This window comes from Myotis nattereri (assembly GCF_964212035.1).
Source record: "Myotis nattereri genome assembly, chromosome: 17".
In the NCBI taxonomy this organism is placed as follows: domain Eukaryota; kingdom Metazoa; phylum Chordata; class Mammalia; order Chiroptera; family Vespertilionidae; genus Myotis; species Myotis nattereri.
The window spans coordinates 8589792-8709300 of NC_138092.1; the positions used below are offsets into that span (position 1 = coordinate 8589792).

Genomic DNA, 119509 nt, shown 5'->3' on the forward strand with positions numbered 1-119509 from the left:
GCGCAGAAGTCGGTTTTCGGCCTGGGCGAGTCTATTTTGAAGAAGTGCTGTTGATGTTTGGCTCTGTTGACTAATGAGTTTGCCGACCACTGCCTATACCTTGCATATAGTAAGGCCTCAGCAGATGCTTGTTAGATTCTAAAACATCAGTGGTTGTTTAACATTGATATCCTATTGATGTGTCCCATTTATAAGAGAATCGACTTCAGACTAAACATAAAGTGTTAAAGGAAACTAACTTGAGATTTAAAGATTTATTTTGATACAAAGTAATGAATTTTTAATTGTTGACAAAAGGACTGTTTTATTTTGTTTTTTAATGCTCACCCGAGGATATGTTTTTATTGATTTTTCAGAGAGAGACAGACAGAGAGACATCCATGTCAGAATCGTACATACACTAACAAATACCTGCTTGGTAAATAAGTTAAGAACTGGTTTATATATATCATCTCTCCTTAAACTGATTTTCCTTTTAGAATTTTTAAGCTTCCAAATGCATGTCATCTGAATGATAGAAAAGCAAATAAAAATTAAAAAAATGCCTTCTTTTAGTCAGATGCTCAGGCAGGCCACCTGTCGGGGTGTCTTGACTGAATCTAAAAAGTAAAAGCAGCAATGCCCTTCTCCTTTATTTTGTCCTTTACATTTAGTCTTATCCCTCCCAGAAGGGTTTCCAGTGAAAAATGGAAGTCATTGCTCTCCAGTCTGGTGCTAGGGTTCCATGCTTTATTTGCAGTCCAAGCTCCTGCACAATGAAGCGATTGTTGGGAGCAGGAATCCCGGCTTTAGACTGCCTGGTGTGGATCCTGGCTCTGCCACAGACTCATGTCTGTTTATCCATAAAGCAGGGATAATAATAGCATCTCCTTTTGAGAGTTATGGGATTCCGTGAATTAATATTTCTAACCATGTTTGCCAAATGAAAATTCATTCTGCCACCCAAGTTTGCTTAGACACAACCTTAGACATTGCCTGCAGGTGTCTCCTTTCTCAATGCCCAGCTTTCTGTGGCTCCAATAATGAGATTGCTCAAGAAGCACACTTTTTTTGTTTAATTTTTTGAGGAAACACCATACTGTTCTCCACAGTGGCTGCACCAGTCTGCATTCCCACCAGCAGTGCAGGAGGGTTCCTTTTTCTCCACATCCTCTCCAGCACTTGTTGTTTGTTGGTTTGTTGATGACGTCATTCTGACAGGCGTGAGGTGGTACCTCATTGTTGTTTTGATTTGCATCTCTCAGATGATTAGTAAGTTTGAGCATGTTTTTATGTCTCTTGGCCTTCTGTGTGTCCTCTTTCGAAAAGTGTCTATTTAGGTCCTTTGCCCATTTTTTGATTGGATTATTTACCTTCCTTTTGTTAAGTTATATGAGTTCACTGTGAATTTTGGAGATTAAACCCTTATCGGAAATAACACTGGCAAATATGTTCTCCCATGCAGTGGGCTTTCTTGTTGTTTTGTTGATGGTTTCTTTTGCTGTGCAGAAGCTTTTTATTTTGATGTAGTCAATTTGTTTATTTTCTTCTTAGTTTCCATTGCCATAGGAGCTGTATCAGTAAAGATATTGCTATGACAAATGTCTGCTATCTTGCTGCCTATGGCTTCTTCTAAAATTTTTATGGTTTCCCATCTTACACTTAAGTCCTTTATCCATTTTGAGTTTATTTTTGTGTATGGTGTAAGTTGGTGATCTAGTTTCATTTTTTTTAAGTATCTGTCCAGTTTTCCCAACATCATTTGTTGAAGAGACTGTCTTGACTCCATTGTATGCTCTTGCCTCCTTTGTCAAATATTAATTGTGCATAGTGGCTGTGTCAATTTCTGGATTCTCTGTTCTGTTCCACTGGTCTATATGTCTGTTCCTGTGCCAGTACCAGGCAGTTTTGAGAACAGTGGCTTTGTAGTATAGCTTGCTATCTGGTATTGTGATCCCTCCAACATTGTTCTTCTTTCTCAAGATTGCTGCAGCTATTCAGGGTCTTTTTTTTCATTCCAGATGAATTTTTGGAGAATTTTTTCTAGGTCTTTGAAATGTCATTGGTATTTTAATGGGGATTGTGTTGAATTTATACATTGCTTTGGGTAGTATGGACACTTTAATGATGTTGATTCTACCAATCCATGAACATAGTATATTCTTCCATTTGTTCATTTCTTCCTCTACCTTTTTTTTCAGCATCAAAAAATTAAAAATGGAACTGCCATTAATACCACTATTAGGAATATATCCCAAGAAAACAGAAACACCAATCAGAAAGGATATATGCACCCCTATGTTCACAGCAGCACAATAGCTAAGACTTGGAAACAGCCTAAATGCCCATCAGCAGATGAATGGATTAGAAAACTGTGGTACATCTACACAGTGGAATACTATGCTGCTGTAAAAAAGAAGAAATTCTTACCATTTGCAACAGCATGGATGGATCTGGAGAGCATTATGCTAAGTGAAATACACCAGTCAGTAAAAGATAAATACCACATGATCTCACTCATTTATGGATAATAAAGAACATTATAAACTGTTGAACAAAAATAGATACAGAGGCAAAGAAGCATTGAACATACTGTCAAACTACAGTGGGAAGGCAGGGGAAGGTTGAGGAGCTGAGGTCAACCGAAGGACTTATATGCATGCATATAAGCATAACCAATGGACGTAAGACACTGGGGGTCTGGGGGTGAGGGCAAGTGCTGGGAGGTAGGGGAGGCTGGGGGGAGGTCAATGCGGGGGGAAAGAGACATATGTACTACTATTTGTAATACCTTAAACAATAAAATAAATAAAATTTTAAAAAAAAGAAGAAGCACCCTTCACAGCCAACCACATCAATGCTAGGATTATGCCAGAAGAGGACTTTGGCCTCTCCAACAAGTTTTGCCTGTTTCCTCTTTGCCTGGACATAATTCCACGAGTGAATATCACATCCTGGATCCTAAGGCTGCTGGGAGGAAACCATCGTTTGTAACTAAAATTGCCTAAACCACCCAACCATACATACTTGATAGAGTCCCTCATGGACACTACTTAGAAAAGGACTGGAGTAGCTCTTACCATAATTCAGTGACATTTTTATCTCAACTACCTGATATAATTGATCCAATCATCTGCTTGGAATTTTTGCTATTTGTCAGGGTTTCCCCCAGATTCAAAGACTAAATTCAGACAGTTTCTACAGCAACTATCTGAGAGGCCAAGCACATCCTTAGCAACACAGGTCAAAGGTTTGGGGGAAAAAGGCGTTGGGGGGGGGGTGGAGTTGAAAAGCCTCCACCACTTGTTTTGACCATGGGCCACTGACAAATAGGGATCAGGGCTGGTAGTCTTGCTGTTTACAGCTGATGCTTTCGTTTAATTCACCACAGCCCACAAAACACTGACATTCCTCCGCGTCCTCGATCTGTGTTCAGGCAGAATAACAACACAAGGGCGACTAACATTGATTGAAAACAATTTGCCACATACATGCTGAGACTTCGATATGAATTATCTTATTGATTTCTCATAAGAACCCTATGAAGCAGGTACTACTAAAATTTAGCTCTTAAAGATCAAAAATCAAAATGTGAGGGTCAAAAGAAGTTAGACTTGCCCAAGATCACCCTGCCTGCCTAATTCCACACCTATGCTTTCATCCATATGTATTCTCCCTCTGAAGGCAGGAATAGCACCTCACCACTTGATGCCACTTTATTTGTCACAGAGCTTCCCAAAAATTCAATAAAGTTATCATTTTTCATTCAATGGCTGCTCTTCCTCTGCAGATGCTGACATGACTCCCTTTCACAGAGGAGCAACACCCAGGAGTTTAGCTCCCACAGCACATACATTTCTCCTCATTTCCCTTCTGACCTTCATCTCAGCAGTCTCCCCCTTTTTTTAAAAAAAAATTTATTGATTTTAGAGAGGGAGAGAGATAGAAACATCAATGATAAGAGAGAATCATCAATCGGCTGCCTCCTACACGCCCCTGAACGGGGAATCAAACCTTGACCTCCTGTTCATAGGTCAACGCTCAACCACTGAGCCACCCCGGCCGGGACCATTTTTTAATCAAGCCAACTGCTTTGGGTTGAATAGTGTCCCCCTCCAAAAAAGGAACTCCTCATACGTTGGAGTTCTAACTTCCAAGTACCGCAGACTATGATCTTATTTGGAGATGGGGTCTTTACAAAGGTGATGAAGTTAAAATTAGGTCATTAGGGTGGGCCCTGATCCAATGTGACTGCAGTGCTCATAAAAAAAAAAAAAAAAAAAAGGGAAATGTGGGTCCAGTAATGGGCCTAGACTAGGGGTGGGCAAACTTTTTGACTCGAGGGACACAATGGGTTCTTAAACTGGACCGGAGGGCCGGAACAAAAGCATGGATGGAGTGTTTGTGTGAACTAATATAAATTCAAAGTAAACATCATTACGTAAAAGGGTACGGTCTTTTTTTTTTTTTAGTTTTATTCATTTCAAACGGGCCGGATCCCGCGGGCTGTAGTTTGCCCACGGCTGGCCTAGAGTAAAGATGATGTGCAGAGACATGGGGGGAAGATAGCCATCCATAAGCCTAGGGGAGAAGCCTGCAAAGATCCCCAGGGGCCCAGAAGGAACCAACCCTGCTGACACCTGGATTTTGACCTCCAGCCTCCAGATGGGTGAGACAATACATTCCTGTTGGTTAAGCCACTTCATCTGTTAGAACAGCCCTTGCAAACTAATACACAAAGAAACTCGTTTTCACCGAGAAAGATGCTGCCATCCCAGGATAGAGGTCATCTGGGTGGAGCTTTATTCAGCTACTAGAGGCCTGATGCACGAAAATCGTGCAAGGGCCTTGGCCCCGGCCCTCACCCGCCACCACCACAGTCGGGGGGCCTCTGCTGCCTCTGCCAGGGCCCCCACCCGCTGTGGCTTTGTCTGGAAGGAAGGGTGTCTGGAAGGATGTCCAGTCTAATTAGCATATTATACTTGTATTATTATAGATTATACCTGCAGCGCCCACAGCACCAGGGGGTCCGCTTGAAGGTTGGTTGATTTTCCTGTTGGGCTGCAACCTCCCAAGAGTCATTTTCAGACAGTCCTGCCACTCCCCCATTGTCTGAGTGAGGACAGGGAATTCTTCTGTCCCACATCTCAAAACTTACAAGTAACTTGATATACACGCATCGATCTTTTTTCCCTCATAAAAAGCTAAGCTATAGACAAGCTTTAAATAGAGTCAGTTATTTCTCATCATTTTTTAAAATATATTTTATTGATTTTTTACAGAGAGGAAAGGAGAGAGATAGAGAGTCAGAAACATCAATGAGAGAGAAACATCGATCAGCTGCCTCCTGCACACCCCCCACTGGGGATGTGCCTGCAACCAAGGTACATGCCCTTGACCGGAATCAAACCTGGGACCCTTCAGTCCGCAGGCTGACGCTCTATCCACTGAGCCAAACCGGTTAGGGCCATTTTTTGTTTTGTTTTGAAATATATTTTTATTGCTTTTGGAGAGGGAGAGAGAGATAGAAACATCAATGATGAGAGAGAATCATTGATTGGCTGCCTCCTGCACGCCCCCGACTGGGGATCGAGCCTGTAACCCAGCATGTGCCCTTGACCGGAATCGAACCTGGGACCCTTCAGTCTGCAGGCCAACACTCTATCCACTGAGCCAAACCAGGTAGGGCTCATCCTTTTTGCTTTTTTTTTTAAATCCATTAAGGGCTTGGAATTAAATTAATTCATCCTTTTCTAAAATTGAGCTATTCATTTCTAAAGAACAATGAAGGTGCAGAAAGAGAGGACTGCAAAATTTGTTTTCAAATATCACAGGCGATGTGGGTGGAAAAGGATGGGACTGGAATTCATAACACCACCAGCACCAAGCAGCACCAAATAGCCTGTGTGCCATTTTTTCACCTCTGCATTGCATATTATAAATTATAAAGCAAGAGCAGATATGAATAAAAAGCAGATCAAAAGCTCATGCACAACATTGCTCACCAAGTAAGGTTCAGACCATCATGCCCCTTTGGGCCTTACTCTGGCACCATTGCTGTCATTTAAGGTTTAGACAAATCGCACAGGATCAGACCACTGGCACCTTTGACAAATTAGAGGCCCAATTAAAGTGGCCATTAATAAGCTAGAAGCAGGCCGACATAAAATCAGGGCTGCTGCTCACCCTTCAGGCTGATGAGGACGGAAGGAAGACGGAAAGGAGGGGTGGATGTCCCTCCTCAAACTCACACCAGACACCCCTACCGTGATGTCAAACACACGAGACACCTCAACCCTGAATGGAAAGGTCGTCCAGAGTAGGTCAAAGGGAAGGGAAGACCCACATGGGTACAACAGATGGCTAGTCTGCCATGGTGCTTCCCTGACCCTCTACACCGGTTGGCAATGAATTCCCTGGGGTGTGCGGGCTTATAGCGCAGAAACCCTGGGAGGGAGCAGGCAAAGGACTCTCCTCCCTGTCAAGCAGAACATCACGAGGGCTTCCCGGGACTAAAGAGGAGGGTAGGAATCACTGTTCCTCATAACAGGCGCCTTAGTTATTTTTGACAGTTTCTTCATGTGTTATACAGCGTCTCTTTGTATGAAAACGTGTAGAGATGAGCACTTTGTCACATTCGGGCCTTAGAAATTCAGTATGAGGCAAATCCAAATTAGACCCCATCCTACTGGGTTTAGATACTGAGATTTCAAGAAAAGGGGGAAAAAAAACCCAATTTCTATAATGCTAGTTTCTTTACGAGGTGAACATGAGGTAATGACAAAAATGTGCAATCAGGTTCAAGTGTGGCAGGTTAACGTTCTGAATAATTTAATCAAAACCAACAACTGGGATGGGCAAGAGAGTAAGGGGGAAATAAGTTACGTCTAATTTATTGAGGGATCGCATACCATATGACATCCCACTCATGAGCTGGTTTTTATCATTTACACTTCAAAAATAGCTAGCATTCTGTGAGCGTTTAAGTTAAGCACTTCGGACAACGGATTTCGTTTCAATATCCCAATTCTATAAAGTAGGTCCTGTCAATATCCTACAGCGCAGGAACCAAAGGCAGGGAGGTGAGGAAGGTCGACCTGCCAAGGCCAAGCACAGGGCCCTCCATGTGAGGAAGGTGTGTCCATCTTCTGTTTAAAGGTTTTGTTGTTGTTGTTAATCCTCAACCCGAGGATAATTTCCCATTGATTTTTAAAGAATGGAAGGGAGGGCGAGAGACACAGAGAGAGAAACATCGATGTGAGAGAGAGACACACCGATTGGTCGCCTCCTGCGTGGGCCCTGACGAGGGCCGGAGATTGGGCCTGCAACCAAGGTACATGCCCTTGACCGGAATCGAACCCGAGACTCTTCAGTCTGTGGGCTGATATTCTATCCACTGAGCAAAACTGGCTAGGGCTAAACATTAAGAGCAAAAATATACCATCCTGGAACTGGAGAGCATTATGCTAAGTGAAATAAGCCAGTCAGAGAAAGATAAATACCACATGATCTCACTCATTTGTGGATTATAGAGAACAACATAGACTGATGAAAAGGGACAGACCCAAAGACCGAGAAACAGCGATCAGGATATCAATCCCCAGAAGGAAAGTAGGGGAGGGCGGGGGTAAGGGGAAGAGATCAACCGAAGGACTTGTATACATGTATATAAACCAAACCAATGGACATGGACAACAGGGGGATGGGAGCATGAGTTTGTGTGTGGGGGGGAGGTTGGGGGTTAATGGGGGGGATGTGGACACATTTGTAATACCTTAACTAATAATAAAAAAAAAAAAGTAAAAAAAAAAATATATATATATATATACCATCCTGACTTCTCTTTGTTTCTTAATCAAGAACTACAGGTCCCGCCAAACCGGTTTGGCTCAGTGGATAGAGCGTCGGCCTGGGGACTGAAGGGTCCCGGGTTCAATTCCGGTCAAGGGCATGTACCTTGGTTGCGGGCACATCCCCAGTATGGGGCATGCAGAGGCAGCTGATCGATGTTTCTCTCTCGTTGATGTTTCTAACTCTCTGTCCCTCTCCCTTCCTCTCTGTAAAAAATCAATTAAAAAATATATATAAAAAGAACTACAGGTCCTAATGTTTTAAAATAATTAAATTATGGAAAGAAAAGATTGATTCCGAATATCAAGAATAAGAAAATTCAAGATGTCAGTTTTACAGAATATTTTCAGAGAAATTACGTTTTCTTGGTGCCATATATAGCATGTATAGCCTCATTTCTTACATATGCTTAAGTGAAAAATCAATGTCAGTATAATTAATACCTTAGCTGCTGAATGGCTAACTGCTTTTAGTAACAGCTCTTGTGCCTAAGGAAACATTCCTGCTTGCTCTCACGGGGAGCAGAGGTAGAGAAGTAGTCCTTTAACAAACTTCAGAGGATGCCACACCCACACCTCACCAAAAGACCTACATATGCAGCCGCAGAGGGGCTTTAAAAGCCTCATAAAGAAGTAAACCCAACTGTTTGCTCATTCTCTTCTATTGTGGGACCCCACTTCCTTAACGTCGAATTAGTTGCTCCCTTATACGATAAAGATATAATTGCTACAGCGTGATAGGGGTTCATCCTTCTTCCTGAGAGAACAAAGCAGCAACTTCTGAACTTGACCCGAGGCACCTACCTTGAACTTCCTCGTGGAAAGGGGAGCTCACAGCACTGAGTCCCTTACTGGCTTCTCTGATTTATTCTCACGACTCGTGTGTCAGCAGTGTCTCCATTTTATAGATGAGAAAGCCAAGGTTCGGAGGGTTCAAGCAATGTGCTCAGTGCCTGGCTGCTGGTAAATCATAAAACCGGCCCAACCCACTGCCCAGCCCAGAAGACTCATGAACTATACGCCCTGTAAACCATGATAAACTCTCATTCAGTGAAAGGCTCATTTTGTTTCCTGAGGGAAGCCAAATGCATTCATTTGCCTTGTCATCTAAACAGGTACTCTCTTCTTTCCAGTTATTTCTCACTTACTGTCTACGTTTTTGAAGAAGAATAAAGACAAGCCAATATCAGAGAATGCATTGTCCTCCCAATCTCCTGCTCCCCACCCCCTATCGCAGTGGGCATCTGTCTCCAGAAAGTCGCCAGAAGAAAGGAAAAACGGAAACAGAGGTAGGGACTGGATCTCCGGAGGCACTGAGAGGCTGTATGTGACTGACATCTCCAAAGAATCACCCATTACCAGATGCTGCCCCACCGGGAGGCGGCAAGGGAGTGCCAGAAGCCGGCAGACACGCACATCAAGCCCAGCTTTCCCGAAGGAGAAAGCAGATCTGTCGCTCTGTTTTCAATTCTTATTCCAGTACTTTCATTTATTATTTATTTTTAAAGACCAAGTTTTTTGCTTTCATGGCTTTTAAAAAATTATAGTTGACAAGCAATTTGATATTAGCTTCAGGTATACACCATAGTGATTCAACATTTATGCACCTTCCAAAACGCTCATCGCCGTAAGTCTAGTATCCACTTGTCAGCACAGTAGTTATTGGGATATTCCTGACTATACTCCCTAAGCTACACATTGCATCCCCAGGACTTATTTTTACAACTGGAAGAAAGGCTTCTTTTCTCTCATACATTTCTCCTCCCCTGCGGCGTCCCAGACAGTCGTAAGGATTCCAAATGGAGCCTCATTCTCTGAGGAACAGTTAGAAGGCTCAGGTGTTGAAGAGCACGTCTGAGAGAAGTGAGAGTGAGATCCCAACCCGTTTCCAGGAGACGAGAAGCAGCGCGTCGGAGGGCTAGGCACGTCCGTATTTCAATCACAAAGAGTGGCTGTAAGACTTAGTTAAACACCCCAGACCTCCACCTTGCCTTGACTCCACTATCAAGTTTGACACAACCGAAGCCACTCCATCAGATGAATTTATGGGATGCAGGCGAATGGAAAGAAAGTACTTAAGAAATTGTGCTCAGAAAGCAAAACCTGTCTTACCAGGAATAAGCTTCCCTTCCCAGCAATACTCCAGAGCACCCTTCAAGGGATAAACTTGTTCAGAGACGTCTTAAGTACCCTGCTCCACCACGTATTTTGCCATTCTTAAAGAAATACGTTATCAACATAGTTCAGACGTGTCCACTCTTACCTTTCTGTGAGTAAATAACCATTCGGCTGTGGAGACTCTTGCTGGGTCTTACGGTTCTCCCCGGAGGAGCACGCCGTCTGCCCTGCTCTGCTCCCCCAGCAGCCTCTCCCTTTCCCTTCAGTCAAACATTAACCATTGACTGCTTTCTGGATTTCAGGAACCATCAGATGTCATAAACCGGATTACTACATTCACTCCAGGAAATTAACTTGCACCGAAAGAAGTTAATTCACAACGAATCCATCTCAAGACAGGTTTCTGAATTTTCTGAATGTAGATAATAAATTAGAAGGCAGTCTAAGGAGAAGGTAAAAACTCTCTGTGTACTCCACTATCTCTAGAGTATGAGCTCCACGACATCAAAGACGGCGATTCCCCCCTATTCTGCACCACCACCCCAACAGGCAACAGGGTTGGCACAGAAAACTCAGCGGGCAAATATTTGAGTAGATTCTATTTCAAAGAGCGCAGGATGCCATGTCTGAGCAATGAGGCCGTTCATCGATAAGCATCCACAGGACACACAGGAAATGACTCAGAAAGCACCACAAAGACACGATCTGGCTGCACCTGTTTCTGAGGTCCTAGGGGTCCTTCAACGTCTGAAAGAAACAGCCAGGCGTCACCTTCGCTAAAAACACAAGCCCAGCCCTTTGTGGAGGGGAACCTGTTTCAGGACTGACTGCTGTCTGTCCTGCCAGCTGGACTCAGGCCAGAACAGAGGTTGCTTTCAGCAACGCCTCCCGGTAGACACTGATTGTAATTGACGTTCACCCTAACATGAATCAGCTCTCCTCCCGCACCTCCTGTTAGGAGCTGGTTCCTGGAACAGGTTTTGTCCTGAACTGGCCAGTCAGCTACAGTAATGAACCGTACCCGGCAGCATTCGCGAACGAGTACCATGACTTTTCCCACTTTACCCTCCATAATGCTTTGGCACCTGCCATGCTGTGTAAGGATCCATTTCTTCTCGCCTTATATATAAATTTCCCTTCATAAACTCTATTAATTATCAAACCAGACAGCCTCTTACTTCAGTCTTTCCCTGTCTCCTGCTTACAGAGCTAGACTGTCAGTCTGAGGACTTTTCCCTGTGTCCGCGCGTAGGAACATCCTTTTCCTCACGACTCTGAGAATGGATCCACCTAACAAGAAGTTACTTTTTTCCCACTCAAAATGAGATTTCTGATTAAACAATAAAAGCCAGCCTGACCCGGTTTGGCTCGGTGGATAGAGCATTGGCCTGTGGACTGGAGGGTCCCAGGTTCGATTCCGGTCAAGGGCATGTACCTTGGTTGTGGGCACATCCCCAGTAGAGGGTGTGCAGGAGGCAGCTGATCGATGCTTCTCTCCCATCGGTGTTTCTAACTCTCTATCCCTCTCCCTTCCTCTCTGTAAAAAATCAATAAAATATATATATATATTTTTTAAAGCCAATAGCTCCAGATTTCTTAAGTCAAGGCCTCTTTTAGACGGATTTCTGATCCCCACCCGTCAGTCACTCTGGGAATCCACACTGAAGAGAAGAATCAATGTTACTGTTTTGTCCAAGGTGTTACCTGTTAGCATGTTTTTGTTGACTCTTTGATATTCATTTCTGGGCTTCTCCTGAGCTGTGCTGTGTTTTCCACAAGAGCACAGCCCCCTGTAGAGATGGGCTTCCTCCTTCCCAGATCCCTTGAGAAGACTTCATGATTGCTCTCAGCCACATTCATCTTGAGGATCCTCAAAGTGAAACCATCTCATTGCGTGCAGTGGTCAACACACCGGGTGGGCCAGCAGGTCCGGGAAGGGTCCTTCCTCCCTTTGTCCCACTGCCAACATAACTACATACCGCGCCCACCCATGGTGTTTTGTGGAAGAGCCACACTCAAGGGGCCAAAGAGCCGCATGTGGCTCATTAGCTGCGGCTTGCTGACCACTGGTTTAGGGAGATGGGGTCAGCAAGTCTAAGCAATTCTCAAATTCTTAACACCTGGGTCTTCCCATTTGCTGCGTACAATGACCTTGTTCTATAAATCAGATAGCTCCCACCTTTGGGTTTCACATCCTGGTGAGCGGAGTTAGCTTGACACGCAGGCAGGCAGGGCAGGGGCCACTGGAAAACAAGGGCAGGTGACACACAGGCAGGGCAGACATGGCAGTGGGAGCCAGCCTCATCCCAGGAACCAACCAGGCAGAAATAATAGAATATTTTTAGACTCAGAACGAGGGTATGTGAAACTAGGCAGGGTCTGCAGCAGTAAGGTGAACTGACCCATAGGAACAGAGGAAGTTCAGGTCCGTTGCTGGGCAAGAACAACTGAGGGAATCAATCAGGTGGCCACACAGGTGAAGGTAGAACAGGCTTGTAGCAAATATAAGCCCCTAGAGCAGTGATGGCGAACCTATGACACGCGAACTCATGTTTTTGGTTGATTTTTCTTTGTTAAGTGGCATTTAAATATATAAAATAAATATCAAAAATATAAGTCTTTGTTTTACTATGGTTGCAAATATCAAAACATTTCTATCTGTGACACGGCACCAGAGTTAAGTTAGGGTTTTTCAAAATGCTGACACGCCGAGCTCAAAAGGTTCGCGGTCACTGCCCTAGAAGGCTTCAGTGGCAACCCGTCATTGGGCCCCTCCCCGGGCGAGGAGTCTGGATCTGCTTATAATAAATTTCCCACGCTTTTGCTTAAATCTTCTAGTCCGAGATCTCTTTCTTTGGCTTCGAGAGACATAGTTCTGGTTATCACTGGAATTACTGACAAGCATCTCATGGGATTGTTTTAAAAGGAGTTTGCTTCTTGTTTGGAAACGTTTTAATAATGTATGTAGCCCTAACTGGTTTGGCTCAGCGGATAGAGCGTCGGCCTGCGGACTGAAGGGTCCCAGGTTTGATTCCGGTCAAGGACATGTACCTTGGTTGCGGGCACATCCCCAGTGGGGGGTGTGCAGGAGGCAGCTGATCGATGTTTCTCTCTCATCGATGTTTTTAGCTCTCTATCCCTCTCCCTTCCTCTCTGTAAAAAGCTCAATAAAATATATATTTTTAAAAAATAATAATGTATGTAAAAAGTGTTTAAATCAACATTTTAAGTGTATATATGTACCACTTTGAGGCATCGTTTTTCAGCCCTATTATACAACTATGTTAGTGGCATATTGGTTTAAAAATGTGTTTTCTCATTTCACCTTTCCAACACGTTCAGGAAGTAGAGTCCATGTTACAGATAGGAAACAGAGGCACAAAGATATTTGAACTCTTGCCCAAGTCACACAACCTGTGATTACAGAATCAGGTCTCCAACCCTGGTCTGTCTGATTCAAAGCTCAACTTCCTATTCACAACTACAGAATCTGCCTGATTATTCTCCTTCCAGCTCCATGTAATTAAAACCCCATAGCAAGAAATCTGGGTGAGCCCCTTCCTGGTGGGAGATGGCCACGGTCCTAAACTGGGCTTCCTTGTACACTTCTTGCTACTTCTGGCCTCTAGCCTCCAAGTCGGAGAGTCAAACTGATTAACTCTAGAAAGGCCAAAACCACCCACCGGGGAAACGAACAGATGACCACATCTCTGAATTATAAAGGCTTTTCTGGGCTCTCCAGGAGAACAGGGTGGCTGTTTCTGAGAGCTGTGTTTCACTGTTTATACACCCTTCCAGATTAAATTCAAAGATCAAGAGCATGCGTGTTCTGCCCCGTGTTTCAGGGTGAACACCACTGCCTTTTAGGAATCCATTTTAATGGTAGTTGAGTCGTTTAACACATACTCAGTCATAATAGGAATAATAAGGAAATTTTGAGATAAAAATTACTGGTTCCTTTGATCAGAGCAAAAGAGATGTAAATAATTTATATGACAGAAAGAAGTGAACAATTGAAAGGATTTGGGCAAATACTTCTGACTAACAGCTTCATGGTGTTAAGTACATTTTAGCACTTTTGTCTGTGGTAATGCTTAAACCATTCCTCTAACATTAGCCCTAGAAAAATCTGTAAGTAATGTTTAATTTATGGGCAATGCTAGTTAGCAAGAAACAAAATTTGGATCATCTCCCAGAGAGAAACCCTATGAAAATTTGGAATTATTCTTAAAATTCAAGTTACATTTCTAATACTTGTATTCTTTAAAACTCAAAGTAAATAGGGTCTACGAATAGTAAACTTTTCCAATTTTTATGTGTTTACACACTAGTATGTACTTTATTTGTGTGCTACATATCATGTATTTTGAGAACATTTGGCATGAGTCTATCCACACTCAAGCCTCACCAAACAGAAGTATGTAATAATATTTTCAATAACATTTAATATCTGTCTTGATCTTATTGACTTAATAATAGCAGAAACTATGTCTTCTATTGGCATTCAGTAAATAATTTTTAGAATTGAACTCCTTTCAGTTATTCAATTCCTTAATTCCAAATAGTCAGAATTACACGCAGGCTCAGCCAAGGCTGATGGGAAACCCAACAAGTGAATAATCTTGCGCCTCCTCAAACCAATATTTTACACCTGTTGTTTCATATTTATTTAGCGGAATGAAGTGAACCTGATTTTGTGCTAGTGAACACTTTGGGCTGAAGCAGAATTTTCCCTGATTGCTTTCAATGTCCAGGACCATGTCCATTTTCTGATAAATGTAAGCAAAACAGCTCTCATTTCTGTGTAGCTTATACTTGGCTCTGGGTTTGTCTGAGTTTTCATATTTGTGTTGTTTGGGAGGAATGTGGAGGTAATTTTCCAAACCAGAACTCTTGAAAAGATCATGAAATGAGTTAAGACTTAGGTAACAAAATAAATCACTAGAACCATACGTGACAGGTAGCTATACCTTCTCTAAATTACCGCTACATAAGAGAAAACCAGTAGCAGTTAACAACACAGACTTGACTGAAAGCTCACTGAAGTCCACCACTTTTTTCTATCCCCCAAAAGTTGTCTGAATACAAACAATACATTTTTAGTAGCCGGACTCTCAACCGTGGCTGTACAGAATCATAGGGATTGTGATCTGATTGGTCTTGGGCGAAACCTGACAACAATCATTTGTAAAGTTCTCCTCACGCCAACAGCTGAGGTTGAGAGCCTCCAGGTTAATGTGGAACCTTTGCCAGGCACTTTCTGTAGAATCTCATTTAATCTTTACAACAAGCCTGTGAGGTCGTTGTTGTTATTATGACCTTACAAATGAGGAAACTGAGGCACAAAGAAGATGACAATAGATTCTCCAAGGTTTGAATCTAGGTCTTAATTTTTTAAAACAACAAAGCACTTTAACAGCTACCCTCAGCTGAGCTCCAGTAACAGCCTGCTGACTATGTCTCCCCCACTGCCCTCGTTACCTACAAGGAACAGCAATCAGGGTGGCTCAAGTCCCCTAAGCAGATCGATCAGCTCACAGATCCACAGCCAAAATATCGATACCTCCAACGCCAATAACAGTCCCACCAGCTGTCCCTCCTGTCCCCCCTTTTCTGAGAGATTTCCATCGCTGGGACTCTTGCCCCAATTGATCAACCTACCCCGATAGCATTTCCATGAATGGAAAACACCAACCACTTTGTCCCAGGGACAAATCTTCCCTCCAGCTGATATCCTCTTAGATTTCCTCCAGACCTCCTCTCTCATGGAGCAACAGTATCACTCGACCGGCGAATATCCACTTGTTGGAGTAGGCAGCTAGGTAGACGTGAGCTGCGAGAGTAGTTAGGGCCTGCAGGGGATACGTGGGAGACATGACAAACCAAAAATAGCACAAAATAGCAGAGCCAAATATGAAGAAAGCGGAGAGGAAAAAACACACAAAAACCCTTCAGGATGTGGTCTAACTGATAGCACAGCATCTGGATAGGGCAGCCTTGAAGCTTCAGGAGATGTATTTTTCTGAGACATGAGGGAGGGGGGTGACTTGCTCCTTGTCTGGGGCATTCCAACCTAGGTATATACATCTTCTGAACCCCCAAATAAGTGGGGCACTTGGTTTGATTTCAGCCGGCTGAGTTGCACACTCAGACTATATCTGAGTGTATTCCTTTTCTGCAAATAACTTCTCACCTGCTTTGGCTGCTATCGGTGGCTTGTTTGAATTCGTTCCTACAAGAAGACAAGAACTGAAGATGCAGAGTACGGTCTACCGCTGACCCAATCTCTCTTTCAGCTGGTCTGGAGGAAGGTCGCCCTCTCCCAGAGCTAAGGAGGAAGTGGTCAGCTTTAGTGTAGCTCAGTTCAGACGAGCCAGGTCTAGCAACCAATACTGTTCAAAGTGTTGCACCTAACGGGAGGTCCGCATTGACCCCAGCGATAACCGGATAGTTCCTGACTCAGTGGGCTTTCTAAAATGTACCCCCGCCCCATGACGGAACATTTTGTCTATGGCTGGGGTATCCTGTGGTCCCCACTACAACAATGCTGAACTGTAGACTTTTGTTTTGGAATTTAACATTGGTCTACAGCAGAGATTTTCAACTGGTGTGCCACAGAATTTTTAAAACATTCAATACCTGGCTATTTCGTCAGGGGTACTGACCTCCTTTCCGTTAGATTGTCAAATAGAAAACTGACAACAGCCAACTCAATAGCCATCTGGTCTGAATGAATCAAAATTATAGCTATTTTTTTGTCAGATCAGCAAAAAGTATATTTTTTGGTGAGCCGTAGAATTTTAGTAATTAGTTTCTGTGTGCCATGAGATGAAAATGGTTGAAAAGTGCTGGTCTACTGGGACCTTGAACTTTAATTTTCTGCCTTTGGAATACAGAGCTCTTTGGTCCTTTTCTTTTTTGGTCATGAAGCAAAGGAAAGCAGGTGGAATTACCAGGGGGTCTCGGTGTCAGTGGCATATTTCCTGAGCCTGACACAGACAATGAGAACTCACTTCCCCCATCTTTATTCAGATCGCTAATAAATTAGCGGACTGTTCTTTAAGGGAGGGTGTTTAAGACCACAGACTTTGGAGATTGGCAAATAGGGATCTGAATCCCAATTCTCGTGCATTTCTTTGACTTCCAAATGTCTCCCACCTGGACTTGGGAGTCTTAGACTAGATCTTCAGTATCTCACCCCCAACTCTGTCCGTGCTCAGAACTGCGTGGCCTAATCAAGGGGGAAAAAACAGGTGGATTAGGGATCTTTGTTAGAGGGGGGACTCTTCGAATGCCATTGAAAACTGATATCAAGATATTTAAGTATATTGATGGTGGAAAGAGGAGATCCAAATATTTTCCTAAAGAGCCTTTCAACTTTATTCCACCCGCCTTAAGAATATTTTCCCAGCCCTAGCTGGTTTGGCTCAGTCAATAGAGCGTCGGCCTGCGGACTGAAGGGTCCCAGGTTCGATTCCAGTCAAGGGCTGGAGGGCTCAGGATCACACCGGCAGCAGACCCTGGAGCGTGCTGGCATTATTCCATGTGAGGACACAAGCCCTCCCAGGAAGATATTTATTAGCCTCATATTATAAATGAGAAGCCATTTCTAATCTAAAGGTTCAATCACCACCCAAGATGACTCAACAAGGAAGAGGTGGACCCGGGTCTGTCGGACTCCAGTTCTGAGTAAATCTAATTAGGTGCTCAGAGCTCTGAACACTTATTACTGATATTCCAAACTCCCAGGCCTCCTGGGCCGTGGTGTTTCATTGTACCTTGTCCTTTTTTGAGGGCTGGAGAAATGGACTCCAAGTCCCCCAATCCAAATCCTCCCATCTCATCCAAATGCCATCCCAACCATCCACCTGGGACTTTTCCCCCCAGTGACCAGCCCCCTGGGCTTCCCTCGTCCTGTACACCCTTTTTCAACAAGAGCCAGTGCCTCGGGGCTCCTGTGGCACCTGCCCTTCCCCACCTGGTGGGACTGGGCCCTCCGATCAGGAGCTGGGACCAGCCCCGGAGCACTCCATGAGCAAATTCCGCCCCAAGAACTGGTGCTTCTCCCCGAGCAAGCCTCACATGCTCCCGCGTGTTCCTCTGCTTGTACAGGAGGGGGAATTCAAGACAAGGTTTGTTCAAGCCGGAGATCACAGGGATATCAGGGGCTCAGAAGAGCAAAGTCCACAGCTTGTGTTCCTGCCTCTCTGTGCCAATTGCGGATTCGAATCAGCTGTGTCCACTGGAAATTTTCCCCTTGAAAATCATGCTCCTGCCCTAACCGGTTTGGCTCAGTGGATAGAGAGCAGGACCCCGGACTGAAGGGTATGGGGTTCGATTCCGGTCAATGGCACGTACCTTGGTTGCGGGCTCAATCCCCAGTAGGGGTTACGCAGGAGGCAGCTGATCGATGTTTCTCCCTTATCGATGTTTCTAACTCTCTATCCCTCTCCCTTCCCCTCTGTAAAAAAATCAATAAAATATATATTTTTAAATTATGCTTCCTTGAGAGAGGGGGGGAAAAGTGTGCCACCTGATTTCTCTTTCAAATGCCAAACGAACAGGCTTGGTTTTACCTTCCCAGGTCTCCGGGGGATGGGAAGGGAGACAGCTAAGCTCACGAGTCCCCCACCTGTTGGCTTGCAAGTCTCATAAAACGCACTTTCCGTTCTGGAAGGAGCCTGAGCTGCAGTTCCCTCCCGCTTAGCAGAGGGCATAAGCCTTAAGCATGAGAGAGCCTTGCCGGGGGAGACCAGGCCGGCCAGATAACAATCAACTGAATGTGAATCACCTCCTCTTCACACTCATTGCAAACCCAGCCCGGAGCCTCTATTTGTAAGGAACTTTTATCATAATTAATCATTTTATGGGAGGGCGGCCATGGAGACTGCGTGGCTCAGGTCCCAGGGCTGGGGCCTGCCTGCAAGTCACTCCCACAGTGACTCACAGATGTAGCCTCACGCCCGTCTCCATGGGGGCTGGGACCTTCCGCCATTAGCATCTGTCACCTATGGGTGACCTCTCCAGCTTCCTCTTCTGCGGCCCCACAACTTGTGGGTGCCTCTCTGGGCTGCTCTGCTCACTCCAGGGTAACTGTTCCTGAGTTACCTTAAAACGTCCCTCCAGCCTCTACACCTCCCACATGCCTCCTGTTAACAAATGAGCTTTTCATGGTTGCTTGCAAGGTCATTAAAATTCAGGGCCTGGAGGGTCAACTTTCTGAAGGCAATGAGGGCCCCAGTTACCAGCCACTCACCGTAAAGAACCATCACTCACATCCTGTGAACTGTCAACCTTACTTGGAACTTTATAAGACTAGAAAATCACAGGGTGTGAGTGGGAGCAGAGGGGAGAGTGGACACGCTGGAGGGACCCAGAAGGCTCCCAGCCTCGGGCTAGTTATCGTTTGTATAAGGCAGACCCTGCTGCCTGCCTCCTGGGGGGTTGGAGATGCGATGAAGCGCCTGAAAGCAAATTTCAGGTGTGAGCAGTGGCTGGCCCGGCTGCTGGGTCAGCTCTGCACCCTGCCCTCGGGAGCTAAGGTCTGGCTTCAGGCCCAACCCCCTCCATCAGTGGGTCCTCAGGTGAGCCAGTTCCATCACCTTTAAACCTCCCCTCCCCGCTGCACCCACTCTGTTTCAGCCTCCCCACGGTGACACGAGGCCAAGCAGAAACCCCTAGGAGGAGGCACTGCCTGGCCAAGGGGTTAAGTCTTCTCGAAGCCTCCAAGCTCTGGGTAAAGGGAGCAGCACCCACTCCTCTTGGGCCGCTGGGCCTAAGGGGCCTGGGAAGTCTGTCATGTTCTCCCATGAAGGCCCCAACCTGCCCAAGGCCTCTTCACAACCTGCTCCCCAGAGTCCTTTGGCTCCCCTTCCTCCAGGAGTAGCCCCGCAAGGACCCTGCCAAAGGCACAACCTTCAGCTCCCCGAGAGGGAACAGAGTCCATTGTCCTCCCAGTGATTCCTGCAGGCGGGGCAGCGGAGCGGGATCAAATGCCACTGACACGCTGTGTGACTCTCTGCAAGGCACTCGGCGTCTCTGAGCCACGGGTCCCTCCCCTGTAAGACGGCAATGCTAGCGGTGCCTCGTGAGGTTGCTGTGAGGCTCCACAGGCCATGTGTGCGGCAGGACGCAATGACAGCCACGCTCCCTGGGTGGGAGAGTCTGGGAGGAGGGAGCGGAGACATAGGCAGCAAGCGACAGAGCCAAGAGCCTACAGCCCGGGACTGAGAATCAGAAAAATCTGGATTTAAATCCAGTTCTGCTTCTTCATAGCCGAGTGTCCTTAGACAAGTCACTTGACCTCCACACCGTGGGGAGGATAACATCTCTCACAGAGCGGCAGTAATAACTCACGGGAAAGCACAGTGTTCAAAGGCTGCCATGAGCCAGGCATCACTTTATAGACTCACAGAACGTCGGAGTGGCCAGCAGCCTTGGAAATCATGTCTGCAAGGTCCTGTACACGCTTTGCTTAAGGTCACATCCTGCTAGCGTAGAGCCTGCTGCATAATCAAAGCTCACTCAATGTTTTTTGTTTTTTTTAATTAATAGAATTAGCCCAACCCTCTTCACTTTGTAGAGGAAACCATCCGGAAGCATAGTGGGCACAAGACATCGTGGAAGAGCTGAGGCTGGTCCCAGGCCTCCAGGTTCTTGCCCCCTGGTTCACTCTGTAAGCACCGTCTTCAGGCCCAGGAGCATCACCACAGCGCATTCTCTGTGTCCCAGCTCATTGCATTGAGCATGTGGGACATTCGTCCCCAAGCCGGACCCTCTGGGAAGCAAGGCTAGCCAGAGCCTTAAGAGAGTCCTACCAAACTCCCAACGGCTCCCTCCGGAAACCAGTCTTCGGAGAGCCCCAAATCCCTAAGTCTTGGAATTTAAAAATTGTCATTCCCTTGCCCTGGACAGCATGCCCAATGGTTAGAGCAGCCGTGGGCAAACTACGGCCCGCGGGCCGGATCCAGCCCGTTTGAAATGAATAAAACTAAAAAAAAAAAAAAAGACCGTACCCTTTTATGTAATGATGTTTACTTTGAATTTATATTAGTTCACACAAACACTCCATCCATGCTTTTGTTCCGGCCCTCCGGTCCAGTTTAAGAACCCATTGTGGCCCTTGAGTCAAAAAGTTTGCCCACCCCTGGGTTAGAGTGTGGCCTGTGCAACGAAGAGTCATGGGTCAAGGGCACGTTTCTGGGATGCTGGCTCCATCCCCAGGCCCTGGTTGGGGAGAGTATGGGAGACAACCAATCGATGTATCTTTCCCACATCAATGTTTCTCTCTCCCTCTCTCTCTCTCTCTCTTTTTCCCATTCTCACTCTCTCCTCCCTCCTTTCCACTGTCTCTGAAAAGTAATGAAAAAAATAGTCTTGGGTGAGGATTAAAAAAATAATTGTCGTTCCCACCTTACCTGGAGTTGATGTGGTTGCTATGGTCCTGGTGGACAGCCATTCATTTCTCAGACACCAGCATTTGTGAAACGATAGAAATATAGTTGCCTACATGGAATTTGGAGAAGCAGGAAGAGGGGGCATAGAGGGGATAAATGGTAATGGAAAACATAAAATAATAAAATAAATAATAAAAGAAAAAAATTGCAAAAAAAATAGTCCATGAGTTCCTGTTACTAAGATATCCAATCCTTGGTGACATTACTAGTATGTAGTCCCAGAAATTTTACTATTTAGATGGTCTCTTAATTCCTGTGAACTACCTAAAATTATTCCAGTAATTAACCTATCTCAGTTTCTGTTGCTTGCAACCAATGAACTCTAGATTATGCAAGAAACCTATTTCCCACATGGAAAGAGAAAATAAAGTTAGGCCCTTACTTTACACCATATACAATAATTAATTCAAAATAGATCAAAGACCTAAACATAAAAGTTAAAACTATAAAACTCTTAGAAGAAAACACAGAATCTTCATAACATTGGATTCGGTAATGATTTCTTGGATATGTCATATCCAAGCATAGGCAACAACAAAAAATAGATAAATTAGACTTCATCAAAATTGAAAATGTTTGTGCATCAAAGGACACTATAAGCAAAGTGAAAAGGCAACCCACAGAATGAGTAAAAATGTTTCCAAATCTTATGTCTAATAAGAGATTAATACCCAAAATATTATATAGCTACAACTCAAGAACAAAAAAATCAAATAAATAGGTTATTAAAATGGGCAAAGAATTTGAAAGACATTCCTCCAAAAATAGTATATGAAAATCCAGAAGCACATGAAAAGACCCTCAACATCACTACTCATTGGGGAAAGCAAATCAAAATCAAAATGAGATACCTCGTCACACCCAGCAGGATGGCTATGTTTAAAAATCAGAAAATAGGAAATGGTTTCAAGGATGTGAAGAAATTGAAACCCCTGTACATTTCCTAGTCGGAATGTAAAATGGTGTAGCTAGCTATTCTACCTAACAGAAATAGTTAGAACGGTAAGTTTTGTTAAGCATATTTTATACATAGGGTATAAAAGGGTTCCCCAAGAACACACTTTGGGAAAGGTTGGCATGTGACATTGTGTCTGGACGTTCAAGGATAAAACCCCGTGGCCAAGCAAGAGGAGGGCTTCACCTCATGGGAGGAGAAGCCTATTGGGCCGGGCTCTAAGGGAGGAAGATGCCAGTGTCTAACTCGGTAAGAACTAGGACTCAGAGGGAAGCCAATAAACTCAGAGCAGAACTGGCATCTGCTTCTCTGAGTCTTGACATCCAGACATCCGTGAGGTAGTTCCTGAGGAGGGGGGCTTAGGGAAAGCCTTTATTGGAGGCAAGCTTTGGAAGCTTGGAAACCAGGAATCCAGGCCAAAGGCCTGAGACAGTATGCACCCAACGTACACCCCCCCAGGGACTAGGGCTAATTACTGCAGCCATTATAGACTCTACTGTTTACATTCAGATTTCAGGTTGCTTAGCAACCTCGGGATTTAATAAAGGCCTTTTCCAATTTTTAACCTGTTTTCGGTTGCTAAGGGGAACTCCTTTGGCAGGGAGTTGGGCCCACCCTTTGGCCAGGACATGAAACTGAATTACCCACCCCAATGGTACTAAGATTGCCCTAGGGAAAGATGACAATTGAGAATAACAAAGAAAGACAGGATCTTATTAGGCAGTCCCTCACTACTTCCTCCTAGCAACTAATTTCAGGAGGCTCTGGTTTTCATTTGAATAAAGAAAATAATACAACATAGCTACAAGTTGTTGAGCTTTCATCGCGTGCTAGTGTCCGAACTTTGTATGCATGTTCCCCACAAAAAAACCAGAAGGAAATACCCTTTTTATTCATTTACTCAATTTTTTTATTTAGATGAAAACCAAAAAAACCAGCTTTAAAAAGTTTTTACTTGCCCACATTAGCCAGCTGGGAACAGGTGGAGCGGGGCTACAGACCTGGGCAGCTAGACCCCGAGTCCCCCTCCTCATGGCCATGCCATCTGTCTTTCAGCCACCCTTGCACGTGGCTGCACTGTCTGCATCGCCCTTCTCGGTCACAAGAGGTGGATTCTTTTCGTGCACTTCTGTCTTCTTTCCCGCACTCACAGTTAGAGCCGGAGGCACCCGGGAAACCCTCGGTCTATCTGTTGAATGTTGTTCTGCATAAAAGCAGGGGAATGGAAAAAATCAAACTGACTTTTTATGAGAAAAACGCCCTCATCTTCAACACCTAAAATAGCATTTCTCGTTGCCCAATCTGTACTCTCAAAGGCACAATAAAGGAAATAAAATTAAAAGTTCCTTCTGTTGCTGCCAAGAGTGTTGGCATTTTCCCAACTGCTAATGTTTTTTAACTGGCTTCATACATTCCAAGGGACAATGATCAAGGCCAGTCCAATGTGTTAGCAAGTAGGTGAGTGTCTCCATGCTGGAATCCAAAGGGTGAGGTGGGGGTAGGCACCGAGAGACCCTCCTACTCCAAAAGATACACACCTGTAAGTTCTCCCTCAAACAATTTCAAGCCATTGATATGCAAACAGCCCCTAATCCCCTCTTATATGTGCATGGCCTTTTAACAACCTGTAGAGAGTTGAATGCTCTTGAGAGGTTACCCAGCACTTTTACTTGTCTCATCCTGTCATTTAAAAAAAATCTTTGGTGTTGGTCTTACTTTTCTTATTTTATATGGGAGGGTTTTAAAGCTCACTGGTGATTAGGAAAGCTGGGACTAGTATCTAAGGCTTTTCACTCCAAGCCCAGGGTCCTCTGGATGTAAGGTATCTGCAGTTATGAACACTCTTTACACAGTTCCTTCTCCTGGCAGAAGCCTGAGCCCCTGGCAAGGAAGTTTTGATAGATGTCCCGAGAGGGCCACGTCCAGAGGATGGCACAAGGAAGGAGGAAGGCCCTCGCGGGGTGGCAGAGCTCCTCCCTGAGCCCAACCAAGGTGGCTCAGGTTCATAGCATGAACTCTTGTGGGAAGACATGGAACTGGGGTCTGGAGCCCTGGGTTCCAACTCAACTGGGCTACGAAGTCACCCTGGGCAACCACACCGGCCAGAGTCTCCATTTCTCTCTGTGCAAAAAGGATAAAGAGTCCTGGTATTTCAGGTCCACTCGAGCTCTTAACTTGGGTCATCTTTTAGCATCAACAGGTCTGCAAGTGCTACTGTGGGACAAGGGTAATCAATAAACATTATTGTTGAGAGTTTAGCTAAGCTCTTCTGCCTCTGCATCCATTTTTTTTTTTTTTTTTTTTTTGCCAAGTGACCTGATGGGGGCTTTAACCTGACACCAGTCCCCTCATACAAACACATGCCGTGCATAGCAGCCCACAGAGTAACATGCAAGTGGAAGTTTCTGGTATACCTTCCCAGCAGCCCTTGTGAGCAAGTCTCCCCCACACCCTTCCTTACCCCGCCCCTTAGGTAAGAGACTCTCACCGTTTACCAAAACCCGTTCTTTTTGTTTGAATTGACTAATCCTGCCTTAGCCTGAGAACCCCCAAAGCATTCTACAAGCTATCAAAATATCTATAATAATAAAAGCATAATATGCTAATTAGACCAGGCGACCTTCCGGGTGACCTTCCGGACGACCATGCAATGACACTCACTGGTGCCAGGCCAGCCAAAGCGGGTGCGATGCAGTTGATTGGGGGCCCAGCCATCACCCCATGATCCCCGGCAGAGAGAGGCCCAGGCCACTGGCCATATGAGGCAATCAATGGGGGGGAGGGGGCGGGCTCCATGATAGCCCCAAAGAGGGAGGCCCAGGCCACGGACTGGCAGGCTGCGGCAGGTGGGTGGGGCCTCCCTCTGCGAGGGAAGCCCAGGTCCTGGGTGCCGGAGGGAAGGAAGGCCTACTCTTGCACGAATTTCATGCATCGGGCCTCCAATGTAATTATAATCATCTTGTTTGGGGAGGAAAAACATTCAAGAATGCCTTTTTTCAAAGATTTTATTTCTTTTATTATAAGATATATAGGTAAATACTTGCATATTCTAAAAAAGATATAAAATGATAATAAAATGGACATTTTTCTTATTAAGAAACATGTCATAAATATGCTTTATCAAATGTTAAAATGGTTATTATTTTGCAAAATAATAAATAGAGCAGAGCTGTGGGATACAAGAGTCAACTCAAAGTACTGGAAGTATTTATGTTTTGTGTCATAAAAATTCAGGCCTTGGATTACACTTAAAAATGTGGCACTTTGCACTCCAGGTTATCAATAATTCAGATTTAAAAAATATTTTTATGATGGCCCTGTGACTGTAAAAATAATGAAACATAAAAGGTGGTTTTGACTAAGTTAATTTGATTAAAATAAATTGCCCTGAATAAAAAATTATAAGACACAGAAGTCAAGATATACTTTTTGAAACCCACAGTGGTACATGTATCAGTCCTCAATTCTACAAATTTTTGGATCCCCACCTGTGAGCACTGAGCAAAAACCGTTTGCAAGGTTTCGTCTCCAGCAGGCCCGTCATTTCTTTTCACAGCCGGAGGGAGCAGTAACAGTCACGATGAGCTCGATTCCACAGTCCTAGCTCCACAGATATAAGGAACCTCCTCCCTGGAATAAGCCCTCTTCTATTTGCTTATGACCCAGTGGCCTCAAATTCAAATATCAGAACCCTGGGGAAAATTTTAATAATGAACAGTTATTTTTCTAGGAATTCTTTTAAGGCCTCGATTCTCCACTACCCGAGGGAAAGAGGAAACACGTGTGAACACCGAACACATCCTCTAATGTCTTGGGTGTTCAAGTTGCCACGTCAGGCTTTTCCTGTAAATAAACAGCGACCCTTTACAGAGATCTTCCATCTCCCGTGCATTTTGCGGCCCATGAGGCTAACACACACATTCCCAGCTGCAGAAGGGGAAGCCGCATCTAAGAATGTTTACGGGTTCAATCTAATATAGATTATCAGTCCCAGTTGCCTTCAACGATGTCCATGAGGGGGACATCCGGGTGACTCGGGGTGCCTAGAGCACGGAGAGGTCGTGGCAGGACTTGGACTTAAGCTTGAAGGCCATGTTCTTGTTGTTCTTGGCCACGATCTTGCCCCAGAAGCGCCTGGCTTTCCTGGGGATGCTCTCCCTCCTCTTCTGGTAGGCCAGCCGCCGCTCGTTCTTCTCCTTGCTGTCCCTCCGGAGGCGGACCTGCCGCACAATGCCCTCAAACAGCTCCTTCACGTTGTGCTGGACCGCCGCGGACGTCTCGATGAACTTGCAGTCGAACACGACCGCACACGCTCTCCCTTCTGCGGGGAGAGGAAGGAAGAATTCAGAGGGGCTGCCCAGTGTGACCCCACCCAGCACACAGCCAAGCCGAGGATTCCTGGTCGTAAGTGGCCCTCACAGTAAACTCTGAGTCAGTCGCACATGCAGTGAGTACGGGAAGCCCCTCTGACACACACAGGTCCTCCCAGGGCATCACCAGAAGCAAGGAGTCTCCTGGGAGAAGATTCCTGGAAGCAAGAGAGGTGCGCTTTAGACCTGGCCCCCCAAATTCACGGCACGAAGGTCCCAGTTCATCAAAATAGTAATATTTATTGTAACAGTCAAAACCATAGCCTTAATGTATTGCACTAACCACGTGCTGGGAACTGCTTTGTAAACCTTTTTTAATGCAGACAATCTTGGAAAATACATTATCCCTCTCAGATAGATAAAGACACTGGGGGAAGGGCGGTCTTTTAAAAACTTGAGCGAGTTCACACAGCCTCTGAGTGGCATCTGTGAATCCAGGCCTGGTTCATGCTCAAGCTCATATTCATATATATATATATATATGTTTTATTGATTTTTTACAGAGAGGAAAGGAGAGGGATAGAGAGTTAGAAACATCGATGAGAGAGAAACATCGATCAACTGCCTCCTGCACACCCCCTACTGGGGATGTGCCTGCAACCAAGGTACATGCCCTTGACTGGAATTGAACCTGGGACCCTTCAGTCCGCAGGCCGATGCTCTATCCAGTGAGCTAAACCAGCTAGGGCTCAAGCTCATATTCTTAACTCTTCCTCCCCAATTTCCTGAACTGAAAATAAGAATCCTACTACTTGGCTTTCTCCCTTTAAAAAACTTTTTAAAGTTTTGATGAGCTATTTTGAAAAAAATAATTTGAGGAATTCACAAATTCAGCAAACTGTCCAAGCTTTTCGGGAACAGCCTCAACTGCAAATGTTTCATTGTGTTTAATGACCATGTGTCCAGGGTTTGGTTTGAAAAAAGTGATTACCACAGACACTCACTTCCTGACACTCCCAAACAAGGTGTGTCCGTTAAGCCTCTAACAGATATCTTTTCTCCTGAGCAGAGCCTGGTAATGCAGTATTTTATTTTTTAACCATTGTACCAAACCCAAAAGATATCTTAACTGAAATTTAGGAAGCAAAGGGTAGGAGGGTGTTTCTACGGTCTACAGGAACTAGAGGCAGCCTGAGTAGAATTCTTATCCTCAGTGAAACTCAGTTCCCCTAAGTCAGAGTTCCCATCCTTCTTGCATGAAGATACTACCTCTACTTCTCTGAACTCTTTGAGATCTCCCTGGAACACAGAAAGGACCAGCAGAAAAGGTTTGGGATTGTCAGTAAACCCTTGACTCTGATATCTTCCCTAAAGGAATCTCAGGGAAACCTTTGGGCATGGGGAGATTGGAATCCTGCAGGTAGACCAGATGAACAAGGGAGCAGCACCCAGCACAGGGATGATTGGCTGGGGACACATAAAACTCCATAAAGCATTTGAATGAGTCCCTAGTTCCAACTGCATGAAAGAGCCGAGGAAGAATACCTGTTGGAAAGAAAACCCAGAGAGTGTTTCTATGGTCTTAGCACCAGCCCTCTGACCTGAAATAGACACTTCCCGGCACCGCACCAGGTCACTTTTGTTGCCAACCAAAATTATAGGGATGTCCTCTGTCTGCCGGGCCCTGCGGAGCTGGATCCGCAGCTCGGATGCCTTCTCAAAACTGGCTCGGTCCGTGATGGAGTAGACGATCAGGTAGGCGTCCCCAACCTGCATGCAGTGGTCCTGCAGCCACTCGCTCTCCCCCTAATGGAATGAGAAGGTCTCCTGTGAGCGCAGGTTGGCCTGGTGAATGAGGCTTCCGTTTGCAACATAAGTGTATCTCAAAGTACCCTTGCTGGTCTGAGAGAGAAATAAAACTTGTTCCAACTCCACAAAATGCATCATGTCTGGTGGCTGTAAAGACGGCTAGCCCATAAAGTACTTGCCTAAAAGCTTTTACTGTCCAATGGAGTCGACAACTTACACAATGGCACTGCCAAACATTCCCATTCTCTGTCTAAACTACTAAAAATGTGCCTTTTCTGGCTTCCCCAAAGCTCCCTTTGCCTTTCCCGGGTGATAAAATTAAGAATCGTCTTGCGAGAATTAGGAGGCTTTTCAATAAACAGAACGTCTAGCATATATACACAGAAGCCCAAATCTTTAAAAAGCAAATCTTGAAGGCTAGTATTGAGACTGTCAACTTTATATAATGTGGTTTTATATAGTTTACTAGTGAAATTACCATTCACACTTGTTGGCTCTTTCCCTAAAACAAATATTTTTAAAATATTTTTTAGTAGAACTGAGGGCGAATCACTGCAACTTGCTTATTATTCAGAGCTCATTTGTGAATGATCTGCTCCTTAGAACAGTGTCATAATTCAGAAGTAAAAGCTTTTTCTTTTTTGTATTTGGGAAGTTAAGTCATTTAATTTATCTTTATTGTTGAAAGTATTACAGATGTCCCCCCCTTTTTTCCCCATTGACCCCCTCCCCCCTCTCCCTCCACCCCAGGCCTTCACCACACTATTGTCTGTGTCCATGGGTTATGCAAATATGTATAAAACTTCTTTGGTTACTCTCTTCTCATCCCACCTTCCCTGCCTTCCCTCTGAGATTCATCAGTCTGTTCCATGCTTCTGTGTCTCTGGATCTATTTTGTTCATCAGTTGATTTTGTTCATTAGATTCCACATATGAGTGAGACCATGTGATGCTTGAAGTAAAAGCTTTTACTCAAGAAAATGAACCTACCTCATCTGGAACACCAAAAAGTACAAGGTCACCCTCATACCCAACAGCCTATTGGAAGACAAACCAACCCTAAAGGAACTCACAGAGAGCTCTGGGCTCCGCATACCTTATTTTCCCACATGTCCAGGAGGATAATTGTTGCACTTTCGCCATCAACAATCAGTGTTCGCTCGTATGTATCTTCTAAAAGAGAAAGAACAGTGATATCGGTCAGGCAAATAGTAACACTTTTATGTTAAGATGATCATGCAAAAAACGATGCTAGAAAATAAAGTGACTAAGTATATAATTATGTAAATACCCAGATATTCATTAGGCAGAGTATTATCTTTTATCAACTTGAACAGTATTCTACATATATTCCTCCAGTACTTACAAGCAGGACACCTCTGAATGTATATCACTAGACCAATTGCCATGAAAGGCACTCATTTGCATCATTCCTGGATCTTTTCTATAGGAAAACCCTGAGTACAAAGTCACTTTAGAGCAGTGGTTCTCAACCTTCCTCATGCCGCGACCCTTTAATACAGTTCCTCATGTTGTGGTGACCCCCAATTTCATTGTTATAAATTGAACATAATTAAAGCATAGTGATTAATCACAAAAACAATATGTAATTATATATGTGTTTTCCGATGGTCTTAGGTGACCCGTGAAAGGATCGTTCGACCCCCAAAGGGGTCGCGACCCACAGGTTGAGAACCGCTGCGTTAGAGCTTTTGACTCAGATTCAAGCTCCGATGCCATGAGAAAACACTAACTGCGCCCCATGGAACTGTCAGCCTCGTTCATAAGCCTTACAACTCACTATGCCCTTCAGTGGGGTGGCTACTGGGCATTCACTGGCAATTTCAGGAACTTTGAGCTCAGAAACTTTTCTCTTTTTTTGAGACATGCATGAAAAAAACCTCGAGACTGTCTCTGTTTTCTTCCTTAAAAAAATACATTTCCCTCGGAATAAGCAGGCAGCAGCCTCCAGCTCTACTTGATAATGGAGACTTTCCTCCCTGCACTTGAGCTCAGACTGAATGTAGATGAAGGGTGAACCAGGGTAATGGGCCAGAGCAGCTCCATCCCAGAAAAACCACTGAGGCAGGGCATTTACTGAGTTTACTGGAATTTTTGCAAATAAGATTCCTATCATCTCCATAAATGAGCCCAGACCACTCTATTTTCACATTCGTCATTTAAAACATATAATTTTTATAATTTTTTCTTTTACCATTTTCCTTGCTGTTCCTTTTGCCTGGACTCTGTTCCCTCAAATATCCAAAAGACTTGTTCCCTTACCTCCTTCTGGGCGAGGCGTTCCCTGACCATCTATTTAGACACCTCTTCTCTACTAACATCCCTTCCTCCCGTCCTGTTTTTCTTCATTGTGCTTATCTCCCTCTAACATGCAATCCCTTTAACTAACTTATTTTATCACTTTATGTCTCTCGCCTCTGAATGTGAAGACATGGATTTACATCTGTGCTGTTTACTGCTCCAACCCCCAGCACCCAGGACAGTGCCTGGAATATTGCCAGTGCTCAGTAAATACTTACTAATTGAATGAATGAACCATAAAAATAGCCACCGTCATCCACCAGCCTTCACAAAGAAAGAAAAGCAATGGTACCGTTCTGACCCTCTCTCTCCCTTGACTCTTGTTTAGCTATGGTTCCTGAGAGCCCCGCATGAGAAGAGAAATCGATGTTCTAATGAGTCATCATTGATAGCCCGGAACGGGAACTTGCCTAAGACGCAGTGAGTTCCCTGACCCTGACACCGGAATAAACATTTCATGGACGTGGGCAGACAGTAAGTACTAAGGATGCAGCAAGATTCCCGTGCAGCAAGTGCAGGGCTGCACTGAGCGTCACCAGAGCATCTTCTGCTCCGTGGAGTCCGGGATTCATCTGTGACCCGCAACTGAAGGTACAGACAGACCAGGCCACTGGGGCAAGCCCTGGAAGGTTCTCTCTTCCTGCCTACAGCTGCGAATGGGGACATGCAGCCACCCTGGCCGGGTATGCTGAGACGGAAACCATGGCTGAAAGGCACTGTATGAATACCATGGACAATGAGGATCTTCCCATCACCTCCCAGAACGTAGCGCTGTGCTCTGCACGTACCTGAGGCACCCATGTATACTTTGGAGACTATGTCACCTCAAATCGGTTTGGGAAATAGGCCTGACTTCAATAATAAATATCTTAACTGAGATCGTGCAGGGAAACTGTCTTAAAAAAAAACGGCAAGACTTGATACAAACATATGTATCATTATTGCTGTAATTCAAAAAAATTTTTAAAGAGGTCGCACTATTTCAAATACAAATTTTAAACGATTTTACACCCTCAAACAAACGCTAATATTGGTGGAAATAAAGTGATGGCTCGGTTTCTCAAATCGTCTTGGTTTTCGGAATAGCCACGGAGAAAAGCCGCCTCTACACTGAACTCTTGAAAAGTCCAGGGCAGAGTTGGCAAGAGCCAGAGGTGGGCGCCCGACCCTCTAGCTCTGTCCTGATGAATCAGTGTCCCCCAACCCCACCCCGCTCAGCCCCGTTAGAGCTGGGACCTAAGAAATCCCCTCCCGGCCCAGGGTTTTATCTAGAAGCATTTTCATCTCATTGTCCCACCGGCGGTGCCAACAGGCCAGGGCTTTTCGGTGCCAAGAATGTGTAACTGCAGCGCTCAGCTCTGTGGGTAAATGGCCCGCCCGCTGGCTCCTGCTGCGGGGGCTGCTGCGGGGCGGACCGAGCCCGGAGGGGCGGGCACCTACCTCCCAGCACCTCGCAGTCGCTGTCCACGCTGTCGTGCACGCCCGCGAAGATGTTGGCCAGCGTGGACTTGCCCACGCCCTGCTCCCCGACGAGCACCACCCGGTAGTAGGTGTTCTCGGACTCGGAGGAGATGACCGAGTCGGTGGAGTCGGAGGACCAGCTCCGGCGGCAGGGGTCCTCGGGGGCGGCGGGGCGCGGGCCTCGCTGGCTGGGCTCCCTCTGGATCGTGAGGTTCCTGCCGTCCGCCGGGACGCTCCAGCGCTGCTGCTGCGGCTGCGCGCCCACGGGGCCCCGGCGCAGGGTGACATGGTTCAGAGTCATCGCTGGGTCCTGGGGAGCAAAGCGGCCGGCGTGTCAGCGGCGGTGAGAGTGGTGAGCGCCGAGCGGGAACGCGGGGGCTCGCACACACAGCCCGCCATCAGCGATCCTCCACCAAGTGGGCGAGACCCGCGGAGCCCTCACCTAAGGGGCGTCAGTGAAACAGCCCCAAGCGCAACAGGCTTTCTCAACTGGACACACACACACACACACACACACACGCACACACACGCACACAATTAGCCACCAGCCCCTTGGCCAGGTTGTCATTTGCAAAGGGGAAAAAAGTACCGTTAGCATCGCCCAGCGCCCCGATCTCCCTCCAGCCTCAGGGAACCCGTGGGACACCACCCCCCCCACTCGGGGCTGGCACAGAGTCAGCCAGAAGGGAGTTAACGGCGCGGGGGCCCGGGGGCCGGGGGAGCTGCTCTGGTCTGGTCACGGCTCTTGATGGCACTGGCGCCCCGCGGGCCCGTGCGCCTGGGGCGGGGGGTGGGGGGGGTGGGGTGGGGGTGGGGGAGACACGTGCAATGACGTCACTCCTCCCGGGCGGACCGCACCGCACTGATTGGAACTTCCATGTTTAGTCAAGTTGCCCCGAGTTCCCCGGCTGCCTGAATCAGCCGTTATCTGGGGGGAGGGGGCCGCAATCACGAATCCGTTGGAGGTCAATGCCTCCGCCTTGCCCTCTCGCCCGCGGGCACCACGTTTGAACGCCCCCGCCCCCAGCCTGGTCGTCCGGGCAGGGGCAGGACCCGCTCCCGTTCAGACCCCTTCAAAGTTGCAGAGAAAACGCTGAATTCTCATCCCACGAGGCCCGCTCCGAGTCCTTTCATGCAACTCAGGTGCCCAGCTTCTCGAAGAAACCAGAAGGTCAGAGGCTCTCCCTGCTCAAAGGGCATGCAACGACTTGGCAACGGCGTCCCCTTGGCCAGACCCCTTCCCCTGGCATGGAGGCCTGTCCTGCAGGCTGCCCGCGAAATAATAAAGTATCAGAGAGCAGAAGCTTTCTCATCTTCATCGACAAGACCCACTCGTGAAAATACGAAGAGCACAGACATTCCCCTTTCCACGTCAGCCCACACTCCGCACCCCAACACGCCGGCCACCGGCCAGGACGCCTACTCGGCGGCTCCCCCATCCCGCTCCCCCGTGGACATCCCAACAGAAGCCAGAGGTGTCCCCGACGGCTGCCCCCTGCCCGCTGGGTCTGCAGGAGGGTGACCTCCCCCTGAACGGGACTGAAGAACCTGCCGGAACGGCTTCCCTTGCACCTTGCAGTCGCCTCCACCCGGAGCGCCAACCGCGGCTTCCAGGGCTCCGCTCTCAACTTAGACAGTTTCGGGGTCTGGGAAGCCCACCCCCTCCCCAATCACTCCCTGGGGGAGCCCCCTGCCCCCCAGAGGAGCCCCTTACCTGGCCTTGCCACGTGGGCATCCACGCACCGGTGCGCGCCACGATCGCGGCGCAGAGCGCTGTCCTGCGCGGGGCAGCCGTCTGAGCCGCCGCCGCCTCCAGCGGGTTATAGCGGCCGCCGCGCGGGGCTTTTCCGTGACGTCACGCCCCCGCGGGAGGGGCGGCTCTGCGGCGAGCTCGGGGTTGCAGCCTCTCCCCTCCATCAGTGACTCGCAGTCATGTGACCTCTCTCCCCCTTTTAAAAAATAACGACAGTTGGATCCCGAGCTGCTTCATTTTGTTTTCTTTTACCTGGTGGACGCAGGGAGACAGAAATACACTGAGGGCTACTCCATCAAGCTTCGCGGCCAAAAAAAGAAAAAAAGCATTTGCAAACAGTCGGGAAAAGGATGGAGGAGGCGGCAGGTTTGAGTTGAGAGCCCAGCTTGGCCCAAACACAAAACCAGGGGCCCGCCAGGCGCACGGAGACGCCAGCTTCCAGCCTGGGCTGCAGCCCCTGGAGCGGCAGGGCGGCGTCTGGGGCAAAACCCGCCCGTGCCCGCCCGGCACCTGCTCGGCCCAAGTGGGGGCAAGGGGAGCCTTCACGACTGTCTCGGACAGGGATCCAGAGAGAAGGAACCAGAGGTGAGGGCAGGGGACAAGACCTTGAAAGGGGCAGTTTTGAGAGATAACTTAGTTAAGCTCCATCCGTTTGCGCTAAATGCCCGCCCTCCTGCTCTGGGTCAGGATGCTGAGGCTCCAAGCAGGGAATTTAATCAGCGCCGGAATCAGCAGCATTGTGCCAGGAGCCTGGGCCCGGGCCTGGAGCCAGTCCATGCCTCCCAGCCACGGGGAGGAGCCTAAGCTAGACGCTGGGGTCCACTGTCCCCCCCCCCCGCCCCCCCCCCATATCCTGTGCATAAAGGACAAAGGATAATCACCACCACCACCATTACTAAGTCCCTCTGAGTACCTGTCATCTGTCGGTACTTTAGCCTCTGCAGTACCTCAATCTTTACCCAGCTCCACACGATGGAGGTAATACTACCCCCGTGCTGTGGAGGGGAAATGACCCGGCCAGAGATCCTACCCAAGGTCACACAGCTCATGCAAGTGGGGGAGTCGGGATCCGAAACCTGGTTTGCCTGACTCTTTGCTCTGCACCACCGGCTGAAGGCTGTCAGTGACCTCCTGGGGACACAGGCGCATCCCAGATGCTGGGTTTGGTGATGGCCGTGGCCGTTCCAACACTCCCATCCTCTTTTCCAGCCAGCTTCATCTCCGTGTTGGCTGGTGGCTCCAGGAGGCAGCCAAAGGCACCAGCATCCATGCTAGTGGCCAGATGGCTGTGAGTAGAGTCCATTTTGTGATGCTGCAGTCAATTCCCTGCGCTGGGGATGATCCACGTCACAGCTGCTGAGGGGTTCCAGGTGGTGCTACATGGGCCAAGGTGGGATCCACAGATTTCAGAGCTGCTGTCGTTCCAGGCGCCCTGATCCCAACCTCCTGCTTCTTTTATACACAAGGAAGCTGAGACCCAGAGGGATGCCCTCCACTGAGTGAGGAGATGGCAGAGCTGGAACTAGAGCGTGGCTATCATCAGTTCCTGGATGGTGCCCTGCACTTCAATCAAGTTTTTCTTCCGGGCTTAGCCAGAAAGAAATGGCAAGAGATGTGGGGAAAGGAGAGGGGGAAAGGGAGGTTAAGGAGAGAGAGAGATCACCAGGCAGTATACTGCTGACTCCATGCTAAAACACAAGAAAAGTAACTTGTGAATTCCCTTTATCTGCATTTCAGAATTATCCATGCTTTTTTTCCATGCTGGGCCTCCTACTTTTCTGACTGGTCTCAAAAGAAACATTATATGGGTAAAGTTAAGAATAAATCTGAGTTTATAAGAATATCAAATAACCTTTCAATTCTACTCTTGCCCATTGATAAGAACCTAATTCTTCACACTAATAAAAACCAAATTCTATGCATAGGCAATAACCACTATGAACTATTTTTCATTGCTATATGTGAGGCACACAAAGAAAACAAACTCTATAAAGATTGGGGAGAAAGTGAGCATTCAGTCCAGCCTGGATTGGGGCAGTATGGCCACATTGTGTTTGAATTTTTAAAAATCTGCTTTCTTAAGTTTTCTGTTCCACAAGAAGCCAAATGAGAAAACAACTACTTAGGAAAAGTTTCAACTGAATAGCAGTTAAATTTTGAGTGAATATTTATATCAAAATCACAGTTACACCTGGCCAAAAGCATATTTGAGAGCCATATGTTATCCAACAGAGTTCCAGCTACCTTCTCCATGATTCCAGCTCACTGGGACCAGCTGAGGGTATGAAACTGGGGAGGGGAAAAAAAAAGTGGAATCAGGGCATTTGGAAAAAGTGGCAAGTTCTTAAAAGGAAAAATTGGCAGAATGTTGTAGTTTCATATTCTATGAACTAAAAGCCCGGTGCACAACATTTATGCACTGGCAGGGGGGGTCCCTCAGCCCGGTGTCCACCCTCTTGCAGCCCGGGACCCCTCAGGGGATGTCTGCCTGCTGGCTTAGGCAGACATCCCCCAATGGGTCCTTAGTACTGCTGCAGGGGCGAGAGAAGCTCCCGCCCCCACCTCTGCACTCACCAGCCATGAGCCCAGCTTCTGGCTGAGCAACACTCCCCCTGTGTGAGCTCACTGACCACCCAGGAGCAGCTCCTGAATTGAGCATCTGTCCCCTGGTGGTCAGTGCACGTCATAGTGACCGATCGTTCCGCCATTCGGTCAATTTGCATATTTGGCTTTTATTATATAGGATTATTCTGTTCATATTCTTTCTGCAGCATTTTAAGGCTTCCTTGGTTTCTAGCTAACATAAAGAAGGGTATGGGTAGGAGACAAACTCAAAACAACAAAAATACCATTTACTGAACTCTATGTATGCCTTATCTCAGTTAATTCTCATCACCACTGCACTTACCCATGTTTCATGGATAAAGATGCAGAGGAGTGAAGTGAAATAACTTGTCTAAGGTCACGGAGCTAATAGGTAGTACAATTGTGCTCCCTGGGCCACAGTCTTACCCACTGTTCTATTTAGAGTGGACGATACACTTCAATTTGGTTCCCATGGTAACCCCACTTCAGCCCACTCCCTAACTCCTCTTAAAAGAGAAGTTTTTACTTGATTGGCCAAAGCCCGTGACCTTCATTGGGCCACATTTCATTAATGGGGAAGATTTTCCTACTTAAAGGCACAGTCCATGCTACTGAGCGCGAAAGTGCTTTCTTAACCACAGAGCGCCGTGTAAATGTGAGTGGTTATGATTATGATGCAGGCGCCAAGGATTGGAGCTTGGCCACCTGCCCTGGGTTTTGCTGCCTGTCACAACTCAAGTGAAATCAATCCAGCAGAATTCAGAACCCATGAAGCAGAGGGAGGAAGGGTGGGGAATATCCTCATATTGCTGTTTGTAAGGAAAAGTAATGAGCAAGGAGAGTGGTAGGGTTAAGTTCCTTGTACACCAACAAGGAGCTGGGGCCAAGTCCCCAGCACACGGAAGAGGTGTCCACCAGCTACAAAGGCTGATGAGGTGCCGAGTGAGTGGGAGGTCATGTGCAAAGAGTTTGAGCACACAAAAAACCCACCCGCCCCCTCTGGGAAGTGTAAAGAGGGAAAGAATTACTATATGGAAAATTATTGCTTTACAGAAAGGGCGGGGGGGAGCTCCAATTGCAAAATCAAAACAGCCCTGATTAAGACAAAGCCGAGAGTGAAGAAAGGACGGCTAAGAATAACCTCTGAACATCTAGAGGCCTGTGGGATCCAGATGGCTACGTCCTCCAGCTGCAGCCTTCTTTGGGCCAGTCCCAGCTTCTCATCAGGCCCCTGCTGAACAGATTTAATTTTCCATTGAAAGAAGTTTGTAGCTGTCACTCTCCTCCACTTCCTTAGCTCAGCCTGCTGCAGGCCTTTAGGGAGTCCTTCTAAAATCCTGCAGAGGGCCCGGCCGGTGTGGCTCAGTGGTTGAGTGTCGACCTGTGAATCGGGAGGTCACGGTTTGAGTCCCGGTTCCCGGCCAGGGCACATGCCCGGGTTGCAGGCTTGATCCCCAGTAAGGGGCGTGTAGGAGGCAGCTAATCAATGATTCTCTCTCATCATTGATGTTTCTCTCTCTCTCCCTCTCCTTTCCTCTCTGAAATCAATTACAAAAATAAATAAAATGAAATGAAATCCTGCAGGAGAAGTGCATAATGTATCTCAAAAGGCCCAGGGGAACCTCCTGAAGAAAGCAGACATTCTCTGTCCAGGTCCTCCCATTCCCCCATTCACTACACAACAATAACCATGAGGTTTTGCCATATGCCCAGACATGTTCTAAGGGTTAGGGCTAAGGTACTTACACTTGTGGAATGTAAGTCTGGTGGGAAAAATAAAGTATCACCATATTCATTCATTCATTAATTCATTCATTCATTCACTCATCATCTGAGTATACTACTCTTTAGCGTAAGTTTTCTCATCTGTGACAAGGGAATGACACTACTGGAGAGGATATGCAAAGTAAGGCTTAAGTTCAGACCCATTCAGAAGTCTAACAGTGCCCCAGAAACAGAGCAATTTAAGACCAGGTTCCTGTCCTCAAGGAGAGTAAAGTATGTGTTCTTTTCGCCAGAATCTACCGTTGACATGAAGCAGGCATTCCAGGGATCCAGGAACCCAATAGTGCACAGTCCACAGTGGGTTCTTGGCTTCGCACAGGACAAGCCAGCATAGAGTTTAAAGTGAAAGAGAGTTTATCAGTGAAGCAGTAAGCCTTTAAATGTAATAATACTCATAACATGAATGAGAAAAGTATCACCTTACATTTACTGAAATCTTTCCATGTTTCAGGCTCTGTGAATGTGGATTATCTCTTTTAATCCTTACAACTACCCTATGAACTTTAGGCACTATTAAAATTACCATTTTGCAGATGAAGACATTGAAACATAAAACGTTTAATTTGGCTCTGACTGAAGGGTCCCGGTTTTGATTCCTGGTCCAGGGCATATGCCCAGGTTGTGGGCTTGATTCCCAGTGGGGAACCTGCAGGAGGCAGCTGATCAATGATTCTCTCTCATCACTGATGTTTCTCTCTCTCTCTCCCTCTCCCTTCCTCTCTGAAATCAATTATATATATTTTAAGTTTAATTTGCCCAAGATCCCAATAACTAGAAAGTTATAAAGATTTTAACTCCTATTTCTGATTCCAGGAACATGGGCTTCATCCAGTAGGCTATTGGGAGCCATCAATTCTACAATTCAACTCAACAAACAGATGTGAAAAACCTATTCCATGCCAGGTTCTAGGAATACAGGAATATAAGAGACAGTCCCTGTACAAGACAGTTGGGAAGAAACACTGAGGAGTTAACCATATGAATAGCTCCCCTTTACTGAGCTGGGTATTTTGCTAAGTAATTTCCATGTATCATCTCATTTAATTTTTCAAGAACCCTTTTTTATCATTAATAGTATCTATTCACCTCTTCTCCTTTCTCCTCCTCAATCACTTCGCTCGTCTTCACTCCTTTGTCCTTGCTCTACATTATTCCAATACACAGCATTGGTGCCCAGCCAAGGAATTCTCATCTATACCCAACGCAAAACAGTTGGATGGAGAACAGATGTTTCTGCCCATTAAAATTTATATCCAAACTATAAACGCTCCTCTGACAAGTGAAATAAGTACAAGCTTCCGAGAAGTTGTGACGTCATCTCCCTGGGGAATTCAGCAGGACTAATACATAACCCAGTGGCAACTGAGCCTGCCATTTTCCTTTCAAAATTAAAGCACAGTCTAGGGCAGAGGAAAGAAATTTCCTGCAAATGACACATAGACCCAACATTCTTACCCATGTTTCCCACATGAGGGATTCACACCATGAGGATTAAAAGATTGCATAGTGAAGGTATCATCATCGTAATTAGTATCCTAAAGAATTTTATTAGGCCGTAACTGGTTTGGATTAGTGGATAGAGCGTCGGCCTGTAGACTGAAGGGTCCCAGGTTCAATCCCAGTCAAAGGCATGTACCTTGGTTGCAGGCACAACCCCAGTAGGAGGTGTGCAGGAGGCAGCTGATCGATGTTTCTCTCTCATCGATGTTTCTAACTCTCTATCTCTCTCCCTTCCTCTCTGTACAAAATCAATAAAATATTAAAAAAAGAATCTTATTAGGCATCTATCTATTTGTATGCTCAGATTTTATTTTTACAGTTTTTAAAATTGATTTCAGAGAGGAAGGGAGAGGGAGAGAGAGATAGAAACATCAATGATGAGAGAGAATCATTGATTGGCTGCCTCCTGCACACCTCACATAGGGGATTGAGCCCACAACCCAGGCATGTGCCCTAACCGGGAATTGAACCGTGACCTCCTGGTCCATAGGTCAACGCTCAACCACTGAGCCACGCCGGCTGGGCTTGTATGCTCAGATTTTATAATTTACTATGTGATAGCATTTCAGGTTTTATATTCTGTGTGTGGGTTTTTTGGGTTTTTTTAACATTCAAATTGATACTGAGAAATTCAATCTATTCAGTCTTTCACTCAATACATTTTGATGGAGGACCTATTAGGTATTGGGCCAGGTGCTAGGCTCCAGGGTAAACAAATAAAAGCAACACAATCCCTTCCCTCCACAAACTCACAATCACTGAGCCCACGTTTTGTACTAAAGTGTGTTTTCACCAAGAAGGCCAAGCCCTGTCAGCATGGATGGGCAGGATCACAGTGAGACTTTAATTGGGGGAAGGGAGACCTCTGAGCCTGAGGATTGGAGCAGGGGCGCCCATTCCTACTGTACCAAGACAGACTGACTTCCAGGAGCACAGCCATGTAAAAGTAAAGGTGATGAGAAGAGAGAACAGCAGAAGTGCCCTCAAATAGAAATTGGTATTTGGTGATTGAAGATCTAACTTCATTCCATTATGTCAGATTCTTCAGGTATATTTGTTTGTTAGTCCCTTCTTTTTTTTTTTTTTAATATATTTTATTGATGTTTTACAGAGAGGAAGGGAGAGAAAGAGTTAGAAACATCGATGAGAGAGAAACATCGATCAGCTGCCTCCTGCACACCCCCTACTGGGTATGTGCCTGCAACCAAGGTACATGCCCTTGGCCGGAATCGAACCTGGGACCCTTCAGTCTGCAGGCAGACGTTCTAGCCACTGAGCCAAACCAGTTAGGGCTGTTAGTCCCTTCTTGACGCAAGAAGATAAGAATGCTCAGCTGGGCCCTGGCTGGTTTGGCTCAGTGGATAGAGCATCAGCCTGTGGACGGAAGGGTCCCAGGTTCGATTCCGGTCAGAGGCACATGCCTGGGTTTCAGGCTCGATCCCCAGTAGGGGGCATGCAGGAGGCAGCCAATCGATGATTCTCATCATTGATGTTTCTATCTCTCTCTCCCTCTCCCTTCCTCTCTGAAATCAATTAAAAAATATATTATATAAAAAAAAAGAATGCTCAGCTGGGAGCTTATTGTAAGAGAGGAAAGAAACCCTCTTGACAGCTGCCCTTCTAGGTTTCATGGAGCACAATTTCATACAGGTTACCGCGCTGTTTTCATCTCAACTCTTCATTGCAAAAATTGGGCACTACCTTACGCCACCTTAATCATTTAAAAAATGGTGGTGGGTATTATACAACCACAGGCGCCTGAGGCACAAAGGGACACCTGTGAGGGATCGGAGCCAGGAAGTGGACATGAAGGATCAGAAGCCAAGACTCTTACCCGGCCTCCCTCCCTCTCTCCGCATGGCCTCTCCATGTCTGCTTCATGACTCACGTCTATTTCTTCCTTTTCTCTCCTCATACCAGCCTTGCCATAGCTTCATGTCCCTTTGCTCCAGACACGGACAGAGACAGCTCGCAGACCCAGTTCCAAAGTCCCAGAAAAGAGATCTGATTGGATCAGCTCGGATGAAACCTCCATCCTTGGCTTCAATCCCCTGAGGCCTGGAAGGTGGAAGTACATAGCACAATCATGCCTGTCCCTAGGAGCCATCAGAGTGTGAAAGAAGGGCAGTCCCGGTGACAGGGTTAGCCGTGCACTAAGCCACACTACGAAAGGTGTCTACTAATCTTCGGGTGTCTTGTCATCTCTCCACAGAAAGCGTCCCTCGCTCCCTGTGCTGGGGGCACTGCTTTATGGAGACTCAGAAACTGACCGTCTCTGCTACTCTCACTCAGTTTCTCCCCTCTTATTCTCTACCTCATGGCGTCTGCTTACCTGCAGCGACTGCTGTTTTCTACTTACTGCCAGTCTCCCTGTCTCTTGGCTTCTGCGCCATTTTACTGGCCAACATCTCTCTGAGTGAATGGAATTCACTCTCCCTCCCCAAATGTAGATTGGGGTGGATCTCAACTGACCTGTAGCTCTCTCTGGGTCAGTCATTAGTCCATCAGTTCATCAATCCCTAGTCCTATCAACTGTGGCCTGGGTAGTGGAGTTACGAGTCTACAGAACAGAAACCAGGAATAAAGAACTGTCTGCTACTGCTTTTCCTGGGAGAGAACTTTAGGCCTGTCAGTTTTCCTCAAAAGGTACTATGGGCTCCTAGGACTCAGGCCATAAAATACCTGCTCTGTCATTGGACATAAAGTGAGCTGCTATGGGCTTTTTAAATTTTCAAACAATAACTAGTTTAGCATTCCTTATATACTTGCTAAAATTACTACTATACTATCCAGTGTACCACTGCACCCTCAATTGGCATTTTAACAAGACTTACACTCTTCAATTACCTACTTCTGAGAATCTTAAGATGAAAAGGAGAAAGTAATGAACAGATTAAAGGAACAAACTCCTCACCACAAAATTATGAAGGCTGTTGTAGTACTTTTTGGTGACTACGGCCTTACGTTCTTGGTGCTAAGATAGTGATTCTTCTTGTAAAATCCTCTGTAAATTGCTTATTTAAGCAAGTAGAGACAAGCAGTATCTCTCTCCTGCCCCGCACTGAGAAATATGAGCTAATTAATATTAAATGTTACACTGTTTCAACTCTCCCCATAAATTAGGGGGATGTGTAAATTAGGGGAAAAGGAAGTCAGAGGCAAGAATGTCACTGAGAACAAACCATACTCCAATGGGAGTTCTAGAAAGAGACAGATACATCCTGTTACACAAGATGTGTAGGATCTTACAAAAGATCCTAAATATTTTGATCTCCTAGATACAAGCCCAGCTTCTAATTCATTTATGGACTAAAATATCCAGTTATTGGTAAGTACCTCCCTATACCAGAGATTTTCAATCTTTTTTATCTCCTAAACTAAACTAATTACTAAAATTCTTCAGCACACCAAAAAATATATTTTTTGCAGATCTGACCAAAAAAAAAAAAAAATAGGTATGATTTTGATTCATTCACACTGAACGGCTGTTGTTGTTTGGGCTGTTGTCATTTTTTAAATTTGACAACCTAAGGGAAAAGAGGTCAGTGCCCCTGACTACAGAGTCAAGTATTGCATGTTTTAAAAATTCTTGGGGCAGCCCTGGCCGACACAGGTCAGTTGGTTGAGCATCGTCCTGTGCACAGAAAAGTCGCTGTTCTATTCCAGCTCAGGGCACATGCCTAGGTTATGGGTTTGGTCCCAGTCGGAATGTGTACAGGAGGGAACCAATGGAAGTTTATCTCTCACATCAATGTTTCTCTCTCCCTCTCCTTCCTCGTTCTCTAAAAATAAATCAATGAAAACATATTTTTTTATAAAGTTCTTGGGGCACACCACTGCGCCTGCTGCAGCACGTGGGTGGAAATCCCTGCCCTACACTGAAGAAGCAGAACCCTGCTGTCAGGAAGGCCTCGTATGCAGCACTAGAACAAGCTAACCCTAGGTGCACCAGCCCTTCTCAGGCTTGTCGCTGGAGAAAACTCCACTGAGATCTGGTGAGATTTATCTGATTAATAGCCACAGAAGGGCAATCTCTTCTACACGCCACTCAAGGAATCTTGGGCAGGGGAGGGCTCATTTGCATCCCTGACATGTATGGTAATCCTATTATGGTAATGGAGTCTGATCCAACTTCATACTCGCTCTCCACAGGGGGAAACACTGGTCAGAATCACTCTCCTCTCTTGATATGTCTCACAGTAACAGTAATAACCCTATGCCACCACCACTGAAAACAGTTACAAAGGTTTTGCTCATGCGCTCCCATTCTGGCTCTGTTCTAGTTGTTGTTTTTACATTTATCTTTTAATTACAGTTGACACAATATCATATTCGTTTCAGGTGTGCAGCTTAACGACCAGCCGTTTATACACCTTATGAAGGATCAGCCCAGTACGTCTTTGTCTAAATCACCAGGCAGGTCCTGAGAAGGGACTACAATGCAGCAGCTAAGACCTCAGTCTTTGAGGCCACACACCTGGGCTTGGATCCTGGTCGTGTGACTGGGGCAAGTTATTGGAACTCTGTACCCAGTTTTCCTGTCTGTAAAGGCAAAACAATAAGACTACTACTTCCTAGGGTCATTGCAAAAAGCAAATATAATGATGCATATAAAATTGTTAGCACACTGTCTGGAGCATTATAAGTTATTTACTATTGTACTCATCATATCCAGGGCAACACCACAACCTATATTCATGTCCCGCAAAAGGTTTAGTATTCCACAGACTCTCAGTAAAATCTTAAGTGAACTGAACCAACTATAGCTATTGGAGTGGAGAGAAAGGGGGGAGGCAAGGATACCTAAGAAAAACACTCAATATATTCAAAGGGAAGCAGTTAAAGAAAATAGCCCCAGCTACTAAGACTTGCAAAGTACCTACAGATTTTCTAACAATTAGTCCCTTATGAAAGGTTTTGTTTGTTCCTTGGGAAGATTCTGAGATTTTATTTAATTGCCTTAAGTTTGGTCCCAGGTCCTGGCAATATTCTTCTGGCATTCTCTACTGCTTGAAGCTTCGGGACAGGCCAGCCAAAGCTCAGCCCTGGAGCAGTTCTGTTCTCCCCCAGCAGCAACTCTCCATTGTTAATTATGGAGGATTTAAAAGAAGAGATTGTTTAAGGGATGGTTGTCTTTGTAAACAGCCCCGAGACAGTGGGACTAGACCCTGGCTGGTATCGGGAGCCAGTTCAGGAAGGAACCAGCCCTGAGGCTGGGGGGAATTCCAGAATGAGCAAACTTTATGATGGCCTCTATAAACCCAGCTTGTAACAAATCCAGAGGAGAGCACACAGGACTTGCATTCAGGGGATTAAATTAAATGTTGATCCTAATTCAGGCATCCATAGTGTCTGAGAATATTCAGTAAATCTCATTCATTCATTCATTCATTCATTCCATATTTGTTGCTCACCAAACATGCTAAGTACTGGAAATACAGAGAGGAATAAAAACAGTTATCTCTAAAACATATAGATATTGTTAAAAAATAAGATAACAGGCCCAAAATGGATAAGTGTGCTAAATCTGATGTCGCCAAACTGAGTCTTAACTTAATGAATTTCGGCTCTCCCAGAAATGCAATCTTAAACCAGGAATCACCTGATCAGCACTAACTGCTTAAGGTAATTTTCCCAATTGACCCGTGCCATCTCCAAAAAGGAAAGTGACCTTGCAACAACCAACCTGCTTTTTGCATAGCACAAGCTTCCTTGTTTCCGCTCCTCTGCCTGCAAAAGTCTTTCATTCTGTACAGCTCTCAGAGCTACTATCTGCTAGATTGGCTGCTGCCCAATTTGAATTAATTTTTGCTCAGTTAAACATTAAAATAATTTTAATATGTCTCAGTTTATCTTTTAACAGGTGCTATCAGTCCAAACGATGATTAGAAAAGAACCACAATGGGAATTGGTCCAAAAGGCCAAAAACAAATATGAAAAACTGAGAGAAATATTTTCATACAGATGACAAATGAAAGTTGTCATATAAAGAAAGATCATACATCGGGGTTAAAAAGATGGATACGAAGCTTAAGTGGGAAATGGACATGATCAGAGTGCTCTGTAAATGGAAAGTAAAAGTGATGCTCAACTTCAGTAATAATCAAAGGAATGCAATTTTGCAATAATAATAACACCACTCTGCCTATCAAATGGGTAAAGATCAGCCAGTATGGGGGTGGGAAGGGTTAGGGTAAAAGGCCCTTCATGGGCTGCTTGTGGGAATGTAAAATGGGCCAGTGTTTTTCCAGAGCCATCTGAAAATAAGTCCAAAAGCCATTAAAATCAGAAAATGTTTATATTCTTTGGCCTCACATACACACTTGAAGGCATTTATCCCAAGGAAATAGAAAGATATAAAAAACTTTTGTTTGTAAAAATGTTCATTAGAGTTCTGTTTCTAATACTATAAAATTGGAAAGAACCAAAATGCCCAACAACAGAAACTGATTAAATAAATTATAGTTCATTAATATAATGAACTAGGATGCAGCCATTTGTTCCAAATATATTTCTGTCCCATCCTCTTTCAGAGACTCCCATTACAGATATATGACAGACCACTTGAGTTGTACCAGAACTCACTGATGTTCACTCTTTCCTCTCCGTTTCCTGAAGACATTACTGCCCTGGAGTTTTCAGCCTGCCTGGTAAGTGGGGAAAGTAAGCCTTGGCAGCCAAAAGCAGTCCTCAGGCAAAGAGATGGGGTGTTGGCAGCTGGAAGTAGGACAGGCATAAATGGAAATGGTGGCCAAGGAGATACCGGCAGAGCCCCAAAGGCTACTTTTGTCTGAAACCTTCCCTTTCCTAGCTCCAGATCCCACGCTGACTTCTAACCAACATCACAGTCCACTGATAAACCAAGTGCATCTTCACACTGAGGTAAAAAATCATGCCCTGAGCAGGTTCAGGGGCAGGAAGGAATGCATGTACAAACCAGGAGGGGGAACGGGAAGCCGTATTCACAGGGGTAAGCTGTGCGCTGGTGAAGGCTGTACAAGAGCCCTAGCTATCTCCTCCTGCTGCTGGATGGCCAGCCACACAAAGGCTTCTTCATCTTTGTCACAGCCCATCCTGCTACTGGCAGGTGATGCTCGGCAGATCACACGCAAACCGGGCAGGTAAGGAGAATAACCGGGGCTGCCATCGGCCTGTGAACTAGGATGGGGAGGCTGAAAGGAGTCAGATAGGCAAGGGACAGGCTGGTTGACAAAGGAAAGGGTGCTAGCACTTACAGGAGGGGCCTGTCTGGAACGTGGGAGGAGTTGTTCCTTGGCCAGAGGAGAGAAGCACTGACCATGAGGAGGTACTTGTTTGAAAAGAACCACTTGATTCAAAGTAAAACAAAAAACAAAACAAAAAAATGTTATCCCTTGAAAAGCCAACTTTCAGCTAATCTCTGGAATGAGAAACCCCCTATGATTCAATGCCATGCCCCAGGGTGGCAAAACATACAACACACACCTCTCACCCAGCTGTAAACTGGTAAACCAAAGACATCTTCTGTGGGCATTTTAGTATTTATGAACCACTTTGACAGCTGATTAAACCCAGATGTGCACACACACACACACATACACACACAAAACACAACCAAACAGGCCTTCCCAGCATGCCACACCCTCTCACCCCAGCACTGGGCCTCTGAGTGCCAACTCCTGTTACATCAGGATCTGGGGCTCTGTGGCACAGGCCCTCACATCCTAGTCCAGGACTGGCCATGCTCCTCACTCTCTCCATCCAGATATAGTCCCGCCCCTGCCACCATTACCACACTTTCTACCACCGCTTCCATCCAAGGAGCTGAGAACCTAGAAATCTGGGGGTTCACTGTTTTCTCTTGGAATCCCTCCATTTTTGAAAAACTTTTCAGTGAATTCTGCCATGTATAGTAACCAAAATTTATTACCTCTGGATTTCTCAAATTGGGGTCCACATGGACCTACTGACATGGAAGCTACAGGCTACCCCAGGGGCATCTTCCCAACGGTCGATTTCACTGGATGCTACTAATTTAACACATTGTACACTAAGAAGAAAGATTTGAACACTCGTGCACTGCTGGTGGGAATGCAGACTGGTGCAGCCACTATGGAAGACAGTATGGAGTTTCCTCAAAAAGTTAAAAATGGAACTCCCATTTGACCCAGTGATCCCACTTCTAGGACTATATCCCAAGAAACCAGAAACACCAATCAGAAAGGATATATGCACCCCTATGTTCATAGCAGCACAACTCACCATAGTGAAGATCTGGAAACAGCCTAAGTGCCCATCAGCAGATGAATGGATTAGAAAACTGTGATACATCTACACAATGGAATACTATGCTGCTGTAAAAAAGAAGGAATTCTTACCATTTGCAACAGCATGGATGGAACTGGAGAGCATTATGCTAAGTGAAATAAGCCAGTCAATGAAAGAAAAATACCACATGATCTCACTCATTTATGAATAATAAAGACCATTATAAACTGATGAACAAAAATAGATACAAAGGCAGAGCAGCCTTGAACAGACTGTCAAACTACAGCAGGAAGGCCGGGGAGGGTGGGAGGGCAGGAGGAGGGTGGGTAAGAGATCAACCGAAGGACTTGTATGCATGCATATAAGCATAACCAATGGACATAAGACACTGGGGGATAGGGGAGGCTGGGTGAATGTCAAGGGGGGAAAAAAAGGAGACATATGTAATACTCCTTATAACACTTTAAGCAATAAAAAAAAGAAGAAGAAGAAAGATTTGTTGTGGAAGAAGACACGCAGGGATGGGGTTGGAATGCTGATGTGAGAGAAGTCTGGGCCAAGGCCACCCCAATGTCAGTGAGGCCTACATGCAGCCATGCTCCTACCCTAGGCTGCAGTGGAGTTACAGATACCACCGCGCCTTCCTGGGAGAGCAAGCTCTGGCCTAGGGTCCAGGCTTGGCCAGTGTCCTGAGGTGGTGTCTGCTGAGGGAAGCAGGGGCTGAGGGGTTTCATGGTAGCCAGGGGCAGAGGGGAGAGGGGGATGGGGTACAAATGTTCAGTTACAAGAATAACTTTTGAGGATCTAATGCATAGCACAGTTACTATAGTTAATATGGTATTGTTTACTTGAAAGTAGATCTTAAGCATTCTCACAAAAATAAAAGTAACTTTATCACGTGATGTATGTGCTAATTATCTTGATCTTTATAATCATATATATATGTCATCATATTGCACACTTGAAATATATACAATTATATTTTTCAGTTATTCCTCAATAAAGTTAAAAATAAAATTTACAAAGTATCAGCCCCCTAAGAAACATCAGAGACAGCCAGACCCTACCAAATTTATTAACGTTCATAGGGACCTTAGAGACCATCGCGGCCAGTGCTCTTGGACTGAGAAGGAAAAAAAAGTCAAGAAGTAAACTGACCTGCTACAGCCACTCCGTTAGCGAGGAACAAGGCTGGGCCTGGAGCCCATGGCCGGTAGCATTGGCCTCTCCCACGGCAGTCTGTTGCATTGCCTGGAATCCCACCATCAGAATTTCCCCTTCTGAACTCTAGAGCCCTAACTCCGCCCACAAGCAGTTAGATGTCCCTGTCGAATGTGCCAAAGCACACTGCCCCTCCTCTTTCACCCGGTGTTGTTATTGCCTGTTTGTCCGTCCTGGCCCCCAAACAGATCTTCTTGTAAGCCCCATCCGGGTAAAGAGAAGGTATTACTTGCTTGCCGTTAGGATCTAGTACACAGTGGGTTCTCATGATTAATATCTTCATAGTCACTGTTTGGAAAAATAAATAAATGAGTGAATGAATGATCACCACCTCCTCATAGCACAGCCCTTGTAAGGCTGCAGGGGGCTTGGTATAACCAGCTACTCTCCTCCTCAACGCTAGCCGAGACAAGGTTGATAATTTGATGAGAAAGAGAGGAAACAAATCCACAAGAGCATTTTGAGGAAGACAGGCTGAGGCGAGAAGCCCAGCGGAAGCATAAAAGTCCAGAGCAGCCGACTCAGATCAAGAGACTCGAGTTCAATGAGACGGAGGAGACCGGAGACCCTGTGCAAACCGCCTGTCCCGCGATTCTGTGTAGGACTCGGCCCAGCCAGGGCCCCATCTCCCCATGGAGCAGCAGGTGAAACCTTGCTCTCCTTCTCCTTCACAAACACAACTCCTGAGCCATAATTTTCTTCCATTGTGCAGGGAGCCTGCCAGGACTTTCCTGGAGCTGATGAGTCATGTTCCCTGAGCACAGAACATCTCCCGAGGGAAGGGAGGGCTGTGGGGCATCCCACCCCCCAGGGAAGCTCTGCCCAAGGGTGCCCGGACTCAGAAGCACCCAGGAAAGGCCCTGGCGGAGGCGCTGGGATAAATCCCGCAGGTGCCAGGAAAACTTTGCTTGGTGGTCGGGGCTGCAGGAAACCAGGCACTCCTAGTTGCTAAGGTTAAACAGAAATGAGACATCAGACCTGTCTTTGCTTTCTGTTCCTTTGAGTTCCATTTCCCAGGAAGGATTACTACGAAGAGAGCGCTCAGAATGTCTTGACTGTAGACCCGAGTTCATCTGGATTTGCTGGCGGTAGACACATACACTCTCTTCACTGATGGAAAACATCAAAGGCAGGAGGGACAGGAGAAGAAAGGGTGGCCTTCATGACCTGGGCTGGCACCCACAAAGACCTGCAAAACAAATGCAAAAATCACAGCCCCCTAGGTTTTCACACACTTTGCAAGGTTGTCTTGACACTGTGGAGCATGCCTACTTGTTATAATCTCACGTGAGTCCATTTAGTCAGCCCCTGCTGGGTGCTGGGTGCCAGGACTGTGTTAGATGTGTGGTTTCCAGAAGTTATCCAGAATCTTTTGCTTCCTTAAAACTCTAACATGTCACCCACCTAATACTGGTCCTGCATGTTAATATTCCCTTTGGGGTATGAATACCATTCCTTTGGCCCAAATGACCAGGGCAACAGAGACAGTCTGGGAATTTGCTTCCATTCCAAATGCTATTGTGTTCTGGTTTCTTTTTCTGCTCTCAGCTCTCTGTGGAATATACTCCTTTTTACTTCTCTCCTTCTGTTTGTCACACAGCCTGGTACAGTCACATGCACCACACACACAGAGAGATACACACACAGAGGGAGCTAAAATCGTGACGATAACGGAAAGACGCTTCACTCTTGGTATTTCTGTTTCCTCATCTGAACTGAGAGTGTTGAAGAAGACAGGCTCTCAGGACCCTTCCAGGTCTCTCCCTGAGACCCTGAGGTTCTGTGCAGACAGGGCTGAGCACCCAGGTCACGAGCAAAGTGAAGATCAGAGACGCTAACATTCTGGGGCTGCTGAGCTGCTCCGCTCCGTGCCCAGCATGTAATAGTCTGAATTACAAGACACTCGGCACAGTTCACCATGTCCAGGAAAGGAGGAGAGCTATTCTATTGGGGTAAGAGAATAACAGTTAAGTGATGAAAGGATCAACGTCCTTTAGGTAGCTGACTTGTTTCTCGGTCTTTACCCAGAAGGTGACTCTGACCTGCGATTGGGAGAGGAGCCTGGGTTGGCAGCAAGCTAAGGGAGAGCAGGCAAGAAGAGGGATAGTTTCTATCCTTCCTTCAACTGGACGTGAGCCAGGCAGCATTGATGCCTGGCCCCTGGAAGCTTCTTCAAAGCTGTGAGAACACAACCCACCTCCAACCCTTATAGAACAAGACAGAAAATGTTCTCCCCCCCACCCCCTATTCCTACAGTGTAACCCCAAGGAATGGATAAAGGTGCAAATAGAGAAGGGACAGGATAGCCCAGAATGACCATATTGATTTGTATTAAAAGGGCAAGGACTGCCCTAGCCAATTTGACTCAGTGATTAGAGCGTTAGCTCTCGGACCGAAGGGTACTGGGTTCAATTCCGGTCAAGGGCATGTACCTCGGTTGCAGGCTCGAACCCCAGGCCCAGTCGGGGCACGTGCAGGAGGCAACCAATCGATGTGTCTCTCTCACATGGATGTTTCTCTCGCTGTCAATGATAGCCGTGCCTTCACAAGGTCTCGTCTTTTGCCGGGGCTTCAAACTTTATGAATCCAACGTTTGCTAGAAAGTCCTTTCTCTGAGAACATTCTTGCCTTCCTGAAACCACGGACTGGGGGGGAGAAGCCAAATAGCTTCTTTTCAAACGAAGGTCATTCATTATTGCTCATCAACAGTCATCATCGGTGTGACCTGCCTGCCTCAAAGCCTTGAGCAGAACACGGTCATGTGAGGCTTCGACCCAGAGCAGAATGGCAGGCATTTGGAGGGGCACAGCCCCTCACCTCCCTTTCCGCAGGGACATTGGAGAATCCAAATGCTTGTTCACTGCAGCCGAGAGGCCTCCCCGCAACCTGCCACGTCATAAGCTGCCCCTGCTGATGTTCCTCTCGGGAACCCCACTTAGCACAAACATCAGGTGCTTGGTGTTGTGCACTGAAAACCTACACGTGAGAAGCTGCTTTGGGGACTGTTAGCTGCAGAAGCTAAATGCTGTCCCAACCTCCAAAAGATACTGGCATTGAACATTAGCCTCAGATATCTACATAACAAACACTTTTCCTTACAATTTTACTCTAAAACAGGAGGGAAGTTATCTCAATTGTGTCAGAGGTTTTGTTTATCTCTGAAGAATGGGGCTATTTAGGAAGCATTTGGGGGGGGGAAGGGGGGGGAACCAAATAGCTTTTAGCACAATCCTGTCTTATTAGGCCAGGCATGGAAGGAGTCTTGTCCTGTTGTGTTACTGAAGCCCAGGTTTGCTCCTGCCTTTCTCTGATCCCCTGGGTATCTCCATTTTATTATCTGACTCCTCATCAACACTGCCCCCAAAAGAGGAGCAAGAGAAAACAGGTCCCCGGAGTTGGGTTGGTTAAGTTCCTACTCCTTTGGATGTCTGCGGACAATATTTCCATTTTTAATGTGATGTTCCTCCTTGATTCAGAAAAGTTAGTCTCATGGGGGATTTGATGTGAGATGGCAGGTGAATTTTGAGCCAAGGTCAAAAACAAAACTTTAGAACTCAATACAAAAGAACATTCCTTCACTCTTCCAATAAAAAAAAAGTGTAAAGGATTTTCCGAACAACATGCAAAAATGTGGAAAGTTTTTTTCCATGGGTTGCTTTACTTGTAGTTGATGTGAAAGAAAAAAGAAGCTGGATTCATGACCTCTGGGCTCTCGGTCCAAAGATATAGAGACGCAAGCTGGAAATAGAAAGGGAGGCGGCTGTCTGGGGTTAGGGCAGACTGACCAGGGCTGACCATCTGTGGCCATCAGGCGAGGCTGCTCCAAACACAGCAGCCAGAGAGCAGCTCTGTGATCTAAGGCCCTCGTGATGTCTTCCACACTCACGTGAAAAGGCCGTGGTGTGCCTCTCACGACCCTAATTTTACTTCCAAAGGTTTGAAGGAATACACACTTAACTACGACGATGAATGAGAGTTCTTACAGCCTCGAGTACCACACCAGCCCTAAGAGCCATTTCCAGCAAAGTCTGACCATACTGTCATCAATGGTCATTACAAATAGGCTAGCAGAACCAACCCCAGAAATTGCAACCATTACCAAAAAGAAAAGAATAACTACATCTAAACCGGAGCAGGCTTCAGTGATTAAAAAATGCTTACCTCGTACCATCAAGAAGTACTGTGTCCTAAAGCAGGATTAGAGGCTCTGTCCCACTGTAGGCATATCTTCCTGTATGAAAGATGATACATTATTCTCTATGGCTACTTAATATTACATATCTGACAACTAGAGCCCGTAACTCTGAAGAAAGACAACAGCTTGATCATTTGCACAGTCATTTCTCCAAGGTTAACTGGAGCAAGAAACACGGAGGAGAAGCATCTGCTGCATTCTCCATGCCAAAGGGAAGGAGGGAGCGTATTGATTGGTGACCGGGCTGTTTGTAGGGTTATCATTCACCTGGCATTGGAATTACCTTGTTGAGAATGTAAAGGTCAGAAGCTTGTGGATCCTTCCAACCTGGCCCAGAAGCAGAGTTCAGGTTCCAGGTGGTCGGGACCAGACACGCCTGCAACAGCTCTCTGACCAGACATGATGTAGGTGGGGCTGCATCCGCATCCCTTGACAATCGATGGAGACTCCTGGCAGGTATCCTCTGAGAAACGCAGAAAAGAAGGGAAGGGTTTCACAGACTATAACTGGGGGAGAGATAATAAATTAAAAGTCAGTATGTCTGAGTCAGAAAAGGGACTTTACCGGGGTAAGTAGGTACTGATCATATTGGAGATCTGGGGAGAAAACAAATTGCATTTGGCAGCATGACAAGGAAAGGTTCCACGTGTCAAGGTTAAAGAAAATTCTCTTCTATTTGAAGTGAGACTTGCATTGGAACCTGCAGAAAGTCTAGCACCTGGGTAGGAGAGAAATAACTTTAAGAACTTAAAAGTGGTATGTTTCATCCTAGTTGAAATAGAGAATTAACATGGAAAATAATGAGAAAGCGGTTAAGCGAGAGGTTGGCCTTCTATCTCTGGCTATAACAACATGAGAAATTTTATCCCGAGGGCAACTTCACTCCATTGGGAGCAGCTGCCTGGAACGATGTGTCAAGGATTCTAAGGCAGTGTTTGCACTTCTGAGGGAAGAGTCATGATCAGTTAGCAATGTCTGCCCTGGGCGCTGGATGGGGATGCCCAGGCTGCATGTCTGCTGATCGGGTCTTACAGTAAGGAGCACCTTAGAGGTTTGAAAGCAAGATAAGCTCCATTAAACAGAGATCTGCATGTTTACTGCGAGAGAAAAATTGCCCCCAAATTTTAAAATGTCAAACATTGTGCTGAAAGAAAGATGCAATCATGATTGTATCTTAGATTTAACTTGTCTGTTGTTTCATTCGACAAATGTCTTCTTATGCCTGCCCGCCAGAAGCTTGGCACCAGGAATAAAAATGGGCAAAACCAATGGCTTCTGCGTTCCAAGAGTTCACAGTCCAGGCAGGGAAATAGGTAAGTAACTAACTACCAGAGCTGCAGGGGGGTCAGCTGAGGATACTGTAGTAGGTTGGAAAATGGAGCCCAAAGATATCCACAACCCCAATCCTGGCCCCTGCGATGCAATGTACTAGTATATGGAGAAAGGCGGGGAGAGGGCGCTTTGCAGATGCGATGAAGTTAAGAATTTTGAGATGGGAATTTTAGCCCAGATTATCTGAATGGACTGTATGCAAATGCATGCACGTACATCCTTATGAAAGGGATGCAGAGGGAAATTTGGTACATACCACGGAGGAGAAGACAATGGGCCCACAGGGCCGAGAGCAGAGTGATGCAGTCACAAGCCGATGCGGAGGAATGATGGCAGCCACTGGAAGCTGGAAGCCAGAAGAAGCAGGGAACAACTTCTCCTCCAGTCTCTGGGGGGAGCAGGGCCCCACCAAGGCTTTAATTTCGGCCCAGTGATGCTGATTGCAGACTTATGACCTAAAAGAATACATTGCTGTTGAGTCCCCCCATTTCTGATACTTTGCTATGACAGTCAAAGGGAATTAATACATAGTTTGCAAGCGTGTAGGAGAGTGGCTCATTCAGGGTTCCTGGGTCAAGCTTGGGGATTGATTCTGGCTGATTTAAACCAAAAGACTCCCTTGGAAGGCTCTGCAGTTCTTTTTTTTTTTTTTTAATATATTTTATTGATTTTTTACAGAGATGAAGGGAGAGGGATAGAGAGCTAGAAACATCGATGGGAGAGAAACATCGACCAGCTGCCTCCTGCACACCCCCTACTGGGGATGTGCCCACAGTCAAGGTACATGTCCTTGACTGGAATCGAACCTGGGACCTTTCAGTCTGCAGGCCAACACTCTATCCACTGAGCCAAACCGGCCAGGGCTGCAGTTCTCTTATGTGATGTTTATAGGACCTAGAGGAGCTGGAAGAGCAAGCTCAGAAAAAGGGGATGATCCCAGCATTAAAAAGGATCACTACCCTCTCCATTCTTCCGTCTTTATTATTTCCCTCCTGATTACAAAGTATGAAGTCAATCTAAAGGGTTATTGAAAGGAAAAAGGGAGAATTTGGGGTTGAAGCAAAAGAGAGACCATGTATGACCCTTCTGTACTTCACTGTACTACGTCCTCGGCTTTTTGGCTTGGAATCCCCCATCCATCACCAACACTGAGAGCAACTCAGGAAGTGTGTATTATGTTGCTTAGCAACCCGCACTGTTTGTGTGACTAACTCCTTGCCTGGACATATATGAGTATAACTTTGTCTCCCTGCAGATTATAACTGAGTCACACGTCTGATTTTATGAGATCAGGGGAGAATAAAAGCATTACTTGCCCAGGTGGTGGCCTGCAGCTACTGAAATGAAGCAGAGCTCTAAGACCTTCAGGTGAGATGACTCAGAAGACTACAGGGAGGGCAATGAGGATGAACAGGGATGGCACGTTTCAGGAATAGACTGGAAATAAATCCTATTAATATCACCCTTCCAAGAAGCACAGGGAGATCCAGTCTAGGGGTGTCTGTCAGCCAGGGCACCAGTGCTGGGCTGAGATGGTCAGTAGAATCAGCAGGATTGATGTCAGACACAGTCGATCTCTTGTCATTGTTCTTAAATTGGGCCTTAATACCCAGAAGTTTCTTGGGAAGATGTAATGCTCATGACCTATGGATAAGATAAAAAAAAACAAAATCATGCTGAACATAAAGCATAGTTGCATATACCCTATATTGCTATTGGTATAAATAAGCCTATAAGCAAGTGATTCGCATTTAAGCCACTGGAACTCACTGTCACTTGGGCCACAGGCTGGTCCTTGGCTGCTTGGTCAGTCTCTCCCTTGCCCTGACATCTCCTTGTCCCATCATCAAGAGAACCACAATCAAGGAGAGGTGCCCTTAGTAGTTGTACACTATAAGCAACTCTCCAACTTCCTTATCGGTAAACTGGGCAAAATATAGGACTTCATTGTTCTGGAAATTTGATGGGATAATATGAATAAAGCATATATCACTGCCTGGCCCATAAAAAAAACACTCCATAAATGGTAATAATTTGGATCAGGTTAGAATCCTAGCTCTATCGCTTATCAGCTGTTGATCTTGTACAGACTTTTCACCTATGTGAGCTTCCATGTCCCCCTTCATAACAATACCAATCACATAGAATTCTTGAGAATATTTAACTGAGGTAACATATATAAATGAGCCTGGCACAGAATGGGGTATTCAACTAGTATTCTTTAATCAGTGAAATAACTTTTCTGTTTCTACCCATTTGTTCCCTTTCATGTGGATGAACCTAATGCTTGCATAGTTGGGCGTATGTGGCTCTTTCCTCCAAAAACACAAATTTCTATAAGTTAATTAGACTTTTATAAACAACTTAATGAGAGAGACCATTTGTGCTACAGCTTGATGTCCCTGGTGCCTGGCATATAGTAGATACACAATAAAATAAAAAGTAAAATTAATTAAAATAATGTAAAATTAGAGTTCTCCTCTGTCCCTGACTTCTTGCCTTGCACTACCTCCCAGCAGCCCCCTATTCCACCTCATAATGTTTCTTGAAATCTTATTTATTGGTTTGATGAAATAGAGGGTAGACTCAGAAGGCACAATAGTGACAATAAAGATTAAATTCTGAAACGTATAGATTATTTCCTTTCCTGTGATTAGAGTTAAGAAAATAACTAAAGATGTCTTTCTTTAAACTGGTTAATAACCAAACCATTATGTGGAATTGGTGTGATTGGGTGAGAGGGTGCAATTCATGCATCCCCAAAATTGCACAAGTTGACCCACTGGGGTATGGAAAATATTAGAACTTTAATTCAATTAGTACTGTAGTAAATGTACAAAATGTATAAATAAATGAGTTCTATTTTGGGGGGGTGCATACCCATAAACTATGATGGAGTTACAGCTTACACAATCAAAACAGTGATCATTCATTTAAATCATATATTTAATGTTACAGTCCGCCATTATTCTTATACCCAAAACTTACCATTTTAACTTCATTACTTTGGATGTGTAGTTAGAGTTACCAGCTTTTGAAGGTCAAATACCTTTATTATATTTATGAGGAAGGAAGGGAGAAACAGGAGGGATGGGATGAGAAGAGAAAAGAGAAGGAAACAGGGAAAGAGGAAAGGGAAAAGACCATGTGGATTAAACTGATAAAATCTCCAGAGAAGAACTTAATCACCTCATGCATCCTGCTAATAATATTTCTATGACTAACATCCCAAGTGATAGACAATGTAAAAAAAAAAAAACCCAAGTTTTGTCAGCCGATGTAGACAAAAAGTGGCCCAAATGGAGTCAACAGAGACCAGCTTTCTTCCACAATTACACAAAGCTCAGTGTGGTCCTGGCCAAATGTCTCATTTGCGCTCTCTTCATCTGCTGGCCTCTCCCGGCCTATGATCTGGACCGGGTCCTTGGCTATTGACTCCTGGGGCTGTTTATAATGATCTGTCCTGCTGCTCTCTGCTTTTCCGTTTTCTGAAAAGGGATTAAGTCATGACCAGAGTCCCCAAGGCTTCCCCAGGCATGTACAGGGCAGTAGGCCGTTCATTCAAAGTGGCTTAATGGTTAGAGAAGTTACCAGAGGCCTTCTTCTTAGAGCAGTGGTTCTCAACCTTGGCTGCACATTAGAATCACCTCCGGAGGATGAGGCCCAGAAATCAGGATTTTAAAAAGATTCCCAGGAGATTCTAATGTGCAGCCAAGGTTGAGAACCACTGTCTTAGAGGAATGTTTCTGTTAGATATTAAATATTTAAAATTTTCCTCCACTCCATTATTGAAGCTTCTCATTCTACCTAGCCACACAGGCATGAATGTAGGTATCGTATCTATTTCTACAACTACCAAGAGGGTGAGGGATACCCTATTCCCATGGACATTCTTGCCCCAACATTCAGGGGTTACTCAGGGCCCATTAAAGCTGGTTTCTGGACACACTCATCTTCTGAGAAGTATTCACTGTCTGTTATCTGAATAACCATTATTAATAAAACGGTCCACTAGTGAGTGAGTCAGCCCAGTCTTGCTTGGGCAAGTCATGACTAACGTAAGTCAATTCTCAGACTTGTGACACAGGGGTTCAGTGCCAACATGGAATAATTGCTTTTTCTTCTTTGTCATTTTAGGGCCAAAGTTTTAGCCAGCTGAAACATGAAGTTAACTAATATGGAGACCAAATTTAAAATAATATTTCAATACAAATAAAGTTTTTCATTGAAATAAAAGTTCAAATTTGGTGTTATAGCCACGTACCATTTAACAACAGGAATATGTTCTGAGAAATTCAGCGTTAGGCAATTTCGTCCTCGTGCAAACATCATAGAGCATAATTCCACAAACCTAGGTGGGAAAGTCTACTACTATGATTATCTGTGCTGTGCTTTTATAGGACTGGTAGTGCTGTAGGATTGTTACACCAGCATCACCACAAACACGTGAGTAATGTGTTCCGCTACACAGAACAGCTATTACATTACTAGGCAATAGAAAATTTTCAGCTCCATTATACTCTTACGGGCCCAACATGGTATATGCGGTCCATTGTCCATTAAAATGTCATTATGTGGTGCGTGACAGAATTGTTAAAATGCTTTCATGACTTTTCAACACTTCACTTAGGCTCTTCTTAAGGACATCCATGTAACCCCATCCATCCTCTTCTACTTGGATTTCCGCTCTTTTAGAACATTTCCCCTCTCTTCCCCACCTTGAATCCTGAGCCATCTGATCCGCCCGTCCACATCTACCCCATCAGCAACATCTAATTCACTTCACATGTCCTCCTGAAACTTTACTAATGTTTGCAGCCCATATCAATTCCCCTCTCCCCCCACATTTGCAACAGCCCATGCACAGCCCGTCAGTTTAAGCCACTCTATGCTATTCTCCAATGATCCAGGGAAATCTTGGATGTGTTCAACGAGCACATTCCATAAAACTCAGCATTCATTATCATACTAAGTGTATACGAAGCTGTCTATATATAGCCAATCAGCATGTTTAGAACTTTGACCTTAAGGTTGCCTGTTTCTGTGTTAATCAGAGGAGATGTGCTACCATGCCAAGAACAACTCTGGTATGAAGAAAACGCAAGCCCTGACCGGGTTGGCTCAGTGGATAGAGTATCGGCCTGCAGACTAAAGGGTCCCGGGTTTGATTTTAGTCAAGGGCATGAACCTTGGTTGTGGGCACATCCCCAGTGGGGGATGTGCAGGAGGCAGCTGATCGATGTTTCTCTCTCATCGATGTTTCTAACTCTCTATCCCTCTCCCTTCCTCTCTGTAAAAAATCAATAAAATATATGTAAAAGAAAGAAAATGCAAGGTCCTAGAAACAAAACATACCTGATAACTCCTTATATTTATGTGAGAGAATTTCTCCAGTTTAAATACTTTAATGTTACTGAAGAGTTTCCATATCCCAGGCACCATATTACTAAAAAAAAAAAAATAAAAATCTTTTAGGTAGCCTATATTATCCCCATTTTAAAAATGAGGAATCTGAGACTCAGAGAAGTTAAGTAACTGGCTTAAGGTCACACAGAAAATAAATTACAGAAATAGGATTTAAATAGGTTTATATGACTCCAGAGCCAACCTCCTCAATCTCTATACTGCTCTATATATGAGTGTCCTGTGGATCTGTGTCTGTTAATTTTGTTTCTCCACCAGAATTATAAATCTTTTGAGGGTTTATAATGATAGAGGCCTGGTGCATGAATTCCTGCACCAGTGGGGTCCCTTGGCCTGGCCTGTGGGATTGAGATAAAACTGGCTCTCTGACATTCCCTGAGGGGTACCGGATTGCTAGCGGGTGCAGGCTAGGCTGAGGTACCCCACCAGTGCAGAATCAGAGCTGGGGAGGGACACAGGAGGTTGGCCAGCGGGGGAGGGACCGTGGGAGGGCTCTAGGGCATGTCCGGCCAGTCTCACTCAGTCCTGATTGGCTGGACTCCAGCAGCAAGCTAACCTATTGGTTGGAGCATCTGCCTCTTGGTGGTCAGTGCATGTCATAGCAACTGGTCGATTAGTTGACTATCTGCCCTGGGGTGGTCTGTGCACATCATAGTGAGCAGTTAAGCAGCCTTAGCATATCATTAGCATATTACGCTTTGATTGGTTGAACGGACAACCGGACGACTGGATGACTGGACACTTAGCCTATTAGGCTTTTATTATATAGGATACTGTTTATCATAAGAACTATCACTTATTAAGTACTTACAATGTGCCAGGTGTGCATAACATTTGAAAAATATATTTAATTTCATTTAACCCTCACACAACCTGATTATTGAGGTACTAGTCCCATTTCACAAATGGGGAAACTGAGTCACAAAGCATTTAAATAGTTTGTCCAGAGTCATACAAACAGACAGTGGAACAAACCCAAGTTCTCCAGGGCTTGAAGCTTATGTAAGTTGTAGGAGGAAAGCTCTCCTAAAGAAAAGATATTCAAAAATACAAAATGAAATATGAAAGTGAATATTCAAAATAAAATTAGAAACCACAACTGATCACTTGGGTCTTAGATATGCAAGTTTCTCTCTTCGGAAAGGCCTTTGGGCAATTTCCCTGAGATGCTTACATACAAAATGAACACTAACTCCTTTCACTCACAGGGGCATGCAAGGAAAGGGCCTTGAACCTGAAGCAGCAGTAGCTCACCATAAGCCTGCCTCCGGACAGACAGGACTTAATCCTGATCTGCCTGCCCTTCTCCAAAGCCCGCATCCAAGGTACCATTTTGGATTTGCACAGTCCAGAGGGCTGTTCTTAAAAGCAAATTTATATTTTGCACACATCATGCATTATATTAAGTCCATTTTCTTATTGAAATGTTCCATATATCAAATCCCAGGTTTGTTCTACAGTTCTTGGCAAGAGTTATTATCCTTCCTCTATTGTTTTCATAATAAGGTTACAATTTAAAATAACAATATTCAAGATATATCTTTGTTAGCATGGCAATCAAAAACTCACACCACATATACTTTGGGGATCAACAGACATCTAAAAACAGTAGCAGCTTCTTTTTCCAATGGAGAAATATAAATTTTGCCCCTTCATGTATGATTTATCTTCACTTGGGAAATCATCAGGAAATCAAAAAAAGGAGAAATGTTCATTTCTAGACTATGAATCATATGAGAAAATTGCAGAAACTCTATATCTTTTCACACTGGCCTGCTTGAAAGACTATTTTTTATCCTTATTTCACATTTAAATAACATGATTAAAATAACATAATCATATGATTGTTATTGAGGAAAAAAGACAGACTAAAGTTATTGTCTGAGATAAATATTGAGGTCAAAATGTCTTTTATTTCTGTTCTTCTATTAAGTATGGCAAAAAAAAAAAATCCTCAAAATAACCATACTTAATGTCTCATTTGGGAATAGTTCACTGCCCCGTTGACTTTCGGAGCGTCCCACAAGCCACTGTTTCTGTTTATTTTGGTTAAGTTATCCAAATCTTCACCCAGTATTCTGATGAGTTTTAAGAATGTACTTCCAGTATCAATTTATTTACATTGCTATCAAATGTATGGAGTTAATGATGTTGATTCAACTAACTGACCATCTGGAGAAAAATTAATTAGATACATCACTTCTTACACCAAAATTAATACCAGCAGAATCAGAGACTTAAATAGAAAAAATAAAGCACAAAAGTACAAAAAATATATAGGAACTTCTTCTTATAGTAGTAACTTAGGTAATTCAACTGACTATCCTGCTGAGAACAACAAGGCAAAATATCTTTATACACACACCTACCACAGAGGACCCAACTATTCCGCTCCTAGATATTTTCCCAAGAGAAATAAAAGCATCTGTTTACACAACGATTTTAACATAAATGTTCATAGTTTTATTTATAAAAGCCCAAAACTGGAAACAATCTAAGAGCCTGTCAGCCTGTGAATGTATTAAAAAAATTGTGAGTACATACACAAAATAGAGTGCTTCTCAGCTTTAAAGGGACTGAACATACAACACAGATGAGTCTTAAGATAATAAAGAATCCAGACAAAAAAAAGAATACTTTCATTTCTTTAAAATTGTATTTTTAAAAATATATTTTATTGATTTTTTTACAAAGAGGAAGGGAGAGGGATAGAGAATTAGAAACATTGAATAGAGAGAAACATCGATCAGCTGCCTCCTGCACATCCCCTACTGGGAATATGCCTGTAACCAAGGTACATGCTCTTGACCGGAATCGAACCTGGGATCCTTCAGTCCCAGGTCCCAGAGCCGACGCTCTATCCACTGAGCCAAACCGGTTAGGGCTAAAATTGTATTTTTTAATGAGCACTTTGTTAGGCATAAATAGAACAACCAAAACATTCATTTATTTTTTTCTACTTATGGAATAAACATTAGGGTTCCCACATTTTCAAAGCCATCTGACAGTCAAAGAATTCCTTAATAATGTTTATGGAAGAGAAATGAAAAACAGTTATTGAAGGACTCTCAAACATTCTCAACAACAAATTTTTCATTTATGCAAGTCAGTTCATTAAACCTATCTTCATCTTACAACAACTGAAGTGTTACCTTTTTTCAACATTCTACGCATTCAATCAGTTTTTAAAAGGTTGTTCACTTTTTATTTAATTTATAATTTAATTCCTACCCCCACAACCCATGGGGGGTAGGAATAAGTGTAAAACTCTGCTAATATAAAATGCTCTTGAAAAAATCCTGTCAGTCATATTGGTAGTGAGAGTGACTTGCCCATTTTTATAGTTATCACAACAGCAGCCTATGGTTTGAACTCATGAAAACAGAGAGCTCTATGCTTTAAACTTGCCTGGAATGCCTAATGCGTTGAGACAATTGTGATCTGTTGCTGCCACCAGCAGGTCATGCTCACAAAATGATATTTTCCCCTTTGTTTCTGTTTTGTTTTATTTCCAACTCATCTACAGATATTTCTTGCCCACCAAATCCTTAGATGAAATAACAAATCTCTCTCATAGGTATTCTCAGTAACAATGACTCCTAAAATATATATACTATACAAAACCTCTTCTTTCTTTTAGAAATACATCGGATCTTTTTCCTGGTCTTCTATTCCTTCTTTCAGTTTCCTTCATAATCCCCATACTTTTTAAAGATCATTTTTCTGGTAAATGTATTCCTTTGTTGAGTCTGTCCTTCAAAAACAAAAACAGCATGTCTACAAACTGCTTTCGGTCCAATATATTAATTTGGGACCAGCTCAGAGAAACAGTACCATCTGTTGATTATACACATTGTTTACTGCAAGTCATGAATTTCCTAAGAATCCCAAAACACCAATCGGAAAGAATATGTACACCCAAATTTTCATAGCAGTGTTATTTACAATAGCTAAAATCCAGAAACAGCCCAAGTGCCATGACTAGATGAGTGGATAAAAAAGCTGTGGTAGCTCTAGCCGATTGACGCAGTGGTTAGAGTGTCGGCCCGTGGACTGAAGGGTCGAGGTTTGATTCCGGTCAAGGGCATGTACCGCAGTTGCAGGCTTATCCCAGCACTGCTCAGGATGCATGCAGGAAGCAACCATTTTATGTGTTTCTTTCACAGCGATGTTTCTTTCTCTGTCTCTCCCTCTCCCCTTCCACTCTCTCCAAAAATCAACGGAAAAATATCCTTGGGTTAGGATTAAAAAAAAAAAAAAAATAGAAGAGCTATGGCACGGTTACACAATGGTACATTTACACAGTGGCTGTGAAAAAAAAAAAAAAAAAAAGGAATACTTACCATTTGTGAAAGCATGGATGGACCTGGAGATTATTATACTAAACTATAGTTTAAATTTATCAAGTTATTCAATTATCTGACACATCTATGTCTAATGTTCCTAATCAGATTAGATTTTCCAAAAACAGGTATTTTACCATTTTTAATATTTCTTATGAAAATTCCTTAGTGGGTACTTGATAAAAGTGCATTAATTATGGAATTACTAATAAACAATTATATAATGATAGATGTCTTTAATGTTTTAACATTTAAGAATATATGCCCTACCTGGTTTGGCTCAGTGGATAGAGTGTTGGCCTGCGGACTGAAGGGTCCTGGGTTTGATTCTGGTCAAAGGTACATGCCTGGGTTGCAGGCTCGATCCCCAGCAGGGGGCGTGCAGGAGGCAGCGATCAATGATTCTCTCTCATCATTGATGTTTCTATCTCTCCCTCTCCCTTCCTCTCTGAAATCAATAAAAATATATTTTTAAGAAAGAATATATATAAAAAAATCAACAAACAGTCCTGTATCAAAACTCTGATACACTTTGCAACAAATTTATTATTGTAATGTAAGTAATTCTACCCAGAAACATAGAAGCAAGGAACAGACTGTGGAATCTCAAAGGGAAGGCGAGATGGTTGGGTAGGTGGGAAGAGATCAACCAAAGAACTTGTATGCATATATGCATACCCCATGGACACAGGCAATAGGATGGTGAAGGCCTGGGTGGGGGACAGGGGCAGGCTAGAAGGGGTCAATGGGGGGAAAAAGGGACATATGTAATACTTTCAACAATAAAGATTTAATTAAATAAATAATTCTAATCATTTTCAAAACTTACATTTAATTACTGTTATTTTTTAAAGGGGGGGCAAGGGAATGTCATGAAGTAACCTTTCATAACAAAGCAGCAGTATTTTGATTGGTTATATTCTGAAAAAAGAATGACACATTTTCTCTTATTCTGTCAAGAAAAGGATCTTTAAGATTTAACTGATCTCCAGAAAAATGTTTCCATTGCTTCAGCTGTGACATGGAGAGAGGTTTCAGGGAGTCAGACTTCTTGTGATGTGGGCCAAGCTGACAATTTCTTGAGACAGGGAATTTTTCCAATGAATCACCTGCAATAAGTAAAAGAATGAGAAAAATCCTTAAGCCAATCAATATTTTACTATATACAATACTTTTTATTTTATGATATAATGGGTTTATGCAATTTATTACATTTTGTTCTCTGATCTCAAGGACCTTCTGGTCTAATAGGAGACAGACATTAAACAAATAATCATCCAGAGATATGTTACAGGGCTGCAATCCCTTATCTAACACCTTTGGGACTAGATATATTTCCAAATTCGGAATATAATTGGAACAATCTGGGACAACACTCCATAATCAAGCCCATTATATAGAATATTTAGAACTAAATAATAAAAAAACTGCATTTCAAAATTATGAGATCCAGCCTTGGGGAACATTTACAGCCTTAAATACCCATTTCATAGATAAAGACTGAAAACCATGAAGCTAGGCATTCAACTGGAAAAATAAGAAAAAGAACAGAGTAAAGACAATGAAAAAGGAAGAGAAGATAAAAGCAAAAATTGTTAAAATAGAAAACATATGGTAGAGGACCCAATATTAATTTATATAAAATATAAAGTTTCCATGTCAACCTTGTACAGTCTAACTTCTTAACCTACTCAATATAATTTATCAAGTGATTTCAAACTCTTGAACACTCAAGTCCCACTTGTGATCCAGTTCCTATGTGAATGGTGTTAATCACAGAGGGCTGATGTTTGTATTTATTTATTTATTTACTTACTTACTTACTTACTTATTTTAATCCTCAACCGGGCATATTTTTCCATTGATTTTTACAGAGTGGAAGAGATAGGGAAAGACAGAAATATCGATGTGAGAGAAACACATCAACTGGTTGCCTCCTGCACGAGCCCCGACCAGGGCCCGGGCCAGGGAGGAGCCTGCAACTGAGGTATGTGCCCTTGACCAGAATCAAACCCGGGACCCTTTGGTCCGCAGGCCAGCGCTCCATCCACTGAGCCACACCGGCAAGGGCAGGACTGAGGTTTTTAGCTTCACTTAACCAACACTAGCAGTTCATCAAGTACTGGGAAGGATGGTGGCCCCTGCTAATCGCCTCAGAAAATATGTTCCCATTATGATTAAGGTCTACATAAATTAAACAAAGAGTAAGCTTATTCTGTCAAGTGCATGTTTTGAGGGAAATAGAAATAAGGAGTTTAATTCTGAAGCCATTATGCCAGAATTTGAAAGATTTCTCTAAGCTAAATTTCTCACAGCTGTTTCAGAAATAAGAAGCGAACCCTAGCTGGTTTGGCTCGGTGGATAGAGCGTCAGCCTGCGGACTGAAGGGTCCCAGGTTCGACTCCAGTCAAGGGCATGTACCTTGGTTGCGGGCACATCTCCAGTAGGGGGTGTGCAGGAGGCAACTGATCGATGTTTCTCTCTCATTAATGTTTCTAACTATCTCTCTCCCTTCCTCTCTGTAAAAAATCAATAAAATATATTTAAAAAAAAAAAGAAATAAGAAGCAAAATGGAGAGATTAAGGTCCTAATTAATATTTTCTCAAATACTGATCTGGCAGTTGCCCTCTGACTTGCAGGGGGAAAGAAACTAACATATACAAATGGTAAATATTTTAGTTATTCTATATTTAACTACTTCCAACTACTGCAGAGAGACCAATGAACTTTACCATCAGAACATAATTAACATACAACACACCTGTATGGCCTGGTTCTCCTGCACAGTCACAGTCAAGCAGGTCATGAGTCACACAGTGTGGACTTGCGTGTAATGTGAACAAATTTTTAAGCTCCTCTACTGAAAACTGGATATGCTCAGATGTCTTGGCCAGGTCTACAACCGCCCCAGAAAGACCTTGCTTACTGATCTGCCTTTGATAGATCTTTTCTTCTATTGTACCTGAAGGGAAAACATTCATTAGACTTACTGCAGATCCTTATGTCTGTTATTTCTGCAGAGTAAAATATGGTTGGCATATAGTTAACAAAAGAACAATAATTCCTAACCCTGAAGCACAGATTAACAACAATAACAACAACAATTCTTTTTATATTATTCAAAGGGATACATTTTTTTGGCACACTGAAGGTTGTTACCTGTGGTTAGGAGTCTGTAAATATGTACGGGATGTTTCTGACCATCTCTCCACACTCTAGACATTGCCTTAGAAAATAAATGAGAATTCTGAGAGTACAGTTGAAACTAATAGCCTTTTCCCCATATCAATTTGCATTAATACATTTAAGAATAAGAATTCTTGATTTTACTTACAGCTTCAAAAAACAAAGCCCAGGCATGTCAAAGCATTCTCCACTTCCTATCTTTTTCCTGAGAAAAAGAAAGGCATGGACACCCACTGTGGGGCTATGAAATAACTAGAGGGGCGTCAATAAAGACAGAGGGTCTACCTGCATCAATGAATGGCACAGTGAGTTTAGACAGCAAAAATGCAAAGAACTGCCCTGCCCGGTTGCTAAATGGTTAGAGCACTGGCCCATGGACCTAAGGGGTCACAGGTTCGATTGCCAGTCAAAAGCACATACTTCAGTTGCAGGTTTGATACCTGGCCGAGTCAGGGCACATGCAGGTCCTGCAACTATTCAATGTATCTTTCTCACATCGATGCTTCTCTCTCTTTCTCCCTTCCATTCTCTCTCTCTAAAGATCAATGGGGAAAAAATATCCTTGGGTGAGGATTAAAAAAAAGAAGAAGAATGCAAAAAAACCACGTGTAGCACGAGCACAGAGGGATTATTCCCAGTCCAAGTAGCTCATGATTCATCCCTAAGGAATCCTGAGGATACCTGCAATCAGTTCAGGCTCTAGGTCAGCGGTTCTCAACCTGTGGGTCGAACGACCCTTTCACAGGGGTGGCCTAAGACCATCAGAAAACACATATATAATTACATATTGTTTTTGTGATTAATCACTATTCTTTAATTATGTTCAATTTGTAACAATGAAAATACATCCTGCATATCAGATATTTACATGACGATTCATAACAGTAGCAACATTACAGTTATGAAGTACCAATGAAAATAATTTTATGGTTGGGGGTCACCACAACATGAGGAACTGTATTAAAGGGTCGCAGCATTAGGAAGGTTGAGAACCACTGCTCTAGGTAGTTCCCTGAGGTTTCAGGACCAATGATACCATGCAGTAAGGGTTGATGTGCAAACCCTGCACTTTCCAAAGAAAGGTCTGGCCTTCCCTCCAGCTCCAAGTAGATAACCGCTAAGCCCTTGGCATATCCTGCCTGATGAGAGGGTCTAATTTTATATCTTAACTATACTCTACACAAACATTGATCATAGCATCTGTAATACTTAATTGTCTCCCCCCATGGTCGTAAGCATCCTGATGTCCCAAGATGTAAGTGAACTCTGTTTGACAATACTCATCGATGCTAGGAAAATTAAGTGTTGTCCATAGAACTCCGGTCGGGGAGGAAAATTAGGCCTGAAGTACCTGCAGTAACTTAGAGCCTAGAGACATACAGATTTGGGTTTGAATCCTGGCTCTGCCTTTTATAAGCTATTGTTAGGGGCAAAAATAGAATATTGGGGACTAGCTGCGGTTATGGGAAATATTAATCATGCTCTGTTAACCATGATTGCCTTGTGTTGGTTAAAGAAAGGACAGTCGACCTGGCTGGGAGTTGTGCACCCCCAGGACCTGGGACTCAACCTTGGAACCATTCTCATTCAAGAACTGCCTATTATCATGGAAAGACTAACAACTTTTTTGCCCAAACAATGGAGTCCCACCCCAGTCTCCTGCTTCCCCATGCCTATAATAATCCCTATTTCCCCATACCGATAATTCATATTTCCCCGTGTATTCTTCGTCTTACCCTATATAAGCAGCTGTCTTATGGTGAGGTGCAGAGCAGATTTTTGTGGATGACCTGCTGCTCTCCCGTACTACTGGCAATATTGGGATAAATGCTCATACAGTGGGGCCTTGACTTACGAGTTTAATTCGTTCTGTGACGGAGCTCGTAATTAAAATTCTCGTATGTCAAATCATTAAAGTGAACGAGTGAGACACGTGATGCTGGGCTGATGGTGTGGTGTTCACTGTGACGTTCGCTGCGCCAACAAGCGGTGGGGTATCTGAAGCTGGCTCGTAACCCGAATTTTAGCTAGCAACTCAAAGCAAAAAATTGGCCGAGAGACGAGACGGCTCGTATCTCGAAAAACTCGTTAGTCAGGACACTCGTAAATCAAGGCCCCACTGTATATGATTCAACCCTGTCTCTGCTTAATTGGCTCAAGTAGTGACAGTTAGCACGAACCCACTGATTGTCCAGTTACACTATGTGACCTAGAACAAGCTTTCATATCTTCATCTGCAAAATGGGGCTATCCACACTTAGAAGGATTATTGTGAAAACTGAATAGATGTGAAGCACTTAGCAGAGTGCCTGATGCAAAATAGGGGCTCAGTTACCATACCTCACCAGCATTTATCATACATTATCATCTTTGTATCCCCAGCAGGTATATCCCCAGTAGGCATTCTGTCATGTTTATTTAATGCATAAGAACTAGTCCTACCTGGATATCAGTGGCTGGATTCCAATCAATGTCATAGAGAATTAGGTGAGATCCTCCAATAAGGTTAAGTCCCACGCCACCAGCTTTTGAACTTAATAAAAAAATGAAATCAGAAGAGTATTTACTATTGAAGCCATCAACAATTTGCTGCCTTTGAGAGACTGGTGTTTGTCCATCAAGTCTTGTATAAGCATATCCATGACGCTTACATACTTCTTGTAAAATATTCAAAGTTTGTGTGTAGTTGGAGACCAATACCACCCTGTCAATCAAAAAGAAAGATTCTGGGTATATTTGAAGAAAATTACCAAATAATATCTCATCACTGATATTTATAGAACATGCAACAATGACCATATACATGAAAACTCAGGTTCTCCTTCAAATTCAATTTTAAAGTCAATATCTAAGAGATTTTCCTGTTTTAAGATAGTGAAGTAAAAACTTTTCTGCCTTCTTCACCTCTCTGAAGTCACCCTAAAAACAGCCAGAGAATAAGAAACAGAAATACAAACTCTATCTTTGATTTTTTTTTAAAGGAGGCATTTATATACGAAAACAGAAAATGATGAAATAGTGACCTACTTATGAGTACAGAGAAGATGAAACCTAAGTGCCCAAAGTGGGAGATTCCAATAAGAAACAAGTGCAAGTTCATTCACCCCAGAGAATCTCCTTAAGGTGCCCCAGAAGGAAGGAGACGGGAGCTCTTACAAGAGCACTGATAATAGAACCCAGGCCCTATCCCATGTAATCAGTTGACTTTTCTTTCTCAAATACAATGTTTGTTGTCTGGAGAAAGTAAACCCTAGAAAAAGACTAGAGGAATTTAAAAGACAGGGCTATGACTAATCAGAATGAAAGTATGCATACAGAAGATCCCAGGGCCCTTTTCCTGCCAACCCTAGAACAGCAGCAGCCAGGCATCCCTCTTACATCCCACCCCAGGAAAGATATTATTGGAAGAATCCTCTCTGAGGTGACATGAATGGCCCCAGAGAAAAGATCCACAGAGAGAAGGAGTCCCTAAATAAAGAAGCCAACTCGCTGCCTAATTACCCCATGAAGGAGACCAATCAACAAGCCCTACCCATGCACACCTAACATTCAATAAGTTTCACTGCCTCACTCTCAAATATAAATGGACACCACAGATCACCATCTATTTGCGGTGAGTCTCCAACATTAAAAATAGAAAAAAGAGGAGAAACCTGAATAAAACAGCAATGGAGGAAACAGAAAACAACATCCTCAAGTAAGAGATAACATTCACAAGAAGAGGAGGCAATTTAAAACATCAAGAATGAGAGAAATACTTTGTAAATTTAAAATGATGCCAAACTGTAATTTTCACTGGAGATTTTGCAGATAATAAGAAGAGAGTCTGTCCAGAAATAGATTAAAAAGGAATGTAATGACCAATAAAAAAGAAAAAAGAAAGAATTAGATTTAGATGTCCATTAAAGAGTTAGAAAGAAGGATGTGGAAACTAGAACAGAGGGCTGGACGAGAGTGAAAACTTGGGATATATGGGTGATAGTTAAAACTATGGGGAGTAGAGATAACCCAGAAAGAGTGTTTAGAGTAAGAAGGAGACTAAAGAGAAAACCCTAAGGGGTAGCAACATTTAAGGGATGGTAAAAAAAAAAAAAAAGCTCTGAAAGAGCTTAAAGTACAAGCTAGGTGTTATAAGACTTCTCTAGGGTTTTTTAAAATATATGTATTTATACTTAGTTTTTTCTTAAATAAAAACTTACAGATGCTGATCATGCCCCAAAGAAAACAACTTATTTTTAATGTTTTCTTCTCTTGAAAGAAAGGAGGGGCGGGAGAGTAAGGCCATACTCTAAGCCAAAATTCCAGGAGCAACTACAAGCAGGTTATTAAACTGACCACTTACCTTTCAGTAGGACGAAGTTCGTGGATAACAGCTAGGAGCTTTGTCAGCACTTGAAGTTTTCCTGACTCCTTCTCAGTAAACATGAGAGGGTTATAATCCGCAGGGAACACATTTATCAAGCCTTCGTATAAACTACTCTCTTCATTTTCATCCCAAGTTGGGCTACATTCTTTTTCCTATTCAAAAGAATGATTAACACTGGCTCATGTTTGTTTGTTTTTAATTAGAAGAGAAAAATGCTCAAATTATGGGAGAAAAGATGAATATTAATAGCTTCCTGAAAAGACCAACCTAACTATCATGTAAATATTGTTGTTGTTGTTGTTGTTGTTGTTAATTCTTACCCAAGGACATCAATTTTTAGAGAGAGTGGAAGGGAGGGTGAGAGGGGAAGAGAGGAAAATGAGAGGGGGAAGAGAAGAGAGAGAGAGAGAGAATGAGAGAGAGAGAGAGAGAGAGAGAGAGAGATAAACATCTATTTGAGAGAGACACATCGATTGGTTGCCTCCTGCACTTGCCCCAACTGGGGCCAGGGATTGAACCTGCAACTCAGGTATGTGCCCTTGACCAGGAATCAAACCCACAACCCTTTGGTGCACAGGCCATCACTCTAACCACTGAGAGCACTGGCCAGGGTGTTGGTCATATTTTAAAAGAGTAACATGTGTCCTACTGAGTTAATTACAGAGCAGTTCTAAAGCAGTCTCCTAATGCCTGCTGCCTTCACCCTACAAGTGCAGAATCACTGTCTGGATGTAACAGGGAAGGGGGGGCATGAAGGGAGCCAGAAGCAGAGAAATAAAGGAGAGGAAAACAGCGGGCAAATAGTGCTACAAAATCTATCCTCTCCAAAGCCTGAGCTGTCTGATCGTTGATACCTTTTCCGCTCTTCTTCCCTTTTTCCCTCCCCACAATTAACTTTTCTCTCCTGATTTGTGGGCTTCCACAGCCCCTCCCAGGTGATATTCAAAAAGGAGCACAGTAGTTTTCTCCATCTTATCAATTTCTTCTGCAAGAAGGAACAATCCTGTCAATAAGTTGGCAGAAACTTATTCTTACTTACAACAATATTTTTATTTTACCATTAGTTTTTAGAATAATTTTATTCCAAAGCAATTGTCAGCACCTCTGAAATTCCCACTCTAAAACTGCCAAGCTGAAATGTAAACATATAACTAGAGATTATATTTATTAATGACTTCATTACTTTTTAGATTTCTGGGACTGGCAGGTCTCCCCACTCTCCCACATTTACCAAATTTATCACTATTACCTGCACATGTGGGAGACTCTCTCAGCTATTTTATATGGATCCTTACTTATAGAATCCTATGCAGTACAGTATGCCTGTTATTAGTTAACTGATACATTCTAGATCATCATAAGGTCTTCCTTTTAAGAAAGAATTTTTAGTTTCTATTATTGCTAGACATCATGCCCAAGTATATAGAATCTGTTTCTTAAAATGTTGTTTAATAAGTAGTTATAATCCTGTCTACTGCAGAGTTATAGAAGCTGACTTCTATGATAAACTATGTAAACATAACCCATTGCAGGATAAACTTCAAGAATTCCGGTACAACACTGGATTTTCTAAGTATATAATTAATAATTAATTACTTCAAGCATCATGTGGCACCCAAAGGTTTTCCTTTGTTTGCAAATTATCATTTTACTATTTAAAGAAAAATATATCAGAATAAAAATTGGTAAGGGCAAGTTGGAGATAACAGGCTATCACTGTGCAACTTCCCATACTATTTCATCAAACTGCCCAATAACATTATCAGGAAGTTATTATTGTCTCTGCTTTCCAGTTAAGAAAGCCAGGCTTGCAGATGTAACCTGGCCATGGTTAAAGAACTGGTAAGTAGTACAGTGGGAACTGGTACCTTGTTCCAATTCCAAAACAGAACTCTCACTATACTTCAAGCTGCCTTGTGTTCATTGAATATCCAATGGTCAGCTCAACTATACAGCCATTAAAAATCATATCTGTAGAAGGTACCTAATTTGGAAAAATGTTCACAATTTGAGTGGGAAAATAGGTTTTAAATAAGCACAGCATCAAAATTAAGTGTCTCTATAAAAAGATTATATATACATACCTCTGAGTCCCTATTTCCCCAACAAAAAATTGGAAATAGTTATAACAGACCCCATTACATAGAATTTTATCAAGAATAATTCTAGCCCTAGCCCGTTTTGCTCAGTGGATAGAGCATCACATGCAGACTGAAAGGTCCCAAGTTTGATTCCGGCCAAAGGCACATGCCTGTGTTGCAGGCTCAATCCCCAGTAGGGGGCGTGCAGGAGACAGCCAAGCAATGATTCTCTCTCATCATTGATGTTTCTATCTCTCTCTTACTCTCCCTTCCTCCTGAAATCAATAAAAGTAAAAAAGTTAAAAATTAATTAATTAAATCATTCTAGCCTGGATGGTGTGGTTCAGTGGTTGAGCATCGTCCAGGAGGTCACCGGTTTATTCCTGGTCACAGAACATACCCGGGTTGCAGGCACGATCCCCAGCAACGGGCATGCAGGAGGCAGCTAATCGATAATGTTTCCCTCTCTCCCTCTCTAAAATCAATAAAAACATTTTTTTTTAAAAAAAGAATAAGTCAATCTAGAAAAGTACTTCATGTCTGATACATGATAAGTGCTTAATAAGTGCTAGCTAAGATTATTAATATCAAAATGTGGTTTTCTCTGGCTAGAAAGCTTTATTTCTTTATACTAAATTTCCAAAAGTGGTATGCCTGGTCACAAAATATATAAAATTATAAGGCTTTTGATACATATTACCAAACTATCTTCCATTTATTTAACAATTTGCATTCTAACCAGTATATCATTTTTATTGTCTTTTTTGTGATTTTCTGAATTTCATACAAAAATCATGTGTACTTTATAATGAAGAAAAAATAAATTATTTTTAATGGCAAATATTTTATTTGTTAGCACCAAACAAACAAAACTGACTGGCTCTATTAATAAAAGACAGGAAGAGAAACCATGGCAAAGTACTAGACAAGGTACCAAAGGGCATGGGGCACACAGTCTAGAAGGCAGAACCTCAAACCCATTCCATCCCTAGTTCAGCTCTACGCACATGGACATGCTCTGAAGAACAAACAGGGGCCGAACCTGCTCGAGAGCAGAATCATCCTGAAGAGACTCAGATCCTTGGGGAAACCCACAAATACAACCCCAGGAATTAGTCCAATCTGCCCTCTTAGCTTCACACGACATAGAACCCTCAGCTCACATCCTGACAGTCTCACATGCTACTTACCTTTATGGAGTTGAACAAAAGGCAGGGATGATTGCACAGTTTCTTAAGAGCTCCTATGCATATCAGATGAGGACTGTTTTCCAACGACCCTTGAAGACAGAACCTCACAGCCTGAGAATTCAACAGCTTTTGATAAAGTTCAAGCTGTAGTGCCCCTGGACGGCAAAAGACTACATTCTCTATTTTAGGTGGAAGGTATTTATTTATGACCTCTTGGGTTCTTCTAAGAAAAAAGAGTCCAGTGAAGCAAACAAGTTCAGCTGCTCTTCTCTCTCCTAACTCCTTTTCTTCCTATGAAAAAAATAGCAGACTTAAAGTTTACTTGCAGTTAAAATGAACATTAAATATTTTACAATGATAAACTAGTTACTTCAATTCAGATTTTTGACTCATCAGAATAAATGAAATACAAGTTTGTGAAAGGAAAACCAACCATCATCTCTTTACTAGTAAATGTTCAGCATAATCATTAAATTAAGTGAAGCCGCAGTTTCCTAAATTTTTGTTTGTTTGGCTATTTGGCACCAGTGAGAGCAACCAGAAATCTATACTCTACAAACTTAATTATTCTGAAAGGAAGTTTTTATGTGACTACTGTAATGGTACATAGTCTTAAAATCAAAGCAAAGAGCTGATACAGCAAAGACTTGTAAGCAAATATTTTGACAAGTTATTGAACCTAAAATTAACCCTATAGGAAATTACTGGCACAAAGCACTACTGATTCTTTCCAAATTGTTACACATTATTCATTAAATAATAGTACAGTTTTAAAATCAAAATACAGTATGAGTAAAACATGTCCCAAATGGAAGAATATAATAAAACTCCAGAAAAAGAACTAAACAAAATGGGGACAAACAATCTACCAGATGCAGAGTTCAAAACACTGGTTATATAGATAGAATCTTTAGAGTATACAGAACTTCACAATGAAGCTTAAAACAAATCCCATATGTGTATATTTGTTCATATATATGCATCCCTATGTTCAGTGCAACATTATTTAAATAAGCAAGGTATGGAAGCAACCTAAGTGTCCATCAGTAGATAAATGGATAACAAAGAAGTGGTACATACACAATGGACTATGGCTCAGCCATTAAAAAAGAGTGAAATGGCTCTGGCCAGTTTGGCTCAGTGGACAGAGTGTCGGCCTGCAGACTGAAGGGTTTGATTCCAGCCATGGACACATGCCTGGATTGCAGGTTCGATTCCTGGCGGGGGGCGGAGGGGTGCAGGAGGCAGCCGATTGATGACTCTCTCTCATCATCTATGTTTCTACCTCTCTCTCCCTCTTCCTTCCTCTCTGAAATCAATAAAGAAATATATATATATATATATAAGTGAAATGTCATCTGCAACAACATGGATGACCCTAGAGGGTATTGTGCTGAGTGAAATAAGTCAGACAGGAGAAGACAAATGCCATATGATTTCACTTATATGTGGAATCTAAAAAACAAAATAAACAAACAAAACGGAAACAGACTTATAGTTAGAGAACATTTGGATGGCTGGGTGAATAAGGGGAAAGTAATAAGAAGTACAAATTGGCAAAGGACTTGTAAGCACGCATATTAGCATAACCAATAGACACAGACACTGGGGTGGTGGGGGCTTGCCTGGGGTGGGAATGGCTGGGGGGGGGGTGTCAATCAGGGGGAAAAAGGAGACATATGTAAAACTTTAGACAATTAAAAAAAAGAAGTACAAATTGGTAGCTACAAAAGAGTCACTGGGAATTAAAGTACAGCATAGGGAATACAGTCAATAATATTGTAGTAACTGTGTATGCTGTCAGATGGATACTAGATTTATGGGGATAATCACTTTGTAAGTTACATAAGTAACTAATTATTATATTATACACCTGAAACTAATATAGTATTGTATATCAACTTTAATTAAAAAATAAAATATCAGCCCTGGTCTGTGTTGCTAAGTGGTTAGAGCTTTGGCCCAAGCACCGAAGGCTCTCGGGTTCAATTCCCAGTCAAGGGCATGTACTTGGATTGCAGGTTCAATCCCTGGCCCCAGTCAGGGCACATGCAGGAGGTAGGTAACCAATCAATGTGTCTCTCGCACATCGATGTTTCTCTCTCTCTGCCTCTCTCTCTCTGTCTTCTCCTCCTCCCCCCACCCCCGTCCCTTCCATTCTCTCTGAAAATCAATGGAAAAAAATATGTTTTTATTGATTTGAGAGCGAGGGAAGGGAGAAGAAGAAAGAAAGAGAGAGAGAGAATCATCGATGTGAGAGAGAAACATCGATCAGTTGCTTCCTGTATACACCCCGACCAGGAATCAAACTCAGAACTTGGGTATGTGTCTTGACCAGGTTTCAAGCCCATTGACTTTTTGGTGTACAGAATGATGCTCCAACCAACTGAGCCACACTGGCAAGGGCCATTTTGGTTTACTTTTCAATGCCAGTAAGGATGAGCCTTTTTACATGTCTACTATCAATTATAATTCTTTCTATATGAAGTACCTATTTATGAAATTTTAAAAAGTGATAGTATTATTTTCTAAAATAAGGAATACAGGAGTTCAAGGATTGTGAGGGGAAAATATAACAATACTAATTTAATTTCTCCTAAATTAAAACTACCCAAGTTATAGAGAATTTCCCCAGGCATACTGCTCTTTTTATTTTTTTCATACTGCTCTTTTTTTTTTTTAACCTAAATTGATTAAAATAAATTATACCTTAGAAGCAGAAGGTTGTCTTGATACAATGATGGGTTCTTCATATATTTTTCTAAAAGATGACAAAGAGCCTAATATTCCTGGATTTACAAAATCAATTAATGCAAAAAATTCTTGCAGATCATTCTGAACTGGAGTACCTAAAGAATTAAAAGTGATGAGGTCAAGTTTGTGTTTTACAATCACAGCTCTACATAGAAATTTGTACTTACTTCCTTAAATGGACTAACTTTAAGCAAAGTCCCTAAAACTGAGGACAAAAGAGCAATCAGATCAAGTTGAAAAAAATATATTAATAATTATATAAAGTTTTAACTCTGGTTTTAACTGTATACTAAATTCTTCTTTAGTATAGCATAATGGCTGAGTGCATGTTCTAGAGTCTGCTTGGGTTCAAATCCTACCTGCATCAAATCCTGTCTGAGTGACTCTGAGCAAGTTACTTACCCCAGTTCTATCATTTGTAAAATGGGAATAATCATAGTAGCTCCTAGAGTTATATGGATCAAATGAGATAATCCATATACTTACTTACAATAGGGCCTAGATCACAATCAATGTTCCATAATCCTTAGTAATTCTTAATATTATAACTGTGTGACTTCAAATTGCCTTAGCTTATCTTTAAGTTAAATTCAGGATTTTTTTTTTCCACTTATAAAAGTGGGAAGATAATACTTTCCCAGTGGTATTACAAAGAAAAAAAAAATAGAGACAATGTATGTGAAGTGACCAGCACAGTGCCTGACATTCAGTAAAACACTCAGTGAATGGCACCTACTGTTATTGTCTTTCAAAGTTGCCAGATCAAAGTGAGATCTTCATTAATCTGAAAGGTTGACAGACTGAAATGAACTAATATACCCTGTATAATTACATACTCAATAACTTTGGCTAACTAATATTCAAAAGAACATTAGCATTCTTCAATAATTATAATAGCAAAAGAACATATAAGTCAGCATAGTCCAAGAGTATAAAAGACTAGAAAAATTGTCCAAAGATATAAATAATAAAATTCATTTTTAAAAATGTACGTATTTCATTAACATAAACAATATGAATTTTACAATGTCAGAGAGTTTAAGGATCACTTTTCTCAAAACTAAATGGGTCAACTCCAGGTTGGACCAATGCTTACCAGTGTGTGTTTTTTTAACACAGCTAATCAATTCTACATTTTTACACACATCATAGAAAAACTAGAGAAAATATATTTATGTTGTGTGCATTTTGTTACACTTTTAAAAGAAAATCCATGACAATGACTAATAAAATAGGGAGAATGGGAAAAGCAAGAAGGAAAGGGGAGGGAGAGGTATAAGGATCATTGTGGTTGGTTTCCAGGCATTCATCTAGCCCCAACTGATGAACCCAAGCCAATCACAATAGCCCCACCCTTTGCCAATGACGGATGTAGCAAGGGTTTGTGTCTCATACCGGGTTCCTCAGAAGCAGAGCCTGAGATAAGTATTTGGCTGCACATGATTTGGACAGGGAGTGCTCTCGGAACAAAGAGAACAATGGAACCCAAAATAGCAGAGGGAGGAAATAAGCAAGGATAGCCTCGAGCTAAATTATAGGGAGGCTTGGAGCATACATTGTACCATAAAGTGGGTCCTGAAATTACTCTGAAGTAGGCGGGCTGGCATTTTCCACTTTCCCTTTTGTGAGTCAATCACTGGCCAAGCTATAGGTGACAGAGTAAGTGCTTATTCAACCAGGGATCATTCTCCAGAAGAGATGGGAGACATGAGTTGTTTAATCAATAGTAGTAGCAGCTAAGAGATGGGTGCAACCAGAAAGGGGAGCTAGGAAAGGCACCAACAGTTTCCACCAACATCATCTGACCCACCCTGTCCCAGGAGACATGAGAGGAAGTGAAAGAGGGGCTTCTGGGAAAGTTTCTTCACTCTTGAAAATAGAGCAAGAGGAAGAGCCAGTCTCCGCTCTCCTTGGGATATCACATCTAGATGTGATGCCTGGAACTGCTGCAGTCACCTGCTACCAGCCTGAGGATGAGGCCAGCACTGGCAAAGCAGAAGACAAAAAGAACCAAAATCATTGTTGATATTGTTGAGCTGCTGTATCGCACCCCTGAGCCCGTACCAGCTCTAGACTTCCAGTTATGTGGGAGAAAAAGCACATTTAATTCATTCAGATGTTACTTGTACCTGAAATCACCCTAATACACAAGAGAAAGAGGCCAAGGAAAACTTTTAGAAAAAAAAAAAAAAAAGGAAAAGAAAAAAGGCAGAATACAAAAAGGTGATAAGACAAAAGGATTTCGGGAAGAAAAAAAGGAAAAACAGAGGAAAAGGGTATGTGGCCACAAGAGAAAGCAATACACTAGCACAGTGTCATCCTAAGAAGTCACAAAGGCTGTCGAGACTCTGCAGTTCCTAATTCACTCTAGAATTAGAGCAGTTCTCTTCTCTAATTCTAGACTAGGTAGAACTTGTAGAAGAAGCTACTAGTAAATAACTTAATGTTAATAAAAGTCAAGCAGCAATGTCCTGTGACAAGAAAAAAGGAAACGCTAATGATTGAAGTCAAGTTGGTATGTTTACTAAAACTATTCAGCGCTTTGGACGAGCTGGGGAATATTACATAGGGATTTGGAAACTCAATCCTACCAAGGCTTTATTAGGATGGGTTTATTAGCATGAACTCCATTCAATACATGGATTCGTTGGATGCTAAGCATCATATTACAAGTTGTATATGTTCCATAGGCAGCAATTCCATCACCTCCACCCAAAAGTAAATACTGACCAGTTAGAATTATTCTTTTCTCACAAGCGAGGCTAATGAGGGCTGTGGTTGTCTTAATGGCACTGTTCTTCAAACGATGCCCTTCATCACAGATGAGGAGGTCAAATTTTATATTCTTAATTTGATCCAGGGAACGAAGTAACATTTCATAACTGATAATCAGAACCGAATATAATGGAGATTTGATGAATTCTTCTACTTTGTGGTCCTAAAAAAAGGAGAACATAATACTTAACAAATCTTGGGCAGAAACTGTACGAAGTAAAATTTAAGCAGCATATTTCTCACAGCCATTAAGCAAGTATTAGAATATGTTAACTCAAAAACCAAAAAGATTCCATTTTTCTGCAAAGGAGATGGAGAGTTACATACACTTGAGAAACTGCTACATTAGAGAGTGAAAATTGCAGTAATGATTTGAAAAACTACAGATTTAGACAATGACCAAGGCTAAACTTTTAAGTCTCTTACCTGATCAACAGTAAATATCTTGATCCTTTCGCTTCCTAACCATTTTTGAAATTCTCTCCTCCAATTATTCACCAAACTTCCAGGTGTGACAATAAGTGTCTTCTTTATTATCGGCTTGCCTCCATAAGGTCCCTGACACTGTAGAGTCCAGAGGAGTGAAATACATTGCAATGTTTTCCCTAAACCCATTTCATCGGCAAGAATAGCTCCACATCTGCCATTCACTCTGTTAGAAATAATTATACTTCTTTAATCACAATAGGAAAATATTTTATGGCTCTAAAATCCTCACTTATTAGTCAAGAATCAGAAGCTGATATTTTGTAATTAAAACAATTCTATTCCCTAAATACTTTTTCTAGTTTTTCATTCAGCTGATTTACATATTTCTTTTGCATCTTTGATAATTGTACTCATTATATATTTATTGCCTAAGAAATTACTAAAATAAATCTGAAATTAGAGTTGAATCTAAATCATTTGTTACTAATATGTATATACTTAGACTAGAAATGAATCTCAATTTTACATCTACATATGAATACTTGAACTGTCCTTATCACTAACAGTTCAGCAGTTTTTATCAATCTTGTTAGTAGCTATCAAAACAGCTTAAAATATATTGTAATCCTAACCATCAACAGCTATCAAGCTGTATTTATGATTCTCTGACAGTAAATAAAAACTTCAACCAAAATATCTCCCTGCACTATAAGAAATATTAAATACTAAATATTTCATCTAATACACATAATTTATTAAGAGTCTGTAATCACAGATCTACTAAATTAATGCAATTTAAAATTAAATAGTACAAGAAGCCCTGACCAGTTTGGCTCCGTGGATAGAGCGTCGGCCTGCGGACTGAAAGGTCCCAGGTTCGATTCTGGTCAAGGGCATGTGCCTTGGTTGCGGGCACATCCCCAGTGGGAGGTATGTAGGAGGCAGCTGATCAATGTTTCTAACTCTCTATCCCTCTCCCTTCCTCTCTGTAAAAAATCAATAAAATATATATTTTTAAAAATAGTACAAGGAATATTTTAAGTGGCATCCAATACCACTTTATAGTTTTTAAAACTCTTTGACAGATATAGTTGATAGATATTCTAAAGGTTACAAAGTCCAAGGGAATTGAGGATATTACCAAAAACATAAGTATAGTCTGTTAATCATTCTATTCCTTACTGCTAGAAATAATAAGCAAAAAGCAATTCTTAAAATATGTTTTCCATTGCAAAGTATGGAAATAAAATTGCAAATATGAATTCTAGCCACTGTTATCATTTTTCATCAACAGTTTGCCAAGGCAAGACCGAATGCCAGTTGATGCCGGGAGCCGGTCCATGCTTGCTGTTTCAAGGGACCTGGCATATATGGCATACTGTTCTTAATATGTTTGCTCACCTTCTTGGCACTATGTGTTTTAACCAAGGTCTCTGAGAAAGGTTGTTTCCCCAGGTAGGGATTTTCCCCTGAAGTTAGGGAGGGAATAAAACCTCTTAACTAAATGCCAGGCGGGTAATTAATCACTTTAACTACGAACAATCATGCTTAAGCTACATAATCTTTACTCCCTGGAATGGAGATAAGGAACGCCCTAACCTTTGGAATAGAGATTGATAGGATTGGAATCAACTGGTATAAATACAGATGTAACAACACAGAACTTAGAACACAGAACTGAGAAGACAGAACTTAGAAGACAGAACCTACGCACAGAACTTAGAAGACAGAACCTACGCACAGAACTTAGAAGACAGAACCTACACACAGAACTAGGAAGACAGAACTTAGAAGGCAGAACCCACACAGAACCTAGAGACATAAGAACTTCTCTGGAGAGAACATGGCAAAAGATCCTGGACAGAAACTGGCAACAGAACCTAGAGACAGAACCTAGCAAGAGAACATGGCAAAAGATCCTGGACTGAACCTGACTATAGAACATGGCAAGAGAACCTGACTAGAACCTGGTGACTGAACCTGGCTGGAGAACCTGGACAGAACCTGGCTGGAGATCCAGACCAGAACTTGGCTGGAGATCCTGGCTAGAGATCCTGGCTAGGCTGCTGATCAACTGAACGCTGCCTCCGTGTCATTCCTTCTTTGCCGACTCCGTCCACACCTTTGGGGACCCCTGGACCTGCTGGGGCTGGACCCCGGCAAGTTGAGATATTGAGTGGCAGAGAGAAAACAGTAATGCATCTTTCATGGTAAAGAGAAGAGCACAAGAAAGGCTTCCCTGAGAAGATGCACCTTGAGCAAAGTTCTAAGAGATGAACAGGAATTCACTACACAGACTGAGTAGTTCAGTATACTTGGTCCTTGAGTTGAATTCCAAACAGGGAAATACAAGGCTATAGACCTGGCAGCACAGGCAGAAAGAAGACAGAAGATGGGGCTACTTATCCTTGAAAGGTCAGACTGTATCTTGTAGGTCAGTGTCTCCCAAACACCAGGCTTTCATGACCACCATCACAATTTTTGCCATATGTGTTATTATTTATTATTTTTCTTTCAATCCGCATACTTTTCATTTAGATTTATTTGAAAAGAAAACTCTTTCTACACATAATTTACCCGTGAAACCAAAAGTTAAATGTGCTGTTTTTTTTCTAATAATTCATTGGCTAAAATACACTACTATTAAAATTCAAAAACAAAGCGTGCTCATGTATACCTAAAATTACCCAACATACCAGCGGGGGAGTGCATATCACTCCCCCGCTGGTATGGAAACACTGCTCTAAGTTCTCAGAGTCTGAATGATTTTAAGCAAGGGAATGCCACGTTCAGAACTGTTTTACAGAAATACGAAACGAGTGGATTTAAGGAGTATGAGAAGCAGATACGCAAGGCAGGAGTCACTGCAATAGTACAGATAAAATGTAACGTTACGACATCGGCTCCCACAGCTGCTGCAGGGTTTGATTAGACTGAGAAGGTGAAACAGAAGAAATCACAGATGATTCCCAGGCTAACTGAGATAAGATCTCCAAAGAAAAAAGCAAATCTGAGCGAGAACATGAGTCTGGACAATTTCCTGGAGACAACATTCCCTTAACTTGTTCTCAGAATTTTTAGGAATTGACATTCCCAACTCCCTGTTAAACGACCAATTTAAAAATCAAGGGCCTATGCATTAAAGAAAGAACTGGAAGGAAATACACCAAGATGTTACCAGGGACATTTGACTTCTTTTATTTCCTTTGTCTGGATTTTTGGGGGGATTGCGGTGGACTTCTATCATATCTTTAAGAGAGGATACTACCATTCTTTAATCAGAAAACTCGATTTAAAAGGAAGGGGGGAATCTTGGTCATCTTTTTTAAGTAGAGGTGAGGTAAGAAAGAAACCTTTTTCTAAAATTCTCATAAGAATTAAGGTTTCTTCCATTTTGCACCCATATGCCTTTATCATACTAGTAATGAGCTCTTATTGTATCCCATTAAGGTTGACTGCATTTATTTGTTTCTTCAAATGAAGAGTGAGGGCCACGGTCCTGACTCCTGTATGCCCAGCTCCTGGCAAGATGGCTACTATATGGTATCCATCAAGACCACTTTTGAAATAAATGCACACATTAAGTACCACTCATCATTCCAACTAAATTCATGATGGACCCTCTGCGAATCATTGTATCAGACTCTTCCTAGAAAACCATTATGTTATGGGCTAAATCGAAACTCAGATTAGACTCAACTCAAATGATTTCTTTTCCTACCTCATTCCCATCATACATTCATAAAGGAATATGATTCCTTCTTTCTGATGTGGCCGAAGATAATATGCAAGGTGAGGATCTATCACAACATCCACAACAGGGAAACAGTTTTTATTGAACATCCACTGATGATTTTTGTCTGGTCGGGGCATAACAAGGGAATCTTAAGAAAAAGGTAAAACAATAATTATAAATGAATTGTAATTTCACTTTGTTAGCAACTACATTATCTTGTTTTAATTACTCATAAGATAGAACTGTTTGCCATCATTTGTGGCAAAAAAGAAAACCAAAACTCTTCAAATTGAATAACATTAATGCTAAGCAAGGGTACAAAACCCTTCATAATAAAAGGCTAATATGCAAATAGACTGAAAGGCTCAATGACCAGTCGCTATGACATGCACTGACCACCAGGGGCAGACACTCAAAGCAGGAGCTGCCCCCTGGTGGTTAGTGCACTCCCACAGGGGGAGCGCCACTCAGCCAGAAGCCAGGCGAGTGCAGCGGCAGTGGCAGGAGCCTCTCCTGCCTCCGAGGCAGCGCTAAGGAGCAGCGAACAGGCGGGTGGTAAGAAGCAAGGGCACAGGCTGGGCTGAGGGCACCCCCAGTGATGAGTTTTCGTGCACTGGACCTCTGGTTTAAAAATAAAATCTCATGCCTTATTGATGTAAGATTTCATGCAAAGAATTACACAGAGTTTTCTAAACTTCATATACTCAAAGTGCTCTGAAATTCACTATTTCTAATAAGAAATCCACTAAGCCACAACATTGAATAGTTCAGTACTCAAAGCAAAGAGAACTATTATATCCAACTATCCAACCGAAAGCATAGGTTGGAATTTTGCCAACATGTGCTTGCAAAGCTCACAGCTTCTTATTCTGGAAAGGCTCCCTACATTTAACATAAAGACTCTTTATTTTCAGTCCTGTACATACTAGCAACGACCACTACTCCTATCAACTGGAAGAACTGAGAATTTTCCATCGACTTCACCACCACTATTTGCTTCAAGTTAATCACTATATTCATGAATGTCAAAATAATGAATCTTTGCAAAGGAGCATGAAGTAACCATAGAACAATAATGTGATTCTTTAGAAATATGCTAACACAATTTAAAAGTTTTATTAAAATACCACCCAAAATTACAAAATCAAATATAACTAGATAGCAGGTCTCAAATGATAAATCTGAAGTCATCATTGACTGGCTGCCTCCCACATGCCTCCCACTGGGGATTAAGCCCACAATTCGGGCACATGCCCTGAACAGGAATCGAACTGTGACCTCCTGGTTCATAGATCAATGCTCAACCACTGAGCCATGCCGAATGGGCTAAAATTTAATTCTTTACATGACATCTTATTATTCAATATTTTAATATGATAATGCATGTAATCAAGACATAGTCTTCAAAATGGAAGTATAGCAAATGTAATCCTCATTCATTAATTTATTTTTCTCCTTACTAAATGTCATTATTTTATCCAAAATCATACACATGTATGTCTGTGTGTATACATCTACAATTTGCATATTTTCCTTCAATGCATGTACAGAATTTTTATTACTGTTTCTTACAAAATAATTCTCAAACCACATTGTTACTCAACATCAACATTATCCCTTACATCAGATTATGTATCTGAAGAATAATATATACATAGTTTCATCTGAAAAGTTTAAAAGAAAATTTGAAGTTTAAATTCACATACCAACAATCTTTTGACAGAAGAAACAGAATATTCAAACTAATTTTTAAATCTTACTTGGTGCACATGGATCATGGCGTGGTTTGCAATTTTGGAAACTATTCTGCCTATTTTCCTTTGAACTTGGTTTATAGACACTTTTTAAGGGGTTAGAAAAACACTTCTTGGCAGCTTGAGAAGAACTTGATATAGCAGGACCGCCTCCTCCAAGCTGAAAGCATCTGCCACTGCTGAAATCATCTGAGGAGATCGAACCCATGACTTCTATTTCTTTTCCGCCAATCATCATTGTATGGCCCTCTTCAATCTTTTCAAGCTCTTTGAATTTATATCCAGTGCCTTTAAATTGAGAACAAAGAAAGTTAATTTCCTGATACTCTAAGAATACTTAATTACTGATACCATAGTCACCTTCCCATAACTTTACAAGAAAACTGTGCTTTGAATGCAAATAGCCTTGTATAACCCATTAGCCAGAATGAAAACATAATTTATCATTTTGGTAAACAAAACAAAAAGAAGACAAAAAACACTAAGAAATCAGAAAAAATAAATAATAATAAAGTTATAAAAATCAGCCAAGTTTTAGCCCTGGCCGGTGTGGCTCACATGGTTGGAGCGTCATCCTGCACACAGGAAGGTCACAGGTTCAATTGCCAGCCAGGGCACATATCCAGGTTGCCAGGTCCATCCCAGTCAGGGTGTGTATGAAAAGGCAACAGGTCAATGTTTCTCTCTCACATCGATGCTTCTCTCTCTCTCTCTCTCTCTCTCTCTCTCTCTCTCTCTCTCTCTCATCCATCTCCCTTCCTCTCGCTAAAATTAATTTTTAAAAAATTTAAGTGGGATATTTTACACCAAGTCTGTTTGAATTATTAATTCAACAGATATTTATTAAGTGTTGCCATGTGTAAGGTGCTGATGGAATGTAAATATGAGTAAGTCAGTCACAGTTTGTTCAAAATGAGCTCATTAACCAGATAAATAGTGAGAAACTTTTAGACTCCTATGCCTGTCTAATTTTTTTTTTTAAATATATTTTATTGATGTTAAGAGAGGAAGGGAGAGGGATAGAGAGCCAGAAACATCGATGAGAGAGAAACAGCGATCAGCTGTCTCCTGCACACCCCCAACTGGGGATGTGCCCGCAACCAAGGTACATGCCCTTGACCAGAATCGAACCTGGGACCTTTCAGTCCGCAGGCCGACGCTCTATCCACTGAGCCAAACCGGTTAGGGCTGCCTGTCTAATTTAAATGCATATAGTTATTGTGTGATTACAGGGGGATAAGAACTGTGTCTACCATAAATGTTTTTAAGGCTCTAAAAATAAAACACTCACATTTTAGAAAATATGACCTGTTTAAACTAGCTGGAAATTGCTACAACTTGCCCTATTAAAACTGGACTAAAATTTACAATCTGTACCAACTGGTAACATATATATATTCTTAAATGATTTATAATGGAGCACTTTTTTAATGTTAATGTTCTAATAGAGGAAGAAATTAGTTAGCTTCTATTCCAAAATGCCAAAGACCAACTGCTCTATTCCCCAAACTCTCAGAATTCAACAGTAGTCTTGACCTCTCCACATTAATGAGGATTATAGTTTTATCTTCATACATAATAGTCCCCCCTTTTCTTTTTTTTGAAGAAAATGAAACTACGAGATGGGATCTGCCTCACCGAGCTAGTATACATAAGACTAAACGTTATGAGAGAATTTTATGTTTACGAGGAAATTTAGATATGAACATCTTAAACGACCCCTTTATAAAACCCCATTCGATTTCAATGATGTAACCAAAGATATATACTAATTTTAGGCCAATTCATAAACATTAGGTAATATCACAATACCTCTTCCAATGTCTTTGCCTTCCAGATCCTTTAATGTAAGAGATTTTCCGTTGACAATAAGAACAGCATCACCTTCCCACTTTTTGTGCTTTTTCTTTGAAGCCTTACACCAAACAACAGTGAAATATTTAACCACACTCCCAGGTTCCACTTCTTGTCCCTTAGACACTGTTAGGTCTTCAGGCGATGAATGAGCTAGAATAAAAATATAAAACATAAACCATATTACTAGAGATCACTTTAATGTTTAAAAGTAAAGCCAAACAAACAAAAACACACAAAAAATCAGACTGTATTAAGAAGTATAAAAGAATATTTGACATTATCATGTTAGCATTTTATAAACTGAGAAATTCAAATGTCAGGTACTAGCATTACCATGAGAGCAATAAATACAAATTTTTTTATCTCAAAGTCATATAAACTCAGTTAAAGTAAAATAACATAATAATCACTGAAAACATTTTAAAACTCTAAGAATTAAAAAATATTTCAACAGCCATGGGAAAATAGCTAAAATCACATGTTTTAACAACTGATTTAATTAACAGTGATTCAACAAGTCAGGGTAACCTAAAATAAGACCACAAATTTCTTTGAAAGAAAAATCTGTAGTTTTTTCAAATAAGAACAAATGTAAAACAGCAGGAATGAGACTTAATTTTATTAAAAGCCTTTTGTGTCCCAGTTAGAGAGTAATCATGCTGGGCCACTGATTCTAAGATTCTAGGTTTTCCATCTTACAAAAGCCTGTACTTTTCTCAAAAACATTTTCAGAATCACCTTCTAAAAACATATCCAACGTTAACTAGACTTATTGTGGTGATTATTTCAAGATATATATAAGCCCTAGCCGGTTTGGCTCATTGGATAGAGCGTCGGCCTGGGGCCTGAAGAATCCCAGGTTCGATTCTGGTCAAGGGCATGTACCTTGGTTGCAGGCACATCCCCAGTAGGGTGTGTGCAGGAGGCAGCTGATCAATGCTTCTCTCTCATTGATGTTTCTATCTCTCTATCCCTCTCCCTTCCTCTCTGTAAAAAATCAATAAAATATATTTTTAAAAAAGATATATATATATACAATATTACATTGTACACTTGAAATTAGTATGATGTTATATGTCAGTGATTTTCAACCAGAGTGGTGCAAGAATTTTTAAAACATGCAATACCTGCTGGACTCCCTCTGGCCCACCCTATAGAGCTTACCCCTGCTGAGTACAGCCATAAGCTCTTCCTGTGACTGCAGCTATAGACAGCCAGCAGGCAGGGCAAGGCCAGGCGGGGGAAGGCGGAGGTGGATCTAGGGGTGCCTTAGGATTTTTGCAGTCCTGCCCCCAGGCCCGGTGCTGGTAAAAACCAGCATTGGTGGGCAGCTTGGTCCTTCCTGCACGCACCAGGCCCAGCAGAGGCAGCTCCAACCTATGGATCACTTGTAGCTCCAAACAGGTTCCCGAGGACCAGTCAGCCACGGGCAGTATCTTACATTGGCCAGCACAAGAATCCCTTCCAAGAGGCCCAGAACTAACACACCCAGTGGCCAGCTTCAGACACCAGAGCAGGAGCCAATGGCTTCACAAGCAGGCACCAAATCCTCCTGCATGCCCCTGGTTCACAGGTCGACACTCAACCACTGAGTGACACCGACCAGGTCAAAATTTACCAGTTTTTACATAAATTGATAGTTGCCACATTATTTCGGTTGTTTTATCAACCTTGATTTCCCCAGATAAAGTTTTCCGTTTTTAGCATTAACAAAAAAAGACAGATACTTTGATTAGTTAACTCTAAAAAACTTTGTGGTGTGCAATTTTGTTGTTGTTAATCCTCACCCAAGCATATTTTTCCATTGATTTTTAGAGAGTGGGAAAGGGAGGGACAGAGAGAGAGAGAGAAACAGCGATGTGAGAGAGACACATGATTGGTTGCCTCCTGCATGCACTCTGACCAGAGCCAGGGACCAAGCCTGCAACCGAGGTACAGTGCCCTTGACTGGAATCGAACCCAGGACCCTTCAGTCCTCAGGCCACCTTTCTATCCACTGAGCCAAACTGGCTATGGCTGTGGTGTGCAATTGTAATTCATTTTCTTTTTGCATGTTTTCTACCAGTAGCAGTTACTATGCATTAAATGAAAGACTGATAATATCTTTCTGCACTTTTAAAATTTGTTCCTGTTTTATATTTGGTTATCCAAGAGAAAAATGTAATTCTCAGGATCACTGTAAAACGGGAAGCGGGGGGGGGGGGGGGGCGGGGGCAGGGGGGAGTATGTCTTCATCAAATGGCTGGGAAAAACATTCTAGAGCAGTGGTTCTCAGCCTGTGGGTTGCGACCCCTTTGGGGGTCGAACGACCCTTTCACAGGGGTCGCCTAAATACATCCTGCATATCAGATATTTACATTATGATTCATTACAGTAGAAAAATTAGTTATGAAGTAGCAACAAAAATAATTTTATGGTTGGGGGTCACCACAACATGAGGAACTGTATTAAAGGGTCGGGGCATTAGGAAGGTTGAGAACCGCTGTTCTAGAGTCAAATATCCTGTTGTGTTTGTTCCCAGGACCTAAAAAAGTGACTGTTATGTCCAAGACCCTTCCCCTGCCAGAAAAAGGAATACAACAAAAGACAATAAATTCTGAGAATTCAGAAATTACCTATAATTAATTTGAAATACCATAAGGTACTCAGACTTAGATATATCCTTTCTTCTGTACAACAGCAGGAGGGTTAAGAGCATGAGCTAATCTGGCTGGGTTTGAATCTTGAGTCTGCCACTTACTAGCCATGTGACCCTAGGCAAGTTCCCCCTCTATGCCATTTTAAGAATCTCTAAGTAAATACAATACTAACACCTACCTCCCTTGTTGTGGGCATTAGGTTAGCTAATACGTGAAAAAGGCTTATTGCCCTGGAATAAGTACTCCTTAAATGTTACCTACCATCATTATCATCTTGCCCTTGTCCCTTTCCCATTTCCCATTTTAAATGCAGGATTTAGGGTAGGAAAAGGGGACTGAATAATTCCAAAAAACAGAAGACAATTGGAAATTAAACACATATCCAACATAACCTCCTATATCCACCCTACTTGTATTATATAAAATAGTGACTAATTTGAAACATCAAAGGCAAACCACCCCTAAAAATTCCACCTTAACTGTACTTTTTATTTCTAAACTTGGTTCTGATCTATTTCGCCCTTGACCCTATAATGTACTTCTCAAATCAGTAACAAATGCTCTACAAAAACAAAAAAAGTCTATATACACCAGAGACTTAAAGGCCTTTCAGCAAGATTCACAAGGTGAAGACGCATAAAACCATGCTTTGAAAAAGACAGAAAGAGGTAGGTAATTTCATTTTTATATTGATGGTGGACATTATAATCTTAATGAATCATCAGCATAGTCACTCTAGGACTGGATGGCTTAACTGTGCATTGCATAAACCCAAGTCTTTAATATTCTTTCTTTCCTTTCAAAAATTCTCAATACATTGTTTTCAAGTGACCATACAAAATTTAAAATGTTTTATATAATCAAATTCAATAAATAGTGTAAGTATAAATACTCTTGCAAACTATTTTTTTGAGTTTTAAAATTACCAAAACATACCAGAACTTTTAATATGTATTAACATAACTGCAATATGTTTAAAATTTGAAACATAGTTTTTATTACACGAAAAACATACAAACATTAACACACAAATTCCTTTAAACTGGTAATCATCCATAGTTTTCTTTAGTAAGAGAGATTAAATGTCAACTAAGTACAATTACCATTAAATATAAAATAAACCTAGAAGGTATTTTTTTGCATTAAAGGTCATTTTCAGAATACTTTATGAGCATGACAGGGACTACACATCTCATCATATTTCTCAATAACTCTTGTCAAAGCATATATGCGGTAAGTGCTAAAATAAAAAATGAATATAACTACAATATTTCCAAATATCTAATTATCTGCCCAGCATTTCAAATTCCTTTAAATATCAGAAAAGTTATTCATCAATTTCAATTCTGACATTCCGATCAGAGAACGTGCAAAACTTTATTTTTTAAAAATACACTATAAATGGAAGTTTAAATGGTACAATCACTTTGGAGAAAAGTCTGTTTTTTAAAAAGTTAACTGTATACCTTCCCTAATCCAACATTATGTCCATAACAAATTTATACAAGAATATTCGTAGAACCTTTATACACAGTAGCCAGAATCTAGAAATAGCCCAGAACTCCATCAAAAGATAATGGTATTTGATACAATGGTATTTTATACAATGGATACCACTAGCAACAAAAAACAATGAACTACTGACACAAGTGAATTATTAAAAATGTTAAAATGGGTGAAAGAAAATAGAAACAAAGGGTACATGCTATATGACCCCAAGTACTGAAGTTCTAGAACAGGCAAAACTTATGCTTTTCAAAAATTAGAATAGTGGTTGCCTATGGTGCCAGAGAACTGATTAAAAAGGGCCAAGAGAAAACTATCTGGGGTGATAATAATGTTCTGAATTTGAGAGGGTTTTAAGCTACACAGGTGTAGTCATCCATCAACACTCAACACTTGAGTTTTGTGTATTTCACTGTTTATAAATCTCACCTTAAAAAAAAAATACATACACAGCCCTAGCTGGTTTCGCTCAGTGGCTAGAGCGCCAGCCTGTGGATCAAAGGGTCCAGGTTTGATTCCAAGGGCATGTACCTTGGTTACAGGCAAGAGGCAACCGATCGATGTGTTTCTGTCTTTCCCTCTCTCTAAAAGATCAATGGAAAAATATCAAGTGAGGATTAACCAAAATAAAAACAAAAAAAAGAACCAACCATACACAGACAAGTAAATATTGAATTCTAGTTCATAATACTCATGCTGAAGTATTTAGAAGTATTCTAATTCTGCAACGTGTTTTAAAATGTTTTCTTTAGGGTTCTCCATATGCAGTATCATATCATCTGCAAATAATGCCAGTTTTACTTCTTCCTTTCCAGTGTGAATGCCTTTTATTTCTTCTTCTTACTTGATTGCTGTGGCTAGGACTTCAGTACTATGTTGAATGAGAGCGGTGAGAGCGGACATCCCTGTCTTGTTCCCAAGCTAGAGTTTTTGCCCATTAAGTATGACAGTGACTGTGGGTTTGTCATACATGACCTTCATTATATTGAGGTATGTTCCCTCTATTCCCACTTTGCGGAGAGTTTTTATCATAAATGGGTGCTGGATTTTATCAAATGCTTTTTCGGCATCTACTAATATGATCATGTGGTTTTTATCCTTCATTTTGTTTATGTGCTGCATCACTTTTTTGGATTTGCAGATATTGTACCAACTTGAAATCCCGGAATAAATCCCAGTTGATCACAGTGTATGATTTTTTTTTTTAATGTATTGCTGGATCCAGTTTGCTAATTTTTTTTGAGGATTTTAGCATGTATATTTATCAGGGAGACTGGCCTATAATTGGGGGGAAGTACTTGAGGGGAGGTGCTTGAGGGTGGTATTTTTATCTTATTTATTTTGCTTTCCATTATTTACAAATAATGGGGGGGAGGGGAATGAAGGAATTGAGCAAAAGAAAAACTTTAAAAAATAGTAATATAGGTTTTCTTTAAAAATCAGTTGATGGCCTTTTGGTTGAGTGTGTCCATGCACCAAGAGGTCACCAATTCAATTCTGGGCAGGGCATATGCCTGGGTTGCAGGCTTAATCCCCTGCTTGAGGCAGCTGATTGATGTTTCTCTCTCATCAGTGTTTCTCTGTCTCTCCCTCTCCCTTCCTATCTCTCTCTAAAGTCAATAAAAACATATTTTTTAAAATGAATTGATAGATGGATAAAGGAAATATAGCAAAAAATTAATTGCAGAATTTAGGTGACATACACGTTACTGTAAAATGCTTTTGATGTTTTCTATGTTTAAAGAGTTTCTTAATCTTTGTAACAGAATTGAATTCACACATAATTTAGAATATGAAAGATCTGCTAACAAACGTACAAGTCTAATGATATATATACTTTATTTTTTATTTATTTTTTTTTAAATATATTTTATTGATTTTTTACAGAGAGGAAGGGAGAGAGATAGAGAGTTAGAAACATCGATGAGAGAGAAACATCGATCAGCTGCCTCCTGCACATCTCCCACTGGGGATGTGCCCACAACCCAGGTACATGCCCTTGACCGGAATCGAACCCGGGACCCTTCAGTCCGCAGGCCGACGCTCTATCCACTAAGCCAAACCGGTTTCAGCAATGATATATATACTTTAAACTGTTTGGGCTGACTTAGGTGGTATTTTTATCTTATTTATTTTGCTTTCCATTATTTACAAAGCAATTAAAAATAACAAATTCAAATTAGTTACTAGTTTTAATCAAACAGATCAAAATTATATGCAAAGACTTAGCATAACTGTTAATGATTAACTAGGTTGCATGTTTTAAGATTTTAATCTTTTGTATTAAGTATTGCAAACATTTTTCATCTAATTATTTCTTAAGTACTTGTAATCAAATTTACTATCAAATATTTAATAGATTTTTGAGAATTTGTGGATCTTAATATTTGAAAAATAAATATGTTATGATATTTAGACATGGTACATTTGATATCTACTATAACACAATCCTATATAAATTTATTTCAATTATGCCTCATCATAAAATTTTACCTCAACAGTACTGAATTCTTTGTCTTATGACACAAAACGAGCACACAAATCAGTATAATGTATTACCTTGTATTTAAAAGAACATGAATTAAAACATTTAACCATGATCATCAACAATATATATTAAATACATTTTATCACACTCTAAATGATTTAAACATGTCTATTTAAATTTGACATTACTCTAAAAGAAGGCACATGGAAACATTTTAAACATTTTTATATAAGTAAAAATGCAAAGGATAGAGTGAATCTTTCAAAAATGAAGGAACTCCAAGTTGATGTCTCATTATTATACATAAAAATACTTGATTTGAATATTTTAAGAAATCTGCTAATATCTTTAGAAATGAAAGAGCTTCATTACCTTTCAGGATGTCATTATAAATACCTCATTTAGAAAATCATAAGTTGTAAAAATAACAATGTACCCCCATTGGAAAATAAAGGAGAAAAAAAGAATTATAAATAAAATAAAATAAAATAAAAAACCTACAATGTACCATTTAAGTTCATGTGGGTAGGAAAAGATATAGGATGGCAACAACCATCTTGACCAATACTGGAGAAAATCTGACAGTAGCAGACTATGTTTACAACTTATGGGCAGCAAAAGAACTTCCAAGGGCAATTTTGTATACACATGTTTACCTTCAACACTAATTTTAGAACCTAATTACACAAAAAAGATGCATGTTGTACTTTTTTTTAACACAAAACTCTTTCCTAGAAACAACTCACAGAATTAATTCTCACAGGACATATTTTGGAAAACTCTGATTTAGCTGCACAGAGTAAATATTCAAATTAAACATTCATCATCAGTTCTGAGTAGTACATGCTGAGACTGTAATATGAATTACTTTATATACAGTAATTTGCTTTCAATAATCTCAAAAAGTTAAACTATTATAAGAATGCATTTTCTAGAATTATATTGTAAAAACATTACCTCAAATTACAATTATAAAATTTATTAGACTCAAAGAAGTCATAGTACAGATTAAAGATGATGAAATTGTCAAAATGATATATCATATTATATATCCAAGGCATTTGTATAAAATATTTAAATCTAATAGCAGATATAAAATGTCAATGAAATTAAGCAATCAACAAGCTAAAATAATATCCTAACTGTCCACTTTATTTTATTATTTCTATTTCTATAGCCATAACCTAAATTTCAGATTTCCTTTACTCTCACTACAAGATGCTATTATAACACTAACTTAGAACTCTAATTTATATCCCCCTAATCAAAAGCCTTCAATGACTTCCCATTTTACATTCATGTCTGATTCCTTAAAAAGTTTACTTTTTATTTATTAATTTTAGAGAGAGAGAGAGAGGAAGGGGGAAAGAGAAAAAAACATCAATTTGTTATTATACTTATTTATGCATTCATTGGTTGATTCTTGTATGTACCCTGACAGGGGATCGAACCTGCAACCTAGGCTTATTAGGAGGACCCTCAAACCAACTGAGCTACCAGGCCAGGGCTAAAAATAGTTTTTAATGTAATCTATAATCTGGCACCAACCACCTTCCAAATTGATATCCCTTAACTCACTTTTACTCCTCTTTTAACAAAATTTTTTGAGAATCTAATATGATTTAGGCACCAAGCTAAGTTCCAAAATATTGTCTAGTGGTTCTCAAACTGAGGGTTTATGAAAATATTGCTGGACAACACCTCCAAAGTTTCTAATTCAAAAGGCATGAATTTACATTTCTCACAAGTTCTGAAGTGATGCTGATACTACTGGTCAGGATCTACTCTTGGTGAACCATTGCTCTACTCCTAAGGCCACAAAGGAAGCCCACAGGCTGAATGACATCCACTCACATGTTTTGTCAGTGTAGTGTTTTAAACATTTTAAAATTATTTGCAACATTTTAAAATTGGAAAATTTTTCACATAAAATGCGGATCTCTGGCTTATTGTGCATGTAAAAAGTCTCCAGGAACTAAACAGTAGCTACAGTCAAGGAAGATGTCTTAAGATTACCACTATCTTAATGGGCCCCCTACACTCATGTACAATCATCTGGTTTAGTACTGTATTTGTGCTTGTACACGATGATCCACTTCTCCCCATTCTCTAGGCCTTTTTTCATGCTGCTCACTTTGACTTAAATGTCCTTTCCCCACTGTACTGCTAAAATTCTGCCTACCCATTCTAAAGCTTGGCTTAAAAATCCTTCCTCAACAAAGCTCTAGCAAAAATAGAAATCGGTAAGTAATATACATACTAAAGATTTAACTTAAATTTAATATGTGTGCTTTAAGAATGAAAGTTTTATTTCCACAAATACTAAAATAGCAATATTTAAAAAAACATTACAGATTATATCATAAACTATAAACATACTTTTTGCTACTTCTAATCTATGTAAAATTTTAATTTTGTTCATTAAAATTTTTACTGTGAAATCTTTTCCAGAATAAGACATTAAAAGTGAATTAAAACATTAAATCTTACAGCCAAGATATATAATAACTCCAAGAGATTATCTTATTTTTCTGGCAAAAAAAAAAAAAAGGTGGGTGGGGGATGGGGATAATTGATACAATTCCCCTGATTTCATAACCTCCCAATCTTTAAAAACTATTTTAATAAAATAAGCACCTCCAATTTTTTTTAATATGGAGGTTAGCTTTAATGAATCTTTATTTCTATGGAATAGTAGGGGGGGAAATTACAAACAAAAACGCAGTGCTGGTCCTTGCTCTGCCATAAATAGCTTTGTTATATCAAGTAAGTCATTGAGTTCTTTCTGGATCTCAGTTTTATTAGCTTCTAAATTGAAAAGGGGGTAAAAAGTGATCTCCAAATACTTTCCACCACTAAAGTCATAGGACTTACTCCTTCAAAAAATGAAAGCATAAAAATCAATGTCATAAAGACAAGCTTCCTGTTATTGGGCTAGTATTGGTTCTAAATTAGACTGAATTAAAAACCGTGAACTACAGCTTTTCAAAGCTCTGATTTAAAATGTTGAAGATAGAGCTTTGAAAGACTACTTATGTGTTTGTGTATATAATTATGTATGTTATATTTTAATGATCAAAATATAACATCTTTTGTAAGTCAACAATTAAACTTATTAGGAAAAAAAAAACAGGAGACAAAAAAATAAAACCATGCCATACAATCAAAAAATTATAATATATATCAAAAGATAATTAAATTATTTAAAAAATGTCAAAAGTTTTTTTCATAATAGAGATTAACGATACATTATAATACATATTCTGCTTTAAGACATTCCCAAGATAAAGTAACTTGGCCAAAATTAAAATTATCATATTGTGAAACTGAAAAAAATTTAGAAACTATTATATTCAGGCAGATCATGCCGTAAGCAAATTGCTTTCAGCTTCTCCACTTCAATTTTTGCTTGTAGCAGCTCTTCTTCTAGCTGCTGCCTTCTTTTCAATCCATCCCTCTTCTCCTGAACATATAATCCAAAATTTTTTTGATTTTCTAAAATTATCTGATGCTCCTCTTTCAGCATTTGCAGAATCTGAGGATCATACCCTAATTGTGACCTAAAGTGTCCCCCACACTCATGATGAAAAAAGTCATCTCTCCTTGGGATGGAAGATGGAGACGATGTCATTCTCATGTCAACAGAGGAAAGTGACGGCGACACAGATCTGTCCATAACATGTACTAATTCATGTTCTTCTCTTTGCTCTAAAGTATAACTCTGTTCCGAATTTAAAACCAGTGGAGGAGGGGGCTTAATGTCTTCTTCTTGCTTCACCTCCACTGTAATAGCAACTGGATGCTGATCCAACATTACCTGTAGTGAACTGGTACCAGCCTGTGCCTCCTCAGCCAAGTTTGCACTATAGCACACAAAAAAGCATTATAAAATGTAAATCAAATGAAGACAAGAGTATATTTACACCATAATTTCATGTTTAATGTACATTACATTATTAAGCTTTAAAGCTATACAGAAAATTATGAAAAAAATTTAACCCTTAGAATAACAAATTGAAAGTGAGTGACTAAATTTAGGATTTTAATAACATATACATATATGTTATTTCCCATCCTTAACTTTAAAATATGGTTCTTAAAAGAACACGAAATTATAAGTACGACACAAATGACAATGAGGTAAGTAAAAAAGAAAAGCCATTTTTAATGGTTTCAAAGAGACACCAATTGCTCCTACAAGCCTGACGTTCTTTAATTGTATTCTGGGCCTTGCTGTCCCTATCCCTTTGCCCCTGATCTGCTTCTGCTCTCCTGGACTGATCTAAAAATCACCAAGTTCCAAGACTTCTAGGAGGATACTGGAAGGGTATCTATGAGAAGCAATGTTTTCTGCATTTGTCAAAAGAAAGAAAAAAATCAAGACTGTGTATGGCTTCAGATGCCATCAGGGTCATCCTAACTATCTAATTTCAGGTGCAATGGTGCTTAACCTCACCTACTCTAAACCACAGACTCAGTTGTTCTCTCCGTCTCTCGACCATTGGTAAGGTTAACCGGCCAAGGGTTATACTGACCACTACGTCCCCAGCACCTAGCATACGACTATACTTGAAACCTGGTAGGTGCTCATCATATGTGGCATGATTAAATATAGATAAAACGGTTATATTAGTGTAATGTTTTTAATTAGGCTGTATACAATACATTGAAAGTTCATTAAATTTACATGTCATTTCCATAAAACTGTACAGGCATCCACAGTTTTAGCATAGTTTATTAATATTGTATTATGTAAATATAATGTACCTTAAAGTTCTGTTTTTAAAAAAATTATTTCAGTTATACCATGAAGCTGTTAAGAATATATAATCCTGTTTCTTGAGGGGTATTTTTAAATTTTTGCTTCTGCCTTACTTAAAAATAAAAATTAGAAAGGGAAAGAGATTATTAGAATATTAATGGAAGTGCTATATTAACATTACTTACAGAACATTTCACAAATGATAAGTAGCATAGTTTAAGTAGAACTTAGAAAAAAATTTAAAATCCCCCTATGTCACTTACTAATGGCATTAAATTGTCAATAATATCAGATGTTTGTCTAAGGGATACAAATGAAATATATAGTATGCTATAAAAAACCTATTTGTAGATTATATAAATTCATCCATTTTCATAACTTCTTTTGTCATCTTATAATTTTATTTTATGTTAAAAAATATTTTTATTGATTTCAGAGAGGAAGAGAGAGAAGGAGAGAGAGAGAGAAACATCAATGATGAGAGAGAATCATCGATTGGCTGCCTTCTGCATGCACTCACTGGGGACCAAGCTCGCAACCCCAGCATGTACCCTGACCAGGAATTGAACCGTTACCTCCTGGTTTGTGGGTTAATGCTCAACCACTGAGCCAAACTGGTTGGGCTATCATCTTATGATTTTTGAAAGCAAAATGATAGAATATAAATGTAAATCAAATTGGTAAGATTTACTTTTATTAACATCTCTAAAACCTATAATGGATAAATATTAAAACTTCAGGTTAAATTTAAAAAATTTACACAATAACTATTCCAAATTAATATGTACAATAATAGAGTATAATACAATTAGACATATACATTATACTCTCATGTAAATTAAAAATATGCCTTATATCTGGAATATTCTATTCCATTTTAGTGGAAACATTATAAGTAAGGTCATCATATAAAAAATGTTTTAGAGAAAGTCACAAAAATGATAAACAGAAGGGTTTCTAAAATTTAGAAATATGGATTGTAAGAATCAATTGTGTTACAAAAACACAAAATATAATTTGATATTCGAGAGAAGTAAAAATAAAGACATAAATCAATGTGTTACAGAGATAGCCTAACCAAATATGTGTATATTTTTAAAATATATTAAATAATATAAACAGTAAGATTTTCCTTACTAAGAATGGAGAGACTGGTAAGATTAGCAGGCATGTTTATACAGAAGCATAATTAAAATAATAGAATAATTATAAACTTGTGAGATAATTATCAAGATTCAAGATGATGTCAAATAAGTATAAGCACATTAAATATATCAATATATTACATGAAAACACTAATATGAAAAATGACAATGTAGACACTAACATAAGCAAGCATTAAAATGGCTTATTTCTAATATTCTTCACTTTAAAATATGAAAAATTGTTATTGTTTAAATAGTAGGTATAAAAATACATGAATCAATTAATTCTTTTTATCAGAGAAATGTCCCAAAAGATTGTATGTTACATACATACACTGCAAATGGTCAAAATATAAAGATACTTTTATCTTATTTCTCTTCTATACTCAGTTTTTAAAATATGCAACTAACTGAAACTATAGTTCCCATGTGTAGTTTTCAAATTACAAAAGTCTATACTTAATACCCAAAAGATGGTTTTATACCTGTAACGCAGAAGCAACTTTTCTTATGGTTTGAGGAGAAAAAGTAATAACTAACACAGTATAAAACAGTCTTACTGTGGAGGTTTCTGACATCCAGCATGTTAGGATTTAATCATTTGTCATCTCAGTGAACATTTTAAGCAGTGGCCTCATAAGTTAATACATTGTGTATCCATGTCCTGGATTCCCACTAGTGGTATTTTTTTTACTATGCTATCAACTAGAAATAAGCAGTAGATGGTAAGAAGCTTGGCTCAGAAAATGATCCCAGTAAATTATCAAAGTAACAAATATGTTTGGTTAAAAGGTTCTTTTCCCTGTTTCTCTCCTAACTTCAAAAAGATTTCATAGGTAATCAATAAATGTGCTTATATAATGACTCTCCCACTAATAGAAAAGCACATTGTAAAGCTTTATTTGAAAGGTCTCTCAACTAACAAGAAGTTTACAACTTGTTTAAATTACCCTAAATGGCTCAGAAAAATGTAGCTACCATTTTTATCTTTTCCCAGGGGTTAAAATTTGAATCAGTAGTAAGGTAATAGTTTTTAAGATTCCAAGGCAAGTAGTTATGTAGAGCATAAATTTAAAAACAACAAAATGTTTCTAACACTTTATGAAACCAGTTGCTCTTATTGGTATATTAAAATGCATAGTTTGATATCCTTGCAAAGCAATTTGTGAAAACCTGTCCTTTCCTATGTGACCCACGATCAATGTGAAACTATACCATTAATACACAAAAACTTTAGATTTTATTAAGTAACCTGAATCCCTAATTAGGCATTAATTCCTTTCCTTGTGTTTATTTTAAATGTTATAAAAATAACTTAAACTGTCTTAACATATGCAATAATACCATTAATAAGTTTACTTAATTATTGATTTTAGTTTTTTAGCTCAAAGAATATTCAATAAGTGGAGACAGTGACAATTTCACATACAAGCAAGGGTTCCATTTCTCCTGCAACTAACTTTCTATGAAACTGAAAATTCCAATGAAATGTAACCTTAAATGAAATCTTAAAAGGTCTCTCTCTCAGCTAATTACATAATTTAATTTTAAAGCTTAAAAAGTTTATGAACAGATGTCACAAATTTCATCCCAATTATTCCTCCCTAATCTTTACTTTTTAGGAACTACAGAAGGAGGGAAGGGGGAAGGGAAGACAATAAAAGTGACTTAAATGAAATGCAGCAGGAAAATTCCTTATAGCCTCACTTTTCTTTTTTTAGAACGCAAAACAAAGACACTATTCATTGCTCCCGTGTGGGGATGCTTACTATGCATATCTCTGTCACAACTAAGCCAGAGCCCAATAGATAGGAGGCGCCATAATTTTCCACAACAAAATAAAATAAAGCTTACCTTTGTATGTGGTTCCTGTCTCTTACCAGGCAAAGACTGGAAATCTGGGGAATCATCTCCATAACTTTCTTGGTTGGCTCAGAAATACTGCTTTTTAAATCTGATTGGGTATCTTTTTGCTGCAATAGCTCCTGTTTGGCATATTCTTTGAGCCTTTTGTAAAGGGTGCGCAGGCCCTGCGCTGTTCGAGGAGGGCGGTCTACTCCAATTGCATTATAGTTAACTGCTATGATATCCCAACATCTATTCTTTTCCACTATTACTGAATGCTTATTAGTGTGTTCTTCGAGGATTTTCACATATGGCTTCACAAGTTTTAGCAAATCAAGCTTTTCAGATAAGGTAAAATTGGAAGATCTAGCCTTTCCTACCATTGTTCTTGTCTCAAATTAAGGAAGCAGTTTCTGAAACCACCATGCAGCCTTCAGCTCTGCTCAGCTCTTTTCACAAACGGAAAAAGATCAGGCTTAACTAGGCTAGCCTCATTTAGGCCCACGCCTACAGGGGAGGGTTTATTAAAATTCCTCCAGCTTAAGCTGACGCAGGTTCAGGAAATCTGCTTAAGCCAAGCCTGACCTACATAAAGCTTCTCACTGAAACAGGCAGGAAGGCACAGGCAAAACACACTTGTGTATAAAGAGAGCAGCTCAAGATAGGATTTAAAACAACGGTCTAGAGATAAGCATGGAACACAGCTAAAAATTAGCTAATTTGGTGAGAATATCAGATTTCCACATATGTATGCTTAGCTGATACTGAAACTGCACTGCAGTATCACTTTAATAAAAACAAAAGAGGAACTGTTTTGTCCTGTTTGTTTACAAATCCAGTAGACAGAAAAATAAAAACTAACATGAGTGGTGAATGTAGTGATTCCTAACTGAGCAAGGCCCACGGTTTCTGAGCTGCTATTCTCTCTTACAAAATCTGCATAATGCTGGTCCTGCTGTCAATCAAGAATTGCATATCGTCTAGCTAGTTAGGTTACACCCAGACTCAGACTCCACAGTAAAGCTAAGCTTCTCCTTCATTTTACAATCCACAGTATCCACTGCGGTGTGTGTGTTTTTCAGTTACTTAAGAATAAATTTTTGTCAAACAATGAATCTAAAAAACAGATAAAAAAAGGTTTTTAAAGCAATGTATTATTCTAGCTGTAACATATGTGAATATGCTAGCCTGCTCTATCATGCGTAAAAATCACCATCCACAGTGAAAACAGCATAATCTCGCCTTAAGACTGCACACAACAAAATCACTATTTTGCTATTATTAAGGGGTGGGATTTTCATTTAACTGTACTCACACAATCTCAACTACTAAAGCAAACAGCCATTTGCAAGGCTACCAGTTCACATGCTTAGAATATATTTTCTAATCCCTGTCTGAAAATATGGTAAATAACAATGTAAGCAAAATAAGCTTATTTTCTCCTGATATATATGTTTATCCAGATAAAAGAATGAGTTAGAACATATTTGAACACAGTTCCATTCAACCAAACAATTACTGAACAGCCATTAAAAATCCTCCCAAGCACTGTGCCAGGCCCAAGCAAAACAAAGGTGAATCTACCTGATACAGCCCCTATTCAGGAAGCTGTAGTTCTGCAGAAACACCGTAAAATTTCAATTCCTTGTTTTTCTTTCTTTCAATAGAGAAAAGCAAATTAAATGTATTGAGTTCTCATATGAGCCACACAATGTGCAAGAAGTTTTCAATGTGGATCCATCGGGGAAAAAGGGAAAGACTGCTGGGTGTTCTAATGAAAGAGAGGACTAGGTACGCAGACAGGGACCACATGGAGATAGGAGGAAAGGAAGTCAGACATGGAGGCAAAACCCGGCTGGGCTGGGAAAACTTGACCCTTGACCTGGCCAGGTGGGAACAGTGATGTCACCTGGGACCTGAAGTGGCAGTCCTTAATCAGGTCCTCCCACAGGTGGAAACTTGAACTTTGATATAATTGGATATTGCCAGAATTCCTTAAAGCAGTGGTTCTCAACCTTCCTAATGCCGCGACCCTTTAATACAGTTCCCTCATGTGGTGGCCCCCAACCATAAAATTATTTTCGTTGCTACTTCATAACTGTAATGTTGCTACTGTTATGAATCGTCATGTAAATATCTGATATGCAGGATGTATTTTCATTGTTACAAATTGAACATAATTAAAGCATAGTGATTAATCACAAAAACAATATGTAATTATATATGTGTTTTCTGATGGTCTTAGGTGACCCCTGTGAAAGGGTTGTTTGACCCCCAAAGGGGTCCCGACTCACAGGCTGCGAACCGCTGCCTTAAAGGGACCAATCAGAAGCTAACAGAGTATATAAACATCCCCTAAACCAGTGATGGCGAACCTATGACACACATGTCAGAGGTGACACGCAAACTCAATTTTTTGGTTGAGTTTTCTTTGTTAAATGGCATTTAAATATATAAAATAAATATCAAAAATATAAGTCTTTGTTTTACTATCGTTGCAAAGATCAAAAAATTTCTCTATGTGACACGGCACCAGAGTTAAGTTAGGGTTCTTCCAAATGCTGACACAACGAGCTCAAAAGGTTCGCCATCACTGCCCTAAACAAATAGCTTAAATGGGTAACCCATTTGGGGCCCTCTTCCTGCTGTCTTGCAGCAGGAAGTCCACATATCTCCTCCCAAAAGCTTTGTTCCCCCATCCCCCGCCAATAAATTCTGTTTTCTTCCCACCATTTTTGTCCCTGAATCCATTCTTCAGTTTTATGAGACAAAGAACTCAGACCCAACCACATTTTGGACATATTTTGGGTTTCACTATGGAATGCAAGGTGTGTTGTCTGGCATACCCTACTGAGTAGTCTGATTTGTTAGTAGTTCTAGCTTTTCACTGCCTTTGGTCAGTTTTATTGCTCAATAAATTGTTGTAAATAGTAATGATTATTGTCCATAGAGATGGGAATTGAAAATTGACTCATCCCAGCAACCTGACCACAGATATGCAAAGAAAAACAAGAATATAAGATATATACTATCTTTAAATAATATTTTGTTATTTTGGGGGGGGAAATGCAGATATTAAGAAACAAAATACTAATAAAAATATGAAAAACCATTCAATCTCACCAAATTATCAAAGAAATGTATAGTAAAAATGACTTTCTTCCATAAGATTGGCAAAATTCTTAAAGTCTGAAAATGTCAAGAGCAGATAAGGGGGCAGGGCAAAGAGCACTCTTCAGTACTGTTGATGGGCGTGTAAAGTGGCATTCTGGACATCGATCTGGGAAAATCCATTAATATTTTACATTTGTAAAACCTTCCAAAACTGTTAACCTAAAAATAAATTAGCAAAATGAGAGACAACAAGTATTTACTTGAGGATCAAAACAATAGCTATTCCGGAAGCAGTGATTCAGACAGAAACCCAAAGTCTTCCAATTAGGAGGTGAAGGCAAGGGGTATTTATGAGGCAGAAAAGGGGAATAATTACATGAATAGAATCAAGGGTGCTAATAAGCTAAGGAAGGAATTTCTGTAGATACAGATAAGCTAATAGAATGATGCTGATTCTTAAAAATGTCTTTAATTTTCAGTACAGTAGTCATAATAACTGCTCTCTTGTTATCTTTGCAAATAGTTCTGTGGAACACAATGTTGCTTTAGGCTCAGATTAAATATTGTTTTGCCCAGTTTTAACATTCCAAAGATTTGAGGACTAAGACATACAGGCAAGGCAGTTCCTCTGGGATGACAGCTACAACTCCATTTTGAAATGGCTCCATTTATATTATTTTTTACAATACTATAGTCTACATTAGGCAGCATTAAAATGAAAGACAGATTTCTTTTTTTAAATGTATTTTTACTGATTTCAGAGAGGAAAGGAGAGGGAGAGGGAGAGAGGGAGAGAGGGAGAGAGGGAGAGAGGGAGAGGGAGAGGGAGAGGGAGAGAGAGAGAGAGAGAGAGAGAGAGAGAGAGAGAGAGATGGAAACACCAATAATGAGAGAGAATCATTGATCAGCTTCCTCCTGCATGCCCCACACTGGGGATAGAGACCAAAACCCAAGCAGGTCCCCTGACTAGGAATCGAACCATGACTCTTGGTTCATAGGTTGATGCTCAACCACTGAGCATACCAGCCAATTTTTATTTTATTTTATTGTTTTTACAGAAGAAAACGTTTTAATATATGTGCATGGGTAATTTCAGAGGTATGAAAATTCCAAAGACAGTGAGGCAACACTGGGTATATAAGACATTTTGGACAAAGGAGAAAGGGGATGGAAGGGAATATTAGATTTCAGAAAAATGGAGGATTTACAGGTAGTTGGGGAGGAGGGGAACATACCTGGCAGGCAAATTCTTGCTAGGCAAATCAGAAAGAGTGGGACTTAAGGGGTATCTGCCTGAAGCCCTCTGTTTACCATACTTAATTCAAATTAGGCTAAGGCCACATCACTGAGGAGCTGTATAATTCTGATTTGATTTAAACTGTAGTTTTAAAGCCATCATATTTTTCTTCTCTCTCTCAGCTAACTTCACTGCCCTGATGATCCTTGACTCCTGAGACAGCAGAAGACAATAGCCCAGTTCTGAGTAATGATCACCCCAAGGTTTAATCCCCTGGCAGGCTAAAGATAACAGCTCCTGAGCCCTAAGGCAGGAAAACTCTCTTGGTTACTTGTTCCTGAAAGTAGTTCTGGACACCCAGCTGACCTGGGAGTTGTCCTAAGACCTGAAGGAATGATTTATTACCCTTATCTCGCCTCTGACCAATCAGCTCCTACTATGACCCTGAACCCCCTAACCGCTAGCCCTTGGTGCCTTGTGACTTTGCCCTACGTAATCGGTAACCTATGTAACCTATGTCCTCGAGGAGTTGGGTCTTTCAGAGTAGGAGCCCAGAGGCCTCCAGACTGGCCAGTTCAGATAAGCCAATTCCTTTTGTTAGGGGCAGAAATAGAACACTATCACATCAAGTTTGTTTTTGTTTTATAATTACAGTTGACATTCAATATTATATTAGTTTCAGGTGTACAGCATAGTACTCAGACTTACAATTTACAAAGTGATTTCCCTGGTAAGTCTAGTACCCACCTGTCACCATACATAGTTATTACAATATTGACTATACTTTATTACTATTTTATAACTGACCATTTTTAAAAATATTTTTTTATTGATTTCCAAGAGGAAGGGAGAGGGAGAGAGAGATAGAAACATCATTAAGAGAGAATCATTGATCGGCTACCTCCTACTGGGGATTGAGCCTGCAACGGGGCATGTGCCCTTGACCAGAATCGAACCTGGGACCCTTCAGTCCACAGGCTGACACTCTACCCACTGAGCCAAACCAGCTAGGGCTGTAACTGACAATTTGTACTGATCACAAATCACAAGTATAACAGTAATGAAAAATTCTGAAATATTGTGAGAATTACCAAAATGTGACCCAGAGACACAAAAGTGAACAAATACTATTGAAAAATGGAATCAACAGAACTGCTCAATACAGGGTTGCCAGAAACCTTCAATTTGTAAAACACATTATTTGCAAAGCCCAATAAAACAAAGTGCAATAAAACGAGGTATGCCTGTATGTACTTTCATATGGCTTGAGCATCACAATAAATGACATATGCACTGTTCATACATTGCTGGTGGGAATATAAAGTTGCAGTATCTTCAGAAGGCAATTCATCATTATCCGTCAAAATGACAAATGCACACACCTTGAGACCAGCACCCTACTCCAATGTATTTACCCTATTGATATAGTCTTACCTATGTTTATAACACACAGATATTTGATTAGACCGTCAAACCTCAGAGGGAAGGTAGGGGAGGGTGTGAGTAAGGGGGAGAAATCAACCAAAGGACTTGTATGCATGCATATAGGCCTAACCAATGGACACAGACACCAGGGGGGTGAGGGGGCAATGGGGGGATAAGGACACATATGTAATACCTTAATCAATAAAAAACAAAAATATATATACTGTATATTCACTATAGCTTTGTTTGTAATAACAAAAAAGCTAAGCAATCCAATAAGGCTCTGGTTAAATATACTTGGCAAATCCATACAATAGGATATTATGTAGTTTTTAAATAGAAAGAGGTAGTTCTAAATGTACTGACAAAAAGATTTCAAAGATAGACTGTTACAGTAAAAATGCAAAATATAGAACAGTGCAGCTAGTGAACAATAATTTATATGGGGAAAATATATTACATACAAATGTTTCCAAATGTACAAAATATCTCATAGATACCCAAATACTGGTAACTGGTTGCCTCTGGAGAAAGAAACTAGATGGCGAAGGATCAGGGAAAGAGGACTTCTTACTATTAGTGTATTCTTCACGACTTCTGAATTTTTTACCATGTGCATTCATTACCTATCTTTTTTTTTTTTTTTAAAAAGGTCACAAGGAACTATATATTGTAGGATTCTATTCATATGAAATGTCCAAAACAGGCAAAACCATAGAGACCGAAAGCAGATTAGTGGTTACCAGAGCTGGGAAGAGAGTGGGGAATGATGAGTTGACTGATTAATTGGCCCTGGGATTGCTTTTAGTGTGATGAAAATGTTCTGAAACTAGATATTGTAATGGTTGCAAAACACTGTAAATGTGCTAAATGCCACTGACTTGCACACTTTAAAATGGTTAAAATGGTGAATTTTTTCCCTGCCCATTGTGGCTCAGTGGCTGAGTGTCAACCCATGAACCAGGAGGTCATGGTTCGATTCCTGGTCTGGGCACATGCCTGGATTACAGGTTCAACCCCCAGTAGGGGACATGCAGGAGGCAGCCCATTGAAGATTCTCATTGTTGATGTTTCTACTGTTCTCTCCCTTCCCTCTCTCTGAAATAAAAACATATATCTATATATGTACGTACATACACATACACACACACATCTATAATAATAAAAGCGTAATATGCTAATTAGACCAGGCGTCCTTCCAGACACTCTACCCACTGAGCCAAACCAGCTAGGGCTCCGTGCTTTTCTATATGCAACATCTCTCTTCAGCAATCACTATAGAAAGCAAGATGCTTCTTACAGTGCTCTTTTCCCCAATTAACCTCTCTCTCTGAACGATAGGCAGGGGGGTGTCAGGAGGTTGGCACAGGTTCCCCAGTCCAGTAAATGCATTAAATCGGAGAAGGATTAAGGGATTAAAGGTTGAGTAAATTAAGTAAACTCTTCAGTTTATCTTAACTCTTAACTCTCTTCTCATAGTTAGCAGGGAAGAGAATAAGAAACCATAGAACACAAATGAAACGCCAAACCAGTAACAAGGAATATAACATACTGTAGAGTCTAAATATCATTCGCTTGGGAAGATATTAGTTACCATGATAGAAAAAACAAAAACAAAAAAACAGGCATGCATGGATCAGTATCTGCCACAGGCCTGACAGCAGAGATGAAAGACTGGGCAAATAGGACATTCATCTAACAAAGATAGAAGAAAAGAGGGAGAAAGTAAGGTAGGAAGAAATGAGAGCAAATCAGTGAAACATGGCAGCAGCTACACTGCCATGCCCAGAGCTGTTTTTACAAATCTCCCTGAATTGGTACCAGCTCCAAAAGTCCTTCCCCACTTTTAAGTTCTGAGGAGCATAAATGGTACCAATGATTCTGGCCAATTGGGGAAATACAAAATTCCTTTCTGCCCCACCAAGAAATGAACCATTTATAGGTAAAATTAATCATCACCAAGCTCAAGAACTTCCTTGAAGCCCTGGCCGGTTTGGCTCAGTGGATAGAGCGTCGGCCGGCGAACCGAAAGGTCCCAGGTTTGATTCCAGTCAAGGGCATATGCCCAAGTTGTGGGCTCGATCCCCAGCGGGGAACTTGCAGGAGGCAGCCAATCCATGATTCTCTCTCATCATGGATCTTTCTATCTCTCTCTTCCTTCCTCTCTGAAATCAATAAAAAAAATATAAAAATATTTAAAAAAAAAAACTTCCTTGAAAAGGGTTAAGCGATGAAGGCACTTTTTGTTGATTTACACTGGTATCTTAAGGATGGCAGTTACAATTCTACAAGCCAGCAGATGGGGCTCTCTCCCTGAATATGCTTATTCAACCAAAAATTAATAAAATACAATTTGGAAAACTGTAGTTTTTTTAAAAAATATATATTTTATTGATTTTTTAGAGAGAGGAAGGGAGAGAGATAGAAAGCTAGAAACATCAATCCGCTGCCTCCTGCACATCTCCCACTGGGGATGTGCCCGCAACCCAGGTACATGCCCTTGACCGGAATCGAACCTGGGACCTTTCAGTCCGCAGGCCGACGCTCTATCCACTGAGCCAAACCGGTTTTGGCGGAAAACTGTAGTTTTGATGTTGGTTTTCACAAGGCCAAATAAACATCTGTGAACAATCTTCACTATTTTTTTAATTATCTGAAAAATACTGGCCTATTAGATTCAAAAAGAACCATAGCCATTATTTTAACTCAATTCAAGAATGGAGAGAGCTTGCTTTTACTGCAATTATATACCTTCATAATTCCCATCTAACTGATCAGAAGTTACTCCATGGACTATAATGATTTAACAATTTCATTTATTTCAAGTTCACCTCTCCAATTTTAGTATTGTTAACATGTTTTTTTAGAAAATTTGTTTTTTTAATCTTTAAACACCTTTTGGTACTTGAGGCAAAGACCATATTTGACCAATACCTTTACAATGAACAGTATTAGACATACACCTATTATAAAGTACAAGATTTGAATTACATGAGTAATGCAATCATTAAAGATAAATTATGACAACAAAAATCTGAATTGCCAACAATCTAGTAGTATTGTATCAATAACTTTCAAATGTACATATTCATTCTAAGTAATCAACTTAAATAAGCCTATGTAATAAAGAGCTAATATGCTAATTAGACTGGACGGCGGAACGACCTTCTGGAACGACCAGTAGGCGGGGGCAGGGCCACAAGGCAGCTGGGGCTGCAAGGGCCGAGCCCCTTGCACGAATTTCGTGCATTGGGCCTCTAGTACTGTAACAAAACTGGTCAAGTGTAAACCTGATGACTAAAAAGCACAGCCTTACCTGTATGATGTAGGTTAAATGCCGGCACTGCACATGTTTCCCCGTGATTCGTTTCTCTGCCACTGTCTTCAGCAGGCAGAAGATTTAAACTGTATATTGTGGGATCAGCTTGTGATTGGAGAAGAGTATTATCTGCAGCAACCTAAAAGAACGAAATATGTATTTTATGCAGAAATTCAATCTAATTTTCCATATTTTTACATAACAGATACCTAATTTAAAAAGAGCTAGAAGTTTAAAAAAAAAAAGCTACAAATTTAGGAAGCATCAACGTGAGAGTGAAACATTGATCAGCTGTCCCCTGCATGCCCCCCTTTAGGGATTGAGCCTGCAACCCGGTCATATGCCCTAACTGGGAATCAAATTAGAAACCTTTCAGTGCATGAGACAACGCCCAACCGACTAAGCCACACTGGCCAGGGCTCCCTCCTCTACTTTTCAGGACCATTATATGGGGCGACCAAGACAATCCAGGATAACTACCCCACCTCAAGGTCCTTAACATTAATCACTTAGTAAAAAAGTCCCTTCTACCATGTGAGGTAACATATTCACAAGTTCCAAGGACTAGGACATGGACGTTTTTAATATGTTTTTATTGATTTCAGAAAGAGGAAGGAAGAGATAGAAATATCAATGATGAGAGAGAATCATCAATGGGCTGCCTCCTGCATGCCCCTTAAAGTACATTGAGTTTGAAACCCGGGCATGTGCCATGTTGGGAATCAAACCACGACCTCCTGGGTCATGGGTCGATGCTCAACCACTGAGCCACACCAGCTGGGCAAGATATGGACATTTTTAGAGAGCCATTTTTCTGTCTACCACAGTATGTTTGAATTTTTAAAAAAATAACAACTCACAATAAAAAAGAAAAAAATGTATTAGTAGACTTTAACCGCCATAGCATAAATAGATCAGAGAATTATAGAGTAGCAGAAGTGTGGATTGCCTGTTTTTCATATTTTCTATTTAACTTCTATATAGCTAAGATCAAAACAATTCCTTCTCTTAGTAGTAAAGAGCATATATTAAGACTGCTTCAAGCATTTACTTTTTTTTTTTTGGTTAATCTTCACCCAAGGATGTTTTCCATTGATTTTTAGAAAGAGTGGAAGGGAGAGCGAGAGGGAGAGACAGAGAAACATCGATTGGTTGCCTCCTGCACATGCCCCAATTGGGCCCGGGGATCAAGCCTGCAACCGAGGTACTTGCCCTTAACCGGAATCAAACCCATATCCCTTCAGTCCAAGGGCCAATGCTCTGTCCACTGAGCCAATGTGGCCAGGGCACATTTACTCTTTACAAGTAAAATGAAATGTCCAGAATAATGATATAAGTCATTATTTACATGCTTGTCTTTAAAATGCCTTATCTAAAGTTTTCATTTATTTATATGGTATCTTTAAAAAGAACAAAAATCACCCGGGCCAGTGTGGCTCCCTAGTAGAGTGTGAGCCACGCACTGAAAGGTCACAGGTTTGATTCCCAGTCAAGGGCAAATACCTGGGTTGAGGGTTCGAGTCCCAATCCTAGTCAGGGTGTGTGCGGGAGGCAACCAAGCAATGTGTCTCTCTCATCAATGTTTCTCTTTCTCTCTCTCCCCTCACCCCCTCGCGCCTTCCACTCTCTCTAAAAATCAATGGAAAAATATTCTCGGGTGAAGATTAGAAAAAAGAAAAAAAAGAGCCCAACCCGTGTGGCTCAGTGGTTGAGCATCAACATATGAACCAGGAGGTCTCAGCTCAATTCCCAGCCAGGGCACATGCCTGGGTTGTGGGCTTGATCCCCAGTAGGGGGCATCCAGGAGGCAGCCCATCAATGATTCTCTCTCATCATTGATATTTATATCTCTCTCTCCCTCTCCCTTCCTCTCTCTAAAATCAATTTAAAAGGAAAAAAAGAACACTAATCAGAATTATTTTTTACAAGAACCTCCACCCCTCTCCTCACAGAGGTACGGTATTTTTTACTGTTGCCAGAATTTTATTTTATGGACCCAACTGTATGTCATTCCTCTTTTTAAAAAATCATAATAATTTGTAAGGCGTTGGTAGGACTTTGTCAACTGAAAATTCCTACAGGCAGTAAGTACTGTTAACTCTTTAGATGGCATTTTTTTACAAATACATGCTTCTCTATATTGCTTCCTTTAATTAATTAATTAATTAATTAATTAATATTATTATTATTTTTTTTTACCTCAGACAATTGCTTATCTGGATCCAGCTTTGTAATCTCTTCATTCAGACTTGGATTACTTCTTGCTGGTGGTATAAATTTTGGTTTTTTGAAGGGTTTCCCCTGCAACTGACTTGGTGCTCCAGATCGTCTCATGTTCAGCAGTACTAACCTGAAAAATACCAAAAACAAAAATCTCCCATAAGTCTGATTAGATTCAGGTCTTTCTGCCTCGGTTTCCGTGGTGAGTGGGGACATTCACATTGTGCTGGGTAGCCCTTATACAGTTTGAGGGGTTAGCAGTGGAGGGCATTCTCTACTGTTTCTTATTCAAGGGCAAGATAGATCTCTATTAACACAATCTTAGAGCAAATTAATGGTTTTAATCAAAATTGGTTTGTAACTATGTGTACTTGAGAAGCAGTATTTACCAATAGCAGTGGTCAATACAGATTCTGTCTAAATAAGACATGCCAAAATAACCTCACTAACCTCATCCCCTTTAAAATGGGCCAACAGAATATTACATGTCCCTGGATACATAATTGACAACTGCAACATGATGAATTACAACATACAAATGTTAGACCCTAAATGGTCAAATGAAATAGAACAATAGAAAGTTTATATGGAAAAACTCAAGGGGCTTTTATTTTATTTATTTATTTTTTAAATATATTTTATTGATTTTTTTACAGAGAGAAAGGGAGAGAGATAGAGAGTTAGAAACATCGATGAGAGAGAAACATCCATCAGCTGCCTCCTGCACACCCCCCACCGGGGATGCGCCCGCAACCCAGGTATATGCCCTTGACCAGAATTGAACCTGGGACCTTTCAGTCCGCAGGCCAACGCTCTATCCACTGAGCCAAACCGGTTTCGGCTCAAGGGGCTTTTAGATGACAATAGCTCAACTGAAATAACAAGACAATGATGAGTCTACTTAATTAAAGTAATAAATTCTCGACGTCATTAATAAAAATGATGTCCACATCATGAAATTAGGTTTAATTTTCTGCATTTAGTCAGATCCCCCTGTAAAACTCTGAAAATTCTGACCAAAACCGTTTTTAAAAAGAACACTAGAAAAATACAGTAGCTAGAAACTTTGGGCAAACTATTTAAACTCTCTGGATATCAATTCCCTCATTTGTAAAATAAAGAGATGGTAAAATTTCTTTCATCGCCACCTTAAACCCTGAAACCCTTCCAGACCTAATACATGATTTCTAATTTTTCAACCCTCCTATTTATCCTATTATTTTTTTAAATGAATTTGAGAATGTAGGCAAGTGAGAAGCAGCACCGAGTGGTGGTGGTTCAGAAAACAGATTCTAAATTGACTTGAATTCTAGCTCTGCCATTTACATCCATCAGTCACCTAACTTAATGCATTTAAAACTGCAGGCATCAGTATATTTCCCCCTAACTATTTCAGCTTCCTTGCCACCTCTTAAATTAGAACTCTCTGAGCCCTTTGCCCAGGCCCTGGAAATAATGCCCATTTGGCTGTAGCTGGTTTGGCTCAGTGGACAGAGCGTGGGCCTGAGGACTGAAAGGTCCCAGGTTCCATTCCAGTCAAGGGCAGGTACATTGGTTGCGGGCTTGTTCCCCAATAGGGGGCGTGCAGGAGGCAGCCCACCATTAATGTTTCTCTCTCTCTCTCTCTCCCTCTCCCTTCCTCTTTGAAACCAATAATATATTTTAAAAAATAAAATAAAGAAATAATGCCCACTTGGCAGCCCTACTGGGATGCTACAAGTTCTGAGATGATGCGAACACCCTACCTGCTTCTGTCCTCCCTAGTCAATGGCTGACAGCTGCCACACATCAGAAAGCCTGAACTTTGGGGCAATGCAGAGAATAATGACGAACACAGCTTTGAAGGTAACAGTGTCATGTCGTCACTAAGAATACAGCTTTAAGGGTAAATACCTGAATATAAGGTGAACACCTGGACTGACACTTCCTGGTGTGTGACCCTGCACAGTGTGCCTAACCTCTGTGTCTCCATTTCTTCATCTATAATAGGGGGTACAGTAATCATAATGACTGACGGTGCTGTTGGGTAAAATGAAACACTCCAAGCACTTAGGACAAAGCTTACACACAGTAAGCACCCTAGGTTATCTGTAATAATGCCATGTCTAATTACTACTGGATGCTTAAGACACAAGGCCCTGTGAGGCGGGGCAGTGAAGGATGTAGCTCGACCAGGGGGGTCGTGGCCGAAATCTGTGGGTTCGTGTGGCTTTGAAGGTGGGAGGGGTGCCCCCATCCGACCCCCCGGGAGCAAGGAGGTAAACAAACCACCAAGAACCATCCAGGGACGCCTCTGCGGCGGCTGCGGGCTTCACCTGCTCTTCTGACGTCATGCCCCACTGAACCGGCCTACAAAACCCCTCCGCTAATGATCAACACCGTGAGGAGGGCGTGGGCCAACCCGGGGGAAGAAACGCCACCCGGCAGAGTCAGCGACGGCCCGGCAGAGCGGACGCGGAGGCATCACCGCCCGCAGTTCCCTCTCCCGGAGGCTCCGCCAAAAACGCACCCCCCACCGCCGCCCCCCGCCCCCCAGGACCCGCGGCCAGGGGCGCCCCGCACCTCAGATCGCCCCGGGACCCGCAGGAGGCGGCCCCGCCTGCTTCGCCGCCGACCTTCCCTCCTCCCTCGGAGGCCTCTCCTCGCGGAGCTCCACGCGAGCCTACAGGCTGTCGCCGGGCGGTTCTCCGGGGGAGCCACGGGCGAGGACCCGAAGGAAGCGGAGTTGTCCGCGGGAGGAACCGGGGTAGACAGCTCTCCCCACCGCGAGAGCTCAAAGATCCCGCTTCCGTGCAGCCAATGGCGGAAGAGCCCGCGCGCGTGCGCACTACCTCCTTGGCGGCGCCTGGCCCAGCCCGGCTCTGATTGGCCGACCTTCCGGCACGTGGCCCTTTGCGTTTCTCTGGAAGCGCTTCCAGGTTTCTTACAGGTTGGTGGTTCAATTCAGAAAGGGATTTATGCCCTGGCCGGTTTTTCTCAGTGGGTAGAGCGTCGGCCTGCGGAGCGAAGGGTCCTGGGTTCCATTAGGGTCAGAAAGGATTGGCAGGAATTATTCAAAGTGATGAAAAGACAAGGAGCTACATTCCAGATTACATCCAGCAAGTCTAACATTCAGAATCAAAGGACAGATAAGAGCTTCCCAGACAAGAAGGGGCTAAAGAAGCTCACCACCGCCAAACCATTATTACAAAAAATATTAAAGGGTCTTTTTTAAGGAGAAAAAGATTAAAAAAAAACATGAATAGCCCTGGCTGGTGTGGCTCAGTTGGTTGGAGCGTTGTCCCATATACAGAAAGGTTAAGGGTTGGGGCACATATGGAAGGCAACCAATGGATGCCTCCCCCCCCCCCCCCAATCAATAAGCATATCCTCCAGTGAGGATTTTTTAATAAAAAAAAACATGAATAAAAATGGCTATAAATACATATTTATCAACAATTACTTTAAATGCAAATGGTTAAGTTTTCCGATGAAAAGACATACTATGTCTGAAGGGCTAACAAAGCAAGGCCATTACATATGCTTTGTACAAGAGACCCACTTGAAATAAAAGACACAGACTGGAAGTAAAGAGATGGAAAAAGATATTATGAAAATGGAAATATAATTTAAAAATCAGGGATAGCAATACTTTAAAGACAAAATAGACTTTAAAACAAAAGCTGTAACAGGAGACAAAGAAAGACCCAGCGATTCTGCTTCTGGGTATTTATTTTTTTTAAAAAAAATACACACACAAAATGATTAACCAAAACTATTCATTGCAGCATTGTTTACAATAGCCAAGATATGGAAACAACCTAAGTGTCCATAAGTAGATGAATAAAGAAGTGATGCACACACATGGGATATGACAACCATAAGAAAAAATAAAATCTTGCCATCTACAACAGCATGGATATATCTAGTGTGTGTTGTGCGGAGTGGAGTCAGAGGACAAATGCCATGATTTCACTTATATGTGGAATATGAAAAAGAGTATCTGAACAAGCAGAATTGAGACAGAAAATATTTTGATAGTTGCCAGACGGGAGGAGGGTTGGAGGGATGAGTGAAAGAAGTGAAGGGATTAAGAAGTACAAATCGGTGGTTACAGAATAGCCATGGGGATGTCAATAATATTGTAGTAACTATGTATGGTGTCAGATGGGTACAAGATTTATCTCTTCTTGGGTTATATAAATGTCTAATCACTGGGTTACACACCTAAGACTGATACAATATTGCACAGCAACTGTAATTGAAAAACAAGTTACTTTTAAAAAAATTAGAAGCTAGCCAACATGGTTTTAAAACCTGTTATCACTTTTATTTTTTTATTTTATTTTTTTAAAATATATTTTATTGATTTTTCACAGAGAGGAAGAGAGATAGAGAGTTAGAAACATCGATGAGAGAGAAACATCGATCAGCTGCCTCTTGCACATCTCCCACTGGGGATGTGCCCGCAACCAAGGTACATGCCCTTGACCGGAATCGAACCCGGGACCTTTCAGTCCGCAGGCCGACGCTCTATCCACTGAGCCAAACCGGTTTTGGCTGTTATCACTTTTAAATCAAGTTCCTTAGGTTTCTACATCTGTAAAATTAGGATAATACCTCCTTTGCTGGACTGTTATAAAGACTGAGTAATAATGCATGAAAGGGATAGTCAACATGCTGAATTCCTTAGCTTCCCATTTATCTAAGATTATTAGGTAATCAGAACATTTTTAATGATGCACATAAATGGAATATGACCATAAGAAAAATAAAATCTTGCCATCTACAACAGCATCGATATACCTAGTGTCTGTTATAAACTTTATTTCTGTATATAAAGTCCAGATTTTATTAGATATTTGGATTCCCAAAATAACTATTAGGACACACCTCATTTTAGGCTTTAGATAACTGTAATAATATAGCAAATGTAGGTATAATTTGCTTTTACAGTACTAATTTATTACTTTGACTGGCGTGAATTCCTGAGTGTTACACGAACAAATAGCATATACAACACTCTGGTACTTCTCAAAGATTATATTCAACTTAA

The 119509-nt window shown here is 41.6% G+C and overlaps 2 protein-coding genes across 3 annotated transcripts; both read right to left on the minus strand.

The window, feature by feature from the left end:
• Nucleotides 1–25355: 25355 nt before the first annotated feature.
• GEM (GTP binding protein overexpressed in skeletal muscle) lies at nt 25356–34070 on the minus strand. The gene is made up of 5 exons (XM_081111493.1): nt 33974–34070; nt 32239–32569; nt 29573–29649; nt 28270–28474; nt 25356–26679 (listed from the first exon to the last, which is right to left on the minus strand). Exons 1-5 carry the CDS (start codon nt 33992–33994, stop codon nt 26402–26404), a joined length of 912 nt encoding a protein of 303 aa, XP_080967619.1. The 5' UTR covers nt 33995–34070; the 3' UTR covers nt 25356–26401.
• A 31099-nt stretch (nt 34071–65169) lies between these two features.
• Nucleotides 65170–114598, minus strand: RAD54B (RAD54 homolog B; the record flags this gene model as incomplete). 2 transcript variants are annotated; one of them, XM_081111761.1, is made up of 14 exons in its annotated part: nt 65170–65754; nt 67408–67608; nt 67806–67872; nt 70275–70536; nt 72175–72350; nt 75470–75760; nt 78179–78318; nt 80954–81161; nt 81425–81650; nt 85149–85311; nt 86924–87205; nt 88730–88924; nt 112252–112393; nt 114454–114598. In XM_081111761.1, 14 exons carry the CDS (start codon nt 114586–114588, stop codon nt 65531–65533), a joined length of 2712 nt encoding a protein of 903 aa, XP_080967887.1. In that variant the 3' UTR covers nt 65170–65530. The 2 variants fall into 2 exon arrangements, with proteins under 2 accessions (XP_080967887.1, XP_080967886.1); XM_081111760.1 differs by lacking the exons at nt 112252–112393; nt 114454–114598 and adding exons at nt 99167–99270; nt 103169–103542.
• Nucleotides 114599–119509: the final 4911 nt, after the last annotated feature.

Bases quoted from the DNA above. Each gene is read 5' to 3' on its own strand.
- GEM (XM_081111493.1), bottom strand. From the start codon at position 33,994: ATGCCCACGTGGCAAGGCCAG. The intron at 28,475-29,572 runs GTATGCGGAGCC...TCATTCCATTAG, and splicing joins TGGACATGTGGGAAAATAAG to GGGGAGAGCGAGTGGCTGCA. The intron at 26,680-28,269 runs GTCAGAGGGCTG...CTCTCCCCGCAG, and splicing joins CCGGGAAGTGTCTATTTCAG to AAGGGAGAGCGTGTGCGGTC.